The following is a 127,761-nucleotide window of genomic DNA, read 5'->3' on the forward strand; positions in this document are numbered from 1 at the left end:
CCATCTAAATTTCAGTAGCTTGAAACTTTTATCCTCATCAAGCATGCTGCATGGCTTGCCTGCTATTAAAGCTCCAGAACATATGTGTGAGGCATGCACACTTGGAAAATAACAAAGAAACTCCTTTCCGAGTGGAGTATCCCAAGGAGTAAGAGAACCGTTGCAGTTGGTTTACACTGACATATGTGAACTATTGGAGCTAATCTCTCTTAGAGGTAATAAGTACTTTATTACCTTCATTGACAATTTCAGTAGAAATTTGTGTGTGTATGTAATTAAAGAGAAATCTCCTACTTTTACTATTTTTTAAAATTTTAAGGCCCTTGTTGAAAAAGAAAGTAGTCTTAAAATCAAAACCCTTAGATCTGACAGAGGTGAGGAGTACACCTCAAATGTTTTTTGAGAATATTGCAGGGAACATAATATTAAGCAACAACACACTACAACGTATATGCCACAATAAAATAAAATTGCGGAATGGAAGAACTACACCATCCTCGACATGACGAGGACCATGGTGAAGGAGAAAAGTCTGCCAACGAATTTCTAGGCAGAGACAATTGCATATACTATCTATCTGCTCAATAGGTGTCTGACCAAGAGTGTCAGATTCAAGACATTGCAGGAAGCATATAGTGGATACAAGCCGAGAGTGGCGCACCTTAAGATCTTTGGGTGTGTCGCAGATGCTCAAGTTCCAGAAGCGAGAAGAAATAAGTTTGATGACCGTGGCGAGAAGTGCATCTTCATCCGCTACAAAGAAGAATCGAAAGCTTACAAGCTCTAACCCACTAACCAATAAGATGGTGGTAAGTACAGATGTAGTATTCCGCAAGGAAAAATCTTGGAAGTGGAACCAGAAAGATTCGGCCAAAGAAAGTCAGGTCGAGGCCGAAGATTATGAAGAAGAGAGACATGTGAATCAGGAGCAGACACCCACATCACCCCTTTCGAATCGCATAAGTCCATGAGTACGTTCCATCTCCCCTGGAAGCACTTCATCATATCAGAATTCAGCTAGCACATCTTCATTCAAATCTCCTTTACCCTTGGCTCCTATAAAAATGAGAAGCCTCAACGACATCTACGCAAAATCTAATGAAGTGAATTTACTCTGCCTATATGTGGACCACGAGCCTCTCACATTCTAGGAGGCTGTGAATGAAGAATATTTGAGAAAGGCTTGGAAGAAGAGATTCATGCCATTGAGAAGAATCGAACATAGGAGCTGACCTCACTCCCTAAAAGCCAGAAGACCATTAGTCTCAAATGGGTATACAAAATCTAGTGAAATGTCGATGGTAAGATCGAACGATATAAGGCAAGGCTCATAGTAAAATGTTACAAACAAAAATATTGGGTAGACTATGAAGAAGTTTTCACCCCAATTGCTCGCCTAACACTGTATGAATGATTATCTCCCTTGCTGCTCATCACAGTTGGATGATCTACCAACTGGATGTGAAATCTGCATTCCTAAATGGAGTACTCGAAGAAGAAGTCTACATTGACCAACGTAAAGGCTTTGTCATGCAAGGGGAGGAACATAAGGTGTATCGGCTGAAGAAAGCCTTGTATGGGTTGAAGCAAGCTCCTCGTGTTTGGAATGCACGGATCAACGGCTATCTTCAAGAGAATGGTTTCGTCAAATGTCCGTTTGAGCATGCAATCTACACAAAGAAGAATGTCCGTGGTGATATGCTTATAGCTTGTTTATATGTTGATGATCTGTTGTTCATTGGGAACAGTCAGGCGATGTTTGAAGAATTCAAGCAGGCTATGTTCAAAGAGTTCGAGATGACTAATGGTGAATTGATGTCCTTCTTCTTGGGCATTGAAGTGAAGCAACAAGTCGGCAGCATTTACATATCCCAGAAGAAGTACACAAAGGAACTTCTTGAGAAGTTTTAGATGGTCGAATGTAAAGCCGTAGATACACCTATTACAATAGGCCTAAAACTCACAAAAGATGGAGAAGGAAGAAACGTCGACTTAACCCTATTCAAGAGCCTAATCGGAAGCTTAAGGTACCTCACAATCACTAGGCCAGATATAGTCTACAATATTAGGCTTCTAAGCCGATATATGGAAGTCTCAAAAGAGTCACACTGGCTAGCTGCAAAACAACGAGTACTAAGGTATATCAAAGGGACTATTGAATTCGGTCTCTTTTATCCGTATGATGATGAGGAGATGCTATATGGATACTCTGATAGTGATTGGGGTAGTGACCAAGATGAAAGAAAAAACATCACGGGCTATACTTTTTATCTTGGGTTGACGGCATTCACATGAAATTCCAAGAAGCAAAGTATGGTCGCCCTGTCCACATGCGAAGTTGAGTACATAGCAGCTTCATCCACTGTATGTGATGCGATCTGGCTAAGGAATCTACTTAAGTAGCTGAAGCATCCACAGGAGGAATCCACTGTTATATACGTGGACAACAAGTCGGCAATCGAACTTGACAAACATCCAGTTCAACATGGAAGGAGCAAGCACATCGACACAAGATATCACTTTCTTAGAAATAAGTAAAGCAGAAATTGGTTAAGTGCAATATTGTCACACAACTGAACAAGTGACAGACATCTTCACCAAAGCATTACCGACTGACGCATTCAGGAAACTTAAATCAATGCTTGGCATGAAGCCGGTTTTGGTTTGAATGGGAGTGCTGGACATGGTGGTGGATTTGTACAAATCCAAAACCGTATAAGGATCTTATGAGCTAGCTGTGCATAACGTATAAGAGCCTATGAGGTAGCTGTGTTGTTAGATTTTTTTCTAAGTTTAGAGTATTGGCTGGGTTAAGAAAACAGTAGATATTTTTCTGAATTTTTTCTATGTTTAGCTACCCCTAGGAAGCATCTAGATAGGGATATCTTAGTCATTTCACATAAGGAGAAAAGCCTATAAAAGGCACCATTGTATCCGTTTCTTAGTCAATTCAAAATATACCAGTTCAGCTCTCTTCCTCTTTCAAGTTTCTGTTTTCTGTTCTATGGTGGTTGCAGCCACACATCAGCAAGAAGTTCAGTTTTAACCCCAACAACTCCTACTACTGATTTGAACAGGGGCCTACCGTGTAGTGTATATGAAATCCATGCCATTTAGAACCTCCATCTGTCCCAAAATAAAGCTGTTTTGCAACTCAGGTGGGCCCCTACACAATCAATGGTGGTTGTTCCCTCCTATCTTGTTTCCTGTACCGCGGCCCACCTGAGTGTTGGATCTAGATGATTTTTTATACCTGAGGCTAAGACGTGCTCAGTCATCTGATGGACAGGTTGGATGTCCTGCATACATCAGGTGAGGCTTACATATGCCCGGTGCTACTAGACTCCACCTCTTTTGGTAAACAACATTAAACTCGTGAACTTGGAATGCTTTTTAAGTTTTTCTTTTTCATTTTTTTAACAGGCATTCGTAGTGCAGCTCACAACATTGATTTTCTATACTTTTTAAATCACTTCGATCTATCAATAGCTATGTAAATAGATGGGTCAAGGGATTTGGTATAAAAAGGTCCTATCACTCATCCAGACCATCCATCGACAACATAGGCCTACTTTTATTAATATAGTCTCTATCAAGAACCAATCGGATGACTATAGGATGGTGATAAGAAATTGATGGTCCCAATTAATCAATTGAACATTTCCTTCATGCAAGGACCACCTCCAACGGCTCTTAGGGTGTTTTCGGTTGCTTTCTTATAGGTCGACCCCGAATCCTCATAATGTCTAAAAAAGAATCCTTAGAGAAACTCTATTTTATTTTATTTTTCCTTTGACTCAACTTTAGATAAAACTCCATTCTATCTTTGCCTAGTTGCCAAATAATAAAGAAAAAAAAAATCTCTTTGGTAACCCCGCCAAGAATGTAATAGGGTGTCTACTGATTATTTATGTGCCGACCCCAAATCCATAATATCTCAAATCGAGGCCATAGAAAAACTCTTTTTTGTTCTCGTCTTGAACTTTATGAAGAGCTCTATCCTATCTCTCCCTTGTTGCAAAAAAAGAAAGAAAAAAAAATCTTTCTTTTTGATAACCCCACCAAGAATGTAATAAGGTGTCTCAATCCCTATTGTTTTACATAAACAGAGACAATAATGCTTAGATGTGAGATAGAGATATGTGATAGATGGGTCTCAATGCATTGGCTCAATGATAGATGCACTGCATTTTAACAATGATGTCCAAGATTAGAGTGCCCATGTGGGGTGTGTGAAAAAAACAAAAGAAGTATGTGATAGATAGTTATCTATCTTGATGGTATGTTTTAAGGTGGACTATTGATGGACAGACAAGGACCATTCACCTTGACACAGATTAGCCTAGCTTGGTCATTCCTGTTAGCACAAATCAGGTTGGTTGTTCATTTACATCAATCAGGGCAAACGCTCAGTGTATCTTCCTTTCGAGGGACTGCACATTTCATCTACATTAAGGCAACTCGTAATTATCATTTGCGTTAAAGAACAACTGAAATAGTTAAGGGGTTTGATTCATATTTTGATCAAAAACTTTATTTCTTGAAAAGATTTAACCCTTCACGAGTGTAACGACGGCTAGCATGCACTAGTACTGAATTGCAATGACAACTGAAGGTTGATTTGACATGATCAGTTTTACATGAGGTGTAGCTAACCTTGCCTTCAAGGGCCACTGGAGGCTATGAAAAAGTTGCAGGCTAATTAGCATGGATATATAGGCTTTACCATGTTTTATCTGAAATGAAAAAACATAATTTCATCAGACTTATAGGAATTGGTTGTAGATGGGGAGTGAGGGTTGCCAGAAGCCTACAACTTCTTTAGGAAGGAAGGAGTTACACCTCTCAACTTTTGAATAGAAGATGACAGGGATAAAACACTAGTTGGCTAGCTTCTAAAGGTTGCTTCTATTTCTACTTAAGAATAACTTTTAGCTTTTAAGACTTACTTATTTCTTTTCTTTTTTCTTTTGGACAATTGTCATTGAGTGGTCTAACTCTGTCAATATCAAAAGTCAACAGCCCAATAGGATCGATGTTGAAGAGGATTGGAGATGAATTATCCGACTAGATTGATATTGAAAATCAACAACTCAATTTGATTGATGTGTAAGAGGAATGGTCTAATTGAAATGATACTAGTGGTAAAGAATTCAATTAGACCAATATCAAAGATAAATGGTCCAATTAGTTTTAAAATGAAGGTAAATGGTTCTATTGGACTAATATCAAAGATGAACAGTTCGATTGTGAAATTGAAGCCGCATGGTATTAATGGGCCAATATTGAAACTGAATGGCATGGTTGGTCGAATGTTGAATTTCAATAGTTTGATTCAAATGATACAAAAAGATGACTAGTCAAATTAGATCTATGTTAAAGATGAATGTTGATTGAGTTGATATTGATTATCATTGATCAATGTTACATATGAAATGGTCCAATTGGGCCAATGTTGATGTTGATGATTAACAATCTGAATTTAGAGATGAACAATTCGATTGGATCCAATTAGCATTCATCTTCAAATATCAAACCGTTGATCATCATATCAGCCCAATTGGATCGTTCATCTCTAACTTGGTCCAAAGCATAATGTTCATGTATGATTCCAGTCCAATCTAATCTTTAATATCAATCCAGACAGATTGTTGGTCTTTAATATCAAATCAATTAAATCATTCATCTTCAATTTTTGTCCAATCAGACTATTCAATCTAATCAGATTTTTCAACTTTACTTTCCACCTGGTCATACTTTAATCTTTAATTTTAGACTAAATGGACCGCTGGTCTTTGGTGTCGGTTCAATTAGATTGTCAATCTTCCGGGTCGTTCAAGCTGAATCATTTTTCCTTGTCATCAGTTTAATCAGTCTATTGATTTTAATTTCAGCGCAATCAGACCGTTCATTTTTAATTTCAACATAAACAAATCATTCATCATTAATAACAGCCAATTGAACCATTGATCTTCAATTTTAGACTAATCATCTATGGTATTAGTTATATTGGACTGTTCATCTTCATTATCATCCTTACTGGGTCATTTACATTTGACATTTGTCCAATCCAGCCTTGAGTTTCAATAGAGAATTTTACAGGGAAAAAAAAAAACTACTTAATATAGGATTTGTGCTTGACGATTATTTTTTCAAAAAAGTTTTTAATGAACTAATCTATTAATTTAATTTAAGTAATTATCATTTTTTTAATATAAACTATCCCATTACTTCAAGTAATTGTGGCCCAATTTCTCAATGGCAGTTGGGGTGTGTCGTGTGAGCAAAGGGGTCAACAGCTAGGATGGTCCCCATTGTGACGTTTATGTGAAATCCATCCTGACCATCGGGTGATTCAGCCATGTTAGGCGCCCAGGACAAAAAAATCAGACACCTGTGATTTAGGTGGACCACATAATTGGAAACAGTTTATAGGACAGCACTCGCCCTCTAAATTGTTTCCCTCCGTGCGTGTGGCCCACCTGAATCACCAATGAACCAAATTTTTTGGCCCCATGCCTAAATTTTGGTATGGCATCTACTGGTTAGAGTGGAGCTTACATAATCATCATGGTGGGCCCTATAAAAATCAACGGTGGATGTCTCTGCTGTTTCCTTTGTGTATCCACTTGAATCATAAGTTAGCCCGATTTTTTTGCCTTGGACCTAACATGGAATTACTCATGTGATGGTCGGAGTGGGTTTTACATAAACATCATGGTAGGCCCCTTCAAAATTCAAGGGTGGGCATCTCTGCAAATTGTCCAAAGATTTGGGTTGATGTATTTAAAAAAATTTTAAATAAAAAAATAATTATGGGACAGTCACCCTTGATTTTTTGTGGGTCCTACTATGACATGCATGTGAGTTCCACTTCGACCATTAGACATAATCCCACATTAGGCACAAGGCAAAAACTAAAATAGAAAAAATATATATATAAACAAGATTGACATGAGATTCAGGTGGGCACACCAAAGGAAACAATTGGGAGAGAGATGTCCACTGTTGATTTTTATAGGGCTCGGCATGATGAATATATGAACTCTACTTCAACTATTAGATGTACACCAAAATTTAGACCGAGGGCCCAAAATTCAGGCCCATCCGTAATTCAGGTGGGCCACACCAAGGGAAACAGTATAGAGGGTGAGCATCACCTTGTGCATTCTTTCCAATCATGTGATCCACATCTTTAGTCCCGGGGCCTAACATCGGGTGACACATATGTTGGTTGGGGTAGATTCCATATAAACATCACAGTGGGGTCCACACTAGTCAGCTGCCCCTTTGCTCACACAGTTGACTTCCATTAATCAGAAGGTACTACAATGGTAATTACATAGATTAATCAGGAAGCTCATCCAAAACCTTTTTGAAAAAGGTACCCGAATATAAATCCTATATTGAATAGGTAGTATTTTGCACATTTTCCTTTTTCAATATCCACACATCTCCAATTTCATCAAAATTGAATTGCCCATCTTTAGCATCCGTCAATCATAACTTTGATCTTCAAATTTAAACTAATTAGTTCATTCATCTTTGATATCGATGTACTTGGACCATTCATCTTTAGTAGCATTCAAATTGGACCATTAGACTTTGAGGTTTTGATTAAACATATCATTGATTTTCAACATCAATCAGACCATTCATCTCCACTTCAAACACAACCGAACTATTCATTTTCAATAACGGTCCAATAACGCTATTCGTATGAAAGTTCAGATTAGTTGCATAGTTCATCTTTGATATCGATCGAAATAGACCATTTAGTATTAGTATCGTGTTTGAATCGTGTCATTCAACCTTAACACCGTTGAAATAGGCCATTGATTTTCAAAATCACCTTAATTGGACCCGATCAATGAAAATAAATAAACCAAAACTCTCGTGGGTCCACCTTGGATTACCGATCAAATGTGGACCCACATTGACTTGTACTATATATGTGGGCCCAACAATTGAGATATATATATATATATATATATATATATATATATATATATATATATGGGAAAAGGTACTATGCGCTCGGCCTCACGATTAGCTCCCGTGAGGTCGAGCTGTGTGGGCCCCATCGTGATGCGTGTCGACCATCAACACCGTGCATTTGATGGGTCCCCACTAAATTATGGGATATCCCAAAAATCAGCCGTATACGGAACTCAAGTGGGCCATACCATCTAAAATCATGTGAAGACACCGTTAAAACATATAAAGCACTTGGTGGGGCCCACCTGAGTTTTGAATGCTGCTGAAACTTGGTCTGAACCCTCATTCAAGTGGGACACACATAATGGATGGGCTGGATTTGCAAACCACATGTCGTTGGGCCCAAAAAATGATTATGAATGTTTTAATGGTGCATGGCCCCTCCCCACTTCTATATGTTGTGTGGCCCACACAAGTCACGATTTGATTTGATTTTTGAGACCTAGGCCCATGATGGAATGGTGCATCTGACTGATGGGGTAGATGTTCGAAACGCATCATGGTGGGGCCCACACAGCTCGACCTCATGGGACGGACTTGTGACGTCGAGCGCATAGTACCTTTTCCCTATATATATAGTAATGGTCTCCTGCGAACCATCCTGCAGTATACCTTGTTGCGGTCCAATTCCTACCGCAAGAGACCCTTCTAAGGAGCTCATTGGCTAGCTGATGTTGAATTTGTGGCTCCACTATGATATATATTTTGTATCCATGCCATCCATCCATATGGAGATATCATTTTAGGGTGAAATCCAAAGAATGAGTGACATCCAAAGCTCCAGTGGACCCCACTACAGAAAACAGTGGGGAGAGTGATGCCGCCGTTAAAAACTTCTAAAAGCCATAAGAAGTTTTCGGTCAAGATTATATTTATATTTTCCCTTAGCACCGTTCATCCATACATCATGGTGGGGCCATAGAGCACCGACTACTAGCCATGCCGATCTGTACGTGGAAATCAGATTGCGTACTGAGTTACTCAGGACGCTCTTATCGTAAACAAAGTTGAGCCACGTTGAATGTATGTGGTCTATCTAGACCGTTCATCCATTTTTTACATCTATTTTAAGGGGTTGAACCCAAAATTGATTCATATCCAAAGATCAAGTGGATCATACCACTGAAACAGTGGGGATAATGATTTCCACTGTTGAAACCTTTCTAGCCCCCACAGTGATGTTTATTTTTCATCCAACCTGTTCATAAGATCTTACAGACATGGATGAAGGGAAAAACCAAATATAAGCTTGATCCAAAACTCCAGTGGCCCTCCAAGTATTTTTCTACGGTAGACATTCAATTCAATTGTTTCCTATGGTGTGGTCCATTTGAACATTGGATATACCTCATTTTTTGGTTGTATTAAAACTAACTATTAAAATGTATGAACGGAGTGGATAAAATAAATAAACCATGGTGGACCTCACAGAGTTTACTCAGTACGCTAAGCGTATTTGAGTTACCACGCAATCCACTTCCCAACACGAGACCTCACTTTACGGAAGTGACGTCACCAAGCTATGTGGACCCCACTATGATGTATACAACGTCCATCCATTTGGAGATATTATTTTAAGCCAGAGAATGAGGCAGATCCAAAGCTTTAGTTGACCCCACTACAAAAAACAGGGGGAAGATTGATGCCCACCGTTGAAACCTTTCTAAGGCCCACCATGATGTTTTTTTTCAAAATCCAACCTGTTCAATAGTTAACAAAGACATTAAAGAAGGGAAAATATAAATATAGGCTTGATTGAAAACTTTTTGTCACCTTTACAAGTTTTTAACGGTGACATCACTCTCCCCACTGTTTTCTGTAGTGGGATCCACTAGAGCTTTGGATGTCACTCATTCTTTGGATTTCACCTTAAAATGATCTCTTCAGATGGATGGACGGTGTGGATATAAAACATATAGCATGGTGGGGCCACAAATTCAGTAGCAGCGTGCCCACACAAGGGTCTCTTACTGTGCGAATTGGACCGCACCAAGGTATCCTACGATGCGGTTTCGCGGGAGACTATTACTCTATATATATATATATATATATATATATATATATATAGGGAAGCGCATTCAGATTCCAGCCTATTTTGACTTCTTCTTTTTTTAAGTTCTTAGGAAGAAATGTTTCCAAAGACCTTTACATTTTAAAATAGCTTTTATTTTGAAAGTGAAACTTCTCAAAGAATTACTAAGTGCACCATCGATGATCCAAGCAAATCCATCATAAGCTAAGAAAACTTGAACACCACATTTAGACCGTCCATCACGTGGCCCACATTCGATCGGATCGGATCACGTGGCCCACATACTTCTCAAATGGGCACTTTCTCTAAAACCATGAGGAAGGCAAAGGTGCATTTGCCGAAAATGATTTATTTAGAGGAGATTTTGAGGATGCAAGTGTCCCATAACAACCATGTTGGGTTGATTCTTTCAAAAGATAAGCAGTTTCGCTCATCTGGTGGGCCACAACTAGCGTGTGAGACTGAAGCTATCAACATTCAAGCAATTGTCTAGCATTCTGGTTTTGCAAATGGGTCACAGCATGGTTAAAAGATTGGGCCACTTAGACCTATATGAGCAATGGGTCAGGTTTGGTCAAGCCAAGGTTGGTCCACGTTTGAGTCATTTAATAAACAGGTAAAGAAATCTAGCCCTAACCTGACCCACTGAGAGGCCAAAGAGCATAAGCTTACATGTAATTGCTCCCTAAAGATGGAGAGGGCTTTGCAGCATATATGTGCTACAATCAATCAGATACCACCAATGTAAGATATGAGACCACCACCAAGTGGAGCCCACCATGAACATTACCTAGAATAAATATTGGTGATGCACCCGGTATGCCCCAGATGTAGGCTGAATATGGAGGCTCACTTGATGAGCAAGCTATTGATTAATGTCTTAAATCTGCAAAATCAACTAGTCTGTCAATGACAGGTTCGATGCCATTGAGTAAACTTCGATACCATCATAAAAATCTGAATTTTATTATGTTGGTTGTTAGACACTTTAGGTGTCCTGCTCAATGCCATCGAAGGTCGTTCGATGTCATTGAAGGTTGTTCGATGACATGGAAGACCTGCTCGATGCCATCAGTAAAATCCAGAAAATTCATGTTTAGTCACTGGAACGTTTGGTCTTTAGTTTAATGTTCACAACCCCAAGTGTAGGGTCGTAATATAATAATAACTCATGAGAACGAGATTGAATCCACAGGGACTAAACTTATATATATTCTGAAAAGAACTAAAACTAAAACTAGAACTAGAAGAAAATCTAAATTTGAATTCTGTAATAAAAGAGAGTAATTGTGAATAATATTTAAACTATTAATTAAAGGTGGGAACTGAGGTGCCAAGGATCCACTTGTAGCTATCAAGATGCTACCTTACTTGATTCAATGAACACAATTGGAATCGGAGTCCTATCCTATTTAATTGGAAGATAAAACAATTAAATCAAATCTGAACTTTTCATTGACCTAATTTTTAATGAAAAGGAATTGTGATAATTGAAAGGGATTCTATGACCCTACCATACCCAGGAAATAATGGTGAACAACGGGATTTACTAATCTCACTATTTCAAAACAGGAAAAGAAGATATCTAAAATTATTATAACATCTATTATAATTTAAGTTACAATAAATCATAAAAAATCGAAAATATTCCCTTAATATCAAATTAGAAATCAATGAAGTTTAATAAGAATAAGAATCAAAGCAAAATAAAAATCCGAATACGCTACAAGTTTCACCTCTTAGCCTTAGCTAAGAGGTTTAGCCAACTATATATATGATTGAAACCAAATTTCTTAAATAAAGTATGAAAAATAAACTAAGGAAGAAGGAAAACTCTTTAACGGCTGCTTCACCCTTGTCTATGCTCCTTGAGACCTTTTAAAACCTTAGAAAATGCTTTGGAGCATCGTAGGGAGTCATTTATAGTTGTGGAACTCCAACTTTTGCACCAAGTTGGAAAAATCTAGAAACCGCCTCAAATTTACATACTCTACGTAGTTTTTCAAAATATACTTAAAGTTTAAATCGCCTCAAATTTATACACTATGCGCAATTTTCAAAAATAGACTTAGAGTTTCAGAATATGCCTTTTCATGATAATTTTAGGAATATGTTTGTTTTCAAAACAATTTCAAGATTCATTTTCTTCATTTGAAATCTTTGATTCTCTTCATTCCTCACTTAGTTTTCTTGAATCTTTGGCATGTGAATTCTTCATTAATGACTTCCAAATCTCTAAATTTTCATTTAGTAATCTTTTAAGCATAAATCTTTCTTTTGGCATCAATTTCACCTTTTAAGTTCTCGAAATTACCTCGCACATAAAAACATGTATAATTAAATCAATTAAGTACTATCATGTTTATAAAACCAAGGTATAAATAGGAAAATATATGCAATATTTTACACTCAACATACCCCCAACCAGCATTTTGCTAGTCTCGAGCAAAACATGTATGAAGTGATCTTCAATTTTCAATGTTCAAATCACTTTTAAAAAATAATATTTTGTGCAATCAAGTATAAATGAGTATAATCTAAAGAAGTGATAGTGCAATTTGAAAACCTAGATTCGAATCACACAAGCAATCAATCAAAAAGTTTCTTTATCAATCATTTAAGAGCATAAGTTCATATATAAAATTTTCCAATATGCTTAGTAATTTCTATTTACGTTCCATAACATACTGCTATTTCATAATGTTAGCCATACTCATCACCTCAAGTTTTATTGAATAATCAAGTACTAATTCCGAACTTATCACTTTTTCCTTTTTTTTCTAGTTTTTGATTTTATATCAACGATCCCTTTTATTTATTTATTCTTTTCAGACTTTTTATTCATGTCTAGTCTTTTCATCATACATGATCTTTTTGTTGATCTCTCTATTTTTTAATTGGTTTTTTTCATCTTTTTAAGGTGGATAAAATTCTCCATACTTAATTTTCAATATCTTTCAATAATATACATACTAACAATCAGAAATTCTAGTACTATTCACAGAAAGCAAATTGAACGTGTCTTGTAACTTAGGTTAACATAATATTTAAACTTCCTCTTAATCAATTAAATCTTGATCAAACTCCAACAATTCAAAGTTCAATCTCCATCTTATCATCATACTCAAAGCATTTTTAATTCTACAAATTATCATTTCCTAAACATGTTTTTAGCTTGAAAAATTAAAAATTTTCACAATTTTTGCTCAAAACTAAGAAAACACTAATTAGCTTACCTAATCCACACCCCCCAACCTAAAACCTATATTGTCCTCAATGTAAAAGATATGAGCATGCAATGCACATGAGACAACGAAAAGAAATGGGAAGTGATGGGAAGATAATACCTGAAGAAGGAGAATTAAAGCTTTTTCAAAGTTCTTAACATGTAAATGGGTTAGCACGAAGACTAAACAAACTGAAATCAAACTATCCTAATCTTAAATCCTTAAAAAAAAATTTAAAAAAATTTTAAAAAAAAAAAAAAATTTTAAAAAGAAGCTCTCATGATAAATGTTTCCAAAGACCTTTACATTTTAAAATAGCTTTTATTTTGAAAGAGAAACTTCTTGTAGAATTACTAAGTGCACCATCGATGATCCAAGCAAAAAGATCAGAAGCTAAGAAAACCTGAACACCACATTCAAACTGTCCATCACGTGGCCCACATTCTTCTCAAATGTGCACTTTCTCTAAAACCATGATGAAGACAAAGGTGCATTTGCCGAAATTGATTTATTTAGAGCAGATTTTGAGGATGCAAGTGTCTCATAACAACCGAGTTAGGTTGATTCTTTCAAAAGATAAGCAGGTTCGCTCATCTGGTGGGCCACAACTAGCGTGTGAGACTAAAGCTATCAACATTCAAGCAACTGTCTAGCATTCTGGTTTTGCAAATGGGTCAGAGCATGGTTAAAAGACTGGGCCACTTAGACCTATATGAGCAATGGGTCGGGTTTGGTCAAGCTAGGGTCAGTCCAAGCTTGAGCCATTTAATAAACAGGTCAAGAAATCTAGCCCTATCCTGACCCTCTGAGAGGCCAAAAAGCATAAGCTTGCGTGTAATTAGTCCCTAAAGATGGAGAGGGCTTTGCAGTATATATGTGCTACAATCAGATACCACGAATGTAAGATATGAGACAGCCACCAAGTGGGGCCCACCATGAACATTACCTAGAATAATTATTGGTGATGTACCAGGTATGCCCCACGTGTAAGCTGAATATGGAGGCTCACTTGATGAGCAAACTATTGATTGATGTCTTAAATCTGTAAATCAGCTGGTCTGTCAATGACAGGTTCGATGCCATTGAGCAGACTCCGATGTTATCGAAGTCCTGCTCGATGCCATCGTAAAAATTCAAAATTTATCATGTTGGTTGTTGTACACTTTTAAGTGTCCTGCTCAATGCCATCGAAGCCTATTCGATGCCATTGAAGGTTATTCGATGACATGGAAGACCTGCTCGATGCCATCAATAAAATCCAGAAAATTCATGTTTAGTCACTGGAACGTTTGGTCTTTAGTTTAATGCCATCGAAGTCCCATCAAAGGTGTCATCGAATGATCACGCAGAATTGCACCAGTGCAGGATTTCTGCGGGATTTCTTTCCTATTTCAATTGTGATTCTCCCATAGTTTATAAATATTGGTATAATTGAGATTAGGGTACACATCAAGAGCTTTATAATTTATTTAATTCGTTCCTTGGGTTTCAAGGGTTTATAAGGAGAGATTTGAGAGTTGTTCGAATCAGGTATTCTCTCTCCCTTATAATTTTCTAATTTCATAGTAATTATTGTCGTCTTGTGCCATGGGTTTTTTTTCAAAAGGATTTTTTCCATATTAAATTTGGAGTCTTTGTCATTGAGCCTTATTGTTGTTATTGGTGTACCTTGATTGATTCATCACTTTGTGCTTCCGCGATTCCCCAACACAAAATAGCCTGATCTTTGTGGCTGGGAAGATTCAATGTGGAAGACGGCCAATTACTGGCTTGGAATTTCTTTCACATGAACGATGCTGCTACAGGTAACAAAAACGTGTATTCAACCATGTTTAGCTTACAATTCTTCTACCACAAGACATGATTGATGAATAAATTAAAAGTGGCCCATTACAAGATTGATCGTCCAATGCACTCGAAAAAACTTGGTAAAATTTACAAGGAGAAAAAAAAAATGCTGCAACATTTCTTTTCCAGCAGCAGTTAGCATTAAAAGGAAAAAAAAAAGTAAATGACTGTACTTTCTTCTTCTTCTTCTTCATTTTTTGAGTATGAAAAAAGCATAGCTTCTATGCAAATGCTCAGCATTGTCGCAGTGAGGAAGAACGTCGCCATTTATTTCTAATTGAAGAAGAAGAAGAAGAAGAGAAACGACTGGAACTGCTCCGAAGCTTCTTCTGCTCTCCCTCACAAATTCTTTCTTCTGATCTATGTCTCACTGCAGTGACATGAAGATCCATCGGAAGTACGCATCTACAAAGCAAACCTTCAACACCGAAATTACAAATGAAACGAGAAAATAAGTCATTAGGAAGAGAAATTACTGAGACCCACCAAATAAAACAACATGTAGGCAACATTGGCATTGTGATTGGCGTCCCTCCAAACCAATATTTTGTGAATTTGAAAACATGCTAATCAATCACCATGTTCTGGCCCACCAATCGCATGGACTGGATCCATTCCTATGTCCATAAATCAATGATCAATGGAGGTGGTACCATTTATTTAGGAGCTAGACTACTGTTTGTGGTTTCAATCATTTCTCAAACAGGGGTGGACTCATTCGCCACAAGGCTAGCATACATGTATGTCAATCTAGATCATCCAAGTCATAGTTCTTAGGTCTCCATTCATTCAATTTGACCACTGACCATTTTGTTCTTAACCATCACATTCAGATCAGAATCCTCTACAACACACGTAAAACACCCCAGTTCATTGGGGGGCATCCAGATCCACAACTCACTGGGCCATGCCACAGGGAACACCGGAGATGGGACAACAACAACAGGTTTGTGTGTGGCGCCACATGGTTTGTACCTTTCATTAAACTCGTTCATCTGGTGTGAGTCACAAGGATGAAGAGATGGTATGAAAATCAGCCTGATCCAAAACTGAGGTAGGGCACAACACATGAACTTTTATAGGTTTTAGGTGCAATCTTACATTGTTGCCATTGGTGTGGCCAATCTGAATTTTGAATTGAGCTAATCTTTTATGTGTATGGTCGGTCCTTGGTTAATATAAGGTTTATTGCCTTATGGACAGAATGAATTTCACATATATAACATGGTGGCCCAAAAGAGCTTAGTTGTTTTATGTAGAGTGTAAAAGGGGTGTTGTAGATGACATTGGTCCATCCCTTTTGATGATTGACAATAGAATTATCCCATCTGATTATAAAGCCATGCCTACATGCACAATGGGGTCCAGAATTGAGTGCTCCAGATTGGCGGTGGACGAGTTACCATTATCAGTCTAATTGAGAAGAGAGAAACACCTACCATCAACTGGGACCCATGTAGAGATCTCCACAATGAGAACTGAGTCTATCATGCATCTACTTCTTTTTTCATTTTAAAAAAAAAAAATTTACTACATTCTTCCTATTCATTTTTATTTTTATTTTTTAGGACATCTGACTATTTATCACTCCCAAGGAAGAAAGGAAATGCAATACAAAAGAATCAATCTCTTACCAAGTTTCGCAAGGCGATTCACCCAATTCGGGATCCGCTTTCCAGTCATACGCATGCAAGCATCATTGCAGAAATGGTTGCAGTTCTTGGTGATGAGATGGTATGTGTTGCCTGTGTACACTTCTGCTAGCTTCTCCATCAAAGACCTCACCTCTCTTGGGCCAAGATCCGTCCGTCCAATCAAGATGGATTTCCGGAATGTGAATCCAGAGCATTGTTGCGGCTCACCTTCGAAGATCCCCGTAGTCGGAAACTCATGTGCACCAAATGCATATTCCACTCCATGAACTGATAGTGGTAGAAAATAACAATCAGCCCATTGCATATGAATATCAAACCCCAGAAAAAAGACCCCTCTATTATTTGAGAGATGATCCAGTGCTTAAGTTACATCTAGCTGCATCAGGACTCCTGGATAGTCCAGTCGGTCGATAGGGACTGTCCATTAGGTCTGGGCACGCATTTCATGGAATACCCATTAAAACCTACAATGCTAAGATGATCCAATCCATCCATAACCTCCATTTTCTGAGCCATGGATGGAATGATTACAATTTCCACTTAATAGTGATTCTTTAGTAGCAATCCATGTAGGCCACAGCTATTACAATCAGTGTTTTAAATAGCAAATAGCGTGTAGCATAGCATTCACCCCTTTGAAGTGTGAGGTGTAAGCTACATAGCCTGTAGAACTACTAGATTTTTAATCAAGGTGCTTGGTTGCACCAATGTCATGATATTCTGTACCAAATTAGACTGATTAATAATGAAACTTAACAAAATTTCATGATTTTTGGTGCAACGAAATGGAACCTAAAGTAATTGGAAAGGGCAATGATCGAGTAAAAAAAAAAAAAAAAGAACAATGAAACTGATTTAATATTATTTTACCATAAGCATTAAAAAGGTTAACTAATTTTGATTGGAAATGTAAAATTGTAATAAATCATTGAAAACATCGTGTGAGCTATATAGCGGGTAGCGTATGCAAATTATCATGTAATGTAGGCTACAGGCGATTTAAGCTATTTTTATGAGCTACATAGAATTAAGGCCATGTTATGCTACGTAGCATAAGCTACACGCTACAGAGTGTAGCTATTTAAAACACTGATTACAATTTGTGTGGTCCATTAGAGCAGTATTGACATGTGCACATATTCATTCACTGGATTATATTGATATTTTCTAATGTTTGTGTTTATGTGTGTTTGTGATTGTTTCTTAATAATGTATACATATAGACATTGGGATTGGGCACCATGATGAGAGGTGGCCATTATTCATCGATTAAAGGCTTGGCTGGCTTCTCACATGGTGTGGGCCATTGTTCTGTTATGCACAACAAGGGTGCACATTGAGATGCATGTACAAATGAGATATACCTCCACCCTAATTTATGAGATGATCAAGATAAGATCTCACAAGGATCGATACAATCAGCTTCGTGATCAGTCCAATTGTGCAAGCCTATGTATTACGGCAGGGATATATCATTGGTTGATCAAATGGATCTGTGTGATGATCACGTAGATGATGAACACTTGATCATTCACAATGGGTGAATTAAGCCGTACATGCTGCGAGATCAATTACCTACAAGCAATGGGTCGATTCTAAACTAATTGTTATGCGTAGTCCTTGTGTCCTTATTACTCTATGCTACATTGAAAGGTCACGACAAGTTGACGCAACTTTAGTAAAGCCATGAGCATAGACCCAGCTGGATATAAAGCACAAAATCGGCCAAATTAAGATCAAGTCATGCAGATGGTTTAGAGGAAGACTGTAGATAACCAACCACGTGTTGGTTTTGATGTGCAAGAGGCTTATCTAAGACGTCAAATTGAATAATGGTTGAATTTTATTGTGAACGGTTTTGGAAAAATATTTGTATGTTATTATATTAATATTTTTAACAGGTTTTGATCAATCAAGATTGCAAAAATAAAATCCAGTTGATCTCAAAAGTAGATAGTGTCCATCACGGTCGAAGCATTTGGAACATGATATTTAAAAACAGTTACATAATGGTTGTAACCATTACGTAACGGTGGGAGCCATTACGCAATACGGGGCTGTAACCATCGTTTTAAAAAATAAGGCGGGCCAATAACATTTTGAAAAAAACAAGAAGGCTTACAAGGGATCAATATGAGGTTGATACATTTTCTTCCTTTTAAAAAAACTTAGATCGTTACAAGGCCATAACAGCCATAAGGCTAGCTGTCATGGGCACCGTCATCGTTATCGAATACCATGACTGGGAATTGTGCGCATGTGCATGTACATGAGGAATGATAAATGCCCAGTTGAGTCTGATTAGATAAATATTCTAGTAAACGGTTGGAGATTGGGATCAATGATTTCGGTATCGATAGTACTTATTGATGGCGTAGATTATCGATACGAAACCGAGTTGTAGTTTGGAAACTTCCCAGTATTAGTAGATATATCACGATATATCGCATTGTATCGGCGTTATATCGATACATTGTGATATTGTGGAAAATATCATTACCATAAGTTCCCTGAATCATCGATAAAAATCGCATGTATCGATGATATCGCACTCACATTGGTCCCCTTTTAAAAAATATCAGAAATTCACCAAAAATCCACAGGAAAAAAAAAAAACAAAAAAAACAAAAAACAAAAAAAAAAATAAAAATAAAAAATTCTTTGAATTTTGTTGCTAGGATTATGTTGCTAAGAGAATTTTGATGGATCCTTTTCATTTGTTTGGTGATAAAAGCACATTTAGGCTCGAAAATCGAGATAGAAGAGTGTGTGGTCCAGAAACCCAATCGGTAACTTTTTGCTGTTTTAAACTGTTTTCTTTTGTTTAAATTGCTTGGAACATGTGAGATGTAGTTAGTAATCTATGATATTACATATTTTACATACTCAATCATGGATTCTGACCTCCAATTTTGAATTTGGAGAAAATCTTTAAAAAAAATTCTATTTCACTCGTTTAACTTGCAATTAGAGTGTGGAAAAATCATGTGAGAATGCTTGGAGGCTAAGCTAATATTAATAAAACTTTTAGAAAAATATATAAAAATATATATATTAAAAAATAAATAAAAAGTAATTTTTCAAAAAAATAATAATATTTACATTGATCATATGTTATTTATGCCTTATATTTATGTATTTATGAGTGTATGTTGATCTTAGCATCAGCCACGCTCATTTATTTATTTTTAAAAATATTTTTTTAATTATTAGAAATAATTTACAAATATATCTTTTAAATAAATGCACTATGCATTGTAGGATAGACTTGGCTTTTGAATGTATTGGTTGTGTTTTCATATATATATCTTATATGATTTGTAAATTATATAAACTAATTTTGAATATAGTTATATTACTTTTCTCAGACAGCATCTCGTTTAAACCCCTATACAAAGCAAACCATTTATGTGTACTTGTTTTTTGTAATCTTTTGGTTTCCAAATGTGTATTGTCTTTTTTAACATCCCCTAAAGTTTCATTGAAAAATTCAAACACTTCCCAATGTTTCCCAAAAACAACGATACATTATGCGATACATGCGATATTTCCCATGCAGTAGCTGATATGTTTCCGTATCCTAAGGGTACAATACATGTGTCAATACCAATATTGAAAACACTTATTGGGATGAATCGTCTCTGGTTCACTTATAGATTTGATGTTATGACATCTCCTAGGGAGGATTAGTCTTAGAGGTCTCCAACTGAATCTACCTGATTGGAAGATGTAGATTGGATTTCCTCATTAGGAGGAAGCATGGTAATTCAGTAGACTTCATTGCCACCATAACCGGGATATTGGAGTTCATTTATAATTAAGATTTCCCAAGGATGGAGGAAAAGCTAAAATGTACAAAAGGTATTAGCAATGGAAGATCATATTTCAAAAGCTGACAAAGGACTAGAAATGAGAAAATTTTAGAACAAATGGGGGGGGGGGCAGACATGGTAAGAAGGTAGCGAGGCTAAACTTAAGGCATATTACAATCTCTACAATAGATTGGGGGCAAAAGAAGGTGAAAAAGAATGAGTTCACACTTGCAAAACTGAGAGAGCGGAAGGGTAGGGACTTGGATCATGTTAGATAAAAGCAACAACCATAAAATATTGGTTGCTGAAGATGAGATCAATGAGAGATAGAGAAGCTACTTCTAAAACCCGTTAAATGACAACTACTCTGAGAGCATAAGGATAGGAATCATAAATTCAAACAACACCGGAGACCATAAATACTTTCATAAGGTTAGGATCTTTGAAGTAAAAGAAGCTTTGAGAAAGATAATGATAATAAAGGCTCTGGGACCAAATGGTATACTGATAGAGGTTTAGAAGTGCATAGGGGATACTGGTTTATTTTGGTTGACAAAGTTGTTCAACAAGATTGGAAGAACGAAGAAATGCTAGATGAATGGGGAAAAAGTACAGTGATACCTATTTAAAAGAATAAAGGGGACATACGCAGCTGCACTAATGGTCGTGGGATTAACTTCAAAGTCATACTAAGAAATTCTGGGAGAGAGTGATCGAACAAAAGTTAAAAGTGTGAGACAAATGTATCAGAAAATCAGTTTTAATTTATGCCAAAAAGGTCTACAATCAAGACTATTTTCCTACTTGGATAACTGATGGTGAAATATAAGGAGAGGAGGAAGGATCTCCACATGGTCTTTATTGATTTTAGAGAGCATACAATAAAGTCCCAAGAGAATTAATAAGGTGGGAGTTGGGACAAAAAAGAGTCCCAGGAGGATATACTGACATTAAAGATATGTACGAGGAAGCAGTAGTAAATGTGAGGACCACTACTGGAGAGAAACGAGTTTCCAATTATTGTAGGCATACAATAGGGGTTGCTATTGACCTTGTATCTTTTTAAATTAGTTATAGACAAGTTAACAAGTCATTTACAAGCAAAGGTTGGTGTATGTTATTCGCAGATGATGTAGCTTTGACGAGACGAGGGAGAGCATAAACCCAATGCTAATACTGTGGAGGGATGTCTAAGAATCTAAAGGTTTTAAAATTAGTCGGATTAAGAATTTTTAAACATTGGTCAAAAAATCTATTAAAAAAATAGTTGGAGTAAAATATACTGAATGCAATTTAGCAACAATGTGATCGAAAATGAGGAATAATTTAAGATTGCTGATAACCATTTTCAATATCTCAGGTGGATAATTCAAGCAAGTGGAGGGATTGGGAAGGATGTTGAAGTAGAGATTTGCCTCTTGAGTTTTATGTAATTGTCAAATACCAATCACACTAAAGGGAAAATTTTATAGGACAGATATAAGGCCAGCCATGCTTCTATGGGACATAATATTGAAAATGAAGGAAAAACATGCTCATAGGATGAGCGTAGCTGAAATAAGGATGTTGAGATGGATTAATAGCAAAACAAGGAAAGAATTAGAAATAAATGTGTTGGGGGAACTCTAGAGAAAGGAGAAGGCCTAAAAGGGCATGGGTGAGGTAGCAAGAAAAGTCCTAGCCTTCTATTTTAGCTGACATGATCCGTGATAGAGTAGAATGGCAAAAACAAGATTCACGTAGCTGACCCAAATTAGTTGGGATAGGATAAGGCTTAGATGATAATGGTGAAAAGCGATATGCCCAAATGGCAAGGTTAATATTGCATTTCCTTTCATCTAATTTGAATTTTCTAGTAGTTCTTGATATTAAAAAAATTTTCAATGAGCTAATCATCCTAACCATACAACTGGTGCAACTTCTAGCTGATGGGTGTGGAAAAGTTCTCATTCATTATCATTTCATTGAACATTCGAAGGCCATGGATCAAATGGATAGGATCATCTCATTACTAAGATCTTTAGTAAAAGGGACCGCATAATTGTCAACCCTCGATCTCGTGATATGCAAAGCATAGAATTTTAAGCTTACAAGTGTAGCCCTTTGTTTAGTGATCCAGACCATTGGTAAGTTGAGCACCCCTGTGGGTGTTCAAGAATCTCCTCAATAGCACGCTCTTATCCATTAAATGCTGCTGCAAATAGACGGTCAAGAAGAGAAGATTTCGGGGGCATGGTCGATCCACAGGGACCACAGCAGGATGCATCAAATCAACACCATCCACAGAAGAATGCATCAGATTGACAGTTGAGATCACTGAACCATAGGGCCACTTATATAAACAGAGAAACAAGTATGCTGTTTGAGCTGGCTACAATTTACTTTAGTGTGGCAAACATCCAATGCCCATAAGATAAGCATATGATCAATCTAGACCTTCCAACATTCCTATTGTGGATGGAAGATAGCCCAAAAATCACATGGGTCATCACCAGATGACCTAAAAGCTTGGGCTGAGAGTTTGTCCAGTACTACAGTTATCCAAGCCGTTTATTTTAATGGGCCTCAACGTGACAGTACAAATGACAAAAATCTCTCGCAATGGAAGATCCTAGCCATCAAATATTTTTTTTGGGTTGAATGTGGGTAAACCATCAGATGTATTTTATTTCTCGATCGCCAATTTGCTGGCCACAAACTGAAGGGTTACAAAATTTCCAAATGGGTATTTTTGGTGCATGGCCCATCTACATTGGAGCCATACCATGAACAATTTGGATCACTGAACCACAGTGGCGCCATACTACAACCATTGATTTGTAGGCCACAAATCTAAAGGCTACATTGTCCTATTTGTGCGATTTTTCGCTCATGGTCCACTGAAAATGAGATTCAACAGATCAACGGTCTGGATTACCGAATCATATGCCTCACTTGCCACATGTATACACGAGAGTATACAGTGCTTAACCTGGGGGTCAATTATCACATGTTCCTCTAAGCAGATAGTAGAGTTTATTGTCTTTATTACTTTTCGATCTATAAGCTAAGATGTGCGTTTATCACAATTTAGTAAATTGCAGCCCACTATCCCCTCACCACATAGCATAGGTATGCATCAATCCAGACCGTCCAAATCATTAATCATATTGCAGATGGTGGCTAGCCCATAAATCACATGGATCAGTTGGTCCACTACCATCCGATTCCACCCATTAAATTTCGCGCTATTTGATGGCCACCGACTGAACAATTAGAAATAGAATGCTCCGATCAGTATGTTTGTCAGGATCTGAAAAACCACTATTTGAACCGTCACGATTGGGAAATGCATGCCACGTGTACGGCGGATTAATTCACCACAATGGAGAAGTCTATCCTTTCTCTTACTAAAACTCACAGGGAAACCGCAAATGCAATAAACATAACGTTACTCTACCATGCCTGAGGTTTGCTAATAATTACAAAAGCGTGGGAGCCGTACACAACCACACGCGGACAATGTGTCTGTCACAACGTGACACGTGTGTAAGATCTGAGCTTTTCATCAGATAAGCTACACTGTCAAGATTTTCTATCTCAAAACAAATCCATTTTAAACCTCAGGTGGGCCACAACATATCAAAACAAACGAATGGCTAGAAAAAAATAACCGTCAATTTACATTGTAAGTTGTGGCCCACCTAATGAGTCAAATTAACTGATATTTAAGGATGAAAATCTAAGCATTATTTCAAACCTTATGGAAAGTTCAGATCTCACACACGTGTTACTTCTTCGCACGAGTGCCCGCGTGTGGATGTGTGCGGATCTACACGTATGTGAATTAGCAAACCTCCAAAAGCTGGGGTTTACGGTTTATACTCTTAAATGAAAATATTTTACTTTCCAAAAAAGGCTCTAAATTAAAAGATTTAACGGTAGGAAGTAATCTGGTAATTCTATTCATTTGCGGGGATAGTTTGGTAACAGTAGTTCAAGGCGCTGATAGAAAAAGAACAAATGGAAATATATAAAATGACCGAATTGCCCTTGGTGGAGTTTCTGGGATCTGTCTGTCTGCAAAAGGAAGAAAGAAGGAAAGGGATTGGAGAGAGATCTGACCTTGGACGCCAGAATGATAGATGCCGAGGCCGATCCAGTAAGCGTAGCCGTTGATCGGCGTGAGATCGTAGACGTTGAGATAGACTGGGACAGATCCTGCCTTCTGCTTGCTCGAAGAAATTCCTCTAACGAACATTTCCTCGGAGGGGAATGTATTTTCTCGAGAAGGAGAGAGAATTCGAAGAGTATTGTCTGGAAATGAGCGAGCGATAGAGAGAGATTGGAAAAGGGCTTTCTCGGAAGAAGAAAAGGAGGGGCTTTTCGGGAAAAAAAATAATAATAATAATAATAAAGAATTTCACATGTCTGCTTTTAGTGCTTTTTTGCTTTTTTCTAAATAGAAATGTTGTGGCGATTCGCGCGGAGAGAGTATTTTAAAGTGGAGATATTTGATACTCTGTCCAGTAAGATGATTGATACGCGGGCACTCAGAAATTGCATATTTGGGATAGTTAGCTGAAAATAAAATTTCTAATTTGTGGGACCCACTGAAGATATATTTTATGTCAAAAATTGGATCGGGTGAATAATTCTAACCTCTGACTCATGGACGCTTGTTTTCTCAATTCAGGTCTTTCATTACTTCTTGTTTCATCAGTCCGTTAAATGTCTTCCAACGGTAAGTAAAAATAGCCAGACCAGTGTAGTTTATCATTTAAGAGATATCAGAATTTTAACTCACCATTTGGACGGTTCGAATTGAGTTATTTATATTTAGTGCCTATGATTTTTTGGTATCTGCATATCAAGCATCACATTAGGCTAGATTATCAAAGTTTCTATCATGATTAAAGTGCAGGCTATTGGTCTAGATGGCCCTGTATTATGATATGGTTGTGGCAAGAGTCTCTACGGGCCAAACTTAAGGTTCTGTAGTCTTTAAATTATTTTTTGGTTGCTTGGAAGACTAAAATGATTTTTTGGTTGCTTGGAAGACTAAAATGCCCATATGCCACAACTATCGCAGTGACTTTCGTCTCAAAAAATGAAAAGTCCTTTAAAAAGGAACATTGGCTATGCCAAAAACCAAAATTTAGCCCACCTATTGTTCGATTTAATCCATTTATTTTAATTGGATAGTCATGAACTCATAAAAGAATTTTTTCAATTTTTTATTTAAAGCCTTTCATAAGCTACAATTACATTAAGTTGTGCATTAATTTTGAACTAATTCCTTCGATGTGATACATTTGTGATAAGTTTTTTCTCTCAAACTTGAATCAATAACATGAAATTAAAATTTCTTACATGTGGACGGATTGAATTTGCTTCACAATAACCCAACGGGCCCCACATAAGATGTGAATAAGTTTAAAGCATGAGACCCTTGCATCATGAAGCCATTTGGCAATTTCCTTCTTCCTTAATTTTTTTTCAGGGGAGGGGAGAAGGGCATAAAAAGGGGATGGTGTTTTTGGCTCCCCTCACTTCTTCATTTTTCATTCTTCATTCATTTTTCCTTCCTTAGTTTCCTTTATAGTTGTTTTTTGAGCTTTTTTTTTTTATTGAGTATAAATGATAGGAGTTTGTGAAAGGAAAAAAGGTGTGGAAGAATGTTACAATTGATGAATTTTTATAATGGAATGATATTGTAATAAATAAATTTTGTAATTGAATAATATTGTAAATGATAAATGTGATGACTGTTGTAATGGATGAATTTTTAAAATAGAAGATGTTGAAATCAAAGTATATTATAATGTATGAATGTTGTATAGTGGATCATCAATATTTATTGTGGATCGCTCATAATCACTATAAATCGCCGATATTTACATTGTGAATTGCCAATATTCAGTGTAAATTATCGATATTCATTGTGGGTTGTCGATATTCAGTGAGTATCGTTGATATTTATTATGAATCACTGATATTCACTGTGAATAGATGATATTCTCACCGTGGATCGCAAATATTCTCACTGTACATCGCAAATATTCACTTTGGGGCACCAATCCCACAAAAATGGTCATAACTCCCTCGTTAAATGTTCGTTTTAGATGATTTTATACTTGTTGGAAAAATAACTTGATGAAATTTTTAATGACTTTAGAATCATTTTATTTGGACACCCAAAAGTGGGCCTACAGTTCATTATTCATTATGGCCCACTGATCCCACAAAAATAACTAGAATTCCCTCGTTACATATTTAATTTATGTGATCTTATACTTATTAAAAAGATAATTTGATAAACTTTAAAATGAATTTATAATCATCTTATTTGAATAGCATTTGGTTGCTTAAAAGTGGTCCACAATTAATATTAGTGATATATAGTGAATTTTGAACTTTGGAAAAAAAAATTGAAGTTTAAATGATATAAGTCCAAATCCATTTAAAAGTTCATCAAATTATATTTTCAATTTAAATAAGATCACCTAAAATAGATATATAACGAAATGTTATAATCATTTACATTAGGTTAGTGACTTACAATTAATTATGAATTTTGAGTACACTTTTAGACAATCAAATGGTGTTCAAATAAGATGATTACAAAGTCATTTGAAAGTTTATCAAATTATCTTTCCAACGAGCATAAAATTATTGAAATCGGACATGTAATGAGGGAGTTGTAGTCATTTTCGTGGAATTAGTACCCACAGTGAATATTTGTGATCCACATTGAGAATATTGACGATCCATGATGAATATTGGCAATTTATAGTAAATATTGACAATTCACACTAAATATCGGTGATACACAGTAAATATTAACTATCTACATTGAATATCGACAATCCACAATATTCATATCAATGATCCACATTGAATATCGGCGATCCACACTGAATATCGGTGATACATAGTGAATACAGGTGATTCACATTAAATATCGATTATCTACCATACAGCATTCATCCATTACAACATATTTCTATTTCAACATTCTTCCATTATACAAATTCATCAATTGCAACAGTCATCCATTTCAACATTCATCACATTCATCAATTACAATATTCTTCCATTATGAAATTTATTTATCACAATATTCTTTTATTATAAAAATTCATCAATTACAACATTCTTTAACACCATCCCTTTCACAAACTCCACCATTCATACATAATATAAAAAAATTAAAAAAATTTAAAAAAAAAAAAAACCACTGTAGAAAAAATCAATGAAAGAAGAAGGAAGATGCAAGAATGAATGAAGGGAGGGGGAACCAAAAACACCATCCTCCCTTTCACTCCCTCTTCCCCTCCCATGAAAAAAAAAAAAAAAATCAATGAAAGAAGAAGGAAACCGCTAAATGATCTCGTGTGGCAAGGGCCCCATGTTTTAAACATATCCTCATCTTATATTGAGTTATTGGGTTATTGTGAAGTAAATCCAACCCGTTCATATGTAAGGGGTTTTAATTTCATGTCATCAGTACAAGTTTGAGGGCAAAACTCATCACAGATGAACCGCACCGAATGAAATATTTCAAAATTATAAATACAACATTAGTGTAGTTGTGGGCCAAAGAAAACTTCAAACAGAAAATTGAAATAACATTTATGTGAGTTCACCGACGTCTAATTAAAATAAATGGATCACATCGGCCAATGGGTGAACCGAATTTCATATTTTATAGGGTCCTCGTTCTTTTTAAAAAAAACTTTTTTACTCTTGAGATATAAGCCCGCTGTACAAGTAATAGCTGTCCCATGGGACATTTTCGTCCTTTAAAAAATAAAAAAGTAATTTCCATACTATAAAACTTCAAATTTAATCCACAAGAGCTCCAGCCATGACCACATAACAGCATAGGGCTACCTGAAAACAATAACCCTTGAAGTGCTGGAGGAGGGATTATACAATGGCTGGTGGGTGGGATCCTTTAATGTGGGGCCCACCTTGATGTATCTTCCTTATATCCACACCTTCCGTCCCTTCCTAAAACTCATTTTAGAACGTGATCCAAAAAATTGATGCAGATCCAAATCTCAGGTGGACCATGATAAGGAAACAGTGGTAATTGACCATTAAAAACTTATCATAGGGCACAAAAGTTTTGTATAAAACTGATAATTGTGTGGTCTTTTCAACCAGGCCTTCGTGACCTTATCAACAGTTTGGATGGAAAATAAACATTCCTGCGACCCCATGAAGTTTTTAATGATGGGGATTCAATCAATACTGTTTCCTGCCGTATGGTCCACCTAATATTTGGATCTGCTTCATTTTTTTGATCATGCACTAAAATTATCTGTCAAAATGGATGAATGGTGTGGATGGAAGTAAAACACATCTCAGTGGGCCCCACAGTTAGGGATCCACCGACCTCGGTTGGTCCGGGGATCCACCCAAACCGCGCTCTATACAATGCTGTAGCGCACGTGGTACATTTCTACGTGAGCTGGTCCAGCCATGATGTGGGGCCCGCGATGAGCATGCCCTGTCTTAAATAATGATCAGATGGTTTCTTCTTTTTGACGGCTCCTATTTTCTCATATATATGTGGCCCACCTGATGAGTTGGTCAAATGATCGGGTGGTTTCCTCTTCTTGACGGCTCTTTTCTCATGAACGTGTGGCCCAGATGAGTTGACACCCCTGAGGTTTCAGCCAGGGAAAATGCTTGATAGAGGATGCGATGAACGGATAAGATCAGGCACACATGTGCCAGAGCGCGTGTGGCCTATTTAATCTTTACACGAGCGAATCACCTGGAAAAATCCGACGTGTTGGGATTCTCTATCGGGCGGCGGAGGCAAAACGCGCCGCCCTTTCTACTCTCCGGTCTCTGTTCCTCGGCCCCTTTCTCCTAATGATAAAAAGAGGCGCACTCGCGCGAGTGCATTTTTGTGTTACTAAGTTGCTTATGAGTTTCAGCTTTGCAAATTTTTGTGAGATCCAAGCCGTTCATTGGGCTGGCCCTGCTGTGTAGGTGACGTTGGACTAGAATCAGGCCCGTATTAAATGGTTGTTAAGGCTGTCAGCAGATACTGTTGGAATATTTAGTTGAATTAAATAGACTATTAAAAATCGAGAACCAAAAAAGGAAAATAAATTTTGAGAAAGAAGAACTTATTGAATGAGTCGAGGCGTGACTGAGTCACTCGGCTTGAAATCGAATTTGCTCCCCTTGGACAGCGTCCCAAGTGCAACAGGTTTCCAGAGCAATCGACCTCCAGGATACAACGACTATGACCCGGTCCCAGCGGTGCACTCACTGTACACGGGCTCGAACCACTTGCAGTTTAATCCGAAAGTGCTGAGTTGACTCAGCGATGAACTCAGCAGAAAATGCTTAAAACCGAATATCAGAGAGTGTTTTATAAGAGAAGGATTTTTCATATGTTTGAAACTGGAATCGGATGTCTTTTTATAGACTCCGAAGTGGTGCATAAGCACCCTTTTCAAAAGGTTAGGTCCGTTGGGTTTAAACCCAACCGAGGCGACCAACCGGAAGGGACGCATCTCTCTGGTTTAAGAAAAAGGCGCAAGTGCGAGTACACTCCCGCATATACGATCCTGCGAGTACCCAAACACACACCCACGCGAGTATACACACACCGCACCGCACCCGCACTCGCGCCACGCGCACCCGCCGTCCCATCCGTCGCGCGCGCGTCACGGACACGCACCGGACTCGGACTCGGCTCGGCTCGGCACACGACTCGGCTCGGCACGGCTCGGCGCGTGTGTGGTCAATGACATATATTAGAGCTATTGGCGTAGCCCCTCACAGGACCAAATTCATATGCCCCCCTAAAAGGGGCTCAAGCCCAAAGCAAAAAGCCTATCTTATATACAAGATAGATAACATTGTCAAATCCGATGTGGGACCAAACCCCAAACTCAAAAGTACTACAATTTCAAAAATGGAGGGAAATTACCGAAAATTTGAAAATTCAAATTTTACTACTATTTTAAAACAAAATATAACAATCTTCCACATGTTTTAAAATAAAATTCGGGTTAAAGCGTAATAGTTGTGCAATGATTCCGATGTCACCATAGACTTGAACCGACATTAGAGTAAGCAAGAAAGGTGTATAGGAATCAGGTGACACCATAGTTTTGAAACTTAATCCTTTTAATGTAAATCACAAGTACATACCACTCACACAACTATTCTTTTGCAAGTGATTCTGCATTTCAGTGCTTTTGGATATACACCATTACCTGGATTTCATAAGTGCTCTAGAGAATTCGCCTAGATTCTCATAGGAAGCGGCCTATATCTCCATACCCATATAGGTAAATTCCATTAAGTGTATGCAACAACTGTATACGCCACCAAATATATGACTATGGATCCATTAAGGGTTCTAAAAAATGAATCCTTCTGCGTTGTTGCTCTCATTGTACACCATAAAAGGGGCTTATACAACTCAGTGCAATCGTCTACCTCGTGTCTTGTTGTTTATCCATTGAACCTATCTCATGGGATCTCCACTTGTATAGGTTGGGTTTCCGACACTGGCAGCTCATATATTAGGCTCAGCCCCATTCCCTTCGATGTATCATTGACTAACCTTTTAGATAGTCCTTTAGTCAGAGGATCTGCTAGATTCTTTTCTGACCTCACAAAGTCAATAGATATGACTCCATCACGCAACATATGTTTCACTATGTTGTGTCTGAGTCTAATATGCCTGCTCTTTCCATTATATATTTTACTCTTTGCTTTCGCTATAGCTGCTTGACAGTCACAATGAATAGATATGGCCGATACAGGCTTTGGCCACAATGGTATATCAGCTAAGAGATTTCTAAGCCACTCGGCTTCTGATCCAGTCTTTTCTAAGGCAATAAACTCGGATTCCATAGTAGACCGAGCGATACATGTCTGCTTGGTAGACTTCCAAGAGACTGCTCCTCCACCTATAGTGAAGACATATCCACTCGTGGATTTTGTCTCATCTGAATCACTAATCCAGTTAGCATCACTGTATCCTTCTAATACAAGAAAACCACTATAATGTAAACCATAAGCTATACTGCCTTTTAGGTATCTCAAAATCCTAGACAAAGCATTCCAATGCTCTTTTCCAGGGTTATGTGTATATCTACTTAGCCTTCCTACTGCAAAAGCTATGTCTGGTCTAGTGCAGTTTGTTAGATACATAAGGCTACCAATTATTCTGGAATACTCCAATTGAGACACACTATTTTCTGTATTCTTCATGAGAGTCACACTATAATCATAAGGAGTACTGACAGGTAAACAGTCAAAATGGTTAAACTTTCTCAATATCTTCTCAATGTAATGAGATTGAGATAATATAATAACACCATTTTTTCTGGTTACTTCAATACCCAAGATTACACTAGCCTCTCCTAAGTCTTTCATGTCAAACTTAGATGACAAGAATTTCTTAGTTGTATTAACTAATTTAATATTAGTTCCAAAAATAAGCATGTCATCAACATAAAGGTATATAATAACATAATCATTTCCAGAAATTTTACTATATACACATCTATCTACATCATTTATATGATAACCATTTGATTTTAAAACACCATCAAATTTTTCATGCCATTGTTTAGGAGCCTGTTTTAAACCATATAATGATTTAATTAGTCTACATACTTTATTTTCTTTTCCTGATATCTTATAACCCTCAGGTTGTTCCATATATATTTCTTCTTCTAAGTCTCCATTTAAGAAAGTTGTCTTAACGTCCATATAGTTGTAATTCTAGTTTATATATGGAAGCTATCGCTATTAAGACCCTGATAGTTGTAATTCTAGTTACAGGAGAGTATGTATCAAAGTAATCTATTCCTTCTTTTTGTTTAAAGCCTTTTGCTACCAACCTAGCCTTAAACTTATCAATAGTCCCATCTGGTTTTAGTTTCTTTCTAAACACTCATTTACAACCTATTGGTTTATTTCCAGGAGGTAGGTCTACAATTTCCCAAGTGTTATTAGATATAATAGATTCTAATTCATCATTTATTGCTTCCTTCCAAAAAGTTGCATCTGGAGAGTTAATTGCTTCTATATAGGTTGTAGGATCATCTTCTACTAAGAAAGTGAAAAAACCATCTCCTAGGTTAGTTTCTCTTCTAACCCTAGTACTTTTTCTTGGTTGTATCTCTTCTACTACTTTCTCGTATGCATTTTTACTAGTAGATGCAATATCTGATTCACTGACTTCCTCTATTCCTATAGATTTAGATTTCATAAAAGATTACGTTCTCAAAGAACTATGCATCCCTGGCTTCTATAATTGTATTAGGATCTAAAATATTATCCTTAATTTTTAAAACTCTAAACCTGTAGGCTGCACTGTTTTGTGCGTAACCTATATATACACAGTTGGTCGTTTTAGGACCTAATTTTCTTTTCTTAGTTTCAGATAATCTTACTTTAACAAGACACCCCCACACTTTAATATATTTGTAACTAGGAACATGATTCTTCTAAAGTTCATAAGGTGTTTATTCAGAAAATTTAGAAGGAATCTTATTTAAGATATAACAAGCAGGTAGAATTGTTTCTCCCCACATATTTGAGGGTAAGCCTGAACTGTTTAACATGGCATTCATCATCTCTTTTAGAGTTCTATTTTTATTTTCTGCAATTCCATTCTGTTTTAGTGTATAAGGAGTTGTAGTTTCATAAACTATTCCACTCTTTTCACATAATTCTTTAAATTGAGAAGATTCATATTCACCTCTTCTATCTATTCTAAGTCTTTTAATTTTTATATTTAATTGATTTTCAACTTCAATTTTATATTTAGAAAAAACATCTAAAGCTTCAACTTTGTTTCTTAACAAATAGACTTTAGTGAACGTAGAGTAGTCATCTACAAAAGTTATACAATATCTTTTTTTACCTCTAGACATGTGATTTCTAAAATTACCTAAGTCACTGTATATTAATTCTAGTAGAACAGATAATCTTTCTATTTGTTTAAAGGGTTTTCTAATGAATTTTGATTCGACACATGTTTCACATTTGTCAAATTCTTCATTAGATATATTAGGTAATAAACCTAATCTTTTCATTTTCTTCAATGATGTTATATTCACATGACCTAATCTACTATGCCATAGATAAAAAGGTTCAACGATATAAACAGAACTGAATGTCTTTTTATTATTATCATTGGATACATTTATAATGAATAAACCATCGCTACAGTACCCCTTACCAACAAAAGTTCCATTCTTAGTCATTACAAGCTTATCTGAATCAAAAACTAACTTAACACTGAACCAGAGACCAAGTTTCTTCTAATGTCGGGCACATGTAGGACATCATTCAACATCAGAGTCTTTCCAGAAGTGAGTTTCAGAAGTACTTTCCCTTTCCCTACAACTGGAGACGTTCTAGCATTACCCATGAACACCTGTTCATCATCTCCTGATACTTGATAGGAGGTAAACATGCTACGATCCTTGCACACGTGCCTAGTTGCACCAGTGTCTAGTACCCACTCCAAGTTGTTTACAAGGAAGACTTCTGACACCACAGCTACTATCATGTCAGACTCATTGCCTGTTTCTGTAAGGTTAGCTTGCGGCTTATCTTTGTTTTTCTTGAGCCTACAGGTTTTGATATGATGCTCAGGCTTTCCACAGTTGTAGCAGTTTCCTTTTTTCTTGAATTGACTGTTTGCATTCTTCTTTTTGAGCCTGCATTCATTTGCATAATGTCCAGGTTTGCCACAGTTATGACAGTTGCCCTTTTTCTTATTATTTGCCCGACTTGATTCCACAAGATTCGCCTTTGAATCTATCTCATTTTTATTTTCTTTTTGGTCTCTGATTCTATTGGCCTCCTCTATTCGTATGTGTACGATAGTGGTTTCCAAAGAAACACCGTTCTTTTTATGTTTCATTCTATTCTTATATTCTTTCCAGGAGAGCGGTAACTTTTCTATTAATGCTCCTGACAGAAACACTTCATCCAACTTAATTCCTTCTGTTGATAGTTCATGAACTAGACTTTGAAAATCATGAATCTGATTTGTGACAGGTATATCGTCTGTCATTTCATAATGAAGGAAATTGGCAATTGCATGTTTCTTAGCGCCTGCATCTTCTAATATGTATTTCTTTTCCAAAGCAGTCCATATGTCTTTGGCAGACACGTAAGAAGCATACACGTCATATAGTTCGTTGGATAAAGAGTTTAGAATATAATTTTTACAATTATTTTCATCTGTTACTTCAGTTTGATTTGCTGGATCTATAGTAAATGATTCAGATAAAATGTATGAAACTTTCAGGGTGGTCAGAGCGAACATCAGTTTCTGTTTCCACCGTTTAAATGATTGTCCAGCGAACGGTTTGATTTTGGCTAACTCAGCAGAAGCATTTACTGTTACTGTAGCCATAGTCTATGTAATTCAACAATTCGATTTCAAGATTGTTGGAATATTTAGTTGAATTAAATAGACTATTAAAAATCGAGAACCAAAAAAGGAAAATAAATTTTGAGAAAGAAGAACTTATTGAATGAGTCGAGGCGTGACTGAGTCACTCGGCTTGAAATCGAATTTGCTCCCCTTGGACAGCGTCCCAAGTGCAACAGGTTCCCAGAGCAATCGACCTCCAGGATACAACGACTATGACCCGGTCCCAGCGGTGCACTCACTGTACACGGGCTCGAACCACTTGCAGTTTAATCCGAAAGTGCTGAGTTGACTCAGCGATGAACTCAGCAGAAAATGCTTAAAACCGAATATCAGAGAGTGTTTTATAAGAGAAGGATTTTTCATATGTTTGAAACTGGAATCGGATGTCTTTTTATAGACTCCGAAGTGGTGCATAAGCACCCTTTTCAAAAGGTTAGGTCCGTTGGGTTTAAACCCAACCGAGGCGACCAACCGGAAGGGACGCATCTCTCTGGTTTAAGAAAAAGGCGCAAGTGCGAGTACACTCCCGCATATACAGTCCTGCGAGTACCCAAACACACACCCACGCGAGTATACACACACCGCACCCGCACCCGCACCCGCACCCGCGCCCACGCCCACGGACACGGACTCGGACTCGGACTCGGACTCGGCTCGGCTCGGCTCGGCTCGGCACGACTCGGCTCGGCTCGGCGCGCGCGCGCGCGTGTGTGGTCAATGGCATAGATTAGAGCTATTGGCATAGCCCCCCCACAGGACCAAATTCACATGCCCCCTGAAAGGGGCTCAAGCCCTAAGCAAAAATACTATCTTATATACAAGATAGTTAACTTTGTGAAATCCGATGTGGGACAAAACCCCAAACTCAAAAGTACTACAATTTCAAAAATGGAGGGAAATTACCGAAAATTTGAAAATTCAAATTTTACTACTATTTTAAAACAAAATATAACAGATACGACTCTTGTTAGGTCACCCACCAGCTGGTGGTGTTCCTTAGCCAATAAAATCCTATATGGGTCAGCGAGCAAATGAGTCAGATTCGGGTCTGGCTTGACCCATTTAAGAATTAGGTCACCATTTTGGACCCAAACTTATTAAAATTCTGGTCGAATCATGGTCTGATTGAAGTGAGAAATAGCCAACTCATTAATTCAATGGATCTGATCCCCATTGCTGACATGGGTTAGGTTTGTGTTTGGTCTAGGTTGAGCCTGGTTTAAGTATAGAAATTACATTTTAGTTTTCATGTAAATCATGGCTTGCATGAAAATGAGATTCATGATTAGGATCCTCCTTGTAGACTATATGTTATATTGGTCCAACACTTCTCTTGGGAGAATATATTCCAGTAGCATGTATGCTGCTTATATCCTGACAAATCACAACTTGCTCTAAAAGCTCAAGTTCTTAGAAAGTGGTTTATCAATGTATATCTAAGGACTTTAAACACTCCTCTGCATGTTCAGGGTGGAATTCTGCATGGGAACGCACTGGACAAGAATGTAGGGACACACACCATAAACAAGCCAACTAATATCTCAATTCATGGGCCAACCTTGGAATTTGAACATAATCCTTCTGCTGTAATTTTATACCAAACAACCACTTTCTCTAAACGCTCACACATAGAAAAAGGGTTTTTGGATCTAACCTAGGCTTACATGTTAACTAGTTCCATGTCTTTTTAATAATGTATCTAAAACATAAGTGATTTATAAAAATAAGATTTTTACTAGATATTACGGGAAGATGCCTTGGCATTGGATATTTATCATAACATTCTTCCACTAGTATGGATACAAGGTGAAATGTCTAATTTACCCCTCAGAAAGAACTCCAGAATAAAACAAGAAGCTACATGACTTCACCATAATGTGTTTCCAAATTTCACTTCGATCACCAGTTGTGTGATTTAATTTTAGGTGTAGGGCTCAAAAACCATTCCCATCTATGATTAAGGTGGGTCACATGATTGGACAAGGTGTGTACGCAATGCAAACCCTCCAAATTGTTTTCCTCAATGTGGCTCACTTGAATCATGAATCGTCCTGATTTTTGGGCCCGTGACTAAATTTTTGTGTTGCATCTAATAGTCCCAGTGGATTTCACATAATCATCATAGTAGACCCTGTAAAAAATCAACAGTGGACATCTCTCAAATTATACCTTGAGTGTGGCCCATTTGAACCATAGGTCAGCATGAGTTTTTGGTTGTAGGCCTAACATAAGATTACATATCTAATGATCGGAGTGGATTTCACATACACATCATGTTAGGCCCTGCCAAACATCAGTGGGGCCTTCCTATGGAATCCTGACATATTTAGCATATCACACAACACCTACACATCTATACCGAGCGGTGTTGGAAAAGCCTAATGGTCCTAGCCATGGTGTATGTGTTTTATCTATGATGTCCATCCAATTTGCTAGATTATTTTAGTACATGAGCATAAAAAATGAGTTAGATCAAAATCTCAAGTGGACCACACCATAGGAAACAATGATGATTTAACGCCCACAATTAAAAAGGTCTTTAGGCCTGCAAATGTTTCGGATCAAGCTGATCTTTGTATTTTTCCTTTCATCCTAGTCCCTGTCACCTAATCAACAAATTGGATGACAATTAAAAGTTATAGTAGGCCCTTGGAACTTTTTAATGGTGGGCGTACAATCACCATTGGTTCCTGTGGTGTGGTCCACCTAACATTTGGATATGCCTCATTTTGATGATCATACCCTAAAATGACTTAGAGAAATGGAGTAACGATGTGGATAAACATCATGGTGGGGCCATAAATCTTTCCAGCACCACACAGCACAAACGTGTGTGATGTGTATTCAAGTTGAAAAGCAGGCCCACCCTAATGTGAATGTGTAATCTACTCCGATCATTAAATTTATAATCCCACTCTAAGCCTATAATATATATATATTTTTAAAAAAAAAAAAAAAAACAGATGTATCATGTCAAAAGAAATAGTTGAGAGAGAGGCATCCACCGCTAATTTTTTTTACAGTGCCTACTTCGATGATTATGTAAAATCCACTCGGACCATTAGATGAAATACAGAAATTTAGTCCTAGAACCAAAAAATTAAGACAATTCGTGATTCAAGTGACCCACGGTGAGGGAAATAATTTGGAGGGTGGGTGTCACCCTATACGCCTTTTCCAATCGTGTGGTTCACCTGAATCATAGATGGAGATCGTTTTTAAGACCTACATATAAAATTAGGTAACAAAACTGGTTGTCAGTGTGAAATTCAAGAAGACATTATGGTGGGGCCACATTGCTCTTGGATTTCTTCTGTGCATGGAGACATGGTTTTTCGGCTGCATGATTGATTGGTTTCTCGGGGGAAAGGTAGACTTTTCAAAGCATATTTGCGTAACACAGTATATTCGGAAGAATTTTTAGTAAAAATTTATTTTATTTTATTTTATTTTTTTATATATGATGTTTGTATACTTTATTTTGCAAATATTATTATGATTATATATTAATTTAATTATTAGATGTTTGATTTTGTGTGTAAATTTACTCTTTGTATATGCTAACTCTGACAATGTTGAAGTATATGAGTACCTTGGGTTAGGTTTTGGTTATAGGATTGAGTTGGAACTTGACCTAATTTCTCTTGGGTACCTTCTTCTTCTTTTGTTTCTTTAGATTAATGGATCTAACAAATTGTTCCATTTAGATGGAATGTGATTATTTGTTTGTGGTCAGTCCATGGGAGGCTGCTTACAAGCAAACAACTTTATGTGAATGAGATCCACACTAGGGGTGCACACGGTCGGTTCGGTCCGATTCTGGGGTAAAACCGGAACCGAACCATTCCTAACGCTTCTGGGATTTTCGGAACCGAAACCGGACCATTAGCACACTAGAACCGAACCGGAACTGAACCGTGAAAACCGGTTCGGTTCCGGATTGGTTCCACAATTCTGGGTTTTTAGAAAATTCAACAAAAGAAAAAAAAAATGTGAAAAACCAAATCTAACAGCCAAAAACTCTTCAAATCATCAAATTACATCTTAAAACAGAAATTCTACTATTATATTGATTTGAATATTTTTAGAAAATTCTTCCTGATCTCCTTTTCTACAAGCTATCAATTAAAAACATAATGGAAAACACAAAATGCAACTCCATTTTCTACTAAGAAAAAACTCCAATTCACCAAATTACATCCTAAAACAGCAAATCTATTATTCTATAGATTTGGGTGCATTTAAAAAAAAAAAAAAATCTTCCTAATATTTTTCTCTATTAGCTGTCAATTAAAAATGTAAAAGAATAATGCAACTCTATTCTCTACCAAGTATTGGGAGCTGCACAGGGAGCTTTCCTGTGAGCTGAGTAGGTATGGGGAGCTTTAAGATTTCCAGCGACAGGGAGAGAGAGAGAGAGAGAGAGAGAGAGAGAGAGAGGGCGAGTGAAGAGATTGGGCAGGGGCGAGTGAGAGAGAGGGACGACCAGAGAGAGAGAGCCGCACGTGAGTTGCAGGGTGAGAGACGGCGAGAGAGAGGGAGACGGTGAGAGAATGAGAAAGAGATAGGGTTTTTTTGGTTTTAATCTTTAAGTTGGGATCAACGGTTCGGATCCAAGGTTCAGATCCACGATTCTGGGCCACGGTTCAACAGATCGGTTCCACAGTTTGGTTAACGGTTCGATTCGGTTCTACATGCCCCTAAACCGGAGCCGAACCGTATCCAACGGTTCTTGCAATTTTGGAATCGGAATCGGAACCGGTGTTGTCTAGAACTGGACCGACCAACGGTTCCGGTCCGATTCCACGGTTCTACCTGTTAAATGTGCACCCCTAATCCACACCATCCCTCAGGTGAGCCACCTAAACCTTGGCCTTGCCCCCAAACACCATACCTACTGTTAATTTATGTGGAACCCACCATAGAAAACAGTGTAAAATCTTGCACAAACCCTCTTAATTCATGTGTTGTGGTACAACTAATGTTCAGAATAGGGTGATTTTAGAACATTTCCTCTCTGTGGTGAGAAGTACTGTCATATGAATGGATTGGATGGTATTATAAACCATATATAGTAGACTACAAATTCAACTGATGGTGCGCACCCCATCCCAAAACTTTCCTACCATGTAGCTTACCCGAGTTTTGAACTAGCTTGATTTTTTGGGTTCTAAGGTAAACATGAGGCAACGCACCTAATGAATGGAGTGGATCTTATGCATATTGTACCCGAATCCAACCAGTTTTCAGAACAAATTTAAAAATCAGACCCATTACCATTGGGTCGGGTTTCTCACATGCCTGTGGGTTGCTTCTAGCATGGGCCAGGCAGGGACTAGGCATGCATGGCCCTATCAATTTACCAACTATCGTTACACAACAAATGCATGAGAGAGACAAAAGTGCGGCCCGCACTGAAACAGTGTTTTTACCCCTAGATACGACCCAGTCAACCAGCTAGCTCTGAGGTACATCACACACACCACCCTAATGCATTTATATGGCCTAATGTGATGTTTACATACCATCCAATTGGTTCAAAAGGTGGATCCCACTTGGATGAAAGGGAAACACAAATCAGCCTTATTTAAAATTGTTGCCTCTCGATTTTTAGAATTTGGTAATGTGTGATGCATGTAGGCCTGCCAGAACTAATTGTGTGGCTTGATTTCAAGCGAACAACTTTGACCTCAAGTACCAGATAGACATATACATTAGAACTAGCTATATATGACCGTGATATAAGAAGAACGATCACCTATTTAGGCACTCGCAAGATGTTATTTAAAATGATTAAGTGATTATTGGAGGGTAGGGTTTGTCCTTAAAAATCGGTTGCACATTACCTTTCGTACGAAAGGACTTTTATATATAAAACAAATAAAAAGGAAACAATTACAATCAACCGCATGGAGTAATAGTAAAGTACCTTTCTGAGAGAAGAACTGACATTTCTGTAAAAATCGTCCAGAGTATGAGCATAGGCTTGGATTACAGCTTCTCGATTAGCACTACTCCCAATATAACATTAGGCTACCGGTTACATTAAGAAATGTCAAAGACAATTTATACTAAGGAACCTAAATTAGGATAATTAATAGATCTATTTGTTTGATTGGGTTAGTATGAGACACTTCACTTCGTTGAACTCATTTGCTATTTATAGACTTCCTTGGAATAACCATCTAGATGCTTCTTTCCATGTTTGATTAATTATAGAAATTGTTTCAGCACCACTCCTACCTTCTAGACTTTTCTTGGACAGTTATCCCAGTAACATCTTTAGCACTGCTTTTCTCTCAACTATGTCCCGTCTTTCATTGCTTGTCCATTCCCTATCTTTAGATGACGTGTATTACCCCGATTAGTGCTAGTTGTTAACTCCGCAATACGCGCTGGAAATATCTTCGCAAATCTTAAGTGTGTGATATACTTCTCATGCAATAACACATCCTATCCTAATTGGTTGTTCCAAGAATGGCAAAAAATATGGTACAACATTATCCCCCATGTTGCTTGGTCTTTTGGTAAAAAGGTGAAAGCAATTGTAGTCTGTTGTTCAATGCAATAAATGTGGTCATATTTTCCTTACAAGTGTCAACTCCCTATTGACTTTGTTTAGCCAAGATAGAAACTAAATGACCATTTTGCTCTTTTCCACAGTTGTCATCGTAACACGTAGCACACAATAGATTCGTACGAGGAGTCATGATAATCCTCTTATTAATGCGCGCCTTCATGACCAATATATATGCATTTTCGAATCAAATTTGATTTTTCTACAACTCTTGCTTCTTACGCCTCTTCTTCTTATCCCCAAAACTTATTACTGCTACTACCATGATTGCTTTTTCGTCTTCTGGTCCTACAACTGTTCACAACCCCAAGTGTAGGGTCGTGATGTAGTAATAATCTCAGTGAGACCGAGGTTGAATACACAGGGACTAATCTCGTAAGTATTCTGAAAGCAACTAGAAGTAAAACTAGAAAAGGATGTGAATCTAAATCTGAAATAAAAGGAAATAATTGTGAGAGATTTAATTAAAAACTTAAGAATTCAAATGTGAGAACTAGGGTTTCTAAGGATTCACTTGTAGCAATCTGAGTGATCCTATGCTTAATTCAAGGACACAACTAGAATTGGAGTCCTATCTTATCCAATTGGAAGATATAACAATAACACCAAATCTGAACTTCTTTTGACCTAATTCTCAATGGATGAGAGTCGTGAGGATTGGAAGTGATTTCATCACTTAGCCATGCCCTGGAAACAATGGCAAACAACAGAATATACCAATTCCACAACATAGGAGAATTATGAAGATTAGAAGGGATTCCATCATCTAACCATGCCCAAGAGACGATGGTAAACAATATGATTTCCTAATTTCATAATCTCAAGGCGTGAAAAGAAGATACTTAAAGCTATTACAGATATATTGTAATTTGAGTCACAACAAATCATTAAAAACTATAAGTATTCCTTAAAAATCAAACTAGAATCGAAATAAGTTCAACATAAACATGAATCAAAGCAATAGAAACATCTCATCATACTACAAGCTTAACCCCTTAGCCTTAACTAAGAGGTTTAGCCAACCATAAACATGATTGAACCAAAGTCTTTTAAATAAAATATGAAAACAACTAAGGAAGAAAAGGAAAAACTCTTAGCGACGGCTTCTCCACCCTTTTGCTCCACTCCTCAAACCCTAGAAGATGCCTTAGAGCATCCTAGGGAGTCTTATTTATAGTTCTGGAACTCCAACTTTCGCACTAGTTAGAAAATTCTAGAAACCGCCTCAAATTTACGCAGTTTGCTAAAATAGATTTCACTCTACACAGTTTTTCAAAATAGATTTCCTTCTGCGCAATTTTCCAAAAAGACCTAGAGTTTCAGAATATGTTTTTTCAGGACAATTTCAGGAATATATTTGTTTTCAGGATAATTTTAGAGTTCCTTTTCTTCACTTCAAATTTTCAATTCTCTTCCTTCATCACTTGGTATTCTTAGATCTTTGGTACGTGAATTCTTCAATCTTAGCCTCCTAAGAACCATCCTTGGCTTTAGTGATTCTTGAGCGTTAAATTCATGTTTTTAGTACATTTTCCAATTCAAGTTCTTAAATTCACCTTGCAACATAAACATGAGTAAAATAGGACATTAAGCTGTATCATGTTTGTAAAACCAAGATATAATTGGGGGATAATATGCAATATTTGACTCTCAACAACAACCTTCCATCAGGAAGATCTTATTAGAGAGTTAGATATTCTTTCCTTCGCGATCGTAAATGATATCTTCTTCAATGTCCTCATCGACTAAAATAGAATATTCCTTGTACTTGGACTAGCCTACCACTTAGAAGTTACCAATCAAGAAATCTTGTCGATGGACTAGCTTTTTCCTAGTTATCCACTATTTCAATCGAAGTTTCCAGATCCTACGACTACCTTCAAAGCTTCAAGAGCTTGGCTGAAACCAGTGTTCAAATTATCTCCGATATTATCAAAATATCATCGACATAATCTTTATCTCCAACTTAGCAATACTGATAACACTAGTAGCGATACCGATAACGCTGGTAGTATCATAAATTCCAAGTATTAGCAATGTATCGCTAGGTATTGCCAACGTATAAATATTACTAATGTAATCATCAATATTTTCAACTATGTAAATTCTAAGTGTCGCCTGTATTTCCAATGCATCAATATCGCCAATATTTTTGACTATGTAAATTCTAAGTAATACTTGTATCATAAGTGTATCGACGATATGTCAATAGTAAATTTTTATTTCATTTTTTTTTCATGGGCACATGGTTGTATGTATTCTTCAATTTGTCATTGATAATATCTCGATATTATTGATATCGCGACATGCACGATATTGAAACCACAATCTTTCATTTCATTTCCAATTGTTAATTATTTCTTGATGAAATATCATGTGTTGTTGATATTTGTAATATCAATGGATGTTTGGATGAAAGGTTGGATGGTTAAATATGCCGGATCGAATGGTTGGACTGATTTCTTACAACAACACATGCTTTTAAAGCCCAATTAAATAGAAGCTTGTTGTGTATGCATTCTTTTTGCAATTTTTAATTTTTAAATATGCAAATATGTCCATTTTAACATCTCCTGAAGTTTCGCTGAAAATTTCACCATTTTTCCCATGTTTCCCTGCATTTTCAGTTATTAGCGATATCGATATTATTTCTGTATCCTTGGCCAGCGAAACTTGTAATGATACCAATGCTTCGAACATTGGCTGAAACGAATGAAGGGATAGGCAAACTGTACAATCGCGTTCTCTAGTAGCATGACGATACATGGAAATAACTCAACATTTTTTAATGCATTAAGATTTTGTGGACGTTGGATCCCGAACGGAATCGACTCACGTCTTTCCACGGGTTACCCTTTGAAAGGGTATTATATTTGACCAAAGTCACTACTAACCAGTTAATTAATCATCTCTACAGTCGGCTAGACCCTATAAAAATGTTAAGGGGGGTCTAAAGATTCCCACCCTAAGGAACCATGGTTACAGAGAGGAAATGTGTTAGACACCCACTCTGCCCATACGAATATACGGTATCTACTTCACTAGATTTGACTACTTTATGAGGGTTTGGATTGGTTCTCACATACAAATGATGAACTGTATTGAATGTAATGATGATGATGGATAATCAGTCCAAATTTCTAATGGGCAGGATCTAGCTACGCCGGCAAGCCGCAGAGTATACTTTCGAACTAACTGAGTGGTGAGTGCTATATATATGAAACAATGATGCAAAGTGCATGTAATGCTTATGTGTAAGTTAATTGACAATATTTCTGATTGGCAACATCTGATTATATCGGCGAGCCACATAGCATACGTCCAAGCCAATTAGGTGTAACAAGTGACGTGATACAATGCAATGACGATATAATTGATAAGCACAGGGGTTGAGAGGGGAATGAGTGTTGCACGACGCTAGTGTTTATAATCAGATGAAGCTACTTAAAGATTGAATGGTTGGATGGACGATTGTATTGTAATGATTGGGATGAATAGCTTGGATTAAGACTTGAATTGTTTGAGAGGCTAGGGATCTGAATAGGTTGGGCTAGACCATGTCTAGGCTCTTCTTCTTATGACTCTTCCCTTTCCTTGGTGGAGGAATGGAGATGGGTGGCTAAGGAATTCAAGGGATGATTAGAGGATTTCTGAATGGGTGTGGATTCTTAGATTATTACTAGATGCTTTGAAATGGTAGAGGAGGGAGCTATTTATAGCCTCAAAGTCCTTTTTTTTTTGTAATTCTTGAAAAGTCCTAGGGCAAAATGTGGCTGGATGGCTTGGATTTGAGATCACTATGTGGCAACATCTCAATGGTTGGATTAGATGGTGAAAAGGTAAATATGGTTTAAGGGGTACCGGAGTAAAGACACATTGGCCACACACTTGGGCGTAGTAAAAGAGGAATTCCACATGCCCGCAGGGTGCATGCCCAGAGAGGGAGCATGCCACATGGCCGGTGGCTCCCAGGGAGCCGTCAGTCCACACCTAGACCTTCTGTCTTGACAGGTAGCCTCCCCCACTTATGTGAAGACTCTACTGTAAAGGATGTTGTATTGTTATTATGTATTGTACTCTGGTTGGGCTTGGTTCATGCCTAGTTCAAGCATGGTTCTTAGGTTGGGCTTGACTAAGTGGGTTGACTATGTTGATGGACTGGGTAGGCTGACCGGGTGAGTTGACTCAACGAGTTGACTCAAGGTTATGGGGCCTAGTGTTCTAGGGTTTTAAGACTGGGTTGACTGGGTCGGCTGGGCCGAGCTGGGTCGAGTTTAGGGTTGGATTAGGGTTCCTAGAGTTCTGGAGTAAGGATTCAGATGGGGTTTAGGTTGACCATCCATTGGTTCAATCTTAATAAGCCTAATCGGCTTGGGGTGGGGTGTCTACATATGCCCTTCTTTGGTAGAAGTTGTGCAACCGAATACCAAATTGAGTGGACACGCCACCCTTATCGGTCAGTCATGAATTGTGGTCTAGATTTATTACATGCCTTTGTGTCCATGTCAGCTGGTTGTTAAGAAATAGATAATTTGTACATATCATGAGGGTATGGGGAAAATTTGTGATTGTCCCTGCACTTTCTGCGGCATTATGAGTAACAAATTGCAACCCTTTCGCTTATAATCTATACTAACATTAGAAAACGTAGTACAAGAGAGCCCCTGTACTTTCTATGGCCTTACGGGGGTACTAATTGAAAATAATGTTTGTTGCTTCTCAATACCTAACCTTACTATGCATGTCTTCATACCTCTGGTAGACAAAATAAAATAAAAAAGATAGACAAAATAGAGTATTGCATAATAGAAGGTAAACGAAAGTAAGTGTGTGCTTTTGATATGTCTAGGATGTGTAGATTAGAATGCAAGTTGATTTGAGATGTAAGAAGAAAAATGGGAGACGCAACACCCTTTTTTGCTAAAGAGATGGTTGAGCATCCGTGTTCTAACTATACTCTTTGACTTTTGTTGGATTCTTTAATGGGTTGTTTTCCCTGGAGTTAGTTTCCTAAGTCAGGCAGGGCTTCGGAGATGATCAGGAATCTCTAAAATCTTTAAAGAAGAGGGCCGACCCGAATGTATCTCTCTCAACCTCTCTCTATCTCCCTTTATGTTGTTGGTTCCCCGAATGGAAGTTGTTGTGCTGCATTTATAGATGGAGACCGTCAGCTTGTGGCGAGCTAACGGTGGACATGTGTCCCTTCCTCACAAAGTTAGCATGTGGGAAAAGGGATCAATATCTTAGTTATGTCAAAAGCGTGCTCAGTGGTTGTTGGCTTGTGGTGGGTCGACAGTCCACGTGACACCATTCCGTTCAACAAAATAGGTTCCTTGACAACTGTGGTAACAAAAAATAGAAGCAGGATGATGGCATCACCATCGGCTTGCCACAAGTGTACAGTTTTATTTTTTTTTATTTGGTTTATCTGTTACTTCCAAGAGGTGTTGGGGACCCTTAATGTGCACCCATTTGGATTTATGATGTTTTACAGGTCAAATAGAGACGAATTTAGGGTGTTGGTCAGGGTTTCTAGAGGGTCAGGATGATTGGCTAGGATTTGATTTGTCAGGTTCTAAATATGTCGATTATCTCCATTGGTTGTTCCTGTGACAAGCTAAGAGTCCTACCCATTTGATCGATCTAATTTTCAATAATTCTTGAATTACTTAAGAAAATTTTATCAAATCTCGGCCAAAGTTAGAAAAGTAGTTTAGTCTCATTTTAAGTGAGGTGCCTACGATTTAACGATAAAATTTTAAATTTCTCCTTTTATCCCATGGATTCAAGGTTTTGACTACTTGAGAAAAATGACAATCTTTCTTATTATCTCTTCACACCCTTCCCTGCATCAATTTTCCATATAAATTATGTCCTTTGATCCATATAAAAGATGGACCAATCGCCTAAGGGTGTGGTACACTTTTTTTTAAATGGTACGGTGGGTTAGCGAATGAAAATGATTGTTTTGCCTCTAGGAAAAAAAATTGTTTTGTTGTTTGGGCATTGAAATTACGTGGCCCGCCACTTTGATGTATGAATGACATGAACTTGGCTCATTTGCCCTCATCGTATAATTAGAATGGAATGGGGACCACTCATTGGGCCACACATACAATCCATCAGGCTCAAAAAAAGCCTTTGACATCTTGGGTGGTGTTCAATTTTAATATCATCATTAACTTGCTACTTAAGGAGTTATGGCATACATTTTAATGTATCCTACTTATCATGCGTTCCAGTTGTGTGGGGCCACCATGATGTGTGAGTTCCATCCAACACATCCATTAGATGGGCTGCCCTGATGATAGGCCTTCATCCCAAACTTACTTTGATTCTTGTTGCTCGTTGTTTTTTAACAATTTTGTCACATAGTAAGTACAAGCGTGCTAGAATTGAAGTTGTGGCTCAATTCAAACTGAACAACTATGACTTTAAGCTTTGAGATAGGTAGATACTCCGTATATGACCAAGCACCAAATGTATAAAGTTTTGATGTGGAAAAGTGTGCTTTAAAAAAAAAAAAAAAACAACAAGTTACAAAAAGCATTCCCAAATGGCAACATCTTTTCCAAAAGCCTATATGGCAGGCTGACCTATAAAGCAAACCTATGGGCCAAAAAAAGACCCTTTAAGGGTAGTTATTTGTCTTATTTAAGAACCACGACTACGAGTCATTTCAAGGGACAAAGGGCAGACGGTTGCGAGAGGAGAAATCGTTGCAAGCACCTAGGGTCGGCTGGGGGTGTGCCACCACTTAATCGAAGTTGTATACGCACCATAGTCTACTCCCATCCCTTATCATCATAGAAGAAGTCTGACTGCACCATTACTCTATTCAATTAAAACCACGAATATTCCAAGTAGAAAAAACTTCTGAAGTCAAAAGAGTAAGATTAGAATCGGAGACATCCGACCATCCCTTTTGCAAAAAAGGGTGCTAAATTTTTCATTTTCTTCTCACATCTCAAATCAACTTACATTCTAGTTCAAATATTCCAAACACATTAGCAACACACACACACACACACACACACCTTTTTATTGTATTTATGCGATCTTCTCTCTCCTATCTACATTCTTTTTCATTTTGTTTGCCTACCCCAGGTCTTAATCCATGTAAAGTAAGGCTATGTGTTATTTATTTTATTTTTTCACCTACCCAAAGTCTTAAACTTTGCAAAATGCAAGACGCAAGAATTCTACCAAATTCCCAAAAAATCATAAAATCTTATAAAGTAGACATTGCACATCGTGTGGGTGAAAAATTGTGTTTAACCCCTTCCTCTTCCATAAAGGAGGTCATTAATTGAAGTATACAGTCGCATACCAACCGCATAAGTCACTCGAGTTGGAGAATCTTGCAATTCTCCATCTTTAAACAATACTATGATTTCTAGCATGTCGTGGATTCTAAACTTTGTCGACTTCAAATCAAATACATTTTTACTTATGAGTTAACCACACATTTAAACCAAACCAAAATCAAAACAGAAGAGAATAAAACCTAAAAAGTGAGGGCAATCCGCACTCATGTTCGGGCATTCACGACATTCAATCACTACTATTTCCTATAACGTAGTCCACCTGAGATTTGCATTTGTTTCGGTTTTAGCTCATATTTTAGCCGGCGAAACACATGGATGGCGAGGATATAATACACAGACATCAAGGTGGCCCTATGGTCAGGGCCGCACCGTGTTGGGTGAGGCCGGGCCACACCTAATCCATTTCCCCACGTGTGGGCATCCAAGTCCAAGCCAATGCACACTTCCCATGAAGAACGGTCCTAAAATGAGCTAGAAAAATGGATGAACAAGGGATAAAACACATACATCATGGTGTGGCCCCCAAAGCTTCGCCATCACCACATAGTATAGGCATGGAAAATCCACTCCATTTGTTAGGTTTCCCCCATCACATGCTTGCTGCCTTGTATCTTTTCTTCGCAATTGTTAGGCCATTTCCGTCTCGATCTTCATCAATGGCATCACCTGAAAACTACAGATCTATCAACCAATCTAAGATGCTATACATATTACATTACTTTGATCATCCAAGATGACCAAATTAACCGTTTCTTTCCAATCCTACAAATATGTCGCTTTCTAATTAAACCATCAAATCATCAAATCATCTAAATAATCTAAAGCCATGAATAAAAATCACACATCATAAGAAAGATCTTTTCATACAACCCCCTCATGAATTCAATGTTCACCATTGCCGATTTGATAACTTAAATAAATTGAATCTCTCTCCCAGAAATTTGATTTCATTTAGATGGGAACACCTAAAATTGGGTTTTCTCGAAGCTCCTGACATTTCCATCTTTTAAAGAATCCCAACACCATATATGCTCCGATAGACGGAACTAGACTGCTCCAATCATTGGGTAGACCGCATATCCCTCAAATGTAGACCGTACCTTATTATTTTGGACCTTTCATTTGCTTGATGTGTGGCCCACTCAACGAAGACTTTATCTTCCATCAAGATGATAGTGGGGCCACCTGATGTACCACCAGATCTTTTTTGCACATGGGTGATTTCCCTTTTCTGCACCTGTGCATCACTCCCTTTTCTCTACCATCTATAATTTCTACTGAGAAGATCACATGCAACCCATGTGTGCGGACTCTACAATGAAGATTAACCTCTAATCTTCATGATCAGGCCCAGCTTTTCCAGAGCTCCAACGGTTTGCACATGTAAAAGCCACATGTACTTTTGTGGTGGACTTGATCATTTCTCTAATTTCAAAATCGTGGTGGAGAAACAAGAAAAAATGTATAACTGTATGAGTTATCAGCTGTTCCATTTGTACATGGCAGAATGCAGAGAGCACAGTTGTCAGTTTGGTTTGGCGGCATCTATGCTTTCTCTAACCTCCTCCGTTCATGGGACATTGCTAACGGTGGGGCATCCAAACAGCACAACAGCACCCTGTAAAATCATTAATCACATCAGTAGATTAAAAAAATACTTACTAAATAGAACTGCATCATAGCCATTAAAGGAAAATTGCCAAGCATATTTGGCTAAAACGACTATCATGAAATTCCCAGTGCAACCAAACGCACCTTAAAATAATTGGCACTAGAAAAAGGTATGCAGTCTAAAGAGTTAATTAAGCTTTTGTATAGGATCTTGAAAGGGCCCAATAGAAAATCTTAATAGAAAATATGAAATTCTATGAAAGGACCCACTAGAAAATATCAATAGATAATGAGAAATTATATGATACTCTGCTCTTAGTCATATATAGGACCCAAGAGTTGAAAATCCTCCATGTCAATTTGATGGGCCCCATACCCAATAAAATTTTCTAGTCTACAGGATCGGGCACCAAAATCCCGGTCCTTTCTTCATAGAAAATGGACAATTGGCAGAATTTTTCTCTCAAACCACCGATTTCAAGGCACAACTGATTCAAGAGTAAGGTACCGGAACATCTGCATTTTTATTCACACAACTTTAGATGAATCAGGTGCCAACCATGCACACATGTGAGACAGACATCTACCTACCTTTGTGCACAGCAAGCCAGATGTGGGCCACACGCAAGATGGATGTTGGAAAAATCAGTGTTTTACCTAGTGAGGGTCCATGTTTACATCAAATGTTTCCCTGCTAGGACGCCTTTTCTTTTCTTTTCTTTTCAAAACCTCCCACCTGACGAGTAGACCAGCCAGCATGATTTTCGTGCCCGATCATGTCCTGTAGCATCCATCTTATGCATTATCTCAGACATCCCCTTGAACATTCCAGCTCGGAATGTGTGCCACACAAAGGTGCATATGGAAGGAGCATGTGTGCTAGCCAACCTCATATAAAAAGTATAAGCATACTGCATCGCCAATACTAATTGAGAAACCATATAATTAGAACATGACATCCATGGGTATGGCGTGTATAATATGGTGCTTGGGTCTGCTGACCTGGTATGATACATCACACGGCGAGCTTTAGCCAAAATATCACTGTTTAAACAATCCCACTGCTGTGTGCTATGATGATTTTTGGTGTGATTACTCTTTTTTAATATTGCCAAATGTAACCACCCATGTAAAGCCACCAACTGGATGGGCGTTGATCATATCAAGATCACGTTTATCTGTATCTATGGTATTGGTACCATTCATTCAACAGCTAAAAGGAAATAAAGAAACCCTAGAATAGACATTACTTTGAACTATTTTCTTATACTTAAAAGCAAAGGATGTGTCCAGGATGCAAGAGAAGAAAGATTCTTTTCACGAATTGCAAAGAATTGCATTACCCACTTTTTCGCCAACTCTAGCTTTGTAAAACTGTGCTAGATGTCCATTTCGGTTGTGGCCCCTAACAAAGGGCATTCAAAAAGCAAGGAGAACAATTAAACCATTGCAAATAATTCCTTACATGCAAACCCCGAGCAATGAAATCTACCATAAAGAAAATAAAGTATAAATAAAATACGCGTCTCTCTTAAAGAAAAATGAGCTCACAAATTACTCTAGTCCAGTGAAATTACAGAAACCATTTACTATAAGTCCGCAAAGAAACCAGCATCTGGCTTGCTAGAACCTTGGCCCTTTCCCTTCTTTCTCTTGGATCCTGCAAAAGCAATAAAAAGAAAGAAAAATTCACAATGAGAACTTTGTTCACACTCCTAGCAGTTCGCGCGCGCGTGTGTGTGTGTGTGTGTGGGTGTGTGTGGGTGTGTTTACCCCTTCTAAATTAAGGACTCTCTTAAAAGGAAGAGCACAAATAAACAACAGAAAAGAAAACAAGAGAAAGATAAAAGTGTGGCAAAGAGCCTACATAACAAGTGACCCCCTCATCACTACCCTTGGGAAAGGGATACAGCCAATAATTAAAACAGAAGCGGAATCATAGAAGAGTACCCTATGGGAGGGAAGGGATGGCAAGGGAAGAAGGCCTAATAACCACACCCTCCAAGAAAAGCACTGTTCTCCAATAGGAACCAAAATTTTCCAACCTCCATGGAGATAAACTCTAGGGAGGTTGCAGAGCTCTTGTGTCACTTAAGCCCGGACCACAAAGGAAGCCACTACATTTTTTTGATTGACTTGATAGACAGATTCACTCTCCAAGATTCTCTTATTTCTTCTTTCTAAATTCCCCACATGACAGCAAATTTCCTGCTTCCCAAATCTGAACCATTGATGAGATCTTTTACCATCGAAGGAAGCGCCCAATGAATGCTGAAGATGTCCAAGATGTGATGCCACATGCCAGTTAGGCCCATGAACGTCTACATTCACCTCATTAAGGATGCTCAGCAGGTTCCAAAAGCTACTCACCATGTCGTCCGGTAATTTCATAAAGAACTCTTTTAATAAGGCCCTCTCTCATTCCAGATTAATGTAAATAGCAACAGAAAAAGCACCTTAAAGGACACCTCCCCATCCCAACATCCTCCTAGATTCTTATTCTATCAACACCAACAGAGAAATGAGTACTCCAACTCATGATTCCTCACCCTTCAGACAAATCAGCATTGCCCCATTTTAATGAAGAACTTGACTTCCCTGACAGCTCATACTTCACCCCTTGAAGACATCCCTAAAAACCAAACCCAGCGCAACGACCCATACTTTCCCCTAATAATGTTTGCCCATAGGGAATTAGGTTCTTCCTGAATCCCCACCACCATTTGCTTAGCAACACCCAATTTCTTTCCTCCCAATATCCAATGCCCAAGTCTCCTTTCCTTTTGGCTTTTGAAAATTATCCAAACCCCCTTACCATTTAGAGGAAGTCTCTCTGAATCCACTCCATTTTCTACTTGGGGAATCTGATATACTGAATAGCAGCAAGAAGCGTGCTGGGAAATTCAGTAGAGCTGAATTGATTAACGTAATTCTTCCCCCAAGTGACAAGTACTTCTCCTCCAATGTGTCAACTTCTTATCCAATCCCATGATCACAGGATCCTTTGGGTTACTGCTAGGTGGAAACCCAAGATAAGTGATGGGCAAGGACATCAAATTGCATCCCAACCACTCGGCACAATCATCATATGCTCAACCCCTCAGGCACAACAGTGAAGAAGATTACCAACAATGGATCACCTTGCCTTAGGCCACTTGAACTTCTGAAATAACCTATTAGAGACCCATTTACAAAAATTGAGAAAGATATTATAGAAACACTCTCACCCAATCCATTTCTGCCCAAAGCCCATACTCTCCAAGCAATGAAAGAGAAAATTCCAATTGGCATGATCATAAGACTTTTTCCATATTGACCTCGCACAATAGCTTGGCTAAGTAGAAAGTGGAGACATTGAGGGAGAAGAGAGAAAGAAGGGGGAAGAAGAAGAAGAAACGAGAAAGAAGAGAGAAAGAGTTAGTGCTGAATGTTGTATCTTAGCCTCAATGGATTAACACAATCTCTTTAATATTAAGGTGTATAGTACACTACAGACGACAGAAAGCTTTTGAAACACAAACACATGAATACATAAATACATATATTATTCTACAGCCTATTACCAACTTCCTCCAATTGATGATGCAATCATTTGCCATGAGGTTCCCATCTAAGATTGGCTGCTCTTTAACAAAAGCTCCTTCAAATAGGGATATGACAGGGCTCAGAACCTCCAAAGATCTTGGCTGAGATCTTAGAAGCACATCCCTCCAAGCTGACTGGCCTAACCTTGAAAACAACGGCTCCTTTTAGAACAAGGGATAAGAAAGTGCAATTCAAATTTTTATAAGAAGCCTTGCCTAGTCATGTAATGGAATTTCATGAAATAGCCTTCTAAGAAATCCCACCAGACTTGATGAAAGCAATTAAGTAACCATCCAGTCATGGGCCTTGTCTCTGTCCTATAGTTGTATGAAGGGTGAAGAGAAGTGGCGACGAGTTCAAGTATGGGAGCGGGGAAGCATCAGTTTCTACAATGTTAGCAAGTATAAATGTCCAAATGTGATTCAAAGGTCCAACCTACAGATATAAGAAAAAAGGTCCAACATCATCATAGCACCTCTCCCATTACAGATATAAGAAAAAGGTCCAACCTGCAAATAACTAAATTCTGTTAATTATTCTACCATGTGAAATTGTCTCTCAAGAGCAGAATGCCCATAAGGCCATAAGGCCATTTGATGCCACAAAGTCCCTGAAACCTCTCATACATGAATTGATTCTACATCCCTCCAGCTTCCCATATGAGAATCCGAGCACACTAAAATCCCCCCACGCACCAGCAGAGATTCCATTTTCTTTTGATTTGTGTAAAGTATCCAAAAGATCTGGTCTCTTCCCCAATTCGGTGGGCCTGTATACCGCAGAATATCCAATCAAATGACTCGCCACTATTGTGCAAAGGATATATTAGTCATTGATATGTACGTCTTCCCCCAACACATAATCTATATTCCATAACACAATTATGCTTCTTTTGCCAAAAGAATAGAAGACACCCCATATTTCAAATATAGTCATTCTCTCATTTGCTTCCTTCTGTTTTGATTCCTGAATTGCCACAGCATCTATTTTTCTTTTCCTTTTTTTTAAAGGGTTCTATTTTTCTCTTCCTAAGAAAAATCTTTGACAGCTGCCAGTTTGAGATGGTCCACCAAACCCCTTACATTCAATACTTCTTCATAATTCACTGGTAAGACACTCCATACCATCACTCTCCAGTTTACAACAACCACCTTGAAATTATTGGCCTTGTTTTCATAATTTACTGAGCATTTGAGGTTTACCTTGAATGCTACAACCTATAGTTCCGTCCAACTCCGAGAGAATATCATTTAGTTTCCCAGATACTCTAGGGATCAAATGACCCAATTTCTTGCTTAGCTCAACAAACTCGTCCAGCATGGTATGCTCTCGTTAATCCACCCACTATGGTCCCCTCCATCACCCAGCTGACATTTCAGCACCTTCCACCTCCACCGCAAAAACTGGAGATAAAAGGCATGTAAGAAGTGAGGGTGTAGCTGCTTTGGCACCAAACAGTCTCCTTGGCCTCTTCTAGTGGACAAATTCCTCCCGAGAGGGAGATTGGAGGTGGTCATCTGCGAAGGGTCCTTTAGAACTCCTACCAGTTCCAGGCTCTCCGTATACATTCCTACTTCAACACTGATTTCCAGCCTCTGAACCTATCCTTGGGCTTCCTCATCCTAGTTGAACAATTTAAAGGGAGACACCATCACTACCTTCCTCTTGACAGAGATTGAACTGTTTGGAATTCTGGCTTCATAACCAGATCCGAGAGGTATATTGCATATATATACACTTAGGATATTGTAGATTACAAGAGATTTGAATTTACAAACAAAGAGGGAAATAACAACCCTAACAAACATTTGATTTGAAATTTAAAAATACAAAAGAGAGACTATAGATCAGGTTTGTTAAGGTTGTTGGAGAAGATCAAGAGATTTGACTATCTTTATCAGTGATCTCAGTCAAAGTTACGGATGTTTTCTGCTTAACATCCCCCCGCAAGCTAGAGGGGGGGAGACACACCTGCAGCTTGTCTCTAAGAAGACAAAACCGAGCTGAACTTAATCCCTTAGTGAACACATCAGCAAGCTGGTCTTGTATGGAAAGGAACTGAAGGGAAATGTCCTTGTTAGCAACCTTATCCTGAATGAAATGAAAATCCACCTCCATGTGCTTAGTTCTAGTGTGAAAAATAGGATTGGAAGCCAAGGCTAAAGCACCAATGTTATCACACCAGAGAATAGGAGGAGCAACAAGTGCAATGCAAAGAGCCTACAGGAGCATCCGTATCCAATACAAGTCAGCAGTGGCAAAGGCAAGAGCTCGGTACTCAGCTTCAGTACTGGACCGAGCCACCACAGGTTGTTTCTTAGCTGACCAAGACACCAAGCATGAGCCAAGGAAAATATCATAGCCTATAGTCGATCGACGATCATCAAGATTCCCTGCCCAGTAAAAATCACAAAAGGCCTGAAAAGACAGAGGACCTTTTGTGTACCAGAAGCCATGATGAATAGTCCCCTTAAGATATCTTAGTACTCCTTTAGCTGCAGACCAATCAGAGGAAGTGGAACAGTGCATAAATTGGCAGAGTTGGTTGACAGAGAATGAGATGTCTAGACAGGTGAGGGTGCAGTATTGCAATGCCCCAACCGTTTGCTAATATTCTGTCACTTGATCAGCAGTAAGTGGCTCACCACTAGTAAGGGACAGCTGAAGTCCTGATGAACATGGTGAGGGAAAAGGTCATTTTAGTGCGATGGAGAAGATCATTAATATATTTAGTCTGCCTCAAGTGTAAACCAGAAGAGTCCCTGAGAGCTTGAATGCCAAGAAAGAAATGTAAGTCACCAAGGTTCTTCATCTTAAACTGAAGCTGGAGCTGACTGATGAGGGAAGAAATCATGGCCTGATGTGTCCCGGTCATTAAGATGTCATCAACATAAATGAGAAAGAACAAATGAACAGCATCGTTGTGATAAACAAATAAAGAGGAATCCACAGTGGATGAGGTAAAACCAAACTCCAAAAGTGACTGGGACAGCTTCATAAACCTAGCCCAAGGAGCCTGTTTCAGGCCATAAAGCGATTTCTTAAGTCTGCAAACATAATCAAGAAATTCTGAGTTAACAAAACCTCTAGGCTGCTCCATATATACTTCCTCCTATAACACTCCATGTAAGAAAGCATTAGAAACATCCAGCTGAGTGATAGTCCAGTCAAATTGAATGGCAAGAGTAAGAATAATCCGAATAGTTGCAGGCTTGATGACTAGACTAAAAGTCTCAGTATAGTCTATGCCACTCTCTTGTTGATAGCCAATAGCTACCAGCCTTGCCTTAAATCGATCAACCTCACCTGTTGAGGATTGTTTCACCTTGTAAACCCACTTGTTATCAATAACAGTATGGTCAACAGGTCTAAGACAGAGAACCCAAGTTTTATTGGCCATCAAAGCATCATACTCCTCTTGCATGGCATGACACCAAGCCGGATCAAGAGATGCTTGTTTGTAAGAACTAGGTTCAAGAGGTACCATAGTACTGGTTAGAGCAATAGGTGGGTGTTTAGTGGAGTGGAAGGAAGTGAAATTAGGGAACTCATGGGTTCTGAGGGTGCCTGTTTGGGATCTAGTGGTCATAGGATGCAATTTTGGAGGTTGAGTGTTTATAGGAGGCGAGGAAGGTATGCTAGGTGCAGGGGTAGCTGAAATGGACAAAGGAATAGATTAAGATGGAGGGTCAGAAGTGGATATATTGGTAGGAGGAGAATCTGATTCGGTAGAGGAAGGTGTTTCAGTGACTGTAGGAGAAGGATTAGGATGAGAAAAAATAGGAGGAGAATGAGATAAATCAAAATTTGAAATAAAAGGAATGAGAGGAGATGTACCTATCGAGGAAGACAAGCTGTTAGAGGTAGAGATGGACTGCACTTCTTCAGCTGCAGGAAACTTAGATTCATCAAACACAACATGCCGAGACACATATCCTGTGAGAAGAAGGATTAAGACACCTATACCCTTTTTTATTGGAGTTGTAACCTAGGAAAATACACCTCTTAGTTCTAAACATTAGTTCGTTAGAGGAGTAAGGCCGTAGGAGAGGATAACATGCAAAGCCAAGAGATCGCAAGGCTGAATAATCAGAATCTGTACCAAACAACTTAGAATAAGGAGTTTGATTATCAAGAATAGCTGTATGTAGCTGATTAATGAGAAAAATGGTTGTAAGAAAAGCATCAACCCAATAAATAGTAGATAAGTGAGATTGAGCCAACAAAGATAGCCCCATTTCTGTGACGTGTCTATGTTTTCTCTCGGCCACTCCATTCTATTGAGGTGTGTGTGGACAGGTGACTCTATGATGAATCCCATTGTTTTGAAGGAACAATTGAAAGTGTTTGGACACGTATTCCCCACCTCCATCAGTTTGAAGTTGCTTAATTTTCCAGGACAATTGATTCTCAATTAGGAGTTTAAATTTACCAAAGCAAACATACACATCTGATTTGTTATGAAGAGGATAAAGCCAAGAATAATGAGAAAAATCATCAATAAATATAACATAATAACGACAACCGCCAAGAGATTTAGTGGAACAATACCACACATCAAAATAAATAAGCTCAAGAGAAGAGCTAGAAGTTCGCATAGAATTAGAGAAAGGAAGTTGTCTACTTTTGCCAAATTGGCAAGGTTCACAAACATCAGAATTATTTAAAAAACCAACAAAAGGAAGAGAGTTTGTTCAACAAAAATGATACAACTGAATTGGAAGCACGCCCTAATCTAGAATGCCAAACTGAAACAAGTGCTTTAACTCCTACAATGGCTGCCATAGCAAGCGGCTTATTGAGATCTAAATTCTGCAACTTGAGAGGATAGAGTCCACCAATACTCCTGCATTCCAGCAATGTTTGCCCTGTGTGATTGTCCTTACAAAATAGTGAGTTCCAGTGAGTATAAAGAAGCAATGGTTATCTAGACAGAATTGATTGATGGAAAGTAAATTTGCACAAGCTTGAGGACAATGAAGAACACGATCTAGTTTAAGTTTGGAAGTAGGAGTGTGAAAAGTGGTAGAACCAGTGTTATGGATGCTCAAACCTTGTCCATTACCAACAGCAACATTCTCTTGACCAATGTAAGGTTGATGGAGTGTCATCTGCTCAAGATTGCCCGTGATGTGCTGATTAGCTCCACTGTCAGCAAACCAGGTCTCTTCACCTTCTTGTGTGGCATTAGAGTGTGCAACCATTACAGCCAATTGAGCTGAAGGATGTCGGGCCTTGGTAAGCATAATCCATGCGGTGGAAGCAGTCAAGAGCTCTATGATTAAACTTGCCACAGATCTGACAAGGTGATCTGGGGGTGCTGAATGGTTGTTGCTGCTGTTGATTGGGTTTTGGAAACTGATAATGCTGCTAGTTGGACTGTTTAGGAGCTGGAGAGTGGTAAGGTGTTTGCGATGAGGGCTGGTTTGATTTTCCAGGATATTTGGGCTTGCGGTTAAATGTTTGAGTGAAGTTTTGATGCTGGGAATTTTGGTTAGCGTGGAGGAAAGTCGTTCTGCTGGGAATTTTGATGCTGAGGTTTTCGGGCAAAGAAGGCAAAGTTATTGGTGTCAAGTGAAATGGGTTTGAGTTGGTGTTCAAGTAAGAGTTCACTGGATAGCAGTTCAGCTTGAAAATCTTCAAAGGAGAGTTCTATCTCGGGAAGCAATAGAAAAAGATGTGATAAAAGGAAGGAAAGAAGGATTCAAACCAGAGACAATATAATTAATCAAATCATCATCATCAATGTGTTTCCTGGCTGCACCAAGTTCTGCCACAATCTCCTTTGCATTATCTAGATAAGTGGAGCAGTTTCTAGAGCCTTGAGATAGGGACTGAAGTCTTCTCTTCAGATGGCCAATCCGAGATTTGGATTTAGAGGCAAACTTATTGGATAAAGTAGTCCAAGCAGCTTTTGCAGAAGTGATGCCATAAACCGAGGGTGCCACCTTATGAGAAAGAGTGGCATTAATCCAACCAAGAACAAACTGATCCTTTTTGTGCCATAAAAGAAAAGTTGGATTGAGATTAGAGTCTATCTTCCCTGATCATCTGAGAGGAACTTATCTAGGCACGGTTCTGAACCATCCACGATGCCCATCAAATCATTACTTTTGAGTACAGGAACAATTTGTGATAACCACATAAGATAATTCTCCCCATCAAGCTTAGCCGAAAGAAGTTGACTAAGGTTAGGAGCAACAAAAGCAACAGCATGAGAGTTTGAAGAAGAGGAAGCCATGAGGATAGGATAGGAGAAAATATATGGATCAGACGTGAGTCAAGGTCTCTGATACCATGACAGAGATTGAACTGTTTGGAATTCTGGCTTCATAACCAAATCAGAGAGGTATATTGCATATATATACACTTAGGATATTGTAGGTTACAAGAGATTTGAATTTACAAACAAAGAGGGAAATAACAACCTAATAACAACCCTAACAAACATTTTATTTGAAATTGAAAAATACAAAAGAAAGACTGTAGATCAGGTTTGTTAAGGTTGTTGGAGAAGATCAAGGGATTTGACTATCTTTATCAATGATCTCAGTCAAAGTTACAGAAGTAGGAGTGAAAAGTGGTAGAACCAGTGTTATGGACGCTCAAACATTGTCCATTACCAACAGCAACATTCTCTTGACTAATGTAAGATTGATGGAGTGTCATCTGCTCAAGATTGGTTGTGATGTGCTGATTAGCTCCATTGTCAGCAAACTAGGTCCCTTCACCTTCTTATGTGGCATTAGAGTGTGCAACCATTACAGCCAGTTGAGCTGGAGGATGTCGGCCTTGGTAAGCATAGTCCATGCGGTGGAAGCAGTCAAGATATGATTAGACTTGCCACGGATCTGACAAGGTGATCTGGGGGTGCTGAATGGCTGCTGCTGCTGCTGCTGCTGATTGGGTTTTGGAAACTGATAAGGCTGCTAGTTAGACTGTTTAGGAGGAGTTGGAGAGTGGTAAGGTGTTTGCAATGAGGGCTGGTTTGATTTTCCAGGATATTTGGGCTTGCGGTTAAATGTTTGAGTGAAGTTTTAGTGTTGGGAATTTTGGTTGGAGCGTGGAGGAAAGTTGTTCTGCTGGGAATTTTGATGTTGAGGTTTTCGGGCAAAGAAGGCAAAGTTATTGGTGTCAGGTGAAATGGTTTTGAGTTGGTGCTGAAGTAAGAGTTCATTGGATAGCAGTTCAACTTGAAAATCTTCAAAGGAGATAGTTCTATCTCGGGAAGCAATAAAAAGAGTTGTGATAAAAGGAATGAAAGAAGGATTCAAACCAAAGACAATATAATTAATCAGATCATCATCATCAATGTGTTTCCCGGCTGCACCAAGTTCTGCTACAGTCTCCTTTGCATTATCTAGATAAGTGGAGCAGTTTCTAAAGCCTTGAGATAGGGACTGGAATCTTCTCTTTAGATGGCCAATCCGAGATTTGGACTGAGAGGCAAACTTGTTGGATATAGTAGTCCAAGCAGCCTTTGCAGAAGTGATGCCATAAACCGAGGGTGCCACCTTATGAGAAAGAGTGGCATTAATCCAACCAAGAACAAACTGATCCTTTTTGTGCCATAAAAGAAAAGTTGGATTGAGATTAGAGGTCTATCTTCCCTGATCATCTGAGAGGAACTTATCTGGGCACGGTTCTGAACCATCCACGATGCCCATCAAATCATTACTTTTGAGCATAGGAACAATTTGTGATAACCACATGAGATAATTCTCCCCATCAAGCTTAGCCGAAACAAGTTGACTAAGGTTAGGAGCAACAAAAGCAACAACATGTGAGTTTGAAGAAGAGGAAGCCATGAGGATAGGAGAGGAGAAAATATATGGATCAGACGTGAGTCCAAGGGCTCTGATACCATGACAGAGATTGAACTATTTGGAATTCTGGCTTCATAACCAGATCCGAGAGGTGTATTGCATATATATATATATACTTAGGATATTGTAGGTTACAAGAGATTTGGATTTACAAAGAAAGAGGGAAATAACAACCTAATAACAACCCTAACAAACATTTGATTTGAAATTTAAAAATACAAAAGAGAGACTGTAGATCGGGTTTGTTAAGGTTGTTGGAGAAGATCAAGGGATTTGATTGTCTTTATCGGTGATCTCAGTCAAAGTTACGGATGTTTTCTACTTAACACCTCTATGGCTACGTTGGCTGCACCCACAAGATGGCTCCATCAATCAATAGGTGAGTGAGACTACGATCAAGCTCCAACAACTCCAAGTCTCCAACAGACCTTCTATATCACGAGCTCTTCTCGCTTTATTACATGCCGCACCCATAGGATCCGATCCCCAAATATACAAGAAGTATATCTTCAGTCTCGCAAATATCACAAGAAACAATAAATAAATAAATAAATCACAAGAAACTAGGGTCCCATAATGGCCCCCTTGCAAATTATTGTGAGAAACTAGGCCCCCACAACAGGCCCCTTGCAAATAAGCAAGAAACTACGCCCCTGCAGCAGCCCCCTAGCAAAGAAGCAAGAAACTAGGCCCCCACAAGCTCTCAGCCCAAACAGCATTTGGCTTCCCTCCCTTCCTCTCCTAGTGAACCTCACCTACTGAGGAAATATAGGCACTTCCCATTGGCTCTTTCACCGGTCTTTCTTTAATACATCAGAATATCGTCCCTTGATGTGCTCAAGGTCTAAAAATAGAAAATCCCAAGTTCGATTCTGCGTAATACCCAACTAAATTTCCAGGTTTAAAAAACTTATGATATATAATCTGATTTTTCAAGTACTTGATCAAGCTTAGCACCCTAACAAATCCTCATTAAGTTAAAAAGACTCCATGATTTACGAGCATCGATCAAATATTTATATGAAAATTTATATTCTATGCCATCTCAAAAGAAAGAAGGTTACAAAAGTCATCGACTACAAAAATATTGTGGCATATCAACAAACCTTTGGAAGATTTTGGGGCCTTAATATCAACATCCATCTCATCATCATTACTATCAGCCGCGACTACCTCATTCCTCACAGCATTTTGCCGACCTTCCAACAGCTCATGCAAATCCCAAAGCTACATGAACAAAACAAATGGAATCAATTACTAGAGATGGAATATAAAATGCATAAACACATCAAGAAACTATTATAATGCATGCTAGTGCATGATGGCATATATAGATATGACCCAATGCTTAGCTTGGAATAAACTCCATTTCAAATCAACATATCAAAAATTTATATTAACAAACTCCGTTTCAAATTTTAGTTGGTAAGGAGCTTCAACATTTATTTATTTACTTTGAAAGATGGACTCCAATATTTAATATTATTCGTAGAGGTGTCAATGGGCTGAGTTTGACCAGGTCAGAAAAGCCTGGGTAATGATGGTACAGGAGGGGGAAAAAACAGTAAGGGAAGATAGTGAAAGGCTAGTAGCAGAGGGGTACATCAAAGAGGATAAAGAGTTTAAAAAGGAAAAAAAAAATAGGGCGGTTGTTGATAATAAAGGAATAGAAGAAAGGAAGATGTGTTTGCAGTCCACTTTGATGATCGTAGTTGCTACAGAAGGTTCTAAGAGGTTAAATGGTTTCCGAAGAAATGGCAGAAAAATTTCTTTCTGAACAGGTGGGAGACTGATACACCAGTACAGTGAAAAACATGGTGAAGCTATTGCTTTTGCAAGGGTTAAGATCAAAATGGGAGTCATGAGAGGAGTGGAAGAGTTGGTAGAACACATGGAGAAGGAAGGTTATATCAGGTTTCTGTCGAGAGTTAAATCTAGATGGGAGAGAGTTTAAAAGGAGCCTGGGGATTCTGATGTTTGGAAATAAGGCAGTGAGAGGTTGGACAATATAGACGTTGATGAAAACATCAGCTGGATTGTTCAGGCTGGCAAAAGACTCCGCATCATGTCTGATTCTGGATTGGTGGCACCTAATCTCTTCTGTGACATTCAGAAGGAATCATTCTGTTAAGGTATTTACCAGATCCTTCTTCTAGGCACTTGACTATGTGGCTTTGAACTTTTAATCACCCGATGATCCCTCCAATCTGCCTGGAAAATAGGGTGGGACTCTGAGGTAGCAAAGGGCGAGGCAGGTAGATCCAGGGAGAGGTCTGTCAACATGACATGATGTTGTTCCTTAGTTGCACATAGGCAAGGCAGGAGGGTGTTCGTACATTGGAGAGGGGAAGCATCTGTTTAGAAATGCTATACAAAGCGTAAATGCCAAGAAAGTGGGAACAGCAGCATGAGTCTAGTTTGAAGCAGGACCAGCAAGTCTGTAGAATGTTCATGCAAGTGGTGTACCATGTCAATAAAGGAAAAGAGCCATCATGGGAGTGGACATGAGATTTCAAATTTGTCATGTTTCATTAAGGACTCAAATTGTCACGCTATTGACTCCTTTGAATTGTAAAGTTGGAGGCGAGTTATCTGGTAATAACATCCCATTGAGCCAGTCTTTGGAGGGAGGAAGATTCATTGAACAAGGAAAAAATCATTGGGACTTGGGCGACTGTGCCTGTTTGGATAGGGAGAATCGAAAACGTAGACATGAAAATCCCCTGTGGAATCTTCAGGAAATGGAAGCTGCAGAATCCAAAAGTTATTATGTTGTTTGGTTTAACTGTTGCTTTGGAAATGTTAAAAGGTCAATGATTAAACAGTGAGAGTTGTCTCTCGTGAGAGTGGAAAACAATATTTAATAGGGCTTTTCTTCTTCTTCTTCTTCTTCTTCTTTTCCTTTTTTTCACGTCAGGGGATCCACAATTTCCACTTCTCAAACTGGCCAAAGTTAACAAGAGGTTAGAAGATTTATGGCATTCACTAAAGATTTACAGGTGACTATCGGGAGCATTTGCTAAGTAAAAGATGTTTAGATACTTCCCCCAATGGAATGCCTTCTCAAAACTAAGTCAAGTATCAAAGAGGTGTTTCGCAGATCATGAAGGGGATCATCACTAAATCAATAGAGTTTGTTGATAGGGGGATGAACGATCCAGCGGTCGTATTGAAGGCATTCCTGAACAAAGTGATAGGAAATGATGAATGGGAATGGCATTGTCCATGAGAATCCTTTGCAGGATATTCCAAATATTGAACAGGAGATGCCTATGCGGTGTGCCATAAAGGCTATTATGTGTCTATAAAGCCCGTTATGTAAAGGTAACAGTGGCAACCGCGACACATTACGGGGTCAAAACGGCTGTAACGGCCGTTACAGAAAAAATAGGTCATAAAGGCCCTGTAACGGTCATGTAACAGTTTTTTTAAAAATAAAAAAGGGTCGTAACGGCCGATACGGGGGCCATAACGGCCATTACGGCCTGTATCATAATGGTAACGGTGGTAGCCGTTATGGCTACCGTTACCATTTTGGAACACCTTGCATCCACCACACCCTATCATATATGAACCGTGGTCCATAAACAAGCAATTGGATCATCTTAAATCACTTTGACTTGAGGAATAAAGACCATTGCTGGACTCTATTTTGATTAAGCAGTTAGGAACACTGGACTGGACTAATTTTTGGACAATGGCACATACGCATGCGCCTAGATTGAGCAGTCCAGGCCTCACACACCTTCGCCTGTCACCAGGAATAGCTTGTATGCATTTTGTGAAAGAAAAGTAAAAAAAAAAATCATGGACCTTCCTCTTTGGGGACATCAAAGTGTCAAGCATCTTGAAGTTTACTTGCAAATTTCCCAAGTCCATGTGTTTGCATAAATTAATAACTGAAAGAGTGTTATAATCTGAGAGATCAAGGTACCCACCTTCAACATTTGATCATGTGAAATACTGCCAAGATGCTTCCTGTCGTGTGAGAAAGCTGTGAAATAAACAAAAGAGTTCGTCATACATATGCATAAAGCCCACCAAACAAGTTAGCCATGTACAAAACTCCAAAGCCCAAAATGATGGGAAAGGGTTATATGCAAATCAGAAATCCCAATAATGAGAGTGATGAACCACACCTAGGCGCTCAATTGGATATTCTGAATGCTCAGCGACAGGCTGAATTATTCTGTTTGGTAAAATGCCAACCAACCTATACACCAACAAGGATTAAAGGAAATTGAAGCGTCTATTTGCAAATAAAAGAAAAACAACATTCTGTATAGAACTTTTGCAAAATAGAACAACACATCCACCTAATGACTCCATCCTCTGATCCAGAAATGAGTGTATCTTCATCAAGCTGACAAACAAAGATGAAAACATTTGTTAGAGTCAAAGAGCTTTCACTAGGAATCCAGAAAAACAAGGAAAATATTGCTCACCTTCAGCAACGTGTCAACCGACATTGGGTGCCCAAGAAAACGATCACTGATAGATTAAAAAAAATATGATGAATTTCCAAATAGAGAAATCTCCCCTATAGGTCCATCAAGAGTAGAAATTGAAATGCAAAAAATGACAAACTAACAACCCACGGCCCATTATAAATATGTGAAACATCCTGATATCATGTAAAGTTCGCACAAGTTTATAACATTAAGATTAACAACCACTAACCTGCAATCCTTGAAATAGCCCCACGAATACAGCAACAGAGCTCCAGTCTGAGTTCCACATATAACCTTTTTTCCATTCTGATTACAAGAAAGCCATTATCAAGGGCAGTTAAAATAGGATGTCAGCTGGAAAATTTGATGCACGCAAACTTGTCAAGGCTGCTGAGATGTTACACTTGTACACAGGATTACAACAAATTGAGATTCAAGGAAGTGAGTATCATCAATACCTTCCCATCCCACTAGCAGTTTAAAATTTGAACAAATACAATAAGAGCATAGTTTCTGCACTGTTCCCACCCATAAAGGGTTACAACGATCTTTCCAGCTGCCCCATTAAGCCATATCTTAATGTGACCAAAGAGGCATATATCCTTTCTTAAAATCTGTTTGACAGTCTGTGACTTGCACCATCTCTGTGGCTTGCACCATATTGAAAACAACATTATTTCCATTTGTTCACCTAAAGGTGATAATTAAGACCCCACCTCCTTCAAGTCGAGTTTTTTGTATGATTATGTCCAGACGTATTGATCAAGGGGGGGGAAAGGCCTCATTTTTATGCTTTTCTTAACAAGTAACAGTGATTTGAAAGCAAGGTTTAAAACTGGTGCATCCGGTATCGTGTCATTCACCCTGTATCTGGCTGTTTCAGACCAATAATGGCTGATACAGCTGTATCATTCATGGACAATACTGGCAAGCATTGAGCAATACATGCAAGCTTCGGATGATACTTTAAACCTTGATTAAAAGGAAGAAGGCACTATCCACTAAGGTAATGGATAAACATCACCAACATACAAAGATGTCTTGCTGCACCTCTTTTGACAAAACATCGGCCCAAGAGTTAGCTTCTCTAGGGACTAAACTACCAGAATCAAACAAAGGTGACATCGGCCCCGTGATTTTGTTAACACAAAAACAACACCTCCAAGGAACCAGACTGGATTCCGCCAACCAAGATAGAGCGCTGTTGGAGTTCCCTTCATTTCTAAGTCGCTAAACTAATCTAAAGATTATGCATGCATGCACTTGCAAGTACAGCACGTTTCGTTAACGTTACTGTTTGTTATTACAAAGTTCCCTGTGCAGAGCAAAAGATAAACAAGAATTGAAAGAACAATGTGCAGGGTCTAGTGTTACCTTCATCGTGACGATAGACAGGAGCTCATCTTCAGAAAACTCAGACCGAGTTTGGACCTGCCATTAAAATAGCAATAAAAAATAATTCTAAAAGTAGAGAGACCGTGTGAGAATTAAACATGCATCCAAAGAAACAAGATCATATACATCATATCATATATACCTAATTGTCAAATGAAGAGGGCACTGAAATAACCTGCCTTATTTTTCCGGAGATTGCAAACAGATAGTGTCCCATCCCCACTGTTAACCATTAAACCAAAGAACATTTCAATTTTTCATTTTCACAAGTAGCAAGAAACAGTCAGAAATCTTGACAGTCATAAGCACTCATGGTGGAAGCAATTAACACTGAAAGTAAATACCAGCTCCATCAAAACCAAAATACAATTAATATTCAAGCTGAATTGATGTTAGCTTCGTACCACTCTTTTTTACTAAAAATAAGACTGAGTACAAGTTGACAACACATCTGATTCACATGGAACCAGTAAAAAGGAGCTAACAACCAAGGTGTCCCGTATCGGTATTGGTTGGCATAATGGTGCCCTCCGAAACCGATACGGATACGGGAGCGTAACGACGATACAGGGGCGTAACGGCCTGTAACGGCGCAAAAAAAAAAAAAAAAATTTGCAAAAAAAATATGAAAAAATATGGATTAAATCCGGAATATTCTAAGCATTCCAAATATGCATTTATTTATAAATTGGAACATGTTTATGGTGATGTAACAGTCCACTCTTTGGTGAGAAGTTGTATCGGATTGTCTGATGAATTTATGAACCAGATAACCTGAATTTGACTACAAAATTCATATATTTAATTTTCTAAATATCTAATTTATATACTTAACAATTTGATATCATTTCTCCCAATAGTTCTTTTAAAAAATGAAATTAAATTCAGGTAGATCGCGTTGCCAATTTGGGGCCGACTTGGAGGACCGATCCATGCCCCAAATCAGCCTCAAATTCATGCAATTTATTGGCATTATCCCACTTGTGAATTGGTGGACATTTATTGGATAGTGAATCATGAAAAAAAAAAAAAAAATTCAAAAGGCCCTATTTTAAAAAATAAGCGTCCACAAATTAACAATTAAAACTATTAAAACAATTTGATTTTGGCATTTTGAGTTAGCAATTACAGTCCATAATTTAATTGGTAAATTTTAAGTTAATACATGTCTCGTGTATAATTTTTTAAGGGCCCGAATTAGGTAGGACTCAGATTGTGAAGTGTAGCACATGAGTGTCAAAGTTTTTTGGACCCCACTCGTGATAAATGTGTTATATCCACACCGTCCATCCATTTTGCCAAATAATTTTAGGGCATGAGCCCAAAAATGAGGTAGATCCAAAGCTCAGGTGGACCGCACCATAAGAAACAATAATAATTAAACGACTATCATTAAAAACTTATTGGGGCTACAAAAGTTTTAGATCAAGCTGACATGTGTGTTTTCCCTTCATCCATGTTAGTGTGACCCTATTAACAGGTTAGATGGAAAATAAACATCATAGTGGACCCTAAGAAATTTTTAATGGTGAGCATTCTATAACCACTGTTTCCTCTGTTGTGGTCCACATGAGATTTGGATCTTACTAATTTTTTGGATCATGACCTAAAATGATGTGGCAAAATGGATGAACGGCATGGATAAAATACATACATCATGGCGGGGCCCATGTGGCACGTGTACCTTTTATTACCTCGACCCATCAAAGCGTGCTGCGTACGCAGTCCATTCGTTTGACGTCACCAAGTCCTGTGGGTCTGATCATGAGGTATGTGTTATATCTAAACCATCCATTCATTTGACGAGCTCGTCTTAAGGCTTGACACGAAAAATAATACAGATCTAATTATCAAGTGGACCACAGTGCAAAAAGCAGTGGGGGATTGAACGTCTACCATTGAAGCCCTTTTTGGGGTCACAGAAGTTTTGGATCAATATGAAAAAAAAATTCCCTCTTCATTTAGGTATTTTTGACCTTATGAATAGATTGGATGTAAAATAAACATTATGGTGGGCCCTACAAATTGTTTAATGGTGAAAATCATTATCTCTGCAACTATTTATGGTGTGGTCCAGATGATCTTTGGATATGATTCATTTTTTGGGTAATGTTCTAAAATGAACTCTAAAAATACGGTGTAGATATAATACATACATCACTATGGGGCCCATGTAACTTTGATTTCCTTTAAACCGTTCATACAACTCGGAGCTCGAGGAGCGGCAATGCTTGTCTTCGCACAACACATACCTACAGCAAAGATATAGCTGGTGTGCGGTACACCAGCCAATCTGCTTCCATTCTTTTACCGATCGAGACCGAGAGAGAGGGAGAGAGAAATGAGAGGGAAAAAGAAAAAATGAGAGGGAAAGAAAGGGAAATGAAGAGAGAAGAAGAAAACGAGAGGGAAAGAAAGAGAAAACGAGAGAGAAGGGGAAAATAAGAGCTGCAGCCGCAGCCCGAGAAGGAGGAGGAGGAGGAGGAGGAGGAGAAAACGAGAGGGGGGGCTGCAGCCGCAACCCAAGAAGAAGAAGGAGAAGAAGAAGGAGAAAACGAGAGGGGGGGCCGCAGCCGCAGCCCGAGAAGAAGAAGAAGAAGGAAAGAAAAAATAGGTATGTATTTTTTTCTTTTTCTTTTTCTTTTTCTTTTTTTGTTCTTTTTTTTTTTTTTTACCCTATTTTCGTATCAGCAGCCCGAGAAGAAGAAGAAGAAGGAAAAAAAAGGAAAAAAAAAAAAAAAAAAGTACGTGTTTTCCAATACGGCCGTATCATAACAGATACGAGACACCCTACTAACAACCAAAATATTATAATTATCAAGTAGAAGACTTCAAACTGACATTGATCTAATGTTGAATTAGAGAGAAGCATTCAGCATCAAGTAAGAGATAGTGAATGTATACAGTGTCTCAATCTAGACACTTTTTTCCCAGATTATCAGTAAATGCGAATTCATTTTGATGATGCCCCTTTTATCAATGTCTGAATTTCATCCCAGAATTAAGTTTCCAAAAGCAGTGTTCAATGTATCAACAATATCGGATGATATATGCAAATTACAGGGGTATAACAAAACAATTCTATACTCGCAATATCTGTGACACTTCCCACGATATTTCCATGACAATGCTACCCAGGACACAGTTCATTAGTAGATATTCTCTTCTCATTTGCAGCAATTAAGAGGGAGTGGTGAATCTACAATTGGTATGCACTTTTTCCCCAAATTTCAATCCTTCTCTTTGCTAGATCACAAGAGCAACAATGCAATTGAGCAAGACGGGTGTTGGCATTTACATTTTCCCTCCTCTCGACATGGGCAAACAGAATGTTTGTCCTTGATGCTAAATTGAATATTTGGTCAGTCAAACATAATAGACAATTTCCACAAAAGGGTAACTCCATGTGGATCTGAGAACAAGGTATGCTTTTATATTATTTTATTTATTTATTTTGTGAATGATATGTATTCATTCTGGATATACTTACATTACTTCTAGCCAACAGCACATAGTGTTGTCTGGATGGGTCTCACACGATGGATGGTCTAGATTAATGATCAGACTTTCTCTGATATAATATACATATGGGCCATCCATTTTCCTAGCCATTAATCAAATGGCTAGAGTCATCCTCATCCAATCAAAGTGTTTTGTAAGGAAGGTAGGCAATCAAATGAACGATGTATGATGGACAGCTTATATCCACGATTGGACTTTTTATACGATCATATTTTATTTGGATCATTGATTGGATAGTTCAGATCATATCCAATCTCTAGTTATTTCAAAGGACTTGAGAAATTATTGTAAGCCTCTCTTCCAAAAAGATTTAATAAGGCCAACCAAACAATAAAACTGATAAATTGTTGACCTGACGGAAAATCAAACAAAAAATTTGCTAAATCATTTTTTATGACACCTCCTTAGCTTAGCAGGACAAGGTCAATAAGCAACCACCTACCTTGTTCCCAAGACTTGCATAGAATTAGAAACAAACGTCATATCAGAGATGTACTCTTCATGGGCGTTGAAAGAGTTGCAGCAGGAACGCTGACGAGTGTCCCATACCTACAGAAAGAATAACTGAAACATAAGTTCAGAACGGTGATCCAACCAAAGGTTTTCGATCAAACTTCAAAAACATAAGCATCAAAGCCACAATCAATTGAAACAAGTGGCAGACAAACTCTCCCAAAGCCAGATGAATATTAATGTATTATGTACTATATGTGATGATGCAGAAAAAGCTGTAAGCGTAGATATAGACAATCTGTAGGTTGAAGGACAGGGGATAAGGACAAACAAAGAAAAACTCTATCAAATCCTAACCATTCATTAATTCTAATCCTAACTATGCATTTAAAAAGACCTCAACCTTGGTAGAAATGTTACCCTTACTTAAATCAATCAGAAGTCACGAAAATGGTATCAAAATCACATGACCTTGGGCTCGTTTGAAAGCTTACTCAATAGGCTCTCTAACGGGGCCAATTTTGTGTCATGCCAACATTGTTTGATACCCAAAAAGTAGCCTACAAGATAAGCAACAAAAGTGGTGAAGGGAAACTTGCCCAACAAGTAACTAGAAATCAATAAAGGAGATGGAAAAATCTGTTAGGGTGTCTCACCAAAACAGTTTTAATAGAATCTCACCACTAAAGATGGAAGAATCTTTTCAACAAAATCTCACCGTAGGACAAAACAACAAGAGCTTTGATTTTCATTCATATATCCATAGAAGAGTCTTTTACATGTCTATACACTTTCCCAATGCAAAATAAACCATAATCCAATCTTCACCATTCATTACTTCTATATGCGAAGCATCTACAACAATAAAATATGTTAATAAATGACTAAAATACCCCAAAATCCAGTCACAGCCATATAGAGCTCTATGAATCAGACATACACACTTAGCTATTGTCAGGATCGCATGATCTTGGGCTCTTCCAAAAGCCGAGTCAATGTGCTTTCACATGAGAAAGGGATTTTTTATGAAAAAGACCCTCAAAATTATTTGAAATTTTAAGAAAATTTGTCATAAGCTGTAATTTATGAGAATAGCACTCTTATTATATGGATCGAAGGGCAAATAATAGATTTGCCCTTCTGCCTGTCCTTTTTCTTAGAAAAAAATGGATTCACTTTTTTATCATGAAAGGTTTCTCACAAGCAAAAACCTTAAGGTACGAAAAAGTTTTATTTTTGCCAAAACAAAAGAGTACCATAAAGCTTTTTCAGGAACAAAAAAAGATTTGAAAATTTTTGAAGCAATTATAGTACCCATTTTTTAGGGATGGATTATTATGATATTGAGATGGATTAATTAGGGAAATGCTATGTCCTATAGTTTTTCTTTCTGAAAAATGTCCTATGGTGATAGGAAAAATGTGTAAAATGGCAGGTGTACAATAAACAATCCTATAACCTATGTTAAACATACACTTGTCCAGATGCTGATTGGTCCAACCCGTTTTTCAGTGAGAGCATGCTTATGGTGGAAGTGTAACACATTGATCTTATCCCATACATGCAAGTTGGCACACATGCCTGGAATTGCATCTTCAAACTCTCATATGTGAATCACCTCAACACTTATCAAATAGATTGTTCAATGGAATTGGTATCAGAATTCAACAAATGTAGCACAAAAAGATCAACTAATTCGCAAATTGCCATATCTCTATGAATAAAAGGAGCATAACCCTCTTTTGGAAATAAAAAATAAAAAAATCCAACTATGTACTGCGGAACACATAGTTTGTGTGGTGAGGGCCAACTAATGCAGCGATTCATGTGGAGCATGTACAAGGTACCCTGTCTATCTACCATCTGTCAGATTTGTCACATGAATTGTTTGCACAAGTGGGGCCTAACTCTCGTGGATTTGAACCTTTGACTATCCATGTGTGCCTGTCATATGGACACAAATTTCCTACAACTGTTACAGAGAGTCCATGTAACCAAAAGCTCTCTGTGGAGCCCACCATGATGTCAGTGTGACGTCCACTCCGTCCATCAGTTTCACCCACTCATGCTAAGACATTAATCCAAAAATGAGGCAGATCCAAAACTCAATTGGGCCACACCACAGTAAAAGTGGGGATGAAAACACCTATTGAAACCTTCCTTGGGCCTACAGACGTTTTGGAACATGCTGTTTCCTGTGGCATGGCCCACTTTAGTTTGGGATCTTGATTTTTGAGCTAACATCCTAAAGTGATTTGGAGCAACTGATGGACGGAGTGGAGTGGATCGGACACATATCATGGTGGGCCCCACAGAGCTTCTTGTTGCAAGGGGACCACTTGCTATGTACCTAGCATGAGTGGGTACTGGGTGCATTATCAGGGACAGGTAAAAGTAAAAAAGAAAATGTTTGATGCTTAGTAGAGAATGGCCCTCCCTAGAATGCATATAGAAAGTGTATACATGCCTTGTGCTTTATTTAATTCAAGCCATCCCAATAGTGGATCTCATTATTCTTGATTTGTAATCAAAAAATATAACATTTATTATTATTAATTGCCCATTGATAGAGAACGTGGATGGATTAAAAAAAAGTTCAGTAGTGAAACTTTCAACAATAAACCTGCTGTTAATAATCATGTGTAGAATGACTTTAAGGATATCGCCCATCTACAGTTAGTCCAAACATTTTGGATGGCCAGCTTGCTTCCAATGGATGCCTTTGCTAACGTGAGAAAGCATGGGCATGTACTGAGTAGATTGGTCCACTATTTAGCCAACAATGTCACAACTCACAACTCCTACATGAGTGAGCAACTACAAATTGTAAAACAACTGAACATATGGAAAAGACGTACAACATGATACCACATTTCAGAGAAGCTCAATGTGTGGGATCAAACAATTCATCACAAAATTCCCACCATCTAAATAGATGTGGAGAAATCAAACACTCCCAGTAATTGGACTGTCCATTGATTGCAAAAAGAATTTACAGATATGAGCAACTTGATTGGATTCTTATATCCATCACATGTGGATTCCCTCTAGCTCTTTTTGAGAGCATCCCTAAAGTAGACCCACCAAATAGTCGGTTCAGATCATGCATGCAAGTAGTCAAGCAGCACGTGCTCAATGAAAGGCCATAAACTCATCAAACGAGAGTTCGCACACAGGATATGATGCTCAAGCAGCCTGCAACGCTTGATACACAGGCAATTAGAGATTGGACACGTTGTGCATATTAACTCGAGTTAAACTGACGAAATTATTGATGCCACTGTCTTTAGGTCACAACAGTCCCAAAATCAGATTGTTTGGACAATTCGAACCTCTAGTATATATTGATAAGATCATTGGGTATTTTTGACATCTACCATCCAATAAATGTCCACCAATTTGAGGCCTCAGTGCCACAACGGATGTGGCAGCTCACATCCACCTCAGTCCCAACAATTTGGATGATTAAGTTTGAGTTGTGTCTCATGTTATGTGCATGATTCTCAAATGCTTGCATACGAATTTGCATAATTCAGCAAAATATAAACCCTTCTCCTTTTTCATTTGGTTTTGTAACTTTACCCCTGGCAAGAGTTAGAAAACGAAGATATAATAATAATGAGTAGATAAATATTGCAAAAAAAAAAAAAAAAAAAAATTGAGGATAACTGAAAAGCAAAACAGCAGCAGTGAAAATCATCAATCCTGCTACATATGGCACATGGCATTTGCCACCTCTCAACACAGGAGCAGACTTCTGCATAAAAAGAAGCAATGGGGGTAATTGCATTTTCATTCCTCACTCCATACTTTCAACCTGCATCTCTAGAGTAATGCCGGGTAATTGTAAGTTTTTTGTTTCCTTATTATATTGTTAAATATAATTTCTTTATTAACAGTAGACTTTTATCAGTAAGTTTTTATTGGTAAGAAGATTTCTTTCAAAATGAAAAATGAGAATATATTAGAATAAATTAGAATATTGATGTTTCTTTCATAATCAAATTCCCATCATCAATTTTGGTGGACAAGACCTGCATGATGGAGAGGCAATTTTGTTCTAAGGACTTTCTTTATTATTATTGATACCGACAATAATTATCTAAGCATAGCTCGCATAACTAGGACCATTGTTCGGAGTATCCCCAATATTATATGTATCTTCAGCTCAACGATACCGATAGCACTGGTAGTGATACTAATAACACCGGTAGTATAAAAAAATCCAGTTATCGGCGATATATCGCTGAGTATTGCCAATGTATCGATATCACCGATGTATTGCCAATATTTTCAACTGTGTAAATTCTAGGTGTCCTTGTATCGCCAATATTTTCGACTGTGTAAATTCCAGATATCGCTTGTATTGCCAGTGTATTGGCGATATTTCAATAATATCACCAATGTATTGATGTCACCGAAAAATCTGTTTATCAAAAATTTACAAATAAAAAATAAAAAATAAAAAAATATGGGCACATGGTTGTGTGAAATATTCAAATTGTTGTTGATAATATTGATGATATTGCAGTATTATCATTATCGCAACATGGGCAACATCGAGACCAGTCTTTTGTTTCCTTCCCAGTTGTCGATGATTTCTCAGCAAAATATCGTGCTTTCGATATTCTAAAATATCAATGGATGTTTGGATAGAAGGTTGGATGGTTGGCTGTATAGATGGGATTGATGGGATGGTTGGATTGATTTCTTATGACGACACACGCTTTTAGGCCCTCATTAAACGGAAACTTATTATGTATGCGTTCTTTATACAATTTTTTCATTCCTAAATATGCAGATATGTATATTTTAGCTATGCAGATATGTATATTTTAGCTTCTCTTGAAGTTTCCCTAAAATAATCCACCATTTTCCCCATGTTTCCCTAATATTCCCCGCATTTCCAGTTATCAACGATATTATCGGCAATATCAATATTGTTTCTATATCCCTGGCCAACAAAACTTATAGCGATACCGATACTTCATACATTGACTAGGACTTGGTTAGCAGTTTTAAGATTTCATTCGCAAGAATCAATAGATCATTGAATGATAAAGCGGATAACCTTGCTAAGGGGTTTTCCTTGCAACTTTGTCCATCGTGGATAAGAGATAATCTCCATGTTGTACTATTTATTTTGTTTTCCTGCTCTTGTTTTGTTGTTCCGTTAATTAATAAAATCATTACCCTTCAAAAAAAAAAAGGAGAATCATATAAAAACGCTTGTGGAAAGTAAGGTGAACCTAAGATAGTGCCACACAATAGATAGTCTAGATCATTCGACACATGCTTTTTATCTTGGCCAATGAAGATCTCCGTTTCTACTTGCATACAAAATGATAATAATGTGTAAGTGATTCTTCAACATTGAGTGCAATATGTTATGAGGCCCGTATAATAGATGATTTAGATAGGCCAGTGCAACCTTTTATTGCAATTGATCTTGACCAATAAGGTAATCTACCACATGCTTCGAGTCACCATGATAGGCTCCAGAGAATGTTGAGAGTTGAGACAGAGAGAGAGAGTCCTCGACACCTCTCCCACACTTGCCACACGTGTCGATGGTAGCAACAATTGATTTAATGGCCCATCATATAAATAGTTTGAGTTCCTAGTGAAACCCGATTATTAAGTCAATGAGATCTTGATACCCAAATTGCAAAAAATTAAAAAAATATATAACAACAAGAACAATGGAGTAGAAAGGGAGAGAACTTTATTGATATCAACCTTCTTCTCTCATAAAAACTTTCAAAAAATTTACACCTAGAAAAATATTCGAATGACTAACTCCTACAACACCACCCCTTTTTATAGATCCTAAATGAATCTTTAATTAAAAGCCCCCAAAAGGAACTATAGAGAGAGTGGGGCCGCTGAGAAAGCGAACCACCGATGCTCCAAGAAAGAGAAAATTACAGCCCTTTAGATTATCTACATTAGAAGCCCACTCTATCATCAACTGCTTAACTCTACACGCTAAGAAATCCACCGAGTTGGAAACATCCCTGAAGCACCTCCCATTTCTTTCTTACCGTACAGACCACCAATCGGCCAGATGAGCCATTCTCCATAACGATGTCCTTTGCTTACCTAATCTGACACCATGCCAAGCCTTTAGAAGCCGACTTGCTGTGTCAGGAAGAGACCATTTGATTCCGAAGAGGCTTAAAATTTCTGGCCAGATTTGGTTTATGTAGGAACAATGGACAAATAAATGATCGACTGATTTTTCCTCCGCAATGAAGCATAGGCATACATTAACTAAACTCATCCCCCTTTTTCTCATATTGTCGACCGTAAGAACCTTTTTCTTTCCAACCAGCCATCCAAAGGATGCAATTTTAGGGGGGACCGAGTAGCTCCAAATCCGATTTAAAAGAAATAAATGATCTAAAATTCTAACAGTAATCATCATAACTGAGAAAATCATAAAGGAAACATGCAATGGAGCGGGCCATCACTACAACCATGGGTTATGGAATTCAATTACTACTTGGGTTGGATCCGGCGAGGGATGAGACCTCCCGATCTTGCATGGTCACACCCAATCGATCAATGAAGATCACTAGTCCGAAGAACGAAGAAGTTTCTCGGATTAGGGATTTGAGAATTTGGGGATTTAGGGTTTAGATCGGTTCTCAAGATTTTGATCGAAGAAGAATTAGCCAAAACTGGAAAATAGAAGGAAGAAAATTATTACCATGAAGAAGTTGGAGGGGCACAAGAAGAAATTAGAAGAAGAAGATCAGGGGGAGAGAAGGAGCACCATTAGAGAGAAGAGAGGAAGGAGGCAACCAAAGGGTTTGCTTTTCATTAATCAATAGTTGAAATTCGAGTTTAGGGCTTTACCCCACTTAAATAAGCAAATAAAGACATAAAATTACTAAAATACCCCTAGAATAAGCAAATAAAGATATAAGATTACTAAAAGACCCCTAACTAAGTCAAAAAACGCGCAAATAACATAAGTATGGAAAAGTTTGGGCAATCGGTCTTCTTTCTCCAATCTTCCTTCACATGTGTCTTCCCTAAGTGGGGTCTTCTATATGTCCAATCACATGTGAAAGGTCTTCAGCTCCTCAATATTCGCCTATCCACAAGGACGGCACTTGTGGTTGGCGCTTTCTTCATTGGTACACCTTGAATGCGCTTGTGTCCGCATCACTCTTTTTCTTTCCAACCAGCCATCCAAAGGATGCAATTTTAGGGGGGACCGAGTAGCTCCAAATCTGATTTGTCAGGGGTTCTTCTTTGGGGGAAGAATTGCTGCCCAAAAAATTATATAATGACTTTACCGAGAATGTACTAGCTTTATCGACCTTCCAAACTAACCTGTCTGCACTAAACTGATCTGGCTTGCTTCTGGAAATTCGATCAAGGGTCACATGCTCTGCAATCTCCCAATCCTATAAATTTCTTCTGTACTCCAGATTCCACACCATTTTCCCACCGAGAACAATATACCAACTAGCTTCTGATATGGCTTTATTTGGAGCAAGACGGAGTATGTTCGGAAAATCCTCTTTCAAGGCTACTTCTCCCTCCCAAGTATCTTCCCAGAAACGAACGTTATCTCCCTTTCCAATATCGAACCCAATGCCTTTGAGGACCTCCTTTTTCATGGACAACAAACCCCTCCATGGGGCCGATGCCCTATAAAATGATGAATCTTTGGTCCACCAACCTCCCTCTGAACTTCCATATTTGCTTTGACTAACTTGTTCCAAAGACTCCCACTTTCAGTCCCTAGTCTCCAGATCCACTTCCCTAAGAGGGCCCAATTCATTTTTTTAAGATCTTTAATCCCGACTCCTCCTTGAATATGCTTGCACAACTCCTTCCATTCAACCAGTTGAAATTTCTTTTTCTCCTCCTTCCCATGCCATATGAAATCACATCTTGATTTTACTAGAATAGCCAAGACCGAAGCCGGGCATCTAAATAAAGACATGAAGTACAACGGGAGATTCGATAAAGCCGCCTTTATGAGAGTGAGATACCCACCCAGAGATAAATATCTGCATTTCCATCTAGCAAGGTACATCTCGAACCTGTCTATGACCTTGTCCCATATAGCTTTAGGGGGCCTTGCGATGCACAAAGGAAGACCAACAAAGGTGGTCGGGAAGCGGCCTATTGAACAGTAAAAAAATTCAGCATATTTCCTAATGTCTTCTTCCTCCATGTTCAACCCATACATCTTGGATTTTGTCATATTAACTCTCAGACCCGAGACTGCCTCGAAATGCCAAATCGTTGTACGCAGATTGCTCACCTTCTCCTTATTCGCTTCATTGAATAGCAATGTGTCGTCCGCAAACTAAATATGTGAAATTGGAGTGTCCATATCATCCACTCTAATACTGCTTAAAATACCTTCTTCTTGGCCTTTGTTCAGCATTCTGGATAAAGCCTCCCTGACTATAAGAAAGAGAAAAGGAGATAGCGGATCGCCTTGATGTAACCCCCTTGAACTTTTGAAAAAGCCTTTTGGGAATCCGTTTAGTAATATAGAGAAATATGCGGAACCAACGCACTCCCCCATCCACTCTTTCCATTTCTCACCAAAACCCATACGCGATAGCATGTACTAGAGAAAGCCCCAGTCCACATGATTGTATGCCTTCTCAAGATCAAGCTTGCATAAAAGACCCTTCGATCTGGATCTATGGCTGGAGTCCAGGCATTCATACGCAATTAAAGCACTGTCAATGATTTGTCTACCCAGAATGAACGCACTTTGATTTCCAGAAATTACCTTCCCTATCGCATTCTTTAAACCAGACGCCATAACTTTTGCCAGGATCTTGTACGGCCCTCCAAGTAAGCTTATCGGTCTAAAATCTTTAAAGCAAGCCGTGCCCGGGAATTTTGGGATTAATGCTATAAAAGATGCCGCAAGACCTTTTGAAAGACGCCCTTTATCATGGATTTCACTAAAGAATTCCATAACATCACCCTGAAGGACTTCCCAAAACGTCTGAAAGAAAAGGATCGGGAAACCATCTGGCCCGAGAGCCTTATCTCCTCCCAGAGCTTCCACCGCTGACTTCACTTCTTCTGGCGTGAATGGAGACTCGTGAGCTTTAGCATCGACTTCCGGCAACCTGTCTACAGGAAGGAGGTCCAATCCAAGTCTATCCCAGCCTTCTCCCTGAAGCAAGTTGCTGAAGAACCTGATTGCCTCTACCATAATTTGATCTTTGTCTTCGATACAGATATCATTCACCAATATGCTATTGATCTTGTTATATCTAGCACGCGCGCTAGCTATACTATGGAAAAAATTTGTGTTTTTGTCACCCTCTCTAATCCACTTAGATCGCGATCGTTGTCTCCATAAAATTTCGTCTTCTAACACCCTAGCTAAGTAATTTTGAATGAGCTGAATTCTTCTGGTCAATTTTTCTGTTGACATCGAACCTCCTTCCACACTTAAATCAATCAATTGCAGCTCTGATAGAATCAATTCTGTTTCCCTCACCCTTTTACACAGTTCATTTGCTTTCCACTGCTTTATCTTTTCCTTCAGGAGTCTCGATTTGCAGCACAGCCTGAAGCCTGCATAACCTTCCATTTCAAACCCAGCCCACCAGTCTATTATTAATTGCAAAAAACCGTCTATCTTCAACCAAGAAATTTCAAATTTGAACGGTTTCGGTCCCCAATTCTGATCTTCTACTGCAAGAATCACTGGGCAGTGGTTGGATGTAGTTCTCAGAAGAACAAACTGGGACACGAGAGGGAATGCATCGATCCAATCGGTGGAAACCAAGAATCTATCCAACCCGGAAAATATCAGATTGGCCCGCCCATTAGTCCATGTGAATCTTGAGCCAAGCAGAGAGGAAGGTCCACTAGTTCCTGATCATCAATCCAAAAGGAGAAGGACCACATTGCTGTAGTAACATTTCTACCATGAGACTTTTCTTTAGCGTATCTCGTTATATTGAAATCTCCACCAATACACCAAGGGCCATCAAATTTAAGCCTTATAGCGTTCAGCTCTGCCTAGAAGTTGTTTCTGCTATCTTCTTGATTAGGGCCATAGACTGAAAGTAATGAGGCAGCGAAAATCAGACGATTTCCACGCCACTAGAATACCTCGAGAGCTACCAATAGCATCCAACGCTACCCATTTTGCATCTTGTGCCTTCCAAAGAGAGCCCATAACGTTATCGGTGAAGTTTTGAACCTTAGTTTCCTGAAAACAAATCACATCTGGATTACTTCTCCCACAAGTATCTTTGAGAAGCCTCCTCTTCTGCTTTGACCCAACACCTCTAACATTCCAAGATAAGATCTTCATTGAGGAACTAAGCTGCCCTATTTTCCTACACACGCTATTCACGAATTGAGCCTGATGGATAAACTAGGACTTGATGTAAGACTTAGGAGTTCCCTATTGTTGCTCAATCTAGAGGGGCGATTTCTGAGAGATCTTGTACTTGTCAGCGGTCGTCCACGGATCTCAACGCATTGAAAAAGAACTATATAATCTTCCGAGCAATCCCCAAACGATAGCCCCATAGACCTTCCTACGTGTCCTATGGTGTCTCTGATCCATTTCTTCTTCTGGATTATGTCGATCAACTTGGCCCTCTGGATTTCAGCATCCGCCTTCATTAATTGTGTACCCTCCACCTCTTCTGCTGATCTTCCCACCTGAACTTGCAAAGGCTCTGCTTCAATAATGCCTTCTCCAATATCTTCCGGAAAAAAAGGTTGATTAGAGCTTGCTCTAACATTGCGCTTCTGGATGAGAGGGGGGAAGACGATGGACAACTTGGAGAGTCTGGGTTCTCCGAGTTCCAAATCGATTATCGATGTCGAAGGATTCGTCTCCCTCCCACATTTGTGGCATTGTACCGGAATCATACGAAGGAGCTTGATTAACCAACCGATCTATGCCGAATGTATATTTAGCACCCCGGACACATGCCTCGCAGAGACAGAGTGATCTTCCAAATCACCCGAGTTTGATTTGGTAGAGGGGACTCTCCTACACGAAAGGCCCTCTCCGCAATAGGCACTACCGCATCTCGATGAATAGAGAGAAAACTACGATCGGATAAAGGGTCAACACTTAAAGAAAGGATGAGATTTAAAGGTGATAGGTTCATCTAGTCCGAGCCAGATAGTTCTGACCCGATGTCGATATCCGAACCTACTAATACTTCCCGAGCCTCCCCAAAACCGCCATCAATAGCTCGGAGCCTGCCACGCATCCCGCTTTTCCGAAACTGAATCTGACGATTCAAATCCCTTGAGACCTGTGTATAGCTCTGATGACGTGGCGGGATCTCCTCCGACCACAGACTCTAAAGCGTTGTGCGATTGATCTAAGGCCTGGCACGTGTTACAATCTCGTAGCCCGGGGCCACACGTCTCGCGATCTAAAATATCTCTGACAGCCCCAAAGCTGTGATCAGCTGTATCGATGGGGCCTGGGTTTGAATTTTCTGGTGCTCTTGCGACGCACGAAACTCATGCTCCTTCATCACCCGCCATGGCTTTCGAAGCTGCAATCGGATTTGGAGCTGGCCCCCTTATCATCTAAAGATTGCCCCAATGAGGAATGGGGTCGTCTTTCGCCTCCATTTGAACTGGCAAGGATATTATCCTATCTTCGACCCGAACCTGGATGTGGGGTGGCAGCATCTCTCCCTTCCTCCGCCTTACCCTAACTCTAATCACACCCATCTCTAGGGTTGTACACGAACCGAGTTAGCTCGGTTAGCTTGCTCGAGTCGACTCAAAAAAGCTTGATTCGACTCGGTTCGAAACTGAGTTCGAGCCGAGTCAAGCTGATTTTTTGAGCTCGAAAAAATTTCGAACCGAGTTCGAGCTTGCCCAAGCTCGACTCGACTTAGATCAAACCCAACTCGAGTCGAACTCGAATCGAACCAGTTCGGTGACTCGGTTACTTTGATATTGATGTTGCTCACCAAGTGTTTAATGAGATGACTCAACGAAGTGTCGACTGGTGGCAAGGAAGGTATGTATATGAAACAAATACCCTTTTTCTTGATTTTGATGTTACCTACAAGGTGTTTGATGAAACACCTGTAAAACAGCTGTTGTTGTTTTACATATGGTGAGAATTTGAAGGTGGAGTCCATGTGTTTGTAAAAATGCTGCACAAGCGAACTCGGCTCGAACTAGCTCGAGCTGCTGACCGAACCGAGCCAAGCTGGCCAGTTAGGCTCAAGGACCGATCCGAGCCGAGTTCGAGCTGGGGTAAGCTAGTGGCCGAGCCAAGTGAAGTCGTGTCAAGCTCGACTCGGTTCAACTCGTGTACACCTCTACACATCTCCTCACCTAGATTCGTTTGAGTCCAATTCGATGAACTTCCCCAATTTGTCTTTCTGGTTATGTACCACGGATTCCATCTTCGATTTTGAAATTTGTCCCCCTTTTTAAACTTTGAGTTCTAGTCCAAATCTGAGAGATCTTGTACTTGTCAGCGGTCGTCCACGGATCTCAACGCATTGAAAAAGAACTATATAATCTTCCGGGCAATCCCCAAACGATAGCCCTATGGACCTTCCTACGTGTCCTATGGCGTCTCTGATCCGTTTCTTCTTCTAGATTATGTCGATCAACTTGGCCCTCTGGATTTCAGCATCCGCCTTCATTAATTGTGTACCCTCCACCTCTTCTGCTGATCTTCCCACCTGAACTTGCAAAGGCTCTGCTTCAATAATGCCTTCTCCGATATCTTCCTGAAAAAGGGTGATTAGAGCTTGCTCTAACATTGAGCTTCTGGATGAGAGGGGGGACGACGATGGACAACTTGGAGAGTTCGGGTTCTCCGAGTTCCAAGATCGATTATCGAAGTCGAAGGATTCGTCTCCCTCCCACATTTGTGGCATTGTACTGGAATCATACGAAGGAGCTTGATTAACCAACCGATCTGTACCGAATGTATATTTAGCACCCCGGACGCATGCCTCACAGAGACGGAGTGATCTTCCAAATCACCCGAGTTTGATTCGGTAGAGGGGACTCTCCTGCACGAAAGGCCCTCTCCGCAATAGGCACTACCGCATCTCAATGAATAGATAGAAAACTAAGATCAGATAAAGGGTCAGCACTTAAAGAAAGGTTGAGATTTAAAGGTGATAGGTTCGTCTAGTCCAAGGCAGATAGTTCTGACCCGATGTCGATATCCGAACCTACTAATACTTCCCGAGCCTCCCCCGAACCACCATCAATAGCTCCGAGCCTGCCACGCATCCCGCTTTTTCAAAACTAAATCTGACGATTCAAATCCCTTGAGACCTCTGTATAGCTCTGATGACGTGGCGGGATCTCCTCCGACCACCAAGGTGTCCCGTATCGGTATCGGTTGGCGTAACAGTGCCCTCCGAAACCGATACAGATACGGGGGCGTAACGGCGATACGGGGGTGTAACGGCCCGTAACGGTGCAAAAAAAAAAATTTGCCAAAAAAATATGAAAAAATATGGATTAAATACGGAATATTCTAAGCATTCCAAATATGCATTCATTTATAAATTGAAACATGTTAATGGTGGTGTAACGGTCCACTCTTTGGTGAGAAGTTGTATCGGACTGCCTAATGAATTTATGAACCAGATAACCTGAATTTGACTACAAAATTTATATATTTAATTTATAAATATTTAATTTATATACTTAACAACTTGATATCATTTCTCCCAACAGTTCTTTAAAAAAATGAAATTAAATTCAGGTAGATGGCGTTGTCAATTTGGGGCTGACTTGGAGGACCAATCTATACACCAAATCGGCCTCAAATTCATGCAATTTATTGTCATTATCCCACTTATGAATTAGTGGACATTTATTGGATAGTGAATCATGAAAAAAAAAAAAAATCAAAAGACCCTATTTTCAAAAAATAAAAGTCCACAAATTAACAATTAAAACTATTCAAACAATTTGATTTTGGCATTGTGAGTTAGCAATTGCAGTTCATAATTTAATTGCTAAATTTTAAGTTAATATATGTCTCGTGTACAATTTTTTAAGGCTCGAATTAGGCGGGACTCGGATTGTGAAGTGTAGCACACGTGTCAAAGTTTTTTGGGCCCCACCCGTGATGAATGTGTTATATCCACACCGTCCATCCATTTTGCCAAATAATTTTAGGGCATAAGCCCAAAAATGAGGCACATCCAAAGCTCAGGTGGACTGCACCATAAAAATTTATTAGGGGCTACAAAAGTTTTAGATCAAGTTGACATGTGTGTTTTCTCTTCATCCACGTCAGTGTGACTCAATTAATAGGTTAGATTGAAAATAAACATTACAATGGACCTTAAGAAATTTTTAATGGTGAGCATTCTATAACCACTGTTTCCTATGGTGTGGTCCACATGAGATTTGGATATTATTAATTTTTTAGATCCTGATGTAAAATGACGTGGCAAAATGGATGGACGACATGGATAAAATATATACATCATGGTGGGGCCCACTCAGGTCTGATCAAATCAGATTAGATGGAAAATAAACGTTACCGTGGGCCTACGAATTGTTTTACGGTGAAAATATTATCTCTGCTGCTATTTTTGGTGCGGTTCAGATGATCTTTGGATATAATTCATTTTTTGGGTAGTGCTCTAAAATGATCTCTGAAAATAGATGAACGGTGTAGATGTAATAAATACATCACTGTGGAGCCCACGTAACTTTGATCTCCTTTGAACCGTTCTTACAACTCGGAGCTCGAGGAGTGTCAGCGCTCGTCTTAGCGTGACACGTACCCCTAGCTGGTGCGCGGTACACCTGGGAAAAAAAAACAAATAGAGGGAAACCGAAAAGAAAAGAGGGAAAGAAGAGAAGAAAAAAGAGGGAAAGAGGGAAAGAAGAGAGAGAGAGAGAGAGAAGAAGAAGAAGAAGAAGAAGAGGAAGAAGAGGAAGAAGGCCGCAGCCGAAGAAGAAGAAGAAGAAGAGGAAGAAGAAGAAGAAGAAGAAAATAAAGGAAAACAGGTATTTTTTTTTTTTTTTTAAAGGCCCGTAACAACCGTTACGGGTCAATAACGACCGTTACGCCCGTAACAGCCGTTACGTGTACAGAATATGGACTCGGCCAATACGACACCGAAACGCGTAACGGGTACCACCGTTACCGTTACGTATCGGCTGTTACGGCCGATACGTAACCGTTTTGGGACACCCTGCCGACCACAGACTCCGAAGCGTTGTGCGATTGATCTAAGGCCTAGCACGTGTTACAATCTCGTAGCCCGGGGCCACACGTCTCGCGATCTAAAATATCTCTGACAGCCCCAAAGCTGTGATCAGCTGTATCGATGGGGCCTGGGTTTGAATTTTCCGGTGCTCTTGCGACGCACGAAACTCGTGCTCCTTCATCACCCGCCATGGCTTTCGAAGCCGTAATCGGATTTGGAGCTGGCCCCCTTATCATCTAAAGATTGCCCCAACGAGGGATGGGGTCGTCTTTCGCCTCCATTTGAACTGGCAAGGATATTATCCTGTCTTCGACCCGAACCTGGATGTGGGGTGGCAGCATCTCTCCCTTCCTCCGCCTTACCCTAACTCTGATCACACCCATCTCTAGGGTTGTACACGAACCGAGTTAGCTCGGTTAGCTTGCTTGAGTCGACTCGAAAAAGCTTGATTCGACTTGGTTCGAAACTGAATTCGAGCCGAATCAAGCTGATTTTTTGAGCTTGAAAAAATTTTGAACCGAGTTCGAGCTTGCCCAAGCTCGACTCGATTCAGATCAAACCCAACTCGAGTCGAACTCGAATCAAACCAGTTCGGTGACTCGGTTACTTTGATATTGATGTTGCTCACCAAGTGTTTAATGAGATGACTCAACGAAGTGTCGACTGGTGGCAAGGAAGGTATGTATATGAAACAAATACCCTTTTTCTTGATTTTGATGTTGCCTACAAGGTGTTTGATGAAACACCTGTAAAACAGCTGTTGTTGTTTTACATATAGTGAGAATTTGAAGGTGGAGTCCATGTGTTTGTAAAAATGCTGCACAAGCGAACTTGGCTCGAACTAGCCCGAGCTGCTAACCGAACCGAGCCGAGCTGGCCAATCAGGCTCAAGGACCGAGTCGAGCCGAGTTCGAGCTGGGGTAAGCTAGTGGCCGAGCTGAGTCAAGTCGTGTCAAGCTCGACTCGGTTCGACTCGTGTACACCTCTACACATCTCCTCTCCTAGATTCGTCTTTGAGTCCAGTTCGATGAACTTCCCCAATTTGTCTTTCTGGTTATGTACCACGGATTCCATCTTTGATTTTGAAATTTGTCCCCCTTTTTAAACTTTGAGTAGCGGTCGTCCACGGATCTCAACGCATTGAAAAAGAACTATATAATCTTCCGGGCAATCCCCAAACGATAGCCCTATAGACCTTCCTACGTGTCCTATGGCGTCTTTGATCCATTTCTTCTTCTGGATTATGTCGATCAACTTAGCCCTCTGGATTTCAGCATCCGCCTTCATTAATTGTGTACCCTCCACCTCTTCTGCTGATCTTCCCACCTGAACTTGCAAAGGCTCTGCTTCAATAATGCCTTCTCCGATATCTTCCCGAAAAAAGGTTGATTAGAGCTTGCTCTAACATTGCGCTTCTGGATGAGAGGGGGGAAGACGATGGACAACTTGGAGAGTCCGGGTTCTCCGAGTTCCAAATCGATTATCGAAGTCAAAGGATTCGTCTCCCTCCCACATTTGTGGCATTGTACCGGAATCATACGAAGGAGCTTGATTAACCAACCGATCTGTGCCGAATGTATATTTAGCACCCCGGACGCATGCCTCGCAGAGACGGAGTGATCTTCCAAATCACCCGAGTTTGATTCGGTAGAGGGGACTCTCCTGCACGAATGGCCAGCCCTCTCCACAATAGGCACTACCGCATCTCGATGAATAGAGAGAAAACTACGATCGAATAAAGGGTCAACACTTAAAGAAAGGTTGAGATTTAAAGGTGATAGGTTCATCTAGTCCGAGGTAGATAGTTCTGACCCGATGTCGATATCCGAACCTACTAATACTTCCCGAGCCTCCCCCGAACCGCCATCAATAGCTCGGAGCCTGCCACGCATCCCGCTTTTCCGAAACTGAATCTGACGATTCAAATCCCTTGAGACCTCTGTGTAGCTCTGATGACGTGGCGGGATCTCTTCCGACCACAGACTCTAAAGCGTTGTGCGATTGATCTAAGGCCTAGCACGTGTTACAATCTCGTAGCCCGGGGCCACACGTCTCGCGATCTAAAATATCTCTGACAGCCCCAAAGTTGTGATCAACTGTATCGATGGGGCCTGGGTTTGAATTTTTCGGTGCTCCTGCGACGCACAAAACTCGTGCTCCTTCATCACCCGCCATGGCTTCCGAAGCCGCAATCGGATCTGGAGCTGGCCCCCTTATCATCCAAAGATCGCCCCAACAAGGGATGGGGTCGTCTTTCGCCTCCATTTGAACTGGCAAGGATATTATCCTGTCTTCGACCCGAACCTGGATGTGGAGTGGTAGCATCTCTCCCTTCCTCCGCCTCACCCTAACTCTGATCACACCCATCTCTAGGGTTGTACACGAACCGAGTTAGCTCGGTTAGCTTGCTCGAGTCGACTCGAAAAAGCTTGATTCGACTCGGTTCGAAACTGAGTTCGAGCCGAGTCAAGCTGATTTTTTGAGCTTGAAAAAATTTCGAACCGAGTTCGAGCTTGCCCGAGCTCGACTCGACTCAGATCAAACCCAACTCGAGTCAAACTCGAATCGAACTAGTTCGGTGACTCGGTTACTTTGATATTGATGTTGCTCACCAAGTGTTTAATGAGATGACTCAACGAAGTGTCGACTGGTGGCAAGGAAGGTATGTATATGAAACAAATACCCTTTTTTCTTGATTTTGATGTTGCCTACAAGGTGTTTGATGAAACACCTGTAAAACAGCTGTTGTTGTTTTACATATAGTGAGAATTTGAAGGTGGAGTCCATGTGTTTGTAAAAATGCTGCACAAGCGAACTCGGCTCGAACTAGCCTGAGCTGCTGACCGAACCGAGCCAAGCCGAGTTCGAGCTGGGGTAAGCTAGTGGCCGAGCCGAGTCAAGTCGTGTCAAGCTCAACTCGTATACACCTCTACACATCTCCTCTCCTAGATTTGTCTGAGTCCAGTTTGATGAACTTCCCCAATTTGTCTTTCTAGTTATGTACCACGGATTCCATCTTCGATTTTGAAATTTGTCCCCCTTTTTAAACTTTGAGTTCTGGTCCAAACCTCGCCCTCTAACCCCCCCCCGCCAAAAAAAAAAAAAAAAGCTTTCGCCATGAAGCATCTAGACCACCCTGGTCAACTCATCCTGACCAGTGCAAAACCCCTATAGGTTCCGTTATTCCTATCCCTTGGCCTCACAACGTCCATCACAGCACCAGCTCGTCCGAACACTCTTGAGAAATTTATAGGTAACCACCCTTCTGGAAACCCCTTGACAAATAGTGTTGGATAGCTAGCAACGTCTCTCCCTTTTCTATCATCTTGCTTCGCTTTCCCCTTTTTTCTCTGAACATGTTCCCATTTTCCTCCATACACCCGATGTTGCAATAGCTCCGCTTCTGTCGAATACGCTACCTCCGGCTCCTCTGCTACCTCCTCCAGCCCCTAAATAAGATATTGATTTCAAATTAATCACAATTTATTACAAACCAATCTAATCTTCCTTAATATGGTAAAAGCCTAATAAAAAGCAAACATGGAAAGTAATTGTATCTCTAAAATCAACTCATGTCTTCAATCATATCAATTACATCCTCAATCACATCTTTAAATCAACCCCTCATATCTCCCAAAAATAGTAAAATATAATCACTGATTTAGGCCGCCAAATCTGCAAACAAACCGTCCAAGAAGCAGCACATGTAGGGCCCCTCAGTGGACTATAGGCCTACAATGAGCCTAGGTGGGCCATGGGCCTGCATCAATTCTCCCCGGCTTCAAAAGAATTGATCCTCGAGTTGGAAACCAATCTTAACCTTCTAGTGGAAGTTAATGTTGTAACCCTAAGCATCAGCTCAACACAACCTTTGTTGGAGTCCACTATAGATGGTGTCTTTTTCGCATGGGCTTTTATGGGTGCTAACTTGTTTGTTTTAACTTTAAAGTTCTTTGTGGATCTTGAAACATTTGCTCCGTTTTTCATGCCACAATTATCTTTTGCAAAGGTGTTCCAATTTGAGTATTGAGATCCACTTGCATGTCTATCGGTGTGATTGTCACTATCATTGGATCTATCAATTGATCAATTGGTGAATTCAAGTGTAGGTCCAACGTTAATGCATCGATCACCTCGGATATCAACTTTTCCTTTGATTTCATGGATCTCTTCATCGTTTCTAGAATTTCTACTTCAATTCTGAGCTCTCTATCATGTTGTAACAATCGAAGGATTCGATCATTGGTGTCTTCAAAAGCCAGGGTTGCCCGTCGTTGGTTAGGACTTTGGTGGCAACCTTCCCCTACATGTCCACATGCTCCAACTTCCGTCTCTAGATTCCCTCCAAGCCAGAGCTCCCCCACTTCATTAGTGAGATTGCCTATCGCAAACGTGAGTTGATCTACCCGCTCTATAAATATGTGGACCAATTGGATTAATTGCACATATTATTCTTATGTCACCTCCTTTGAAGCCATTAGGAGATTATGTAGAGTCAGCAATTTCCCAACAATCGCCTGCTCTGATACCAAAATGGTGCAACCTGATTATTAAGTCAATGAGATCTCAATACCCAAATTGTGAATACACACACACACACACACACACCCATGAGAACAATGGAGTAGATTGGGTGAAGATTTTATTGATATCAACCTTCCTTTACAAAAACTTTAAGAAAGTTCACACTAAGCAAAATATTCAAATGACTAACTCCTACACCCCCATTACCTTTTATAGATCCTAAATGAATCTTTAATTAAAATCACCCCAAATAAGAGGTTGATTTCAAATCAATCACAATTGATTAAAAACCAATATAATCTTCCTTAATATGGTAAAAGCCTAATAAAAAGCAAACATGGAAAGTAATTATAGCTCTAAAACTAGCCATATCTTCAATCATATTAATTACATCCTCAATCACATCTTTAAATCAGTCCAAGAAGCAGCACATGTTGGGCCCTTTGATGGGTTGTGGGCCTATGTCATTGACGAGCCCTACAGTGGACCTAGATGGGTCGTGGACCTACATTAGTTCCACAGCTACCATCATCCCATAGATGTGATTTCCTAGCTATGAACCATTGACTTGATGCCCAATTTTCCCGATCACCAGAGATTTCATACAGGCATAATGAGGATGTGTGTATAGTATAATGGTTGGCATCAGTCACCTACACATGCAATTGCACGAGGGATGGCATGGTTTGGTGCCAAGCCATAGTGCACCGCCAATATTTTTGCATTTCTTGTATGGGGAATGGTGTTTGCTCTATGATCAAGAGTAATGGTTTTTCAAACACATCATCTATTTGTTGTAAAACACCAATGTTAGAAGTCCTACCCAGCAATATTTGCTGACATTTGGCCATTTTTTTGTTTTCCTTTTCTTAGTAGTATGTCTGTGATAACCACTACTCATCCCAACATTACCTTATGTTGAAAGGCTGCAATGAATCAGCTTTGACCATTGAATCGATGATTGTAAGTTGTGACATCACTATTTCTATATAGTTTAGAACAATTGAAGGAAAAAATTTCATGGATACCATTCAACTCTAACAATCAAGGTTGGGATCACTATCGAGACATGAGCATGGGGAAATATTATTTATTATAGTAATGAAAATAAAGATTCAAGAAATCATCGGAACATCTCAAGATGTGCCCTAAATGAGCAAGCAGACACAGTGCACTAGATCCTCAATTGCAACAAAGATCAAACGAAATCAAGCAACAATAACACAGGCAGGTTGATGGATGTTTCAGTAATAAACTTAGGATAGATGACTTAATTATTGTTTTTAATATGACTACAAAATATGGATCTCAAAGAAATTGCAAGTTTCAAGGAACTCACGAGAGAAAATATACAAGAAGAGAAGAGAAAAAGGTCAGAGACAATGTTAAATGAGTGCTTATTTTGTATTAGAAAATGGATTATCCTTATATTTAAAATAAAAAAACATTAACATGCAAAACAATACACGAAGGATCTATGAATTAGTACCTATGTTTTTGTTTTTTGAAACGTGGATTAGTACCTATGTTTCTTCTAATTAATCCCTAAAAGACTATTAATTTGGGATTTCTTATGAAAAAGAGGAGACAATTCAAGCCTTACAAAGCTTCCATTAAATAAGAAACTTTTTCTATGTGCCGTGCAATTAATCAAATTAAACATGTAAAATTATGGATCCCAGCTTAGATATATAATAAACAAAAAATTAGACTTAGACTATATAACTATTTTATTGGTAGTCATTCATTGGACGGTCAAAATGAAAATTATCCAAATTGTCATTTAGATACTGTTGGAACATATGATCTTTTAATCCAATAAACTATATGTTTTTAGATGCTTTGTTGTTAAGCATGCATGGAATGGATATGATAAGAAAGAGTAGCCCAAGAAACACCACAGAGTTCCACACATTAGAAAGGCTTCCTCGCCACATAGAGTAGAATATAGGAAGAGCCTGTTGTAGCGATCTTACAAGGCGCAAAAGTGTCTCATTAAGCATCTTCCTCTTTCACTCTTTAAGGTGTGTTTTCACGTTTATTTAATCCATGCATGCCTAGAAGTAGATTCGATTTGATTTTATTTTTGCTTCCACCATGCATAAACTCTTTCAAATACAAAAGGTTTCACAGTTTAAGCCATTTCATCTAAGTTAATGTAATACACATACAATTTTGAGGGCATGCGGATGAAATGCATTGTTAGATTCTCAGAAAACTCTTCAAGCAAAGAATGAAAACAAAATAGATGTACTTTCAACGGACTACAATTAAGGGGAAAGCCCAACTAACTCAAGATTTTCAATGGGTCAGAATCTTGATGGAACAACCAACATTATCCCATTAGTGACAATTTTGAGCCATGGAACCTCTGTGGTGAGCCCACCTAATGAATGTTCGAAAATTCATCTCTGTGTGCCACGTGTATATATATATATATATATATATATATATATATATATATATATATATATATATATATAAAACAAAAGTCAAGAGCTTTGCTATGTTCTGATCTTTACTCTCATTTGTATGTTGTCTTTTAAAAAGATAAAAGTTAAAGATCCTAGGGCATAAAAAAATGCATCCTCTTCCATGAAGATCACCTTCTAGAAATTTTGGTCGATACACTCACAAGGGGAGACACAATTGCATGTTTAGATTGATGGTCCACGTCCATTGCTTCCGAAGTTATGGCCGATCTGGTGAATGCACTCCCCTGATCTTTTTGTTAGGTGCCTCACCGTTGAAGAGACCTTCTGGCACATGCATGCTTTCCCTAGTCACTTCGATAATTTAAGCATTTCAATATCTTAATGACTCATTAGTAATAAATGGTGTTATGGTTACTTCCTAAAAAAATTGAAAATCCTTTCAGTATTGCAAGAATTACAAGAATATATATATATATATATATATATATATATATATATATATATATAAAGAGGTTAAAACCTTTCAACACCAAGAGGTGAACACATCTTCTTCTTTTTTTTCTTTTTCAAATGCAGAGGGCAAATTTGTCAGGCTCTCTACTCATGGCTCAGTGGTAGGACACTCTGTATTTCAACTCTGAGCTCATGGGTTTGAGAACCCATATGGTGTAAGAGTGTGTGGGTGCGAGTTTGTGTGTTGCCCTTTCAAAATTAAAAAAATAAAAAATAAAAAATAAAAAGAGGGCAAATTTGTCATTTGCCAACCATAATGAGCAAATTTCTCTTGTCATTTTCATACAATACGAGTGCGACTCTCATATATTACAAAATGTTATAAATAAATAAATAAATAATACAATACTTTTGAAGATTTTTAATAGAAATCCCAACAAAAACACACTTCTCGAAGGTTAAGGAATTATTCCAAAACAATGCAAAAAGTGTTCTTTCCCCTATTCCCTTTATATATTTTTTTAAAAAGAAATAAAAAGTGTTAACAAAATCATAAAAAATTGCCCAAAAATACTTATGACAAAATATAGAAACTCTGTAACTAAATATGAATCAGATCTCCATGTATTGTACCACATAGAATCACTATCAGGGCCACCAAATCATCTTGATCTTTTCTTCTCGCCTTTTTTCTTCATGGGCATGATGATGCCCCAATTCTACCCCAGTGGGAGAAGTGCAAACTTGTCTAATTTAACATTTGTGTACATTTGCATTTTGTTGCCACATGCCCACTAAGGCTGCCTAAATCTCGTGGTTGGAAGAACTTCCCTCGAGTTCAAATCAGTAGATTTCCATCAACTATACATGATCCTCTGCAACTGTGCTTATCTACCAATATTGCTTTGAATGCCCATTTTCTCATCGATTGCACTAGGCATAAAATAGAATGATCGTTAATGATCTGCCTTCCAAGTATGGCCTCTACAGATTGTGATTTCTTTGGCATCAAATCAATGCACATGTCAATATCCTGAACACTATCAGTTACAAGATTTCACCATGATAATCAATTAATCATAAACATCTGATATTAGTGTTTTAAATAGCGTTGCTACGTAGCGTGTAGCGTACACTACGATACATAGCGTAGCCTATACACTGCATAGCATATGTAAATAGGGTATGTTACGCACAATATTGTGTAGCGTATGCAGTGTATGCTACACCATACTCCCGTTTTTATATTTTTTTAAGGTTTTATAAGGCTAGATTTTTATGTTAGTACAGCTGCTGATTTTAAAATGATGGTGACTCATCCTCCTCATGAGGCAAATATGTAGAAGCTTTTGGCTTAAAAAAGTATAAGATCCTCTGTGTTGATTAGGAAAGCCAAACTTGAAATACCCTCTCCTTCAGTTTCCTATTCTTTTGAAGTATTAAAAAATTAGTCTCTTTTCCAAAATGCTAAATGATTATATTCTGGCAGTAAAACAATACACCCACCAAAACAGAACTGAGAGCTATGCTGACAACGGATATGTGCAGAACTACAATTAACTATCCATTCCAACATGCTTTGTATATCCCATGTAATAACATCATTTAACTTTCATGCTCTGTATATCCCATGTAATAACATCATTTAACTTTTAAAGAGAAAAAGAAAGAAAGAAAAAACAAATTAGCGAAAGCAAAGAACATTGAAACAGGATATGACTTAGAAGAAATAGAATCGATCATGGCATTGCACCTTTATGCATCCATCATCATCTCCAGATGAAACAGTCTTCTCTGTCAAGCAAATCAAGCGATTCACCGCAGCCCTTCAAAAAACGAAAAGATATGTACATATTTGCAAGCTGTAAGTAACAAGCAGACAATATGGTAACATGGTCGAATAAATTCCCATAAATTACCCGTGTGCATCCTCCAAACGAGCAATGGAAGTTCCAGTTTCAACATCGGTAGAAAGAATTGAGCAATCAGGAGATGCCGTCAAAATTGCTGGAAATTAGGAAGCAACATAAATTTTACGGCTGTAATTTCTTGACAAAAATTAGAAAGCAATCAGGTACCAAACAGCATGCAGCTCAAACTGCCATCTTTTTCACCTGGGCCAACATACTATGTGCAGGTGAAGGACATTTTTCAGGATCCACAACTTTCACCTGGTGGACCCCTCAATGGATAGGCAATGGACAAAATATCTCCTCCATTGAGAAACCTTAGCCACTGAATGCTGAACCTCTCTCCATTGCACATGGACCATTACAGATGTACTGCTGTTAACCAGACATTTTGCAGGCCACCACTCACATCAATATCATCAGGATCTCCAATTGGGGAGCCTTTTGGACAAAAGGGGCTGTTTTTTAACAGTTTGGATCGCTGAAAGGGAGGCCCACATGTATATAATGCTGGCTTGGATGAAAAGTGCCTCTCGTCATGTCAAACACTGTTTATACATCCTTGTACTAAAAATGTATTAAAAACAAAGGAATCTGCTCAAAAGCATTACCGCGGCCAGAATCAATGAATCTAACAGCTCTACAAGATTCGCCATGAGCATGAACATCGAGCAACCTAACCCAATTACAAATAAAACAAAGAAAAATGATTTTTTAAAACAATCTATTCTTCATTACTCACAATGGAACTCCGAAATCTATGCTCTCTTGAAAGAATTAAACGAACAATTACAACAAAAATCATTCAAATAATGCATTTATCATCTGCCCATTCAATTATTAAAAAAAAATTGGTTTTTTGGAAGAATTACTCAATGTGATTTTTTTTCCATAGAATGAATGGAAGTAGAAGTACCTTTGCGGCTGAGAATCTTCAGCGTAGCGGTATCTGTTTTTCGACATGAATTTGATATTAGTAATTGAAACTCGTTTAGGAAATGAAGATGGAAAAGGAGAAAAGGAAAGAAAGAGGATAGAAGTGAAGGAGGAGGAGATTACAAGTGAAGATCGCCAGTGATGAGACCTGCAGCCACGAGAGAAGTGGAAGGGTGAAAATCGACATCGAAGGGGAGCTTTCCGAGATTTATCTCCATGAGAAAGACAGGGTTTTGGAAAGAAGGAAGAGAGGGTTTTGGAAAGAACTAAGAGCAGCGATCGGAGAAGCGTTATGATACTCAGGCTAGGGCGGGGATTGGGTACTACCCCACCGGGATCTAGCTAGAGACGGGCGGTCCTGTCGAGGGTCTGCGGGGCCCACCATGATGTATGTGTTTTATCCACGCCGTTCATCCGTTTTGCAAAATCGTTTTAAGTAGCAAACCCTAAAATTAAGCAGATTGAATTATCAAACGAACCACACCACACAAAATAGTGGAGATTGAAAGTCGACCGCTAAAAACCTCCCGGGGCCACACAAGTTTTGGATTGAGCTGATATTTATGTTTTCCCTTCCTCCATCTATTACCTTGTGAACAGGTTAAATAGCAAGAAACACTACGGTGGGCCTTAGGAAGGATTCATCGTGGGTGTATTGTCACTAATGCTTCATGTGGTGTGGTCCACTTAAGCCTTCGAATGGCCTATTTTCTAGCTCCTATACTAAAATGATCCTCCATAATACTAAGGGCCTATTTGATTTTCCAAATCGTATGTAAATGCCCAGTGAATAAGTAATTATCAGTCTTCGAAGACACTTGTATTTCTCTTTCCAGAATCAATTTAGAAGAATGGGTTTAAATTGTAGGCCCCACAGTGACATATATAATGTATCTGCGCTGTCCATCCATTTTAGCGTAACATTTTAAGTCATGAGATGAAAAATGAGAAACACTGACACTGATAAGTGTTTAATGGTAAATGTTTGATTTCCTAAATCCGGCAGTGTGGTCTACTTGAGTTTGGATCAGCCTATTTTTTTAGTCAAGTCCTAAATTCCACTGGCATAATAGATGGACGGTGTGGATAACCCACAAACATCAAGGTGAGGCCTACATGTATTTGGCAATGTCATTGGCTTTAGTGCTCAAACAAGTAAACTTCAAATCAAGCATTGCTAAAAATGCAGTAATCATCGAAGGAAATAATCATTACCCATTCGCAATATATTTATGGGGGGTTTGGAAAATCATACGCGCTCTGAAATGAACTTTTGATGACACATGTATCAGTGTGCCCCACAGAGCCCCTGAAAGTACGTCCATCTGGAGCTAGGTCCTGGTAGGGGTAGGTGCCCAATCCGCACCCCTCAGGCTAAGTACGAGGGTTGACACGCATGCACTCGGAAACTGCACGCGTTGGAAGCAGATCGACTGGTGTCCTACATCTCTAGTGTCCACACTTTGTGGGCCCACCAAGATGTATGTGTCTCTTCCATGCAGTTCATCCGTTTTGGCAGTTCATACTAGGGCATGAAACCAAAAATTAAGCAGATCCAAAGCGGCCTCACAACATGAAACAATGGGGATTAAAAGCCAATCATTGAAAAATTCTTCAAGGCCATATGAGTTTTGGATCAGGCTAATATTTGTGTTTTCCATTAATCTAACTCCGTCGGTCCTTACTAACAGGTCAGATGACAAACAGGGGAGTAGATTATGTGCAGCAGCACCTCACTCGAGATGGTACGGCACTTTCTATAGGGCCCACCTTTATGTATGTATTCTACCTCCATCTATTTTTCCAAATCATTTTAGGGCAACAATGTTTATTTGTCATCTAACCTCTTTAGAAAGTCTCATAAACCCATGTATGTATTCTAACTCCATCTATTTTTCCATATCATTTTAAGGCATGATCCCAAAAACAAAGGTGGACCATATCATAGGAAACAATGTTTGTTGAACTTCACACTATTAAAAATTTCTTAAGGCCCATCATAATGTTACCACAATGTTTATTTGCCATCTAAACCTGGAATAAGGGGGAAAAATATATATCAGCTTGGTTCAAAACTTTTGTAGCCCATTATAACTTGTCAATGGTCAATCACCATTGTTTCCTATGATAGTGTCTACTTGAGATTTGGATTTGCTTCATTTTTTAGCCATATCCTAAATTGACCCATAGGATGGATGTAGAATATACGCATTAAGGTGTGCCGCGGATTAAGGGTCACACCATCTTTGGTGAGGATAGGGTTGCACCTAATCTACTCCCAACAAATAAACATGTGGAGTCTAAGAAGGGTTCAATAAGAGGGCAACATTATCCCCACTATTTCTTGTGGTGTGGTCCACTCAACTTTGGATTTACTTTATTTTTAGTTTCATGCCTTCATATGAGTTAGAAAATTGGATGGTTGGGATGGATGAAATACATATATCATAGTGGGCCCAATGGAGTTTATTCACCGGGCATAAGTTCACATATCTCTTTGCTTTAAAATACTTGTATTTCATTGAAATTCTTTTTAGGTGATTTTGAATTCGATTATACGTAATAAATTGTGCGATGATATCTCTCATTAGGCTTTTATAGCTAACTTTTTTATTATTATAAAATAAATTTAGGTGACAATATAGAAGAGAATTTTTAAAGAGAGGAATGATTCTAAAAAGCCTATTTCGTAATTAATCTGTGTTGAGGTTTTGGCCTGCAGAATCACACAGATATAGATCTAGAATGGCAATCCAAGAGTACCAAGCAATTACAAGAAATACAGAGATTTAACATAGAAAACCCTTGCAGGGAAAAACCGTGGCACAAAGCGATAGAAAATTTCACTATAAAAGCACATATTACAAAGACAGAAGACTTACTCGGCTTAAGCAATCCTCAAACCTCACCTTTTTCTCCGCCCCTTGAAACCTTAGAGCCCCTTTAGAAATACTTAGAACCTCTTAGAATACCTTCTAGTCCCATATCCACCCTTGTTTATAGACTTAGAAACAAGTAGAAACGAAACAGGAAACAAAATTCGTAGAATCTGCATTTCTACAAACGAATTTGCATAAACCTTCGATGTCATTGAGCAACATTTGATGTCATTGAAGAAGGACCAAAACTGTCCAGCGACCGGGGCTAAAATTCCCAAAAAAAAGTCGATGGCATCGACCGGCTTCGATGTCATCGAACCATGTAAAACCAAATTGAGGATATCTGTTTACAATAATTTGTAGTTTAATTTTTTTTATTAAGAATTAATTGATGTAATAAGGCATATGTGAATGATCATTTAGATATGATTATTGGGACATGAAAAGTAAAGTAAAAAAGTAGGTATTGATACTTAAAACATTGATGATGATGTTTAATATAATATAGTTTATTAGTTAGATTGATGGTGGATGTGAATGTGAGTAAAAAGCAAACGTGAAGATAAGATTGGAAGAAGGAGAAAATTATACATTATTTATCTCACACCCTCGAATTCAGAATAAAAGTCCATATACTTGGTGTCGGATATTCGGGCATAACATCATTAGCTTTTGATTCTGGTTTCCAAGGTTGGGGATTTCTCTATTGGATTCGATGATTATTTATATTACATGTCATGGGCCTTGCCTCTTAAACTGATTAGCTTTCTGATGGTCAGCCTAGGGATGGTTTTGTCGAGCACAATCAATGATTCGAGGGGTAGTTCGTCTCAACTTAGGTAGGATTTGTATATATAGTTTCATACTTCAAAATGATTTGGCAAAATGGATTAATGGCATAGATAAAACTCATACATGATAGTGGACTCCACAGAGCTCTACTTGGACAGATTATTGTCCAAGGCAGGACACAATCTGTTTCCAATTCAGTCAACAGTTAATATATAATAAATTATAACTCATTATCTAAATCAATTAGATTTTATTCACTACATTCATCATTCCTGTCCAATTTTTTTTGTTTAATGTGTAGTGAAAATTATGCATTTGTAGATTTTAGATTAGTATGTTCATGTGGGCCCCATAATGAATATACTCTAATTAGAATATCATATCAATTGGGTGATCCTAACCATTGATTTTATTTTGACATTCCACTATAATTAGCTTGATTTGGCCTTCATTGCTATGAGATGAGAGGAGAAATTATGAGCTTGGTCATTGTATAGATGAAAAAAAAAAAGTTCTTACCTAAAAATTCATAAGAATATATGATATTCCATAACATGCTTTGACTCTTCATATTTTTCTAAATATTCCTCTAACCATATTGTTGGAGGATAAAAAGTCGAAATTACTCTTGATGTTAGGTGCGAAAATTATGCCATGAAAGATCATAAACTATATTATGTATAACTTATTGTATTTATGAAAATCCAATTTGACCACTAGTTGCATTATCTAATTTTAGATATAGATTTAAAAAAACAAGCCCCATCCATGATTTAAGTGGACCATACAATTAGGAGCAGTGTACATGGTGACACCTACCCTCCAAACTCTTTCCCTCTATATGAACTACCTGAATCATGGATTGTCCTCATTGTTGAAGCATAGGCCTAAGTTTTTTAAGGAATCTAATGGTTGGAGTGGATTTCCTGTAATTTTCATGGCAGACGCAGTAGAAGATCAATGTTGGACACCTCTGCCAACAATTTCTTTTGGTGTGGCCCATTTGAAGCACTTGTCAACTTGAGTTTTTGGCCATGGGCTGAATATGGGATTACACAACTAATGATCAGATGGATTTCATATACACAACGTTTGGGTGTGCCTCTTATAAATTTTTTATTTTTGTTTTTTCAATATACGAAAAGCTATCTCTTCCATCGGACATGAGAAGGGCGTCAGGGAGTACATTCCACACGGTGTACCACACCACGTATCTACGTCACCAAGTTTTGTGGGCTCCACCATGATGTATGCGTTATATCTACACCATCTAACCATTTGGCGAGATAATTTTAGAACATGATCCAAAAAATGAGGTAGATAAAAAGCTTAAGTGGACCGCTCTACAGAAAACAGTGGGACAATGAAGACTGCCATTAAAACCTTCCTAAGGCCCATTGTGATGTTTATTTGCCATCCAACCTGTTCATGAGGTAATACAAACCTGGATAAAGGAAAAAAAGAAAACAAATATCAACATATGGCCCCAAGAAGTTTTCAATGGTAGACATTCAATCCCTTTCTTTCTGTAGTGTGGTCCACTTGAGATGCCTCATTTTCATTTTTTTCAGCTCATACCCTAAACTGATCCAAAAAAATGGATGAAGGGTTTGGATATGACACATGAATCATGATGGCGCTATAGAAATTAGTGACATCAACACGTAACTCCCGTACGCTCCACGGCAACCTTATTCGACGCCACTACATATGGCACGGATTGCGTCGGTCCGGGCGGGGATCTGTGGGTCCCACCGTGATGTAAGTGTTTTATCCACTCTGTTCATCATTTTTATCAGATCATTTAATGATACAAGCCAAAAAATAAGGCAGGTAAAAGTCTTACCTGGACCACAAAGTGGGGAATGAACGTTCACCATTAAAAACTTCTTGGGAGCTGGAGAAGTTTCGGATCAAGCTGATATTTGTTTTTTCACTTCATAAACGTATACGTGACCTTACCAATAGGTTGGATGGTAAAAAACAACATGTTGGCCCTTAGAAAGGTTTTAATGGTAAGTATCATTATCACTGCAGCTTCCTTTGGTGTGGTCTACCGTCAACTTGCTTAATTTTTATAATCATACCTTAAAATGATAGGAGAAAAGTCGTAAATGGCATGGATAAAACACTTACGTCACTGTGGTTGCCACAGAGCCCTACCCGGACGGATGGGGTAGGACCCAAACCAATCCCACTACATATACCAAAAGCTAAATCACTTTGAGCAATAGTTGCAAAAAAGATGCTAGTGGGCCTTAAGTATATGTGAAATCTACTCCAACCATTAGTTATTTAATCTAACATTAGGCCTATGGCAAAAGAAAAAAGCCAACCCATGATTCAAATGATCTAAGCCAAAGGAATCAGTTGGGAGAGATGTGTAATGTTGGTTTTTACAAGTCCTACAATGGAGATTATAAGAAATTCATTCCAACCATTAGATTCTAGAAAAACATTTAAGCCTAGCGCCCAAGCATCAGGACAATCCATGATTTAGGTGGGTCACACAGGGGAAAATAATTTGGTGGGTGACATTGCCGTAAACACTATTTCCAATGGTCCACCTAAATTACAAATAGTTTTTTTTTCTATATATATACTTAAAATTAGGTTATGCAATTAGTAGTCAGTTTGAAATTTTGGAAATACAGTAAGTTAGGGCCAACACAACTTTTAATTTTTCATAACTTTCTCTCACTACGTCTCTAAAATTGCTTAGTTTAAAAATGCTTTAGAGATGGTCGTAAACTGTCTCTAAACTTTTAGACGGCCCTTGACCGTCTTTAATACTGTCTTAAAAATTTGAATGTCCACAAATCATTTAAGATAATCAAAAACCGTCGTTAACTACAGATAAAAGACATCCATTGACCATCTAGAATAAGAGATGGTCTCTGACCGTCTTATATGCAGCCATTTGAGACGGTCAAAGACCGTCCATATTAGAGACGGTCATTGGCCGTCTCTTACTGGTAATTTGAGACTGTCAATGACCGTCTCAATTGGCCGTCTTTTTTGTAAAAAATACTGTATTAGGGATGGTTCTTAGCTATCTTCATTTGAGACGGTCAAAGACCGTTTGTATTAGAGACAGTCATTGGCCGTCTTTTATTAGTAATCTGAGACTGTCAAAGACCGTCTCAATTATAGACGGTCATCGGCCGTCTTTTACTGGTTTAATGAAAAATAGTCTGTATTAGGGATGGTCCTTAGTAATCTCCATTTGAGACTGTCAAAGACCGTCTCTATTAGATTTTGTATTTTGAAAAGAAAAATTAAAAAGTTATATAACAAAAGTGATATTTTGAAAAAGAAAATTTAAAAAATTAAACAAAATTGTGAAAAAAATTGACAAATTGTAAAAAATATATATATTTTAAAGAAAAAAACTAATTTTTGTAAAAAAAAATGTTAAATTTATTTATAATAAAAATGATATTTAGTTAAAAGAGTAAAAAAAAATATACATTTTGAAAAAAAAAATGTTAAATTTATTTGTGAAAAAAAAAATTACTAAATTATTAGGCACATCCACTAATTGAACCTTTAATCGTTATTGGACAATCTAATCAGTTCAAATTGAATAGTAAATAACTTCAGATGTTTAAATCAAATTTCACTGAAATTGTTGATCTCGAACCCGAACCCGATTTCCTAAACTTAAACCTTATCCTATTCTCAATTCCCTAAACCTATAACTAATAATAACCTAAACCTAAACCTATATAACATATAACCTAAACCTAAACCTAAAACCTAATGTATTCTCAAATCCCTAAACCTAAACCTACACCTAATCCTAATCTCAACTCACTAACCTAAACTTAAACCTAAACTTGAAAACCCAAACCTAAACCCGATCCCAAACCCGAACCCGATTTCCTAAACCTAAACCTTATCCTATTCTCAGTTCCCTAAACCTATAGCTTATAACCTAAAACTAAACCTAAACCAATAACCTATAACCTAAACCTAAACCTAAAACCTAAATGTATTCTCGAATCCCTAAACCTAAACCTACACCTAATCCTAATCTCAACTCCCTAACCTAAACTTAAACCTAAACTTAAAAACCCAAACCTAAACCCGAACCCGAACCCGAACCCGAACCCGATTTCCTTAACCTAAACATTAACCTATTCTCAATTCTCTAAACCTATAGCTTATAAGCTAAACCTAAACCTAAACCTTAACCTAAACCTAAACCTAAACCTATAACCTAAATGTATTCTCAGATCCCTAAACCTAAATCTACACCTAATCCTAATCTCAACTCCTTAACATAAACCTAAACCTAAACTTGAAAATCCAAACCTAAACCCAATGCCAAACCCGAACCCGATTTCCTAAACCTAAACCTAAACTTGAAAACCCAAACCTAAACCCGATGCCGAACCCGAACCCGATTTCCTAAACATAAACCTTGACCTATTCTCAATTCCCTAAACCTTAACCTATAACCTAACTTAAACCTAAACCTATTACCTGCACTTATAACCTAAACCTATAACCTAAACCTAAGCTTAAAACTTAAACCTAAACCTAAAATCGAAATGTATTCTCAAATCCTTAAACCTAAACTTACGCCTAATTCTAATCTCAACTCCCTAACCTAAACTTAAACTTAAACTTGAAAACCCAAACCTAAACCCGATCCCGAACCCGGACCCGATTTCCTAAACCTAAACCTTAACCTTAACCTATTCTTAATTCCCTAAAGCTATAACCTATATATTATAACCTATAACTAAAACCTAAACCTTAACCTAAACCTATAACCTAAACCTAAACCTTAACCAAAACCAAAACCCATAACTTAAACCTTAACCTATAACCTATAACTTATAACCTAAACCTATAACCTATAACCTAAAACCTAATCCTAAACCTAAACCTATAACCTATAACCTAAAACCTAAATCTAAACCTATAACCTAAATGTATTATCAAATCTTTAAACCTACACCTACACCTAATTCTAATCTCAACTCCCTAACCTAAACCTAAACCTAAACTTGAAAACCCAAACCTAAACCTGATCTCGAACCCAAACTCAATTGCTGTAATAATATAGCCCAATCAAATGGCAAGAAATAAGAATGTATCTCTTTTAGCACATGTCCCTTTTTACAAAGCTTTAATTTTTGTTGTTGTTTCTATTAACTTGAATTGAAACACTTTTTTGCATTATTTGCTTGCATTAGTTTTATTTTAATGATCAGTTTTATTTTTAAAAAGTGCCCACTTTTTTGGAAGAAGTTTATGCAATTCTTCATGATTCTAAATTATAATATTTTGTTGTTTAATATTTTTTTTTTCAGATGAAAGACAGAAAATTGTTGCTGATTTTTTTCCTTTTTTTATTTATGATGTTAAACTTGTGTGTATTTATGCGTGGATGAATGTAATGTGGATAAGATTGTTTGTGTTTGGATGGATGTAGTTTATGTTTGGATGAATGTAGTTTATGTTGGATTTACGTAGTTTGGGTTTAGATGGATATGAATGTGAATATGATGAAATATATTATATAATAGGTGTATATCAGGAAGAATACGATGAAATATATTGTAACAGGTATATATTGATCATCTCAAATTTAAAAATATACTTTGAAGGCTCATAAGGGATGATCCATGACAGTCCTTTTTAAGGACAGTTTGTGGCCGTCCTTTGAAGGCTCATAAGAGACGGTCCATGACAGTCCTTTTTAAGGACGGTCCATGACCGTCCTTTTAAAGGACGGTCCATAGCCGTCCATTAAATAGCGATACGAGACGGTCCATGACAGTCCTTTTTAAGGACGGTTCATGACTGTCTTTTTAAAGGACGGTTCATAGCCATCCTTTGAAGGCTCATTAGAGATGGTCTATGACAGTCCTTTAAAGGCTCATAAGAGACGGTCCATGACCGTCCTTTTTTCGTCAATAAGAATGACGGTTTTCGACCGTCCTTTAAGTAATACGACACGTCAAAATTTGACGGCCCTTGCGACGGTCCATGACCATCTTTTTTGGTCATTTGAGACGGTTTTGGACCGTCCTTTTTTCACAATTTTGACAGTGCTTCTTCACCAAACATAATCCGTTAAAAGGGACGTTTCAGTGAATATAAAGAATCAAAGCATGCTACGGCCGGGTATATCATATGCTCCCATTAATTTTGGGGTAAAAACCACAAAAAGAAAAAGAATTATGTGATTCTCGAAAAAAGATGCTAATAACTAAACGATCAAAACCACTTAGCAAAGACCCCACAATGCTTTATTCTCCAAGGGAACCATCTTAGATGGATGTAAGGATCTTCCCATTTCGGAGTTTTTAAAGAATCCATCATAGTTGGGCCCAGCAATCAATAGTCTAGATCATTGAGCTTGATTAAGGATCAGCAATTCATCTACCATCATCGACTCAGATTTGGTAGTGGCCCCTCTAGTTCTACTGGGTTGGTACTCGGTACTTTCGATATTGGAAAAGTTCTATGGGCCCTACCATAATGTATGTGTTTTATCCATGCTGTCCATTCATTTTGTCATCTCAATTTAGGGCATGAGCTAAAAAATGAGGTAGGTATAAAGCTCACATGGACCACACAACAGGAAGCAGCGGTGACAACATTAAAACCTTCCTAAGACCCACCGTGATGGTTAATTTCCATCCAACCTGTTCAAAGGTCATATATATTTGGATAAAGAACACAAATATCAGCTTGATCCAAAACTTTTGTGGCCCATAAGAAGTGTTCAACAGTAGGCATTCAATCCCCACCATTTCCTACTGTGTAGTCCACTTGAGTTTTGGATCTGCCTCAATTTTTGGGTTCATGCCCAAAAATGAGATGGAAAAATGGATAGACGGTGTGGATAAAACACATACATCATGGTGGGCCTCACATAACTTTGACAAGTGCCGACCATTAAGGAGCCCTCGGTAGAGGGGTCTACCAAATTGGAGTCCCGGCGGTCTAGTGGGGTATGCCCAAGCTACTATCTTTGAAAAATGGACAAAACATCCAAGCAAGCAAATCAAAAATGGCAAACCAGTCATACTCCGAATTTGAACTCACACGGTCATGCTCATCCCCATAACCAGCACACATGTGGACATGTTTGGATAATCGGAACGTTCTATATTCAAGATGCCATCATTAATGACTTGCGGTCAGCAATTACCTATGGCTGATAACAACAATAAAGTGAAACTGTTACTGAGGGGCGCTGCCATCCTTCATCTTTTGGGAGATCTGCATAGCCCATAATGCCAGCAGGTTTGCAGGTACAAAAATTCAGTTGGGACTGTATTGCAAGTTAGAAGTGTTTGGCAGGAATCTTCATTGACCCTTCCAAGCTGAATGTGGATGGCTCCTCCAACCAGAAGCCAAGGTCCGAAGGAGGTGTTGGCTGTTGCATGAATGAAAATGGGGTGGGAAGTGACTCATCACTTTTGGTGGTCAAGGAAATTCTATCTGGCTTGTCGCAGTGTTGGTGGATGGAAATTTGGGAGTGCACCGCGCATATTCTGCCAGGCTGTGACCTAGCGTCATTCTATTGCTCCACCGGATGCTCGTCAGAAAGGGCCAATACCAATTTTCAAAAGGCTGAGAGTATGTTCTCATTTGTGTCTAACGGGCGAATGAAATGACGCTACATCATAGCCTCAGAGAACTCAGAATTACTGTACTCTGACCGAATGATAAACGGAATGCAATGTTCCACATATTTTATAGGAAAGCAATGAGCTAGTATACGAAAGATCTATGGTGAATGACCTAAGGAAGTTGGTCTTGTAAATTCCAATGTTCTTCTTATGGTGGATGCGGATTGTGTGGTAGGTAAACCCAACACTAGGTAGCTAACGTGGTGTAAGGACTTAGTGAGGCCCACCAAGATATGTGTTTTATCAACGTTGTCCATCCATTTTGCCAGCTCATTGTAGGGCATGAACCCAAATTAGAAGCATGTCCAAAAATCAAGTGGACCATACACGAACTATGCAAATAGTGACTTCCACCATTGAAATGTTCCTAGGACTACAAGGATGTTTATTTGGGAAGCGGTTTGCATACTAAGTAAACTTTGTATGACCCACAATGATGTATGCATCTATCCATGTCATCCATCTATTTTTACCAGCTCATTTTAGGGCATGAGCCCAAAATTGAAGCATATCCATAACTCAAGCAGACCACACCACTAGAAACAATGAGGAGTGATGTTTATTTGTCATCGAACATATTCATAAGGTCACGCGGACGTAAATGAAAGGAAAACAAATATTAGCTTGATCCAAAACTTATATAGCCCCAAGAAGTTTTCAATGGTAAGCATTCAATTCACACAGTTTTTGTAGCGTGGTCCACTTCAACTTTGGATGTGCTTAAATTTTGGGCTCATGCCTTAAAATAATCGGGTAAAATGTATGGATGGACAGTGGGCCCCACAAAGTTTACCCAATACCCTGTAGCTTAATGATGAATTACTAAATACGCAATCGGCGCCCATTTATTTGTCGACTTGTTCATAATGTCACAAGCCGGACCTAAATGAGTTTGTCCCACGTCCTAAAACGAGCTGGAAGATGAATGAATGGCATGGATATACAACACTTACATCAAGGTGGGCTCCATATTCACAACCTGGTCAAACTCGTTCAGGTCCACTTGACTGAATCCGCATCCCTCATATGATGGCTATGGCCCACCAGAAGGTATCACTGTAGGGCCCACCTCAATATCAATGTCGTCCATCAGTTGTTCCAGCTTATTTTAGGGTACATTACCAAAAATGAAGTAGATACAACTTTCATGTGGACCACACCACAGAAAACACTAGTTATAACCAATAAAAACCTTATGTGGGCCACGAAAGTTTTGGATCAAGTTAATATTTATTTTTTTCCCTTTCATCCATGTCTTTGTAACCTTATCAACAGGTTGGATGATCAAAAAACATTACGGTACGACCCTAGGAAGATTTTAATAGTAGGCATTCAGCAATCACTCCACTGTTTGATGTGTTATAGTCTACCTAAAATTTTTATATGCTTCATTTTCTGTACTATACCCTACAGATGGACAGCATGGATATACAATTCATAGATTGAGGAGGGCCCAACAGTCAGGTTCTCAACCACTCACAATGAAAAACCAAATTATGTAGGAAAAAAAAAGAAAAAAAGAAGCTAAGAATCCAAGTTCAACTCCACAATCAATGGTTCCTCATTGTGGTGTTTCTGAAAACATCTCACCTACAGTTGAACTGAAAAACCTAAGGGCGATGGGCTAGCTGCCCAGACCTACTACCTTTTGCCATAGCCCAACCTAGGCTTGGTGTTATGATCTGTTTAAGAACCTAGCTTGGCCAATGGAAAGGACTATGAATGGCTGATTGGTCAGATTTTTAACATTTATTACCTTTTCCGTGGCCAGACCTAACCCTAATGAGGTTGAAAATGCCCTTTTCCCTCTTTGTAAAAAAATAAAATAAAATTCCATAATAAAATAAAATAAAATCTTTTCCAAGAGAATGGTTGCATGACAATACAGAAATCCATACACAGCACTTCCTCCTTAATAAAGTAGGTATGAAGTGAAACAGTAACAGAAACACATACACAACTTCCACCGTGAATGAAAGCAATATATATTAATTCTACTTGGAATGAGAAGAGCCTTTTTGAAAAAAAAATAAATTTACGCGCACACACACACTCACACCATAGTGGAATTTCACCACCTATGGATACTCGAACCCCTGACCGGGTGTTGAAACTCCAGAGAGTCTACCACCCGAGCAAGAGCCATTTAGATCTGATATTGATGTTGGATGCATGGTTTCATAAATAAACCACTCTAACACAAAAAAATACAAAAAATCCAAATTTAAAAGCATAAAAATATCTCAAATAAACACAGAAATTCTTAAATAAAAAAAATAAAAAAAACTAAAACACTATTTACACTAACTTAAAATAAAGAAATAAAAATTAGACTTATAGTTTGAGAGATGTGTCCAAGCTATTCTCCATGTGGTTAGCTTTCACATTGCTACCAGCAGCCCACCAGTAGCCACTGCTTGGCTCTTCTTGAGACATCATCTTCGGATCTAAAATCGAAAGATTGCAACCACTATCAAACCTAGCAGCCCCACCGATTAATGACTCTTTAATACTACCACCATTCAATCTACCGATCACGGGCTGGTGGTCCATGTTCGATCCAAACCGTCCAAAATGTCCATATGGAAATCCAATATATGGTTTATGAATCATTGAGTGCACTTGAATGCCAAGCGATCTATTAAAAGAACCATGTAGAGGAAAAGCCTTCATGTTTGATAATTGATGTGGGTAGTGAGTCGCAATGCGTTTTCCCCGTTTCTCGAGCGTTCGTTCATGCTTGTGAGCGTTCTGATGACCGCCGAGCGCCTGGGAACTATCGAATTTTCTCTTACAATAATGACATGAAAATACCCTTGGCTCCACTTCTGTGGTCCGCTTGAACTGTTCTGATCGATCCACATCGAAACGATCTAATAAATTGAGTTCTACAATCGACCCACGATCCAAATCATCACTAGAAAGATACACATCAAGTGAAGCAAGCTGTTGATCTCCTTCTCTTTGATCTTCCTTCTTCTCCTGCTTTGAACTTGTAGCATGTTCTTCCATGGGAGATGTGATGTGAGTCTAACATAAAAAATTATATTTTTGAAAGATAAGAGAGATATCTATGAATTTATAAGGAGTTAACAACTACTGCAAAAAAAAATGCTGTATATGGAAGAATGTCTTGTTTTAGAAAGAAGTAAGTATTTTAGATAAAATCAGAAGGAGAGAAAGAAAGATACTTGCACTTACAGGGCATGTCTTACCTTTTGTTTCCTTTCCTGGGTTCTCTCTTATCTTCTGAATCCGAACTCCTGATGAAGATGCACGTTGTCTTGAATATCTGATACTATTGATAGAGAATTCTAAGAGTATGATTTTTTTAAACTTGTGGACATGTGTCTAAATCCATACCGTCTAAATGATGGGCCCCACTATGGATAGGGTATAACTCGAATGATGCATTGAACGGGTAATACTAACCATTTTTTTCTACTGTCCTATAAGTTGGTAGTTATAGAGAGGTTATCGATCAGTGAGAGATTTTGGATTGGGTAAATCAGTAGTGTTACATGATTTGGATGGTTCGGATTGAGGATTGTATGTGAATTCATTTATAATTGGTGGGTGAATGTGTACGAAATTACATACTCTTGTAGACTTATGCTGTAATTCCCCCTTTCATTCTACGATACTCTAGCAGCGTATCAATGTTTTCTCCAAATAGAAAAGACCGCGGAAGATACGCCCAAAAATGATGGAGATTGAAGCCTCAAGTGGACCACACCAAGCCTACGACCCTATGGCTCATGTCTCAATCAAAGACCACAAGGTCATGGCTTCGAGCACCCATTGTAGTTTGAGTGTGGGTGTGCGAGTACACGTAATAAAAAAAGGTAAACCACATGAGAGGAAGGAAGCAGTGGGGATTGAATGTATAACATCTACTTTCCCTAGGGCCACGTAAGTTTTGGATCAAGCTAATATTTACATTTTCCCTTCATCCAATTCTATGTCACTTCTTGAACAAGTGGATGGCAAATAAACATTATAGTGGGTCATAGGAAGGTTTCAATAGTGGGCTTTATTGTCACCACCACTTCCTGTGGTGTGGTCCACTTAAGCCTTTACTCTACCTCCTTTTTGGACTCATCACCACGGTGAGCCCCACGAAGCCCGTACGAGAACCGTAGATGTAGATTGCTCGAGCGCAAGTGTTGTGAATGCGCTGCATCCACTTGGTCAGCTCATTTTACCACATGACCCCAAGCTATGCATATCTAAAGCTCAAATGTACCACATCACAGGAAAAAGTAGGTATATTATTCGAACCGTTAAAAGGTTATTGATGTTTGTCAACTTTACATCTAATATATTTATAAGGTGATTCTAATCCGAAAGAAAGTGAAGACACAAATATCAGCTTGATCCAAAAAGTTTTATGGTCTTGAGAAGTCTTTAATGGCAATGTTCAATTCTAACTCTTCGTGGAGGATGATGACTGCCTCATATTTGAGCTGATGGCCTTAAAATAAACTGTAGAAATAGATATGTGGGATAAATTTAACACATACATCATGGTGATCCAATAGGGCTTAGAATCCACTACAGGATGAAACCCTTTTCCCTTATCATTTTATAGTATGAGCCCAAAACGGAGGGAGATCGAACGGTCTAGTAGATCACATCAAATACTAGCCTTGAGTTGCATTAAATGAAAGGAAATCACAAAGTTGCTGTATCCGTGACTATGGTATGACAGTCATGTATTTGTCTGTAAAAATTAGCATTGTAGACAAGTCTGTATAATGCATTTTTTTTTTTTGATGTCCAAAAATTTATCTCATCAAAGGTGATTTTTAAGATACGGATGTTGATTTTTTTAACAAAAATACCCTTGCCTGTTAGGTAAACCAGCTGAAAAAAGTAGAGGTATTATCATCTTTTCAAATTTATTAATACAACCAGAAGTCTACTTTGATGATTAAAAGTTTTTAAGGTCCAATGGAAAAACGTGGGTCCTATGTTGGGTCTATAGGACGCAAATTCCTATCTGTTTTTACAGCTCATTTTGGAAACGATCCCAACATTGAAACGGATCCCTAGTTCAACTTATTAGTACGTAAAATCTTATATTTGTGTTTTTCCTTCATCGAAGTGTGTGTAATGTTACCCACAGGTTGGAGAGCAAATAAACATTACAGCGGGCCCAAGGAAGTTTTGAATGGCAGGTGTCAATACCCAATCTTTCTATTGGTGTGGTCAACATAAGATTTGGATATGCATTATTTTTTGACTTATGCATTAAAGTGATATGGAAAAAAGGATGAACGGCGTGGATAAGAACCTATACATCACGGTGGGCCCACAGTAACGTATCCACCGACCTCCTTGTTCCCTGGATCCACTGAATCCGCGTCTATCCTTATCCCTCTATGGTGGTAGTTCACCACAGGTTCCAAAACTGTCCCTGCCAATAATTACGACAGGTGGCACATACATATGTCGATCTAGACCATTCAAACTGTGATTAATATAGCGGATCTAGCAGTCCTCTTAAAACTACATTGATTGAACAATTCTAACCATCTATTTGGTAGCTTTCAATTGGATGGTTAAAATCAAAATATTGGCGGGCTCAATTGATTGGGGGAAAATTCAACGGTTATGACCATCTGTTGCATGTGCTTTCTTCAGTGATGGTCCATCCAGAAGAAGATGATAGATTGGACGGTCTGGATTCCCTTACAACCATGCCATGTGTAGGGTGAGTAACTACCATTTGTGAATCCGCTGGTAATACTATTACAAGAATCTTGCCCGTACAATCTTCGTACATGTGAACACATGGTCAGGCAGGAGGCTTGGTCCATATCCTATCTCCTGGTAGAGAAAAACTTCGTACTCCGGCAGAGAATGATGGATGATAAGCAGGCACTTAAAAGTTAGAAATCGCATATGAATCATACACTAGTTCAAAATAAACTATCCAAATTATTATTCAAGGTCACATGTTTCATGAACCAATAATTAAGATTATTTGATTTTCTACCTATTAGATTGGTGGACATTTATTGAACGGTTAAAAATAAAGATATCTAATGGTAGGATATCAAATAGAAAGTATCCACAAATATCAAGTTAGGATCATTTTAACTTGTTCATCCCATGGTCACTATTTTTTATAAGATACAATCAAAGTGAGTTACGTGTAATCTATATGAATTTGCTATGTTTTTAAAGATTTCTAGAGATATACAACGAATATTTCTTGATAATATGGTTGAAATGCATTGAGCAATGTTGGAGATATCGATCTCAAAGGAGTGGTTATGGGACAAATGATCCAAGCAGAAGGCCAAATAATGCTAAATAGTTATGGCAAACGGATCTAAATGGCCTAATTAAGATTATAAATAACAAAAAAAATTTAGAATGACAATACTCTCATATCAACTAAATCTAATCAAATCAAACATTATTTTTCAATTATCAATTAATTACATTTTATAGTGTGGTGATCACTTTACTTTTCCTGCAAAGTAAATTACTTTTCTTAGTGTAATCATTTATTTTTCACACATTGTTTATATTCTTTAATATAATTTGCAGTAGTAATCAAGTAGCTGATAATTTTAATTAATTTGAATCTATACTCCTATGCTGAATTCAATTCTTCACTCGGATAGATAAGTCCTTTTGTATAAAAGATAAATGTGTACCATATCACCTAATTCTATTAACATATCGATTTGAATTGAGCCACAATTTCAATTTTGTCATGTTTACGTGGTTATTGCTGAAAACTAAGTAATAACAATTTTTATGTCAACACGAATTATCACCATGTGAGAGTGAGTTCCAATGTTAAGTTCGTTTAATTTGAGTTAAGGCATGCCACTTGTACAATATCTTGGCGCCTGCATACCAAGCGTCATACACTGCCGAGTATCAAACGACAACACTTCTACTTTTGGTTTGTGCCGATTTCTTAGATTTGAAGTAACCAACTTTCTAAAGACATATTCGTGATGGTAACCCAAAAGGCGAATCGCCGAAAAGTAGCCTCGTGAAACACATATACGAGATCTGGACCATATGCCATGAAAATTCACTAGCCAAAATTTCATGTGGGTCCACTTATGAAACACGTGTAGGTTGAATATGGACCGTTGGTGATATTTTTCTAACCGTCGATTTTCCTCGTATATGGCCTAAGAAAATGATATTTATCGTTCAGTGAAAATTTCCACACTAGGACCCACCAACCGATCTAGCACGCGCATGCAACTTTAGCAATAGAAGCGCGACTGACGTCTTCCATCTCTACTTGCGCGAATATTTTCAGTTCTCCTCGACGTAGCCAAACAAGGAAAATTGTAGAATACGATTTGTTTCCATAACTCAATACAGTTGTACTTGTATGGTGGAAGTATCTATACCTATCGAAAGGTACTGTTTCACACGTGACCAAATGCCCTAACATGCCTCCAGGTGGGCCCCACTTGATGGCGTGTCCCAAAATCAAGCCGGTCAACTAATCAGATGCGCTGCGCTCGTAAGATGAGATGGACGGTTTAGAGTAATAGCTTACAGCTCATATTGGATGCACGGGTGTGTGGCCTGGCTGATGGATGGATCGGCCTGATTTTGGATCCAGGCCATCTACATTGTTGGGCCCACGTGATGGACGGCTCGATCAGCCGCATGTCGTTGTGGGGGTTATCAGCAGTTCTTTTCAATAAAAGGGAGTATCTGAATTAGTACCTACGGACGACATGGATTGGTAGTATTAACCAATCCTCGCCAAAAGTGGGGGAGCGGATTTAGGTGTTATACCGTTAGTGCGTGTTTCCCTTACCGACCGTGGGGCCTACCTTGATGATATGTTGTATATCCACACCGTCCATCCGTTTCTCTAGGACATTTTAGATTGTGATCCCAAAACTCAAGCAGACCCAAATCTCAGGTGGACCACACCAAAGGAAACCGTGGTGATTGAGTGCCTTACCATTAAAGATTCCACAGGGCCCATCGTAAGGTTTTCATAATGTTTATTTGCCATCCAACCTGTCGGTAATACCAAGCAGACCTGGATGAAGGGGATTATCTTGATCCAAAACTTGTGTGGCCCATGAAAAGCTTTTAATGTTCATTCATCCCTATTTCCAGCAGTGTCGTCCACCTGAGATTTAGATCTTCTTATGTTGTGTACCACGCCATAAAATGAGATAGAAAAACAGATGGACGGCATAGATATAGAACAAATAAATTAAGATGACCCCACACGATTAGGATAACACCTGAGCATTACCCGGGTAACAGCTAATCCGCTCCCTTCAGACGTCTTACCGTGAAAAAACTTATCTCATGCAGTGGGACCCACCGTAGGTAGCCTACCCAAAAGACACCACCACAATAGGACAACAATAGTAAGAGAAATTTACCACTGTAAGCCCCCTCCTTTTACGCACCGTCTTTTCTAAACGCTTCCAAACTTTACTTTTGCGAACTAAATTATTTTGTACGGACATACTATTTGCATATGGAAGTACCTCTGCATCCTGAAATCTATAGCCACGGATTATAACCGTAGCCATATCCATCACTGTTGACTTTCATTTTTGCCTTGAATTTCATTCTGGGTTTGCCGTGTTTTCCTATAGCTACGGTTATAATCCGCAGCCATAGAATTCAGTTACGTACAAAAAAATTTCACTATGCAAATAGTATGTCCGTACAGAATAATTTAGCATCTAAAAGTAAAGTTTGGGAGCACTTAGAAAAGACATGCATAAAAGCTAAGGTTCAGTCATAAATTTCTCCATTAGTAATTCAGCGACAACAAACTCTTTAGCTGATGGATACAAGTCATTTGGTCATTGGCTTTAGAAAGCAAAATAGATAAATTGACTACGGTAAATGCCACCTTTTACCCAGCGTCTTTTCAAAACGCTCTCAAGCTTTACTTTCGTTGTGTAAACCATTCTTTACGGACATACTATTTACAGATAAAGATGCCCTTGCATTCACAACTTATAGCTACGGATTATAAACGTAGCTATAGATGTTTCGTAAATACAAAATATTTTCAGCTGCAAATAGTGTCCCCGTACAGAATAGTTTACTTTGGAAAAGTAAAGCTTGGGAGCACTTTGAAAAGACGCCGGGTAAAAGGTGGTATTTACAGTGGTCAATTTCTCCACACAAAATATATATAAAAAATAAAACTTTGATATGGTGGTGCTATAATTCATGGACGGTACACATGCACTTAGAAATTGCATACGTAGCATACAAGGAATTTAAATAATATAAATAAATGGTCCCAATTTGGATGCATGACCAATGAAAAATTAGGCTTATTTCATTATCCGACCATCAGATCGGTGGACATTCGTTGACAGTTAAGAATGAAATGTGTCCGACGATCCTATTTCAATAAACAAGTGCCAAAAAATCAGAGGTTGGGATTGTTCGATCAATATGATTTTGGGTCTGTTGACTTAGGAATGGTGGGTTACACAATTTGATCGGTTTAATCTGGGTATAACTATGAGTGACTATGTATCAAGCGCCATACTCTGCTAGAGTATCAATCATCTCGCCCTTCGTTTAACTATTTGTTTGTCGGACGCACTGGTTGTTGAGGAGCCCGCACACCATGATTCGTATGTGTCATCTCCACCGTTAAAGACTTACTGGGATGCATATTGATGTTTATATTCCATCCAACCTATTCATAAGTTGACTCGCACAAGGATAAAGTGAAAAACCAAATACCAGCATGATCCAAAACTTCGGTGGGCCACAAGAAGGCTTCAATGGCAAGCGTTCAAACTCAGCTCGTCCTGTGGTGTGGTCCACTTTAGTTTTAGATCGTCCTTAGTTTTAGGATCAGATCCTAATGTGATCTTGCACAAGTGGTTGGAGAGAGTGGATATAAAAAATAAATCATTGTGGGCCCCACAGAGCTTTGTTAGAGAGCGCTCTAGTCCAAGAACTACAAAGAGGTGCGTCCCGTAGGACTCATGCAAGAGATCCGAGCCATTCATCAGGTGAGTTTTAATGGATGTTCGCAAATAATCATGCTGATCTACTTATCAGGTGCACTGCTAATGTTTATGAGTATTGACCTTCATATCTTTTTCCCAGTACATATGTGGTCTACCTGATGGAGTATTGAAACTTTTTTAGGGCTTTCAGTGATATTACTTTGTCATCCAACTTATTTATGAGATTACAAAAGCCAAAAAATAAAGAAGAAAACAAATATAGGCTTAATCTAAGATTTATATAGACCTTAAGAAGCTTTCAATAAGGTTTTTATGTTTTAGTCCACTTGAACTTTGGATATGCTTTGATTTCAGCTACAGACCTTAAAATAATAAGGACAAAAGAATAGACGGAGTAGATGGAACACATACATCGAGGTGGGCATCATAAAGTTTCCCCACACTGTAGCTTGATGAATTACTCCCTCATAATAGCCTTCTCTCACAACGGCGCATAACCCAATCAAATCATGGGACTGTCAATATGAGAGCAAATTCCCTGCAGCTCTTGTTGGCACAACTTTACATGGGCTACTATGATATATGTGTTTTATCCGCGGCATTGCTGTTTGTTTTGTCGACCTTACATCATAAGAATCCACACCCATGGTAGAAACCTAAAGCTCACAATTTCAAAACTCAAAACTATAATTACTATTATTTGTTATATGGTATTGAGCTTTGGATTTGCTCACTTTTGTGCGTTTACCTTGAAATGATATGACAAATTGAATGGAAGGCTGACGCAGGGATGAACGTGATGAGGATAACTATTCCGAATCCACGGAGCTTCTCTGGACTCCTCACAGAGACTTCTCGAATCCACGAGGAAAGAAAGCAGAAAATAGAAATAAATTCTAATAAATTCGAAATTGATTAATTGATGAATAAAAACGAGTTTACAACCCTTTAAATAGGGCTACCAAGCAATGGGAAAGAAATTAGAATCAAACTACAACTCAAACTCTTAGAATCCACGACTTACTATAAATAGTAAACTTACTATTTATAGACGGTCGTGATGTCTACTAGTGCGCAAGGTTTTCGGCCAAAAATAGTAAGTGTCCTATTTGGCTTCACCAAACCGTTCTCCTAATTATTTTAAGCTCTTTTCACGTTGGGCGCAACTCCTAAAGCCCGACGGATGAAGAGTTATAATCAAACTAAAACTTACTATTTATAGTAAAAACGAAATTAAAACAGGGAAACGACCGTCAATTCAGGGGTTTTTCACAATTCTGGGCTGCGTAACCCGGCATAGCGGGGTTGGTTGGCTTCAGTAGCTCGTTCTACCCCAAAATCATATATTTTACGTCACATAACTCATTCCGGATTGCAAGATATGCCCGATTTAAGGTTCAATGGTCTGGATCACTTCTGTCGTCGACCGGGCCTTTTCTGATCCATCTTGGCCATGTAATTGTCCGCGACCCGCTCTACATCAAAGGCCTAAATAAAACATGGTAACAATCAAATCAAATTTCTGCCAGGTCTCATTTATTGCCTACCATTCATAAGCCTTTTCAAAAACTTCTTGCTATAGGAAACAAGGTAGGGTCCATTAAAATTGTGATGCCAAAATCACCATTAGTTCTATTCACTTTTTTGATCTCATATGTCCCGTGTTTCATGTGCTAATAAGGCTCAAGTGTTAGTAAACCTTTGGAGTAATATTTTTAACATTTCTCTCATGAAAAGAAATAGGATTTTGAAAGTAAGTTTTCTCAATCTCTGTAATTTTATTTGAACAGTAAATTGATCATCGCTTTGTACCATAATTTTTTTCCACAAGAGTTTTTCACATAAAATTTATGTGTTTTTATGCATGTACTTAAAATTTCATTTTCTTTCATTTGTTTTAATACATATTAAGGTGCTTCCACAGGCAGATATCCAATAAAGGGACGCGGATTCTCTGCGAAAGCCTTTCGTAGGAAGTTCCTGCGCTGCGAACCCAGGTAGGGCCCACTGTGATGTTTGTGAGAAATCCTCACCTTCCATCCATTTTGTGAGTTAATTTCAGGATATGATATGAAAAATGAACCGTATCCAAAGCTCAAGTGGGCCGTACTAAAGGAAAATGTGGTTAGGGAAATTCCTACCGTTGAAACCTACCTGGGTTCGACAGTGATGTTTACATGCCATTCATACCGTTAATAACTTCATTCCTACTAGGATGATGAAATCACAAATATTAGCATGATTCAAAACACTTGTGGCCCACAAATGTTTCAAATGTGGATGTTCAATTATCACGTTTTTGGCTCATTTGAGCTTTGGAAACGGTTCATTTTTGGCATCATGTCCTAAAATGAACTCATAAAATGGATCAACGGGAAGGATTTCTCACAAACATCACAATGGGCCCCACCTAAGTTCTCAGGCAGGAACTTCCTGCCAAAGTCTCTAGCAGTAAATCCGCATCCCCCAATAAAGCCAATAGTAAGGCTTGTTAGAAACCAAGCCTAACCATCTATGTTTCTAAATCATTTTAGGAAATGGCCCAATGGCCCAAAAATAAAATAGATCTAAATTTCAAGTGGGACTATCAATAACAGAAATTAATAAGTTTTGAATGTCCACGATTTCCAACATTCCCAAGGCTATAAAAGTTTTGAATCAGGCAAGTATTTTTATGATTTCAGTTCATCTCACTAGGAATGACCTTGTGAATGGTATGAATGACACCTGAACATCTTGGTGGACGTAGGGAGGTTTCAATGATAGGATTTTCCCTAATTACATTTTCCGGTAGCATAGCTCGGTTGAGTTTTGTATCTGCCTCATTTTTTAAGGTCCTACTGCTAACGCCAATTAACAACGAAGGACTACCTCCTTCAGTAGTTTTGTTGACAATCATCTCTTCTATCCTGTAAGTCGGCAGGTGTGGGACCAGATCCTCCACCACCAGTCGCATAAAGAGTGTGGAACACCCAAGTTCAGTAGGTCCATTATGATCTTTATATTACATCCACTCCGTCCATCATTTGAAAACCTCTCTTTACTAGCTAGATCTAAAAACTCATACGGATCGAAAACTTAAGTGGGCCACACCACAGGAAACAGTGAGAACGGTACGTCCACCATAAAAACATTCCTGGGCCACCATACTGTTTATCCGTACTGTTTTAATTCCAACCAACCAGTTCATCAGGTAGGTCCCACCACGATTATATAAAATCCAAAAAATCATCCTGATACAATGCTAATGTAGGCCACACTGAGCAAGTATAAGGGTTTTAGCCGTGACTTTACTATATTCTTCCCTTGGTGTGCCCACTAGAGTTTAGGAACGAGCTGATTCTTTCTATGTAGGGTGATCTTGAGGAGGCACAACCGATGGATGGAATGGATGTTACATACGCATCATTGTAAGTGCCAAAAATCTCGTTTGTTACACGTGCTACCTACCTAATGTGTTACATACACAGCATTGTAATCGCCAAAAGCTCAAGTGTTGCATGTGCTACCTACCGAACATGTTGCAGGGGATTCCGGTCCAAATATGTCCCCACAGGAGTTACAGGGCGTGTGATCATACAACACACATTTGAGACGTACCAAAATAAGGGCTAAATCAGTGGGGCCCACCATAATGTATGTGTTTTATCCACACCACTCGTCTATTTTGCCATATCCTTTTTAGGGTTCGAGCCAGAAAATGAAGTAGATCATAAGCTCAAGTGGACCACACAATAGGAATTGGATGATTATCATTAAAAACATCTAGAGATCACGGAGGTTTTGATGGAACTAAAATTAGTGATTTCACTTCATCTAACCTTATGAACAGATTGGATGGTGAATAAACATTAAAGTAGGTTGTAGGAAGGTTTCAAGGTGGGCATCAATAGCACCACTGCTTCTTATGACTTCTTATGGTGTGGTCCACTTAAGCCTTTGATCTGCCTCATTTTTGGGTTCATGCCATAAAATGATTTATTAAGATGGATGAACCGAGTGGATAAAACAAATACATCATGTTGAACCCCAGGGTCCTCACCCTGTAGTGTTGAAAAGTGTATAAGATTGCCGTTCAAACTATGATATCCGTACTGATGAAAATTGTATAAGATGTTGCACAACTAACATAGTAAAAAAGTAATTACTATTTTAAAAAAAATCAAAATGGTTACAAGTTTTGATCAATACGGGTGTTTAACATCCTTTTCATTTTCTTAATTTTTTTTGTCCTTTCATAATTTTTGAATTTTTTCACGACAAAAATGCTTTACTGATAATTGTATAACGATTGAGTACTCAAGAAGTTAAGAAGCGCATTTCTAAGAATTTAAAGTGAGTTCCATTAAATTATGATTGGACCTACTGCATGGAAATCTTATCCTCTCATTTTATTTGGTTGATCCGTAAACTCAGAAAGCTCTGACTGAATTCTAATTCAAACCATTTATGACCCACAAATGACATTAACCATGGGCATTCATTCCCAATTATTTCCTTTGATGTGGTTTACTTGTGATGTTATTTTTCTTCAAATTATTTTTCCAACAGGGCAAGTCACTGTAAATGCACAATGGCAGTTGTCATGTGTTACAGTTGACAATGGCGATCTATAACACATGACAATAGATTGTTGTTGTCATGTATTAATTACAATGGAGATCCGTATTATGACAACGATGATCCGTTGTATATGAGACTACGATTTGCTACCATGACCCGCTGTATTTCAGTTTTATTCTATATATTTCATATTATTTTTTGAAGTCTAAAATCCATACCTTTTTTTTTTTTTTTTCTTTCAAGGTTCAATATTTAAAGATCATGGTTCTCTAGGCCATACTATGTTATTATGAGGAGTTTGCATTTTAGAAAAAAAAAAAAAAAAAAATTCTTGTATAAGGGTGGCGAAAGTAAATGTGTCGTTATGAGCACTGAAATTACATATGAGAAGCTCATAGGTAAAAATACACAAGATTTTGGAGACAACGCATGATGAATATAATGTTAGAATGAAGGTTATATATGCTAAGCAGGGTCCCATAGTACTCCTTCCACATATTATTATAGACGACGAAGATGTCCTCGCACATATAATTTTCTTCGGTCAGAATCCCAATATTCAGATACTGGTTTATATAAAGAAAGTGAGGTCTATGATTGTTGTTAAATAACCCGTGTTCATAGATATGAACAAGCAGCATGGAATTGTGGATACTGATTTAGAGATAAGATTTCCATTCGCCCCCTTGTCAGTTCGTGAAGACTATTCAGACATTCTCGACCCATCAACCAATGCTCCGAAATATAATTCAAATATAGATAGTTACTCTCGGTCATCTTCTTGCTTGCTAGATAGCGATGACTATATAAATATCCTAAGCCCATCATCCAATAAATTGAGACATGATCTAAGGGTCGACAGTTGTGAACGGCCATCATTTTCTTGTTGGATACTGATGACTCTATAGATATTCTAGGTCCATCATCTAATGCAGCGAGACATGATTCAAAGGTCGATAGTTATGAGCAGCCATCAAACTTAAACTTAAATTTCATTGTTTCGTTCATTAAAGAATATGCAGATATTCAAGAATCATCAACTCTACCAATGAATACTCTAGTGGATGTCGTGGTTGTATCATCTGAGATGTTACTAAAATTGTGTGAATTGTCTACCATAACATGCGGAAGCTTAGAGGAACTTAGAATTACAACTATGTTCTAAAGGGGGTGAATAGGGCTACTTAAAATTTCTTTGCCTAATTAACAAAAAATCACCAATTAAAATAATTAAGGTAAGTAACACTTAAGCTTTTAAGCCAAATGTATCCAATTACGTAGATTACAAAAGATTCAAACTAATTGAGCTATTAGCTTATGTGTGAGATAGATATTTTATGTGTGTGTGTGTGCAATCAATTAGATGCATAGTATATAAACTATTCAATCATTCATATAATTCAAACAATTAAACTCATAATCACAAACATAAGAATATATAGACAGGAGGAGAGGTTTTGGGGTGCAAACTCCTAACCTTAATTAGTACCAATAAGGGCCTTTGTCATGGACTGTAGGTCGAGCGGGGAATGAGTCTAACCAGCTCGTAATGGTTACCCATTAATCGAGGCTAGGTGATTACCTGTAGGGATAAAGTTGGTTACTATGTAAAGCTTTTACGCCCAGTATATAGATCTTCGCTATAATAGGGGGTTGGCTTATGTAGACCATGTGGGTGTTGGTAGGCTGAGTTGAAATAGATTGGGCCCTAGTGATTCAATTGTATAATTGTATGATATTGTGGTTGAAATTCAGGCAAGTGGCCTTAATGAATTTTTGTTATATATTTTGTGAAAAGCTATGTGAATAATTTGTGTAACATGTATGAGTGTGATAGTATGCTATAATATTGCTTATTGAGCTTAAATAAGCTCTTGATTTAGAATTGTAAAATAAGCTCTTTAGATTTAGAATTGACCATCCAGGATAAGCGGCATGTACACTGCCTACGTGAACTACTTGATGACATTCATAACATATCTATGAAGGAAGTTAAATGCGTTAGAATTATCATGGAAAAGTGTAAATGTTAGAAGCAAAGAATAATAATGAATGACCGAATGATTTCATTTATTTTAAATAACTAGTTAATTAGAAACAATTCATTTATTTCATTTATGAGAATATTGTATTGAGATCTATTTTATTTATGGTTAAACAATGGGTGTACGGATAGGTATCATATTGATTTAATTTATTAATTAATTGATTTAGTTATTATTTTGATAATTTATATGGATTAGAATGAATATTATTACGTCTTTTATCCCTCAAGTCGCACCCTTGACGAGGCAATATGATCGAAAGTGCTCCGGTTTGAAATTAGGAGTATGACAACAATAGGCCCTAAAAAGTTTTTAATCGTGGGCATTCAATGATCACTATTTCCTGTGGTGTGGTCCCCATTAAATTTATATCTACTTCATGTTTTGGACCATGCCCTAAAATATGCTGGAAAAGCATATGGACTTCGTAAATGTACAATGCATACATCAAGGTGAGCTCTACGATTAAGGCCCCAACCACATCATTGGTTTTGAGGATGCGGGCAAGTCAGGCTCAGACGCAAAGTGGGTATTGCCCCCACCACAACCTATCTCCATATATTTTGACATATCATTTGAGGGCATGAGCCCAAGGAGGCAGATTGCCCCCACCACACCACATGAAGCAGTTGGGATTTAAATCCTACCATTGAAAACTTCTTAGGAGCCACAAAAGTTTTGGATCAAGTTAATATTTATGTTTTCCCTTCATACAGTTTATATGGAATTCAGATCAATCACTACTTCTTCAAGTGGAATGGTATACTTGAGCCTTGGATCTGCCTACTTTTTGGGCTCATGCCCTAAAATGTTCTGTCAAACTAAATGGATGGCATGGATATATGCAAATATATCAGTTCGGGTATCAACACCAGGTCAAGGGTACGAGTACCCATAGGAGGAGAAATCCCATTACGGCGTGTGTGTGTGGGGATGTGTGAAAAATAAAAGGAAGGTGTTGCAACCATATTAACCTCATAATTCGAGCATACACTAATATGTTGGATTTAGTTAGAGTATCAAGTGAAATTCTTCATTCAAATAGGCGTTTTGTTCTTTGCAGTCGACTGTAAGAATTTTTCTTTTGTTCTATTTTATTAGTATTGAAAAAAAAAAAAGTCCATTCATATGGAGGCAAAAGTATAACCCATTTTAAAGGACGAACCTTACCCTTTGACTGTCGCCTAATCGTTTAAAAATATTGCACAAGTAGTTGAATAGGCAATAGATCTTATACAATCTTGGTCACATACTACGTATCTACCTATCTTGATGTTTGGGGTCACAGTTATTCGGTTTGAATTAAGCCACACATTCAATTCTTTCACGCCCACACTTACCACCTGACCAAATCTGAAAACTGAATACCAACAACAATAACAACAATAATGATAATGATAATAATAATAATAATAATAATCATCCAAGTGTCAACTTCACATATACTCGAGATCCAAACCTTCCAAAAGGTGATCCACGCTAAGATGATCAAACTCCCAAAATGAGGCCATTCCAATTATCAGGTGAGCCAGAACAATTGAATTTCACTGTTTATGTGGCCCATCTGATAGTTGGAACGGGTTGGATGTGATACCAACAACACGTGGGTCCCACAACAGCAGCTAGGTACCCCAAGCAGTTTCCTGACTATGAGAAATAAATGGTTACTAGTAGTGCTGTCGCTTTCCTCTCATTCGTTTGTCAAAGGTACCCACATCTCATATGATCCTTTGTTTGCCTGTCTAAGTATTGAATCGACCAAATCCATTTGGGATTTCTCTGCCTAACGCGCCAAACCCATGTCTATACCCACCATGTTGAAAAAGCCAAAATGGGTGGGTCCCACAAGGTTCCATCACCCACGTAGGTGATGTACTACAACAGCAAATGGAACATGCTCCCCTCTTTCTCATCTCACCATCACCACAGTCGGTCCACTCGTTTTGGCATTCAGTTTCAATTTTGGTCACGTGGGATCTTTGGACCTTCATTTTAACTAAAATTCATACATAATAATGATAGAATGAATAGTTGGGCCCACCTAAATGGACGGATTAGGTCACAACATATGACACTTTCTCATGTGCCGTGTAAACGAACTCATATGCATGTGCCTTACCAATCTCATTTCGTTTCTCCTGTCTTATATGTAATGCAAGTAGCTTTTGGACATTTTTACCTCTGTGATTCATTTCAAAAGATGCATAAGCTTAAGACATTCAAAAGACGTAAAAGCATTTAAAATAAAGTTAAGAGTAGAAGTGAAAAATAGAGCTACAATCGGATTTCATCTCTATAGTTTTTTTTTTGATTTTTTGTATACATATTTTCCTTTAAAAAAAAAGGAAAAACAAACTAAAATCTATTACTTATAAAAGGATAAAAGTTCAAATTTTACTAGAGGAATAGAAAAAAGCCCACATCTCAGATTTAAGGAAGTAAAAGAAAGACATGAACCTTTTTTCCCACATCCCACATCTTTCCAGTCTTTGATCTGATAGCCCTATCAAACTTCTCTTGCTTAGCTGGCACAGTACATAGTAGCAGCGGAGATGCCATGCAAAAAGACCGTGGGGCCATTACCCTACATCTGGTTAGGATGTTTGCTCAAAAATGAGGTAAGTCTAAAGCATGAAAAGGCCACAGGATAAAGAAAATA

General features: G+C 38.4%; 3 protein-coding genes across 4 annotated transcripts; all 3 read right to left on the minus strand.

Moving 5' to 3' along the window:
* Positions 1–15,121: 15,121 nt before the first annotated feature.
* On the minus strand, positions 15,122–24,953 carry LOC131216935 (deSI-like protein At4g17486). Its single transcript, XM_058211571.1, has 3 exons — positions 24,677–24,953; positions 16,740–17,027; positions 15,122–15,523 (listed from the first exon to the last, which is right to left on the minus strand). Exons 1-3 carry the CDS (start codon positions 24,810–24,812, stop codon positions 15,339–15,341), a joined length of 609 nt encoding a protein of 202 aa, XP_058067554.1. The 5' UTR covers positions 24,813–24,953; the 3' UTR covers positions 15,122–15,338.
* A 26,925-nt stretch (positions 24,954–51,878) lies between these two features.
* Positions 51,879–97,508, minus strand: LOC131216936 (WD repeat-containing protein 55). 2 transcript variants are annotated; one of them, XM_058211572.1, is made up of 15 exons: positions 97,324–97,507; positions 97,181–97,213; positions 96,876–96,940; positions 96,274–96,361; positions 96,108–96,180; positions 71,735–71,841; positions 67,950–67,992; positions 67,750–67,806; positions 66,605–66,681; positions 66,370–66,415; positions 66,241–66,287; positions 66,064–66,137; positions 65,863–65,918; positions 63,031–63,151; positions 51,879–52,173 (listed from the first exon to the last, which is right to left on the minus strand). In XM_058211572.1, exons 1-15 carry the CDS (start codon positions 97,416–97,418, stop codon positions 52,103–52,105), a joined length of 1,053 nt encoding a protein of 350 aa, XP_058067555.1. In that variant the 5' UTR covers positions 97,419–97,507; the 3' UTR covers positions 51,879–52,102. The 2 variants fall into 2 exon arrangements, with proteins under 2 accessions (XP_058067555.1, XP_058067556.1); XM_058211573.1 differs by lacking the exon at positions 96,876–96,940 and having other exon boundaries at positions 97,324–97,508.
* Positions 97,509–110,737: 13,229 nt separating this feature from the next.
* LOC131257530 (zinc finger protein 3-like) lies at positions 110,738–111,796 on the minus strand. Its single transcript, XM_058258333.1, has one exon. It carries the CDS (start codon positions 111,539–111,541, stop codon positions 110,864–110,866), a length of 678 nt encoding a protein of 225 aa, XP_058114316.1. The 5' UTR covers positions 111,542–111,796; the 3' UTR covers positions 110,738–110,863.
* Positions 111,797–127,761: the final 15,965 nt, after the last annotated feature.

Source organism: Magnolia sinica, chromosome 10 (assembly GCF_029962835.1).
Source record: "Magnolia sinica isolate HGM2019 chromosome 10, MsV1, whole genome shotgun sequence".
NCBI classification, from domain to species: Eukaryota; Viridiplantae; Streptophyta; class Magnoliopsida; order Magnoliales; family Magnoliaceae; genus Magnolia; species Magnolia sinica.

Excerpts from the sequence above, each read along its gene's own strand:
- LOC131216935 (XM_058211571.1), bottom strand. The coding sequence starts at position 24,812 with ATGTTCGTTAGAGGAATTTCTTCGAGCAAGCAGAAGGCAGGATCTGTC. Across the intron at positions 17,028-24,676 it reads CTATCATTCTGGCGTCCAAG|TTCATGGAGTGGAATATGCA; the intron begins GTCAGATCTCTC and ends TACCACTATCAG. Across the intron at positions 15,524-16,739 it reads GAATCGCCTTGCGAAACTTG|GTTTGCTTTGTAGATGCGTA; the intron begins GTAAGAGATTGA and ends TCGGTGTTGAAG.
- LOC131216936 (XM_058211572.1), bottom strand. The coding sequence starts at position 97,418 with ATGGAGATAAATCTCGGAAAGCTCCCCTTCGATGTCGATTTTCACCCT. Across the intron at positions 96,181-96,273 it reads CGTTTGGAGGATGCACACGG|GGCTGCGGTGAATCGCTTGA; the intron begins GTAATTTATGGG and ends CGTTTTTTGAAG. Across the intron at positions 65,919-66,063 it reads ATATCCAATTGAGCGCCTAG|CTTTCTCACACGACAGGAAG; the intron begins GTGTGGTTCATC and ends TTTATTTCACAG.
- LOC131257530 (XM_058258333.1), bottom strand. The coding sequence starts at position 111,541 with ATGGAAGAACATGCTACAAGTTCAAAGCAGGAGAAGAAGGAAGATCAA.